We start from the raw sequence: 143,549 nt of genomic DNA, 5'->3' as shown, positions 1-143,549 counted from the left end.
ACACAGAAATGCAGGCCCAAAAGCAAAAACAAGACAAAACGCATGAAGACCTGCAGTGTACGCTCCGCGACATCCAGAAAAGAAATGAGCAGCTAGAAGGCCTGCACAAAGAAGATCAAGTGAGAAATGCAGACCTGCAGAAGGCAAAGCTGACACAGGAGGCAACATCCAAAGACCTCAAAGAAAAGCTTGAAGAAACACAAGCAACATTAGAACAGGTGGAACAAACATGCAAGAAACTTGAGAGGCAAAACACAGAAACCATCGATGAGTTGAGAACCCTCATCCTGGACAAAAAGGCGCTCGTGGAAAAGTCCATGAAAAAGAAGAAAAGATTCTTCAGCTTTTTCCGGTAGAGGGACAATACTGCTTCTTCAACTGATGTAGCCTCGTCTTGCTCCACCTCTGTTCACCCCCCAACCAGTCCCGGCAGTTGACTGCCCCCTCCTGAGCCTGGTTCTGCCGGAGGTTTCTGCTCGTTTTAAGGCAGTTTTTCCTCCCCACTGTCGCCTAGTGCTTGCTCAGAGGGGATTGTTGGGGTTTTCTCTCCTCTACCTTCTTTCTTTATTTACTTGTTAACTTTTTGCTCTTACCTCATTTAACCTTGTTTCGTTATTTACTTGTTAACTTTTTGAACTTACCTCATTTAACCTTGTTTCGTTATTTACTTGTTAACTTTTTGCTCTTACCTCATTTAACCTTGCTTCGTTATTTACTTGTTAACTTTTTGAACTTACCTCATTTAACCTTGTTTCGTTATTTACTTGTTAACTTTTTGCTCTTACTTCGTTTTACCTTGTTTCTTTATTTACTTGCTTGTTTAACTTTTTTTCAACTTATCTAACAAAATAAAACAGTTGAATTTATCCTTTGAGTATTGTTCATCTAATCTTTACAGAGTTTTTCCAAAACACTTTCAAACATTCAGATCTGTCTTTCATTTTCTTCTTGAAACCTCATGAACGGTGAACTAAAAACTCTGGAACATGGTTTGAAACACTGAAATTGTTTCAGCTGAAACTGGCAAAGTCATACGTGTGTGTGTGTGTGTGTGTGTGTGTGAGTGTCACAGGTGATATGGTGTCACTAGTCCGGTCATCATGTTTAGGCTCATTCACTCCAGAATTATTTAGGCCAAATCTTTAAAACAGTGTCACTGCACACACATTTCAATCACACAAACGCAGGATTAATTCTTTGCAGTATTTTATCTGATTTATTATGAGAATGTCATGCCTGATCATTTGCACCCACAACATCAAAAATGGGGGCAAAAGGGAGGAGACCACGTTTAATCGATTATAACACGAGGTCAGAAATATAAGTGCTGACATGAGTAGTGTCCACAGAAACCTCTGAATCTCAGCTAAAAGCTCATGTAAACCATGTCTACAAACACCAAACAAAGCAAAGACACCAGACAGTTAAAAGAGCAGTTACGTCACCATGAATCTGTGGACAGCTAATATCCATATTTTGATTTATGATTTTCTGGAGTTAAATGTGAACCGAAACATATTTTCAAACGTGTTATATGCTATAAAATACTTTTAAAAATTAGGTGAGGGAAATAAAAAATCCTGTTTTCTATGTTTGAGTCACAGTAACTTTGACATAGTAACATCTGCAGTAATATTTAAAGCTCTGATGACATCTCACCAGTGTTAGCTTTATTTTGACACCAAGACTGTTTACACAGAGTTTGTAATTGCAGAGAAATACATTTATTTTGGTCATTTCCTTTTCGAGCAGGAAGCTCACCCTTCTTGTTATACCCTTTAGATGAATACAGAGTTTTTAATTAAATACATATTCTTTAAATAATGTTCCCTTTTAGAAAAAGTAGGATAATTAAAAAAAACAAAACATTTATTATAGCTCTGTCACGTAGAAAAAAACCTGTCTCTTTTCTGTGGTCTGTTATATAACATTAGGGGTGTTCGTGGCAATTAACTTTTTAATCGACTAAGCGGGTCAAGTAAGAAACACTTAAATATTGAGTTACATTTGAAAACTGTTTAAAAAAAAACATATCCCCATTCCACATTCCAAAATGTCATGTGACAATCTGATTGGCTTAGGAGTGATGATGTCACAAGGATGTCACAAGGATGTCACAAGGATCCTTTGAAGTTTTTCTATAAATAGGGGTGAGAAACAGCAATTTTCAGTTCGTTTCGTCGCAGCCTTTGTGTTTGCAGCCTTCAAACGTTCACTACAGAAAAATTTGGAAACCTCTCAGAGTCATCGGATACAAACGCCAACATGTATCCAAGATTACGGCAACCAAGACAAAAAGATTTCGCCGCCTCTCCTTCCACGCGTGGCCGGCCAATTTCTCCAAATGGCCTCTTATCCATCCAAAGGGCATTACAGGAGAGTAGGAATGAAAACAACCATCTCCAGAACAAAATTCGACAAATTGAAGAAGAAAAACGTCACCTGGAGAAGAAGTGCTTACAAATGGAAGCACAAAACAAACACCTGGAAGAAACACTACAGCGCCAGCCCGACATCAACATTATTAATGAGGGCTGGGGGATCAAGTTTGCTCAAGCCAGAGAGCAGATTGTATTCCTCATCAAAGAAAACAAGAAAAAGAGCGCTGAAGTTAAAGAAATGTCCGAGCAGCTTCAAGGCAGGAAAGCGACGATTGATAAAATAGAGTGGGATCTGCAATACATGGACCAAATCAATCACCTGCTCCAAAGAAAGCTTGATGAAGCTGAAGAAAAAAATAAAGAAGTCCTCCAACAGAAGGAACAACAGGACACAAAGCAAAAAGACCTGCAGCGCGAACTCCAAGGCATGCAGGAAAAGTACAGAATGGTGAAGGCAAAGTTGGATCAAACACTGGTCCAAAATAAAGACCTCCTTCAAGAGAAAGAGCAAAAGCAAGAAAGACTGACAGAAGAAAAGTGCATTATCAAGGACTTTGAGAGTAAAAATCAAAAAATGCAAGAAGTCTGTAATGAACTGAAGGTCAAAACAAGTGAGCTGGAGGGAGAAAAGGAAACACTGGCAAAACGATGCTCACACATGCAGAAAAAGATTGATCACATGGCGAAAAACAACTCGGAGCTCATTAAGGGGATATTGTTGGAATTCAACAACTTGAAGCGGGAAAACACAGAAATGCAGGCCCAAAAGCAAAAACAAGACAAAACGCATGAAGACCTGCAGTGTACGCTCCGCGACATCCAGAAAAGAAATGAGCAGCTAGAAGGCCTGCACAAAGAAGATCAAGTGAGAAATGCAGACCTGCAGAAGGCAAAGCTGACACAGGAGGCAACATCCAAAGACCTCAAAGAAAAGCTTGAAGAAACACAAGCAACATTAGAACAGGTGGAACAAACATGCAAGAAACTTGAGAGGCAAAACACAGAAACCATCGATGAGTTGAGAACCCTCATCCTGGACAAAAAGGCGCTCGTGGAAAAGTCCATGAAAAAGAAGAAAAGATTCTTCAGCTTTTTCCGGTAGAGGGACAATACTGCTTCTTCAACTGCTGTAGCCTCGTCTTGCTCCACCTCTGTTCACCCCCCAACCAGTCCCGGCAGTTGACTGCCCCCTCCTGAGCCTGGTTCTGCCGGAGGTTTCTGCCCGTTTTAAGGCAGTTTTTCCTCCCCACTGTCGCCTAGTGCTTGCTCAGAGGGGATTGTTGGGGTTTTCTCTCCTCTACCTTCTTTCTTTATTTACTTGTTAACTTTTTGCTCTTACCTCATTTAACCTTGTTTCGTTATTTACTTGTTAACTTTTTGAACTTACCTCATTTAACCTTGTTTCGTTATTTACTTGTTAACTTTTTGCTCTTACCTCATTTAACCTTGCTTCGTTATTTACTTGTTAACTTTTTGAACTTACCTCATTTAACCTTGTTTCGTTATTTACTTGTTAACTTTTTGCTCTTACCTCATTTAACCTTGTTTCGTTATTTACTTGTTAACTTTTTGCTCTTACTTCGTTTTACCTTGTTTCTTTATTTACTTGCTTGTTTAACTTTTTTTCAACTTATCTAACAAAATAAAACAGTTGAATTTATCCTTTGAGTATTGTTCATCTAATCTTTACAGAGTTTTTCCAAAACACTTTCAAACATTCAGATCTGTCTTTCATTTTCTTCTTGAAACCTCATGAACGGTGAACTAAAAACTCTGGAACATGGTTTGAAACACTGAAATTGTTTCAGCTGAAACTGGCAAAGTCATACGTGTGTGTGTGTGTGTGTGTGTGAGTGTCACAGGTGATATGGTGTCACTAGTCCGGTCATCATGTTTAGGCTCATTCACTCCAGAATTATTTAGGCCAAATCTTTAAAACAGTGTCCCTGCACACACATTTCAATCACACAAACGCAGGATTAATTCTTTGCAGTATTTTATCTGATTTATTATGAGAATGTCATGCCTGATCATTTGCACCCACAACATCAAAAATGGGGGCAAAAGGGAGGAGACCACGTTTAATCGATTATAACACGAGGTCAGAAATATAAGTGCTGACATGAGTAGTGTCCACAGAAACCTCTGAATCTCAGCTAAAAGCTCATGTAAACCATGTCTACAAACACCAAACAAAGCAAAGACACCAGACAGTTAAAAGAGCAGTTACGTCACCATGAATCTGTGGACAGCTAATATCCATATTTTGATTTATGATTTTCTGGAGTTAAATGTGAACCGAAACATATTTTCAAACGTGTTATATGCTATAAAATACTTTTAAAAATTAGGTGAGGGAAATAAAAAATCCTGTTTTCTATGTTTGAGTCACAGTAACTTTGACATAGTAACATCTGCAGTAATATTTAAAGCTCTGATGACATCTCACCAGTGTTAGCTTTATTTTGACACCAAGACTGTTTACACAGAGTTTGTAATTGCAGAGAAATACATTTATTTTGGTCATTTCCTTTTCGAGCAGGAAGCTCACCCTTCTTGTTATACCCTTTAGATGAATACAGAGTTTTTAATTAAATACATATTCTTTAAATAATGTTCCCTTTTAGAAAAAGTAGGATAATTAAAAAAAACAAAACATTTATTATAGCTCTGTCACGTAGAAAAAAACCTGTCTCTTTTCTGTGGTCTGTTATATAACATTAGGGGTGTTCGTGGCAATTAACTTTTTAATCGACTAAGCGGGTCAAGTAAGAAACACTTAAATATTGAGTTACATTTGAAAACTGTTTAAAAAAAAACATATCCCCATTCCACATTCCAAAATGTCATGTGACAATCTGATTGGCTTAGGAGTGATGATGTCACAAGGATGTCACAAGGATGTCACAAGGATGTCACAAGGATCCTTTGAAGTTTTTCTATAAATAGGGGTGAGAAACAACAATTTTCAGTTCGTTTCGTCGCAGCCTTTGTGTTTGCAGCCTTCAAACGTTCACTACAGAAAAATTTGGAAACCTCTCAGAGTCATCGGATACAAACGCCAACATGTATCCAAGATTACGGCAACCAAGACAAAAAGATTTCGCCGCCTCTCCTTCCACGCGTGGCCGGCCAATTTCTCCAAATGGCCTCTTATCCATCCAAAGGGCATTACAGGAGAGTAGGAATGAAAACAACCATCTCCAGAACAAAATTCGACAAATTGAAGAAGAAAAACGTCACCTGGAGAAGAAGTGCTTACAAATGGAAGCACAAAACAAACACCTGGAAGAAACACTACAGCGCCAGCCCGACATCAACATTATTAATGAGGGCTGGGGGATCAAGTTTGCTCAAGCCAGAGAGCAGATTGTATTCCTCATCAAAGAAAACAAGAAAAAGAGCGCTGAAGTTAAAGAAATGTCCGAGCAGCTTCAAGGCAGGAAAGCGACGATTGATAAAATAGAGTGGGATCTGCAATACATGGACCAAATCAATCACCTGCTCCAAAGAAAGCTTGATGAAGCTGAAGAAAAAAATAAAGAAGTCCTCCAACAGAAGGAACAACAGGACACAAAGCAAAAAGACCTGCAGCGCGAACTCCAAGGCATGCAGGAAAAGTACAGAATGGTGAAGGCAAAGTTGGATCAAACACTGGTCCAAAATAAAGACGACCTTCAAGAGAAAGAGCAAAAGCAAGAAAGACTGACAGAAGAAAAGTGCATTATCAAGGACTTTGAGAGTAAAAATCAAAAAATGCAAGAAGTCTGTAATGAACTGAAGGTCAAAACAAGTGAGCTGGAGGGAGAAAAGGAAACACTGGCAAAACGATGCTCACACATGCAGAAAAAGATTGATCACATGGCGAAAAACAACTCGGAGCTCATTAAGGGGATATTGTTGGAATTCAACAACTTGAAGCGGGAAAACACAGAAATGCAGGCCCAAAAGCAAAAACAAGACAAAACGCATGAAGACCTGCAGTGTACGCTCCGCGACATCCAGAAAAGAAATGAGCAGCTAGAAGGCCTGCACAAAGAAGATCAAGTGAGAAATGCAGACCTGCAGAAGGCAAAGCTGACACAGGAGGCAACATCCAAAGACCTCAAAGAAAAGCTTGAAGAAACACAAGCAACATTAGAACAGGTGGAACAAACATGCAAGAAACTTGAGAGGCAAAACACAGAAACCATCGATGAGTTGAGAACCCTCATCCTGGACAAAAAGGCGCTCGTGGAAAAGTCCATGAAAAAGAAGAAAAGATTCTTCAGCTTTTTCCGGTAGAGGGACAATACTGCTTCTTCAACTGATGTAGCCTCGTCGTGCTCCACCTCTGTTCACCCCCCAACCAGTCCCGGCAGTTGACTGCCCCCTCCTGAGCCTGGTTCTGCCGGAGGTTTCTGCCCGTTTTAAGGCAGTTTTTCCTCCCCACTGTCGCCTAGTGCTTGCTCAGAGGGGATTGTTGGGGTTTTCTCTCCTCTACCTTCTTTCTTTATTTACTTGTTAACTTTTTGCTCTTACCTCATTTAACCTTGTTTCGTTATTTACTTGTTAACTTTTTGAACTTACCTCATTTAACCTTGTTTCGTTATTTACTTGTTAACTTTTTGAACTTACCTCATTTAACCTTGTTTCGTTATTTACTTGTTAACTTTTTGAACTTACCTCATTTAACCTTGTTTCGTTATTTACTTGTTAACTTTTTGCTCTTACTTCGTTTTACCTTGTTTCTTTATTTACTTGCTTGTTTAACTTTTTTTCAACTTATCTAACAAAATAAAACAGTTGAATTTATCCTTTGAGTATTGTTCATCTAATCTTTACAGAGTTTTTCCAAAACACTTTCAAACATTCAGATCTGTCTTTCATTTTCTTCTTGAAACCTCATGAACGGTGAACTAAAAACTCTGGAACATGGTTTGAAACACTGAAATTGTTTCAGCTGAAACTGGCAAAGTCATACGTGTGTGTGTGTGTGTGTGTGTGTGTGTGTGTGTGTGTGTGTGTGTGTGTGTGTGTGTGTGTGTGAGTGTCACAGGTGATATGGTGTCACTAGTCCGGTCATCATGTTTAGGCTCATTCACTCCAGAATTATTTAGGCCAAATCTTTAAAACAGTGTCACTGCACACACATTTCAATCACACAAACGCAGGATTAATTCTTTGCAGTATTTTATCTGATTTATTATGAGAATGTCATGCCTGATCATTTGCACCCACAACATCAAAAATGGGGGCAAAAGGGAGGAGACCACGTTTAATCGATTATAACACGAGGTCAGAAATATAAGTGCTGACATGAGTAGTGTCCACAGAAACCTCTGAATCTCAGCTAAAAGCTCATGTAAACCATGTCTACAAACACCAAACAAAGCAAAGACACCAGACAGTTAAAAGAGCAGTTACGTCACCATGAATCTGTGGACAGCTAATATCCATATTTTGATTTATGATTTTCTGGAGTTAAATGTGAACCGAAACATATTTTCAAACGTGTTATATGCTATAAAATACTTTTAAAAATTAGGTGAGGGAAATAAAAAATCCTGTTTTCTATGTTTGAGTCACAGTAACTTTGACATAGTAACATCTGCAGTAATATTTAAAGCTCTGATGACATCTCACCAGTGTTAGCTTTATTTTGACACCAAGACTGTTTACACAGAGTTTGTAATTGCAGAGAAATACATTTATTTTGGTCATTTCCTTTTCGAGCAGGAAGCTCACCCTTCTTGTTATACCCTTTAGATGAATACAGAGTTTTTAATTAAATACATATTCTTTAAATAATGTTCCCTTTTAGAAAAAGTAGGATAATTAAAAAAAACAAAACATTTATTATAGCTCTGTCACGTAGAAAAAAACCTGTCTCTTTTCTGTGGTCTGTTATATAACATTAGGGGTGTTCGTGGCAATTAACTTTTTAATCGACTAAGCGGGTCAAGTAAGAAACACTTAAATATTGAGTTACATTTGAAAACTGTTTAAAAAAAAACATATCCCCATTCCACATTCCAAAATGTCATGTGACAATCTGATTGGCTTAGGAGTGATGATGTCACAAGGATGTCACAAGGATGTCACAAGGATCCTTTGAAGTTTTTCTATAAATAGGGGTGAGAAACAGCAATTTTCAGTTCGTTTCGTCGCAGCCTTTGTGTTTGCAGCCTTCAAACGTTCACTACAGAAAAATTTGGAAACCTCTCAGAGTCATCGGATACAAACGCCAACATGTATCCAAGATTACGGCAACCAAGACAAAAAGATTTCGCCGCCTCTCCTTCCACGCGTGGCCGGCCAATTTCTCCAAATGGCCTCTTATCCATCCAAAGGGCATTACAGGAGAGTAGGAATGAAAACAACCATCTCCAGAACAAAATTCGACAAATTGAAGAAGAAAAACGTCACCTGGAGAAGAAGTGCTTACAAATGGAAGCACAAAACAAACACCTGGAAGAAACACTACAGCGCCAGCCCGACATCAACATTATTAATGAGGGCTGGGGGATCAAGTTTGCTCAAGCCAGAGAGCAGATTGTATTCCTCATCAAAGAAAACAAGAAAAAGAGCGCTGAAGTTAAAGAAATGTCCGAGCAGCTTCAAGGCAGGAAAGCGACGATTGATAAAATAGAGTGGGATCTGCAATACATGGACCAAATCAATCACCTGCTCCAAAGAAAGCTTGATGAAGCTGAAGAAAAAAATAAAGAAGTCCTCCAACAGAAGGAACAACAGGACACAAAGCAAAAAGACCTGCAGCGCGAACTCCAAGGCATGCAGGAAAAGTACAGAATGGTGAAGGCAAAGTTGGATCAAACACTGGTCCAAAATAAAGACCTCCTTCAAGAGAAAGAGCAAAAGCAAGAAAGACTGACAGAAGAAAAGTGCATTATCAAGGACTTTGAGAGTAAAAATCAAAAAATGCAAGAAGTCTGTAATGAACTGAAGGTCAAAACAAGTGAGCTGGAGGGAGAAAAGGAAACACTGGCAAAACGATGCTCACACATGCAGAAAAAGATTGATCACATGGCGAAAAACAACTCGGAGCTCATTAAGGGGATATTGTTGGAATTCAACAACTTGAAGCGGGAAAACACAGAAATGCAGGCCCAAAAGCAAAAACAAGACAAAACGCATGAAGACCTGCAGTGTACGCTCCGCGACATCCAGAAAAGAAATGAGCAGCTAGAAGGCCTGCACAAAGAAGATCAAGTGAGAAATGCAGACCTGCAGAAGGCAAAGCTGACACAGGAGGCAACATCCAAAGACCTCAAAGAAAAGCTTGAAGAAACACAAGCAACATTAGAACAGGTGGAACAAACATGCAAGAAACTTGAGAGGCAAAACACAGAAACCATCGATGAGTTGAGAACCCTCATCCTGGACAAAAAGGCGCTCGTGGAAAAGTCCATGAAAAAGAAGAAAAGATTCTTCAGCTTTTTCCGGTAGAGGGACAATACTGCTTCTTCAACTGCTGTAGCCTCGTCTTGCTCCACCTCTGTTCACCCCCCAACCAGTCCCGGCAGTTGACTGCCCCCTCCTGAGCCTGGTTCTGCCGGAGGTTTCTGCCCGTTTTAAGGCAGTTTTTCCTCCCCACTGTCGCCTAGTGCTTGCTCAGAGGGGATTGTTGGGGTTTTCTCTCCTCTACCTTCTTTCTTTATTTACTTGTTAACTTTTTGCTCTTACCTCATTTAACCTTGTTTCGTTATTTACTTGTTAACTTTTTGAACTTACCTCATTTAACCTTGTTTCGTTATTTACTTGTTAACTTTTTGCTCTTACCTCATTTAACCTTGCTTCGTTATTTACTTGTTAACTTTTTGAACTTACCTCATTTAACCTTGTTTCGTTATTTACTTGTTAACTTTTTGCTCTTACCTCATTTAACCTTGTTTCGTTATTTACTTGTTAACTTTTTGCTCTTACTTCGTTTTACCTTGTTTCTTTATTTACTTGCTTGTTTAACTTTTTTTCAACTTATCTAACAAAATAAAACAGTTGAATTTATCCTTTGAGTATTGTTCATCTAATCTTTACAGAGTTTTTCCAAAACACTTTCAAACATTCAGATCTGTCTTTCATTTTCTTCTTGAAACCTCATGAACGGTGAACTAAAAACTCTGGAACATGGTTTGAAACACTGAAATTGTTTCAGCTGAAACTGGCAAAGTCATACGTGCGTGTGTGAGTGTCACAGGTGATATGGTGTCACTAGTCCGGTCATCATGTTTAGGCTCATTCACTCCAGAATTATTTAGGCCAAATCTTTAAAACAGTGTCACTGCACACACATTTCAATCACACAAACGCAGGATTAATTCTTTGCAGTATTTTATCTGATTTATTATGAGAATGTCATGCCTGATCATTTGCACCCACAACATCAAAAATGGGGGCAAAAGGGAGGAGACCACGTTTAATCGATTATAACACGAGGTCAGAAATATAAGTGCTGACATGAGTAGTGTCCACAGAAACCTCTGAATCTCAGCTAAAAGCTCATGTAAACCATGTCTACAAACACCAAACAAAGCAAAGACACCAGACAGTTAAAAGAGCAGTTACGTCACCATGAATCTGTGGACAGCTAATATCCATATTTTGATTTATGATTTTCTGGAGTTAAATGTGAACCGAAACATATTTTCAAACGTGTTATATGCTATAAAATACTTTTAAAAATTAGGTGAGGGAAATAAAAAATCCTGTTTTCTATGTTTGAGTCACAGTAACTTTGACATAGTAACATCTGCAGTAATATTTAAAGCTCTGATGACATCTCACCAGTGTTAGCTTTATTTTGACACCAAGACTGTTTACACAGAGTTTGTAATTGCAGAGAAATACATTTATTTTGGTCATTTCCTTTTCGAGCAGGAAGCTCACCCTTCTTGTTATACCCTTTAGATGAATACAGAGTTTTTAATTAAATACATATTCTTTAAATAATGTTCCCTTTTAGAAAAAGTAGGATAATTAAAAAAAACAAAACATTTATTATAGCTCTGTCACGTAGAAAAAAACCTGTCTCTTTTCTGTGGTCTGTTATATAACATTAGGGGTGTTCGTGGCAATTAACTTTTTAATCGACTAAGCGGGTCAAGTAAGAAACACTTAAATATTGAGTTACATTTGAAAACTGTTTAAAAAAAAACATATCCCCATTCCACATTCCAAAATGTCATGTGACAATCTGATTGGCTTAGGAGTGATGATGTCACAAGGATGTCACAAGGATGTCACAAGGATCCTTTGAAGTTTTTCTATAAATAGGGGTGAGAAACAGCAATTTTCAGTTCGTTTCGTCGCAGCCTTTGTGTTTGCAGCCTTCAAACGTTCACTACAGAAAAATTTGGAAACCTCTCAGAGTCATCGGATACAAACGCCAACATGTATCCAAGATTACGGCAACCAAGACAAAAAGATTTCGCCGCCTCTCCTTCCACGCGTGGCCGGCCAATTTCTCCAAATGGCCTCTTATCCATCCAAAGGGCATTACAGGAGAGTAGGAATGAAAACAACCATCTCCAGAACAAAATTCGACAAATTGAAGAAGAAAAACGTCACCTGGAGAAGAAGTGCTTACAAATGGAAGCACAAAACAAACACCTGGAAGAAACACTACAGCGCCAGCCCGACATCAACATTATTAATGAGGGCTGGGGGATCAAGTTTGCTCAAGCCAGAGAGCAGATTGTATTCCTCATCAAAGAAAACAAGAAAAAGAGCGCTGAAGTTAAAGAAATGTCCGAGCAGCTTCAAGGCAGGAAAGCGACGATTGATAAAATAGAGTGGGATCTGCAATACATGGACCAAATCAATCACCTGCTCCAAAGAAAGCTTGATGAAGCTGAAGAAAAAAATAAAGAAGTCCTCCAACAGAAGGAACAACAGGACACAAAGCAAAAAGACCTGCAGCGCGAACTCCAAGGCATGCAGGAAAAGTACAGAATGGTGAAGGCAAAGTTGGATCAAACACTGGTCCAAAATAAAGACCTCCTTCAAGAGAAAGAGCAAAAGCAAGAAAGACTGACAGAAGAAAAGTGCATTATCAAGGACTTTGAGAGTAAAAATCAAAAAATGCAAGAAGTCTGTAATGAACTGAAGGTCAAAACAAGTGAGCTGGAGGGAGAAAAGGAAACACTGGCAAAACGATGCTCACACATGCAGAAAAAGATTGATCACATGGCGAAAAACAACTCGGAGCTCATTAAGGGGATATTGTTGGAATTCAACAACTTGAAGCGGGAAAACACAGAAATGCAGGCCCAAAAGCAAAAACAAGACAAAACGCATGAAGACCTGCAGTGTACGCTCCGCGACATCCAGAAAAGAAATGAGCAGCTAGAAGGCCTGCACAAAGAAGATCAAGTGAGAAATGCAGACCTGCAGAAGGCAAAGCTGACACAGGAGGCAACATCCAAAGACCTCAAAGAAAAGCTTGAAGAAACACAAGCAACATTAGAACAGGTGGAACAAACATGCAAGAAACTTGAGAGGCAAAACACAGAAACCATCGATGAGTTGAGAACCCTCATCCTGGACAAAAAGGCGCTCGTGGAAAAGTCCATGAAAAAGAAGAAAAGATTCTTCAGCTTTTTCCGGTAGAGGGACAATACTGCTTCTTCAACTGATGTAGCCTCGTCTTGCTCCACCTCTGTTCACCCCCCAACCAGTCCCGGCAGTTGACTGCCCCCTCCTGAGCCTGGTTCTGCCGGAGGTTTCTGCTCGTTTTAAGGCAGTTTTTCCTCCCCACTGTCGCCTAGTGCTTGCTCAGAGGGGATTGTTGGGGTTTTCTCTCCTCTACCTTCTTTCTTTATTTACTTGTTAACTTTTTGCTCTTACCTCATTTAACCTTGTTTCGTTATTTACTTGTTAACTTTTTGAACTTACCTCATTTAACCTTGTTTCGTTATTTACTTGTTAACTTTTTGCTCTTACCTCATTTAACCTTGCTTCGTTATTTACTTGTTAACTTTTTGAACTTACCTCATTTAACCTTGTTTCGTTATTTACTTGTTAACTTTTTGCTCTTACTTCGTTTTACCTTGTTTCTTTATTTACTTGCTTGTTTAACTTTTTTTCAACTTATCTAACAAAATAAAACAGTTGAATTTATCCTTTGAGTATTGTTCATCTAATCTTTACAGAGTTTTTCCAAAACACTTTCAAACATTCAGATCTGTCTTTCATTTTCTTCTTGAAACCTCATGAACGGTGAACTAAAAACTCTGGAACATGGTTTGAAACACTGAAATTGTTTCAGCTGAAACTGGCAAAGTCATACGTGTGTGTGTGTGTGTGTGTGTGAGTGTCACAGGTGATATGGTGTCACTAGTCCGGTCATCATGTTTAGGCTCATTCACTCCAGAATTATTTAGGCCAAATCTTTAAAACAGTGTCCCTGCACACACATTTCAATCACACAAACGCAGGATTAATTCTTTGCAGTATTTTATCTGATTTATTATGAGAATGTCATGCCTGATCATTTGCACCCACAACATCAAAAATGGGGGCAAAAGGGAGGAGACCACGTTTAATCGATTATAACACGAGGTCAGAAATATAAGTGCTGACATGAGTAGTGTCCACAGAAACCTCTGAATCTCAGCTAAAAGCTCATGTAAACCATGTCTACAAACACCAAACAAAGCAAAGACACCAGACAGTTAAAAGAGCAGTTACGTCACCATGAATCTGTGGACAGCTAATATCCATATTTTGATTTATGATTTTCTGGAGTTAAATGTGAACCGAAACATATTTTCAAACGTGTTATATGCTATAAAATACTTTTAAAAATTAGGTGAGGGAAATAAAAAATCCTGTTTTCTATGTTTGAGTCACAGTAACTTTGACATAGTAACATCTGCAGTAATATTTAAAGCTCTGATGACATCTCACCAGTGTTAGCTTTATTTTGACACCAAGACTGTTTACACAGAGTTTGTAATTGCAGAGAAATACATTTATTTTGGTCATTTCCTTTTCGAGCAGGAAGCTCACCCTTCTTGTTATACCCTTTAGATGAATACAGAGTTTTTAATTAAATACATATTCTTTAAATAATGTTCCCTTTTAGAAAAAGTAGGATAATTAAAAAAAACAAAACATTTATTATAGCTCTGTCACGTAGAAAAAAACCTGTCTCTTTTCTGTGGTCTGTTATATAACATTAGGGGTGTTCGTGGCAATTAACTTTTTAATCGACTAAGCGGGTCAAGTAAGAAACACTTAAATATTGAGTTACATTTGAAAACTGTTTAAAAAAAAACATATCCCCATTCCACATTCCAAAATGTCATGTGACAATCTGATTGGCTTAGGAGTGATGATGTCACAAGGATGTCACAAGGATGTCACAAGGATCCTTTGAAGTTTTTCTATAAATAGGGGTGAGAAACAGCAATTTTCAGTTCGTTTCGTCGCAGCCTTTGTGTTTGCAGCCTTCAAACGTTCACTACAGAAAAATTTGGAAACCTCTCAGAGTCATCGGATACAAACGCCAACATGTATCCAAGATTACGGCAACCAAGACAAAAAGATTTCGCCGCCTCTCCTTCCACGCGTGGCCGGCCAATTTCTCCAAATGGCCTCTTATCCATCCAAAGGGCATTACAGGAGAGTAGGAATGAAAACAACCATCTCCAGAACAAAATTCGACAAATTGAAGAAGAAAAACGTCACCTGGAGAAGAAGTGCTTACAAATGGAAGCACAAAACAAACACCTGGAAGAAACACTACAGCGCCAGCCCGACATCAACATTATTAATGAGGGCTGGGGGATCAAGTTTGCTCAAGCCAGAGAGCAGATTGTATTCCTCATCAAAGAAAACAAGAAAAAGAGCGCTGAAGTTAAAGAAATGTCCGAGCAGCTTCAAGGCAGGAAAGCGACGATTGATAAAATAGAGTGGGATCTGCAATACATGGACCAAATCAATCACCTGCTCCAAAGAAAGCTTGATGAAGCTGAAGAAAAAAATAAAGAAGTCCTCCAACAGAAGGAACAACAGGACACAAAGCAAAAAGACCTGCAGCGCGAACTCCAAGGCATGCAGGAAAAGTACAGAATGGTGAAGGCAAAGTTGGATCAAACACTGGTCCAAAATAAAGACCTCCTTCAAGAGAAAGAGCAAAAGCAAGAAAGACTGACAGAAGAAAAGTGCATTATCAAGGACTTTGAGAGTAAAAATCAAAAAATGCAAGAAGTCTGTAATGAACTGAAGGTCAAAACAAGTGAGCTGGAGGGAGAAAAGGAAACACTGGCAAAACGATGCTCACACATGCAGAAAAAGATTGATCACATGGCGAAAAACAACTCGGAGCTCATTAAGGGGATATTGTTGGAATTCAACAACTTGAAGCGGGAAAACACAGAAATGCAGGCCCAAAAGCAAAAACAAGACAAAACGCATGAAGACCTGCAGTGTACGCTCCGCGACATCCAGAAAAGAAATGAGCAGCTAGAAGGCCTGCACAAAGAAGATCAAGTGAGAAATGCAGACCTGCAGAAGGCAAAGCTGACACAGGAGGCAACATCCAAAGACCTCAAAGAAAAGCTTGAAGAAACACAAGCAACATTAGAACAGGTGGAACAAACATGCAAGAAACTTGAGAGGCAAAACACAGAAACCATCGATGAGTTGAGAACCCTCATCCTGGACAAAAAGGCGCTCGTGGAAAAGTCCATGAAAAAGAAGAAAAGATTCTTCAGCTTTTTCCGGTAGAGGGACAATACTGCTTCTTCAACTGATGTAGCCTCGTCTTGCTCCACCTCTGTTCACCCCCCAACCAGTCCCGGCAGTTGACTGCCCTCTCCTGAGCCTGGTTCTGCCGGAGGTTTCTGCCCGTTTTAAGGCAGTTTTTCCTCCCCACTGTCGCCTAGTGCTTGCTCAGAGGGGATTGTTGGGGTTTTCTCTCCTCTACCTTCTTTCTTTATTTACTTGTTAACTTTTTGCTCTTACCTCATTTAACCTTGCTTCGTTATTTACTTGTTAACTTTTTGAACTTACCTCATTTAACCTTGTTTCGTTATTTACTTGTTAACTTTTTGAACTTACCTCATTTAACCTTGCTTCGTTATTTACTTGTTAACTTTTTGAACTTACCTCATTTAACCTTGTTTCGTTATTTACTTGTTAACTTTTTGAACTTACCTCATTTAACCTTGTTTCGTTATTTACTTGTTAACTTTTTGAACTTACCTCATTTAACCTTGCTTCGTTATTTACTTGTTAACTTTTTGCTCTTACTTCGTTTTACCTTGTTTCTTTATTTACTTGCTTGTTTAACTTTTTTTCAACTTATCTAACAAAATAAAACAGTTGAATTTATCCTTTGAGTATTGTTCATCTAATCTTTACAGAGTTTTTCCAAAACACTTTCAAACATTCAGATCTGTCTTTCATTTTCTTCTTGAAACCTCATGAACGGTGAACTAAAAACTCTGGAACATGGTTTGAAACACTGAAATTGTTTCAGCTGAAACTGGCAAAGTCATACGTGTGTGTGTGTGTGTGTGTCACAGGTGATATGGTGTCACTAGTCCGGTCATCATGTTTAGGCTCATTCACTCCAGAATTATTTAGGCCAAATCTTTAAAACAGTGTCACTGCACACACATTTCAATCACACAAACGCAGGATTAATTCTTTGCAGTATTTTATCTGATTTATTATGAGAATGTCATGCCTGATCATTTGCACCCACAACATCAAAAATGGGGGCAAAAGGGAGGAGACCACGTTTAATCGATTATAACACGAGGTCAGAAATATAAGTGCTGACATGAGTAGTGTCCACAGAAACCTCTGAATCTCAGCTAAAAGCTCATGTAAACCATGTCTACAAACACCAAACAAAGCAAAGACACCAGACAGTTAAAAGAGCAGTTACGTCACCATGAATCTGTGGACAGCTAATATCCATATTTTGATTTATGATTTTCTGGAGTTAAATGTGAACCGAAACATATTTTCAAACGTGTTATATGCTATAAAATACTTTTAAAAATTAGGTGAGGGAAATAAAAAATCATTTTTTCTATGTTTGAGTCACAGTAACTTTGACATAGTAACATCTGCAGTAATATTTAAAGCTCTGATGACATCTCACCAGTGTTAGCTTTATTTTGACACCAAGACTGTTTACACAGAGTTTGTAATTGCAGAGAAATACATTTATTTTGGTCATTTCCTTTTCGAGCAGGAAGCTCACCCTTCTTGTTATACCCTTTAGATGAATACAGAGTTTTTAATTAAATACATATTCTTTAAATAATGTTCCCTTTTAGAAAAAGTAGGATAATTAAAAAAAACAAAACATTTATTATAGCTCTGTCACGTAGAAAAAAACCTGTCTCTTTTCTGTGGTCTGTTATATAACATTAGGGGTGTTCGTGGCAATTAACTTTTTAATCGACTAAGCGGGTCAAGTAAGAAACACTTAAATATTGAGTTACATTTGAAAACTGTTTAAAAAAAAACATATCCCCATTCCACATTCCAAAATGTCATGTGACAATCTGATTGGCTTAGGAGTGATGATGTCACAAGGATGTCACAAGGATGTCACAAGGATCCTTTGAAGTTTTTCTATAAATAGGGGTGAGAAACAGCAATTTTCAGTTCGTTTCGTCGCAGCCTTTGTGTTTGCAGCCTTCAAACGTTCACTACAGAAAAATTTGGAAACCTCTCAGAGTCATCGGATACAAACGCCAACATGTATCCAAGATTACGGCAACCAAGACAAAAAGATTTCGCCGCCTCTCCTTCCACGCGTGGCCGGCCAATTTCTCCAAATGGCCTCTTATCCATCCAAAGGGCATTACAGGAGAGTAGGAATGAAAACAACCATCTCCAGAACAAAATTCGACAAATTGAAGAAGAAAAACGTCACCTGGAGAAGAAGTGCTTACAAATGGAAGCACAAAACAAACACCTGGAAGAAACACTACAGCGCCAGCCCGACATCAACATTATTAATGAGGGCTGGGGGATCAAGTTTGCTCAAGCCAGAGAGCAGATTGTATTCCTCATCAAAGAAAACAAGAAAAAGAGCGCTGAAGTTAAAGAAATGTCCGAGCAGCTTCAAGGCAGGAAAGCGACGATTGATAAAATAGAGTGGGATCTGCAATACATGGACCAAATCAATCACCTGCTCCAAAGAAAGCTTGATGAAGCTGAAGAAAAAAATAAAGAAGTCCTCCAACAGAAGGAACAACAGGACACAAAGCAAAAAGACCTGCAGCGCGAACTCCAAGGCATGCAGGAAAAGTACAGAATGGTGAAGGCAAAGTTGGATCAAACACTGGTCCAAAATAAAGACCTCCTTCAAGAGAAAGAGCAAAAGCAAGAAAGACTGACAGAAGAAAAGTGCATTATCAAGGACTTTGAGAGTAAAAATCAAAAAATGCAAGAAGTCTGTAATGAACTGAAGGTCAAAACAAGTGAGCTGGAGGGAGAAAAGGAAACACTGGCAAAACGATGCTCACACATGCAGAAAAAGATTGATCACATGGCGAAAAACAACTCGGAGCTCATTAAGGGGATATTGTTGGAATTCAACAACTTGAAGCGGGAAAACACAGAAATGCAGGCCCAAAAGCAAAAACAAGACAAAACGCATGAAGACCTGCAGTGTACGCTCCGCGACATCCAGAAAAGAAATGAGCAGCTAGAAGGCCTGCACAAAGAAGATCAAGTGAGAAATGCAGACCTGCAGAAGGCAAAGCTGACACAGGAGGCAACATCCAAAGACCTCAAAGAAAAGCTTGAAGAAACACAAGCAACATTAGAACAGGTGGAACAAACATGCAAGAAACTTGAGAGGCAAAACACAGAAACCATCGATGAGTTGAGAACCCTCATCCTGGACAAAAAGGCGCTCGTGGAAAAGTCCATGAAAAAGAAGAAAAGATTCTTCAGCTTTTTCCGGTAGAGGGACAATACTGCTTCTTCAACTGATGTAGCCTCGTCTTGCTCCACCTCTGTTCACCCCCCAACCAGTCCCGGCAGTTGACTGCCCCCTCCTGAGCCTGGTTCTGCCGGAGGTTTCTGCTCGTTTTAAGGCAGTTTTTCCTCCCCACTGTCGCCTAGTGCTTGCTCAGAGGGGATTGTTGGGGTTTTCTCTCCTCTACCTTCTTTCTTTATTTACTTGTTAACTTTTTGCTCTTACCTCATTTAACCTTGTTTCGTTATTTACTTGTTAACTTTTTGAACTTACCTCATTTAACCTTGTTTCGTTATTTACTTGTTAACTTTTTGCTCTTACCTCATTTAACCTTGCTTCGTTATTTACTTGTTAACTTTTTGAACTTACCTCATTTAACCTTGTTTCGTTATTTACTTGTTAACTTTTTGCTCTTACTTCGTTTTACCTTGTTTCTTTATTTACTTGCTTGTTTAACTTTTTTTCAACTTATCTAACAAAATAAAACAGTTGAATTTATCCTTTGAGTATTGTTCATCTAATCTTTACAGAGTTTTTCCAAAACACTTTCAAACATTCAGATCTGTCTTTCATTTTCTTCTTGAAACCTCATGAACGGTGAACTAAAAACTCTGGAACATGGTTTGAAACACTGAAATTGTTTCAGCTGAAACTGGCAAAGTCATACGTGTGTGTGTGTGTGTGTGTGTGAGTGTCACAGGTGATATGGTGTCACTAGTCCGGTCATCATGTTTAGGCTCATTCACTCCAGAATTATTTAGGCCAAATCTTTAAAACAGTGTCACTGCACACACATTTCAATCACACAAACGCAGGATTAATTCTTTGCAGTATTTTATCTGATTTATTATGAGAATGTCATGCCTGATCATTTGCACCCACAACATCAAAAATGGGGGCAAAAGGGAGGAGACCACGTTTAATCGATTATAACACGAGGTCAGAAATATAAGTGCTGACATGAGTAGTGTCCACAGAAACCTCTGAATCTCAGCTAAAAGCTCATGTAAACCATGTCTACAAACACCAAACAAAGCAAAGACACCAGACAGTTAAAAGAGCAGTTACGTCACCATGAATCTGTGGACAGCTAATATCCATATTTTGATTTATGATTTTCTGGAGTTAAATGTGAACCGAAACATATTTTCAAACGTGTTATATGCTATAAAATACTTTTAAAAATTAGGTGAGGGAAATAAAAAATCCTGTTTTCTATGTTTGAGTCACAGTAACTTTGACATAGTAACATCTGCAGTAATATTTAAAGCTCTGATGACATCTCACCAGTGTTAGCTTTATTTTGACACCAAGACTGTTTACACAGAGTTTGTAATTGCAGAGAAATACATTTATTTTGGTCATTTCCTTTTCGAGCAGGAAGCTCACCCTTCTTGTTATACCCTTTAGATGAATACAGAGTTTTTAATTAAATACATATTCTTTAAATAATGTTCCCTTTTAGAAAAAGTAGGATAATTAAAAAAAACAAAACATTTATTATAGCTCTGTCACGTAGAAAAAAAACCTGTCTCTTTTCTGTGGTCTGTTATATAACATTAGGGGTGTTCGTGGCAATTAACTTTTTAATCGACTAAGCGGGTCAAGTAAGAAACACTTAAATATTGAGTTACATTTGAAAACTGTTTAAAAAAAAACATATCCCCATTCCACATTCCAAAATGTCATGTGACAATCTGATTGGCTTAGGAGTGATGATGTCACAAGGATGTCACAAGGATGTCACAAGGATCCTTTGAAGTTTTTCTATAAATAGGGGTGAGAAACAGCAATTTTCAGTTCGTTTCGTCGCAGCCTTTGTGTTTGCAGCCTTCAAACGTTCACTACAGAAAAATTTGGAAACCTCTCAGAGTCATCGGATACAAACGCCAACATGTATCCAAGATTACGGCAACCAAGACAAAAAGATTTCGCCGCCTCTCCTTCCACGCGTGGCCGGCCAATTTCTCCAAATGGCCTCTTATCCATCCAAAGGGCATTACAGGAGAGTAGGAATGAAAACAACCATCTCCAGAACAAAATTCGACAAATTGAAGAAGAAAAACGTCACCTGGAGAAGAAGTGCTTACAAATGGAAGCACAAAACAAACACCTGGAAGAAACACTACAGCGCCAGCCCGACATCAACATTATTAATGAGGGCTGGGGGATCAAGTTTGCTCAAGCCAGAGAGCAGATTGTATCCCTCATCAAAGAAAACAAGAAAAAGAGCGCTGAAGTTAAAGAAATGTCCGAGCAGCTTCAAGGCAGGAAAGCGACGATTGATAAAATAGAGTGGGATCTGCAATACATGGACCAAATCAATCACCTGCTCCAAAGAAAGCTTGATGAAGCTGAAGAAAAAAATAAAGAAGTCCTCCAACAGAAGGAACAACAGGACACAAAGCAAAAAGACCTGCAGCGCGAACTCCAAGGCATGCAGGAAAAGTACAGAATGGTGAAGGCAAAGTTGGATCAAACACTGGTCCAAAATAAAGACCTCCTTCAAGAGAAAGAGCAAAAGCAAGAAAGACTGACAGAAGAAAAGTGCATTATCAAGGACTTTGAGAGTAAAAATCAAAAAATGCAAGAAGTCTGTAATGAACTGAAGGTCAAAACAAGTGAGCTGGAGGGAGAAAAGGAAACACTGGCAAAACGATGCTCACACATGCAGAAAAAGATTGATCACATGGCGAAAAACAACTCGGAGCTCATTAAGGGGATATTGTTGGAATTCAACAACTTGAAGCGGGAAAACACAGAAATGCAGGCCCAAAAGCAAAAACAAGACAAAACGCATGAAGACCTGCAGTGTACGCTCCGCGACATCCAGAAAAGAAATGAGCAGCTAGAAGGCCTGCACAAAGAAGATCAAGTGAGAAATGCAGACCTGCAGAAGGCAAAGCTGACACAGGAGGCAACATCCAAAGACCTCAAAGAAAAGCTTGAAGAAACACAAGCAACATTAGAACAGGTGGAACAAACATGCAAGAAACTTGAGAGGCAAAACACAGAAACCATCGATGAGTTGAGAACCCTCATCCTGGACAAAAAGGCGCTCGTGGAAAAGTCCATGAAAAAGAAGAAAAGATTCTTCAGCTTTTTCCGGTAGAGGGACAATACTGCTTCTTCAACTGCTGTAGCCTCGTCTTGCTCCACCTCTGTTCACCCCCCAACCAGTCCCGGCAGTTGACTGCCCCCTCCTGAGCCTGGTTCTGCCGGAGGTTTCTGCCCGTTTTAAGGCAGTTTTTCCTCCCCACTGTCGCCTAGTGCTTGCTCAGAGGGGATTGTTGGGGTTTTCTCTCCTCTACCTTCTTTCTTTATTTACTTGTTAACTTTTTGCTCTTACCTCATTTAACCTTGTTTCGTTATTTACTTGTTAACTTTTTGAACTTACCTCATTTAACCTTGTTTCGTTATTTACTTGTTAACTTTTTGCTCTTACCTCATTTAACCTTGCTTCGTTATTTACTTGTTAACTTTTTGAACTTACCTCATTTAACCTTGTTTCGTTATTTACTTGTTAACTTTTTGCTCTTACCTCATTTAACCTTGTTTCGTTATTTACTTGTTAACTTTTTGCTCTTACTTCGTTTTACCTTGTTTCTTTATTTACTTGCTTGTTTAACTTTTTTTCAACTTATCTAACAAAATAAAACAGTTGAATTTATCCTTTGAGTATTGTTCATCTAATCTTTACAGAGTTTTTCCAAAACACTTTCAAACATTCAGATCTGTCTTTCATTTTCTTCTTGAAACCTCATGAACGGTGAACTAAAAACTCTGGAACATGGTTTGAAACACTGAAATTGTTTCAGCTGAAACTGGCAAAGTCATACGTGCGTGTGTGAGTGTCACAGGTGATATGGTGTCACTAGTCCGGTCATCATGTTTAGGCTCATTCACTCCAGAATTATTTAGGCCAAATCTTTAAAACAGTGTCACTGCACACACATTTCAATCACACAAACGCAGGATTAATTCTTTGCAGTATTTTATCTGATTTATTATGAGAATGTCATGCCTGATCATTTGCACCCACAACATCAAAAATGGGGGCAAAAGGGAGGAGACCACGTTTAATCGATTATAACACGAGGTCAGAAATATAAGTGCTGACATGAGTAGTGTCCACAGAAACCTCTGAATCTCAGCTAAAAGCTCATGTAAACCATGTCTACAAACACCAAACAAAGCAAAGACACCAGACAGTTAAAAGAGCAGTTACGTCACCATGAATCTGTGGACAGCTAATATCCATATTTTGATTTATGATTTTCTGGAGTTAAATGTGAACCGAAACATATTTTCAAACGTGTTATATGCTATAAAATACTTTTAAAAATTAGGTGAGGGAAATAAAAAATCCTGTTTTCTATGTTTGAGTCACAGTAACTTTGACATAGTAACATCTGCAGTAATATTTAAAGCTCTGATGACATCTCACCAGTGTTAGCTTTATTTTGACACCAAGACTGTTTACACAGAGTTTGTAATTGCAGAGAAATACATTTATTTTGGTCATTTCCTTTTCGAGCAGGAAGCTCACCCTTCTTGTTATACCCTTTAGATGAATACAGAGTTTTTAATTAAATACATATTCTTTAAATAATGTTCCCTTTTAGAAAAAGTAGGATAATTAAAAAAAACAAAACATTTATTATAGCTCTGTCACGTAGAAAAAAACCTGTCTCTTTTCTGTGGTCTGTTATATAACATTAGGGGTGTTCGTGGCAATTAACTTTTTAATCGACTAAGCGGGTCAAGTAAGAAACACTTAAATATTGAGTTACATTTGAAAACTGTTTAAAAAAAAACATATCCCCATTCCACATTCCAAAATGTCATGTGACAATCTGATTGGCTTAGGAGTGATGATGTCACAAGGATGTCACAAGGATGTCACAAGGATCCTTTGAAGTTTTTCTATAAATAGGGGTGAGAAACAGCAATTTTCAGTTCGTTTCGTCGCAGCCTTTGTGTTTGCAGCCTTCAAACGTTCACTACAGAAAAATTTGGAAACCTCTCAGAGTCATCGGATACAAACGCCAACATGTATCCAAGATTACGGCAACCAAGACAAAAAGATTTCGCCGCCTCTCCTTCCACGCGTGGCCGGCCAATTTCTCCAAATGGCCTCTTATCCATCCAAAGGGCATTACAGGAGAGTAGGAATGAAAACAACCATCTCCAGAACAAAATTCGACAAATTGAAGAAGAAAAACGTCACCTGGAGAAGAAGTGCTTACAAATGGAAGCACAAAACAAACACCTGGAAGAAACACTACAGCGCCAGCCCGACATCAACATTATTAATGAGGGCTGGGGGATCAAGTTTGCTCAAGCCAGAGAGCAGATTGTATTCCTCATCAAAGAAAACAAGAAAAAGAGCGCTGAAGTTAAAGAAATGTCCGAGCAGCTTCAAGGCAGGAAAGCGACGATTGATAAAATAGAGTGGGATCTGCAATACATGGACCAAATCAATCACCTGCTCCAAAGAAAGCTTGATGAAGCTGAAGAAAAAAATAAAGAAGTCCTCCAACAGAAGGAACAACAGGACACAAAGCAAAAAGACCTGCAGCGCGAACTCCAAGGCATGCAGGAAAAGTACAGAATGGTGAAGGCAAAGTTGGATCAAACACTGGTCCAAAATAAAGACCTCCTTCAAGAGAAAGAGCAAAAGCAAGAAAGACTGACAGAAGAAAAGTGCATTATCAAGGACTTTGAGAGTAAAAATCAAAAAATGCAAGAAGTCTGTAATGAACTGAAGGTCAAAACAAGTGAGCTGGAGGGAGAAAAGGAAACACTGGCAAAACGATGCTCACACATGCAGAAAAAGATTGATCACATGGCGAAAAACAACTCGGAGCTCATTAAGGGGATATTGTTGGAATTCAACAACTTGAAGCGGGAAAACACAGAAATGCAGGCCCAAAAGCAAAAACAAGACAAAACGCATGAAGACCTGCAGTGTACGCTCCGCGACATCCAGAAAAGAAATGAGCAGCTAGAAGGCCTGCACAAAGAAGATCAAGTGAGAAATGCAGACCTGCAGAAGGCAAAGCTGACACAGGAGGCAACATCCAAAGACCTCAAAGAAAAGCTTGAAGAAACACAAGCAACATTAGAACAGGTGGAACAAACATGCAAGAAACTTGAGAGGCAAAACACAGAAACCATCGATGAGTTGAGAACCCTCATCCTGGACAAAAAGGCGCTCGTGGAAAAGTCCATGAAAAAGAAGAAAAGATTCTTCAGCTTTTTCCGGTAGAGGGACAATACTGCTTCTTCAACTGATGTAGCCTCGTCTTGCTCCACCTCTGTTCACCCCCCAACCAGTCCCGGCAGTTGACTGCCCCCTCCTGAGCCTGGTTCTGCCGGAGGTTTCTGCTCGTTTTAAGGCAGTTTTTCCTCCCCACTGTCGCCTAGTGCTTGCTCAGAGGGGATTGTTGGGGTTTTCTCTCCTCTACCTTCTTTCTTTATTTACTTGTTAACTTTTTGCTCTTACCTCATTTAACCTTGTTTCGTTATTTACTTGTTAACTTTTTGAACTTACCTCATTTAACCTTGTTTCGTTATTTACTTGTTAACTTTTTGCTCTTACCTCATTTAACCTTGCTTCGTTATTTACTTGTTAACTTTTTGAACTTACCTCATTTAACCTTGTTTCGTTATTTACTTGTTAACTTTTTGCTCTTACTTCGTTTTACCTTGTTTCTTTATTTACTTGCTTGTTTAACTTTTTTTCAACTTATCTAACAAAATAAAACAGTTGAATTTATCCTTTGAGTATTGTTCATCTAATCTTTACAGAGTTTTTCCAAAACACTTTCAAACATTCAGATCTGTCTTTCATTTTCTTCTTGAAACCTCATGAACGGTGAACTAAAAACTCTGGAACATGGTTTGAAACACTGAAATTGTTTCAGCTGAAACTGGCAAAGTCATACGTGTGTGTGTGTGTGTGTGTGAGTGTCACAGGTGATATGGTGTCACTAGTCCGGTCATCATGTTTAGGCTCATTCACTCCAGAATTATTTAGGCCAAATCTTTAAAACAGTGTCCCTGCACACACATTTCAATCACACAAACGCAGGATTAATTCTTTGCAGTATTTTATCTGATTTATTATGAGAATGTCATGCCTGATCATTTGCACCCACAACATCAAAAATGGGGGCAAAAGGGAGGAGACCACGTTTAATCGATTATAACACGAGGTCAGAAATATAAGTGCTGACATGAGTAGTGTCCACAGAAACCTCTGAATCTCAGCTAAAAGCTCATGTAAACCATGTCTACAAACACCAAACAAAGCAAAGACACCAGACAGTTAAAAGAGCAGTTACGTCACCATGAATCTGTGGACAGCTAATATCCATATTTTGATTTATGATTTTCTGGAGTTAAATGTGAACCGAAACATATTTTCAAACGTGTTATATGCTATAAAATACTTTTAAAAATTAGGTGAGGGAAATAAAAAATCCTGTTTTCTATGTTTGAGTCACAGTAACTTTGACATAGTAACATCTGCAGTAATATTTAAAGCTCTGATGACATCTCACCAGTGTTAGCTTTATTTTGACACCAAGACTGTTTACACAGAGTTTGTAATTGCAGAGAAATACATTTATTTTGGTCATTTCCTTTTCGAGCAGGAAGCTCACCCTTCTTGTTATACCCTTTAGATGAATACAGAGTTTTTAATTAAATACATATTCTTTAAATAATGTTCCCTTTTAGAAAAAGTAGGATAATTAAAAAAAACAAAACATTTATTATAGCTCTGTCACGTAGAAAAAAACCTGTCTCTTTTCTGTGGTCTGTTATATAACATTAGGGGTGTTCGTGGCAATTAACTTTTTAATCGACTAAGCGGGTCAAGTAAGAAACACTTAAATATTGAGTTACATTTGAAAACTGTTTAAAAAAAAACATATCCCCATTCCACATTCCAAAATGTCATGTGACAATCTGATTGGCTTAGGAGTGATGATGTCACAAGGATGTCACAAGGATGTCACAAGGATCCTTTGAAGTTTTTCTATAAATAGGGGTGAGAAACAGCAATTTTCAGTTCGTTTCGTCGCAGCCTTTGTGTTTGCAGCCTTCAAACGTTCACTACAGAAAAATTTGGAAACCTCTCAGAGTCATCGGATACAAACGCCAACATGTATCCAAGATTACGGCAACCAAGACAAAAAGATTTCGCCGCCTCTCCTTCCACGCGTGGCCGGCCAATTTCTCCAAATGGCCTCTTATCCATCCAAAGGGCATTACAGGAGAGTAGGAATGAAAACAACCATCTCCAGAACAAAATTCGACAAATTGAAGAAGAAAAACGTCACCTGGAGAAGAAGTGCTTACAAATGGAAGCACAAAACAAACACCTGGAAGAAACACTACAGCGCCAGCCCGACATCAACATTATTAATGAGGGCTGGGGGATCAAGTTTGCTCAAGCCAGAGAGCAGATTGTATTCCTCATCAAAGAAAACAAGAAAAAGAGCGCTGAAGTTAAAGAAATGTCCGAGCAGCTTCAAGGCAGGAAAGCGACGATTGATAAAATAGAGTGGGATCTGCAATACATGGACCAAATCAATCACCTGCTCCAAAGAAAGCTTGATGAAGCTGAAGAAAAAAATAAAGAAGTCCTCCAACAGAAGGAACAACAGGACACAAAGCAAAAAGACCTGCAGCGCGAACTCCAAGGCATGCAGGAAAAGTACAGAATGGTGAAGGCAAAGTTGGATCAAACACTGGTCCAAAATAAAGACCTCCTTCAAGAGAAAGAGCAAAAGCAAGAAAGACTGACAGAAGAAAAGTGCATTATCAAGGACTTTGAGAGTAAAAATCAAAAAATGCAAGAAGTCTGTAATGAACTGAAGGTCAAAACAAGTGAGCTGGAGGGAGAAAAGGAAACACTGGCAAAACGATGCTCACACATGCAGAAAAAGATTGATCACATGGCGAAAAACAACTCGGAGCTCATTAAGGGGATATTGTTGGAATTCAACAACTTGAAGCGGGAAAACACAGAAATGCAGGCCCAAAAGCAAAAACAAGACAAAACGCATGAAGACCTGCAGTGTACGCTCCGCGACATCCAGAAAAGAAATGAGCAGCTAGAAGGCCTGCACAAAGAAGATCAAGTGAGAAATGCAGACCTGCAGAAGGCAAAGCTGACACAGGAGGCAACATCCAAAGACCTCAAAGAAAAGCTTGAAGAAACACAAGCAACATTAGAACAGGTGGAACAAACATGCAAGAAACTTGAGAGGCAAAACACAGAAACCATCGATGAGTTGAGAACCCTCATCCTGGACAAAAAGGCGCTCGTGGAAAAGTCCATGAAAAAGAAGAAAAGATTCTTCAGCTTTTTCCGGTAGAGGGACAATACTGCTTCTTCAACTGATGTAGCCTCGTCTTGCTCCACCTCTGTTCACCCCCCAACCAGTCCCGGCAGTTGACTGCCCTCTCCTGAGCCTGGTTCTGCCGGAGGTTTCTGCCCGTTTTAAGGCAGTTTTTCCTCCCCACTGTCGCCTAGTGCTTGCTCAGAGGGGATTGTTGGGGTTTTCTCTCCTCTACCTTCTTTCTTTATTTACTTGTTAACTTTTTGCTCTTACCTCATTTAACCTTGCTTCGTTATTTACTTGTTAACTTTTTGAACTTACCTCATTTAACCTTGTTTCGTTATTTACTTGTTAACTTTTTGAACTTACCTCATTTAACCTTGCTTCGTTATTTACTTGTTAACTTTTTGAACTTACCTCATTTAACCTTGCTTCGTTATTTACTTGTTAACTTTTTGCTCTTACTTCGTTTTACCTTGTTTCTTTATTTACTTGCTTGTTTAACTTTTTTTCAACTTATCTAACAAAATAAAACAGTTGAATTTATCCTTTGAGTATTGTTCATCTAATCTTTACAGAGTTTTTCCAAAACACTTTCAAACATTCAGATCTGTCTTTCATTTTCTTCTTGAAACCTCATGAACGGTGAACTAAAAACTCTGGAACATGGTTTGAAACACTGAAATTGTTTCAGCTGAAACTGGCAAAGTCATACGTGTGTGTGTGTGTGTGTGTCACAGGTGATATGGTGTCACTAGTCCGGTCATCATGTTTAGGCTCATTCACTCCAGAATTATTTAGGCCAAATCTTTAAAACAGTGTCACTGCACACACATTTCAATCACACAAACGCAGGATTAATTCTTTGCAGTATTTTATCTGATTTATTATGAGAATGTCATGCCTGATCATTTGCACCCACAACATCAAAAATGGGGGCAAAAGGGAGGAGACCACGTTTAATCGATTATAACACGAGGTCAGAAATATAAGTGCTGACATGAGTAGTGTCCACAGAAACCTCTGAATCTCAGCTAAAAGCTCATGTAAACCATGTCTACAAACACCAAACAAAGCAAAGACACCAGACAGTTAAAAGAGCAGTTACGTCACCATGAATCTGTGGACAGCTAATATCCATATTTTGATTTATGATTTTCTGGAGTTAAATGTGAACCGAAACATATTTTCAAACGTGTTATATGCTATAAAATACTTTTAAAAATTAGGTGAGGGAAATAAAAAATCATTTTTTCTATGTTTGAGTCACAGTAACTTTGACATAGTAACATCTGCAGTAATATTTAAAGCTCTGATGACATCTCACCAGTGTTAGCTTTATTTTGACACCAAGACTGTTTACACAGAGTTTGTAATTGCAGAGAAATACATTTATTTTGGTCATTTCCTTTTCGAGCAGGAAGCTCACCCTTCTTGTTATACCCTTTAGATGAATACAGAGTTTTTAATTAAATACATATTCTTTAAATAATGTTCCCTTTTAGAAAAAGTAGGATAATTAAAAAAAACAAAACATTTATTATAGCTCTGTCACGTAGAAAAAAACCTGTCTCTTTTCTGTGGTCTGTTATATAACATTAGGGGTGTTCGTGGCAATTAACTTTTTAATCGACTAAGCGGGTCAAGTAAGAAACACTTAAATATTGAGTTACATTTGAAAACTGTTTAAAAAAAAACATATCCCCATTCCACATTCCAAAATGTCATGTGACAATCTGATTGGCTTAGGAGTGATGATGTCACAAGGATGTCACAAGGATGTCACAAGGATCCTTTGAAGTTTTTCTATAAATAGGGGTGAGAAACAGCAATTTTCAGTTCGTTTCGTCGCAGCCTTTGTGTTTGCAGCCTTCAAACGTTCACTACAGAAAAATTTGGAAACCTCTCAGAGTCATCGGATACAAACGCCAACATGTATCCAAGATTACGGCAACCAAGACAAAAAGATTTCGCCGCCTCTCCTTCCACGCGTGGCCGGCCAATTTCTCCAAATGGCCTCTTATCCATCCAAAGGGCATTACAGGAGAGTAGGAATGAAAACAACCATCTCCAGAACAAAATTCGACAAATTGAAGAAGAAAAACGTCACCTGGAGAAGAAGTGCTTACAAATGGAAGCACAAAACAAACACCTGGAAGAAACACTACAGCGCCAGCCCGACATCAACATTATTAATGAGGGCTGGGGGATCAAGTTTGCTCAAGCCAGAGAGCAGATTGTATTCCTCATCAAAGAAAACAAGAAAAAGAGCGCTGAAGTTAAAGAAATGTCCGAGCAGCTTCAAGGCAGGAAAGCGACGATTGATAAAATAGAGTGGGATCTGCAATACATGGACCAAATCAATCACCTGCTCCAAAGAAAGCTTGATGAAGCTGAAGAAAAAAATAAAGAAGTCCTCCAACAGAAGGAACAACAGGACACAAAGCAAAAAGACCTGCAGCGCGAACTCCAAGGCATGCAGGAAAAGTACAGAATGGTGAAGGCAAAGTTGGATCAAACACTGGTCCAAAATAAAGACCTCCTTCAAGAGAAAGAGCAAAAGCAAGAAAGACTGACAGAAGAAAAGTGCATTATCAAGGACTTTGAGAGTAAAAATCAAAAAATGCAAGAAGTCTGTAATGAACTGAAGGTCAAAACAAGTGAGCTGGAGGGAGAAAAGGAAACACTGGCAAAACGATGCTCACACATGCAGAAAAAGATTGATCACATGGCGAAAAACAACTCGGAGCTCATTAAGGGGATATTGTTGGAATTCAACAACTTGAAGCGGGAAAACACAGAAATGCAGGCCCAAAAGCAAAAACAAGACAAAACGCATGAAGACCTGCAGTGTACGCTCCGCGACATCCAGAAAAGAAATGAGCAGCTAGAAGGCCTGCACAAAGAAGATCAAGTGAGAAATGCAGACCTGCAGAAGGCAAAGCTGACACAGGAGGCAACATCCAAAGACCTCAAAGAAAAGCTTGAAGAAACACAAGCAACATTAGAACAGGTGGAACAAACATGCAAGAAACTTGAGAGGCAAAACACAGAAACCATCGATGAGTTGAGAACCCTCATCCTGGACAAAAAGGCGCTCGTGGAAAAGTCCATGAAAAAGAAGAAAAGATTCTTCAGCTTTTTCCGGTAGAGGGACAATACTGCTTCTTCAACTGATGTAGCCTCGTCTTGCTCCACCTCTGTTCACCCCCCAACCAGTCCCGGCAGTTGACTGCCCCCTCCTGAGCCTGGTTCTGCCGGAGGTTTCTGCTCGTTTTAAGGCAGTTTTTCTTCCCCACTGTCGCCTAGTGCTTGCTCAGAGGGGATTGTTGGGGTTTTCTCTCCTCTACCTTCTTTCTTTATTTACTTGTTAACTTTTTGCTCTTACCTCATTTAACCTTGTTTCGTTATTTACTTGTTAACTTTTTGAACTTACCTCATTTAACCTTGTTTCGTTATTTACTTGTTAACTTTTTGCTCTTACCTCATTTAACCTTGCTTCGTTATTTACTTGTTAACTTTTTGAACTTACCTCATTTAACCTTGTTTCGTTATTTACTTGTTAACTTTTTGCTCTTACTTCGTTTTACCTTGTTTCTTTATTTACTTGCTTGTTTAACTTTTTTTCAACTTATCTAACAAAATAAAACAGTTGAATTTATCCTTTGAGTATTGTTCATCTAATCTTTACAGAGTTTTTCCAAAACACTTTCAAACATTCAGATCTGTCTTTCATTTTCTTCTTGAAACCTCATGAACGGTGAACTAAAAACTCTGGAACATGGTTTGAAACACTGAAATTGTTTCAGCTGAAACTGGCAAAGTCATACGTGTGTGTGTGTGTGTGTGTGTGAGTGTCACAGGTGATATGGTGTCACTAGTCCGGTCATCATGTTTAGGCTCATTCACTCCAGAATTATTTAGGCCAAATCTTTAAAACAGTGTCACTGCACACACATTTCAATCACACAAACGCAGGATTAATTCTTTGCAGTATTTTATCTGATTTATTATGAGAATGTCATGCCTGATCATTTGCACCCACAACATCAAAAATGGGGGCAAAAGGGAGGAGACCACGTTTAATCGATTATAACACGAGGTCAGAAATATAAGTGCTGACATGAGTAGTGTCCACAGAAACCTCTGAATCTCAGCTAAAAGCTCATGTAAACCATGTCTACAAACACCAAACAAAGCAAAGACACCAGACAGTTAAAAGAGCAGTTACGTCACCATGAATCTGTGGACAGCTAATATCCATATTTTGATTTATGATTTTCTGGAGTTAAATGTGAACCGAAACATATTTTCAAACGTGTTATATGCTATAAAATACTTTTAAAAATTAGGTGAGGGAAATAAAAAATCCTGTTTTCTATGTTTGAGTCACAGTAACTTTGACATAGTAACATCTGCAGTAATATTTAAAGCTCTGATGACATCTCACCAGTGTTAGCTTTATTTTGACACCAAGACTGTTTACACAGAGTTTGTAATTGCAGAGAAATACATTTATTTTGGTCATTTCCTTTTCGAGCAGGAAGCTCACCCTTCTTGTTATACCCTTTAGATGAATACAGAGTTTTTAATTAAATACATATTCTTTAAATAATGTTCCCTTTTAGAAAAAGTAGGATAATTAAAAAAAACAAAACATTTATTATAGCTCTGTCACGTAGAAAAAAAACCTGTCTCTTTTCTGTGGTCTGTTATATAACATTAGGGGTGTTCGTGGCAATTAACTTTTTAATCGACTAAGCGGGTCAAGTAAGAAACACTTAAATATTGAGTTACATTTGAAAACTGTTTAAAAAAAAACATATCCCCATTCCACATTCCAAAATGTCATGTGACAATCTGATTGGCTTAGGAGTGATGATGTCACAAGGATGTCACAAGGATGTCACAAGGATCCTTTGAAGTTTTTCTATAAATAGGGGTGAGAAACAGCAATTTTCAGTTCGTTTCGTCGCAGCCTTTGTGTTTGCAGCCTTCAAACGTTCACTACAGAAAAATTTGGAAACCTCTCAGAGTCATCGGATACAAACGCCAACATGTATCCAAGATTACGGCAACCAAGACAAAAAGATTTCGCCGCCTCTCCTTCCACGCGTGGCCGGCCAATTTCTCCAAATGGCCTCTTATCCATCCAAAGGGCATTACAGGAGAGTAGGAATGAAAACAACCATCTCCAGAACAAAATTCGACAAATTGAAGAAGAAAAACGTCACCTGGAGAAGAAGTGCTTACAAATGGAAGCACAAAACAAACACCTGGAAGAAACACTACAGCGCCAGCCCGACATCAACATTATTAATGAGGGCTGGGGGATCAAGTTTGCTCAAGCCAGAGAGCAGATTGTATCCCTCATCAAAGAAAACAAGAAAAAGAGCGCTGAAGTTAAAGAAATGTCCGAGCAGCTTCAAGGCAGGAAAGCGACGATTGATAAAATAGAGTGGGATCTGCAATACATGGACCAAATCAATCACCTGCTCCAAAGAAAGCTTGATGAAGCTGAAGAAAAAAATAAAGAAGTCCTCCAACAGAAGGAACAACAGGACACAAAGCAAAAAGACCTGCAGCGCGAACTCCAAGGCATGCAGGAAAAGTACAGAATGGTGAAGGCAAAGTTGGATCAAACACTGGTCCAAAATAAAGACCTCCTTCAAGAGAAAGAGCAAAAGCAAGAAAGACTGACAGAAGAAAAGTGCATTATCAAGGACTTTGAGAGTAAAAATCAAAAAATGCAAGAAGTCTGTAATGAACTGAAGGTCAAAACAAGTGAGCTGGAGGGAGAAAAGGAAACACTGGCAAAACGATGCTCACACATGCAGAAAAAGATTGATCACATGGCGAAAAACAACTCGGAGCTCATTAAGGGGATATTGTTGGAATTCAACAACTTGAAGCGGGAAAACACAGAAATGCAGGCCCAAAAGCAAAAACAAGACAAAACGCATGAAGACCTGCAGTGTACGCTCCGCGACATCCAGAAAAGAAATGAGCAGCTAGAAGGCCTGCACAAAGAAGATCAAGTGAGAAATGCAGACCTGCAGAAGGCAAAGCTGACACAGGAGGCAACATCCAAAGACCTCAAAGAAAAGCTTGAAGAAACACAAGCAACATTAGAACAGGTGGAACAAACATGCAAGAAACTTGAGAGGCAAAACACAGAAACCATCGATGAGTTGAGAACCCTCATCCTGGACAAAAAGGCGCTCGTGGAAAAGTCCATGAAAAAGAAGAAAAGATTCTTCAGCTTTTTCCGGTAGAGGGACAATACTGCTTCTTCAACTGATGTAGCCTCGTCTTGCTCCACCTCTGTTCACCCCCCAACCAGTCCCGGCAGTTGACTGCCCCCTCCTGAGCCTGGTTCTGCCGGAGGTTTCTGCCCGTTTTAAGGCAGTTTTTCCTCCCCACTGTCGCCTAGTGCTTGCTCAGAGGGGATTGTTGGGGTTTTCTCTCCTCTACCTTCTTTCTTTATTTACTTGTTAACTTTTTGCTCTTACCTCATTTAACCTTGTTTCGTTATTTACTTGTTAACTTTTTGAACTTACCTCATTTAACCTTGTTTCGTTATTTACTTGTTAACTTTTTGCTCTTACCTCATTTAACCTTGTTTCGTTATTTACTTGTTAACTTTTTGAACTTACCTCATTTAACCTTGTTTCGTTATTTACTTGTTAACTTTTTGCTCTTACTTCGTTTTACCTTGTTTCTTTATTTACTTGCTTGTTTAACTTTTTTTCAACTTATCTAACAAAATAAAACAGTTGAATTTATCCTTTGAGTATTGTTCATCTAATCTTTACAGAGTTTTTCCAAAACACTTTCAAACATTCAGATCTGTCTTTCATTTTCTTCTTGAAACCTCATGAACGGTGAACTAAAAACTCTGGAACATAGTTTGAAACACTGAAATTGTTTCAGCTGAAACTGGCAAAGTCATACGTGTGTGTGTGTGTGTGTGTGTGTGAGTGTCACAGGTGATATGGTGTCACTAGTCCGGTCATCATGTTTAGGCTCATTCACTCCAGAATTATTTAGGCCAAATCTTTAAAACAGTGTCACTGCACACACATTTCAATCACACAAACGCAGGATTAATTCTTTGCAGTATTTTATCTGATTTATTATGAGAATGTCATGCCTGATCATTTGCACCCACAACATCAAAAATGGGGGCAAAAGGGAGGAGACCACGTTTAATCGATTATAACACGAGGTCAGAAATATAAGTGCTGACATGAGTAGTGTCCACAGAAACCTCTGAATCTCAGCTAAAAGCTCATGTAAACCATGTCTACAAACACCAAACAAAGCAAAGACACCAGACAGTTAAAAGAGCAGTTACGTCACCATGAATCTGTGGACAGCTAATATCCATATTTTGATTTATGATTTTCTGGAGTTAAATGTGAACCGAAACATATTTTCAAACGTGTTATATGCTATAAAATACTTTTAAAAATTAGGTGAGGGAAATAAAAAATCATTTTTTCTATGTTTGAGTCACAGTAACTTTGACATAGTAACATCTGCAGTAATATTTAAAGCTCTGATGACATCTCACCAGTGTTAGCTTTATTTTGACACCAAGACTGTTTACACAGAGTTTGTAATTGCAGAGAAATACATTTATTTTGGTCATTTCCTTTTCGAGCAGGAAGCTCACCCTTCTTGTTATACCCTTTAGATGAATACAGAGTTTTTAATTAAATACATATTCTTTAAATAATGTTCCCTTTTAGAAAAAGTAGGATAATTAAAAAAAACAAAACATTTATTATAGCTCTGTCACGTAGAAAAAAACCTGTCTCTTTTCTGTGGTCTGTTATATAACATTAGGGGTGTTCGTGGCAATTAACTTTTTAATCGACTAAGCGGGTCAAGTAAGAAACACTTAAATATTGAGTTACATTTGAAAACTGTTTAAAAAAAAACATATCCCCATTCCACATTCCAAAATGTCATGTGACAATCTGATTGGCTTAGGAGTGATGATGTCACAAGGATGTCACAAGGATGTCACAAGGATCCTTTGAAGTTTTTCTATAAATAGGGGTGAGAAACAGCAATTTTCAGTTCGTTTCGTCGCAGCCTTTGTGTTTGCAGCCTTCAAACGTTCACTACAGAAAAATTTGGAAACCTCTCAGAGTCATCGGATACAAACGCCAACATGTATCCAAGATTACGGCAACCAAGACAAAAAGATTTCGCCGCCTCTCCTTCCACGCGTGGCCGGCCAATTTCTCCAAATGGCCTCTTATCCATCCAAAGGGCATTACAGGAGAGTAGGAATGAAAACAACCATCTCCAGAACAAAATTCGACAAATTGAAGAAGAAAAACGTCACCTGGAGAAGAAGTGCTTACAAATGGAAGCACAAAACAAACACCTGGAAGAAACACTACAGCGCCAGCCCGACATCAACATTATTAATGAGGGCTGGGGGATCAAGTTTGCTCAAGCCAGAGAGCAGATTGTATTCCTCATCAAAGAAAACAAGAAAAAGAGCGCTGAAGTTAAAGAAATGTCCGAGCAGCTTCAAGGCAGGAAAGCGACGATTGATAAAATAGAGTGGGATCTGCAATACATGGACCAAATCAATCACCTGCTCCAAAGAAAGCTTGATGAAGCTGAAGAAAAAAATAAAGAAGTCCTCCAACAGAAGGAACAACAGGACACAAAGCAAAAAGACCTGCAGCGCGAACTCCAAGGCATGCAGGAAAAGTACAGAATGGTGAAGGCAAAGTTGGATCAAACACTGGTCCAAAATAAAGACCTCCTTCAAGAGAAAGAGCAAAAGCAAGAAAGACTGACAGAAGAAAAGTGCATTATCAAGGACTTTGAGAGTAAAAATCAAAAAATGCAAGAAGTCTGTAATGAACTGAAGGTCAAAACAAGTGAGCTGGAGGGAGAAAAGGAAACACTGGCAAAACGATGCTCACACATGCAGAAAAAGATTGATCACATGGCGAAAAACAACTCGGAGCTCATTAAGGGGATATTGTTGGAATTCAACAACTTGAAGCGGGAAAACACAGAAATGCAGGCCCAAAAGCAAAAACAAGACAAAACGCATGAAGACCTGCAGTGTACGCTCCGCGACATCCAGAAAAGAAATGAGCAGCTAGAAGGCCTGCACAAAGAAGATCAAGTGAGAAATGCAGACCTGCAGAAGGCAAAGCTGACACAGGAGGCAACATCCAAAGACCTCAAAGAAAAGCTTGAAGAAACACAAGCAACATTAGAACAGGTGGAACAAACATGCAAGAAACTTGAGAGGCAAAACACAGAAACCATCGATGAGTTGAGAACCCTCATCCTGGACAAAAAGGCGCTCGTGGAAAAGTCCATGAAAAAGAAGAAAAGATTCTTCAGCTTTTTCCGGTAGAGGGACAATACTGCTTCTTCAACTGATGTAGCCTCGTCTTGCTCCACCTCTGTTCACCCCCCAACCAGTCCCGGCAGTTGACTGCCCCCTCCTGAGCCTGGTTCTGCCGGAGGTTTCTGCCCGTTTTAAGGCAGTTTTTCCTCCCCACTGTCGCCTAGTGCTTGCTCAGAGGGGATTGTTGGGGTTTTCTCTCCTCTACCTTCTTTCTTTATTTACTTGTTAACTTTTTGCTCTTACCTCATTTAACCTTGTTTCGTTATTTACTTGTTAACTTTTTGAACTTACCTCATTTAACCTTGTTTCGTTATTTACTTGTTAACTTTTTGCTCTTACCTCATTTAACCTTGCTTCGTTATTTACTTGTTAACTTTTTGAACTTACCTCATTTAACCTTGTTTCGTTATTTACTTGTTAACTTTTTGCTCTTACTTCGTTTTACCTTGTTTCTTTATTTACTTGCTTGTTTAACTTTTTTTCAACTTATCTAACAAAATAAAACAGTTGAATTTATCCTTTGAGTATTGTTCATCTAATCTTTACAGAGTTTTTCCAAAACACTTTCAAACATTCAGATCTGTCTTTCATTTTCTTCTTGAAACCTCATGAACGGTGAACTAAAAACTCTAGAACATGGTTTGAAACACTGAAATTGTTTCAGCTGAAACTGGCAAAGTCATACGTGTGTGTGTGTGTGTGTGTGTGTGTGTGTGTGTGTGTGTGTGTGTGTGTGTGTGTGTGTGTGTGTGTGAGTGTCACAGGTGATATGGTGTCACTAGTCCGGTCATCATGTTTAGGCTCATTCACTCCAGAATTATTTAGGCCAAATCTTTAAAACAGTGTCACTGCACACACATTTCAATCACACAAACGCAGGATTAATTCTTTGCAGTATTTTATCTGATTTATTATGAGAATGTCATGCCTGATCATTTGCACCCACAACATCAAAAATGGGGGCAAAAGGGAGGAGACCACGTTTAATCGATTATAACACGAGGTCAGAAATATAAGTGCTGACATGAGTAGTGTCCACAGAAACCTCTGAATCTCAGCTAAAAGCTCATGTAAACCATGTCTACAAACACCAAACAAAGCAAAGACACCAGACAGTTAAAAGAGCAGTTACGTCACCATGAATCTGTGGACAGCTAATATCCATATTTTGATTTATGATTTTCTGGAGTTAAATGTGAACCGAAACATATTTTCAAACGTGTTATATGCTATAAAATACTTTTAAAAATTAGGTGAGGGAAATAAAAAAATCATGTTTTCTATGTTTGAGTCACAGTAACTTTGACATAGTAACATCTGCAGTAATATTTAAAGCTCTGATGACATCTCACCAGTGTTAGCTTTATTTTGACACCAAGACTGTTTACACAGAGTTTGTAATTGCAGAGAAATACATTTATTTTGGTCATTTCCTTTTCGAGCAGGAAGCTCACCCTTCTTGTTATACCCTTTAGATGAATACAGAGTTTTTAATTAAATACATATTCTTTAAATAATGTTCCCTTTTAGAAAAAGTAGGATAATTAAAAAAAACAAAACATTTATTATAGCTCTGTCACGTAGAAAAAAACCTGTCTCTTTTCTGTGGTCTGTTATATAACATTAGGGGTGTTCGTGGCAATTAACTTTTTAATCGACTAAGCGGGTCAAGTAAGAAACACTTAAATATTGAGTTACATTTGAAAACTGTTTAACATCTGTGAAACTGGAAACTGGTTTCATTGTTTCACGTTTGGCTGTCAATCCAAGGTGTGAGTTTTCACACCCCTAGAAGCAAACAACAACACCCACAAAAAAGTGCTTTGATATTCTCTGAAAGAAAACTTTCAGAGGAGAAACAGATAAAAGTGTTGATGAAACCACAGACAGCAAGGTGATGCACAAAGTGTTTGATTAGTTGTTACTCTTTTTCTGTATCTAATTACTCATCTTACATCTCTTACATCAAAACTGTATTGTTTTTCTTTTCAGTTTACAATGTAAATTCATTTGATTATTTATAACATCCAAAACCCAATTTAAAATAAAGTTAAATATAATGCATATGTCTTTAGTTATCAGTGTTTGCTCCACAATGAGAGCTGTTTCCTTACTGAAACCAGGTTCTGGGTTCAAACTTCCTGGTCGGTTGGGGTCTTTGTTTGCAGTTTTTATGTTTATTTCATATGTTTGTTAGTTTATTTTGTGGCTTCAGCCCTGCCATGATCCTGGCATATTAATTAAATTCTTTCACCCAATTACCCATTCAATTTAAAACACAACACAACAATTTACATTTAGGAATGATAAAAATGAATTAATTAATTTGTATAACATACTTAAATAAATTTATACACATAGCATAATCGATGTGTTTCACATAGCAAATCAGTTATCTTTGCATTAACAAACTTTTCAGAATTATCTTGAATAAAGGATGTGGTTAGAAGCACTATAAATGTGTCAGCTTGACACGCCTACAATGAAGTGAACCGTTTTCCTGGCATCATGCACGGTCTGCAAATAATTCTGCTACTCAATGTTTTGACATGTCTCAAACAAGCTGGTAAGAATTGCAGTTTTTAGTCATTATTCTCCAAACATTTCATATGGGCATTAGCATGTTTTTTTTTCTTTGAAGCACGTGGAAGTGACATCATTGGTGGGGAGAAAGTCCCAAGGAAGTCAATGTTGTATATGGTCTCAGTGCAAAACAAAAGTGGTCATATATGTGGAGGATTTCTGATCACCGAAGACTTTGTTGTCACTGCTGCACACTGTGATAATGAGTAAGTATCAGTCTTCGTGTCATTTAACAGGTTTAGGAAATGTATTGAGTGCCTCTCAATAATCTTTGCTTCAGATACCCCACGCACGTTGTTCTCGGTAACCACAATCTCAACAAAGGCCAAAAAATAAGTATCAATAAAAAATTCAAGCCTAGATTCTATCTAAATGTTTTACTGGGTGACGACATCATGCTGCTTAAAGTAAGTACAACAGTTTGAAGTGACATAGTTGAGTGATCTAATTATCTACGTTACATTACAGCATAAGAATTTTGAATGTTAACTTTGTGATTTGATTATATATCTCTTCAGCTTTCTAGAAAAGCTCAGCTAAGCGACATAGTAAAAATAATTCGACTTCCAACTGCTAAAATAAACCTAAAAGAAAATGAAGTGTGCAAAGTGGCTGGATGGGGAATTACGGAAAATGGTACTCTAACCAATATACTGAGGGTGGTGGATGTGCCTGTCATTAACAAGAAAGTCTGTAAGAAGCAATATTCTGTCATAAATATACGTCTTCCCGCCAACGTTATCTGTGCAGGTGGCTACCCCACACACAAGGGATTCTGCCAGGTATGTTTTCTTCTTCTTCCTTTCACTGAAATTAATAACTGGTCTCTCGTTGTCAAATGTATAAACACCTTAAAATTCTTTCTTTTCACAGGGTGATTCAGGTGGTCCTCTGGTGTGCGCAGGATTAGCTGTTGGTATTGTTTCTTTTAACAAAGGCAAGTGTAACTACCCTAAAGCACCCAATGTTTATACAGACATCTCAAAATACCTCCTGTGGATCAATGCAATTCTTAAAAACCCAAATAGTTATTTGTAAAACTACAATTGTTTTTCTGCTGTATTGCTTCATTTTGCTGTCATTTTCTTTGTGTGACCAAAAACAGAAATAAAAATTGTATCTGCTAGTCCACGGTCTGCAGACCGTGACTGATATTGTTACTAATAAAACCATGGTTTTATTAGTAACAATATCAGAAGGGAAATATTTCATTAAAACAATAACAAGGGAGTCCAGAAAATAATTTGGTGTCACATGAAGAATAAGCAACATATAGTAGTATTAAGGTTATCACCATTACCATTTCAAGATGTTGCTGTTTTTCCATAAGATTAAAGTGACATCTTTTAGAGACCAGTATGTGTCACCACAGTAGTGAAAGTACATCTACACTGCTACACTGACTGGAACTATTTCACAGAGTGAGAGTGAGATGTCAAATAATCAATAGTGAAAGCATTATTTTTGCAATATATTTGGCAGCTAATGAGAAACAAACTAAATACTAACGAATATTCAATGTGTACATGACTGCTGAGTGAGCAACAGCAATAACCGTAAAAGAGACACTCATGTAAACAAACTGTAATCTGCAATGCTAGTGATGGGTAGATAAGGTCAAAATGTTATTAGTATTGATGCCATCTAGTGGTGTACAGATTGATACCAATTTTCCTATATAAAATACGTTCTAGAATCAATTCTCATATTAAAATATTGATATTAAAATAATTTGTGGTAAATTAGAAGTTTATGATTGACAGGTAAACAGTGGAAATTAGCTATATTATTGAGATTGTCTAAATGATTGATAGGAACTACTATTTCTGCTTGTCATGGTGATATGAGAAATAAATGCATCACGGCTCACATAGTAATCAAATCTGGCAGTCATTTAATCTCTTATGCATATCACTAAAATAGTTCAGAAAAAGTACCGACTGCATCTTAAGGATGTAATTTTGCTGAAGGAGTAATGTGTTTTTTAAAATTTGTTCACAACAGTGCTCTAACTGTACATCACCAAGTTGATTAAAAGAATGTATAGAGCATTGTTGTAATCTAATTTTGTACTGTGGTAATTTGTACATCCACATGCTTTTAGAATGTTTATAGATATGGATGGTCCAGTTTTGGATCACTGGGTGGTTGTCATACTCCGAGAGCAGGCAGGACTCAAACGCCGACTCCGAATGCAGTTCTGTGAATTTATATACAATGATAGTAAGCCCCAGGGCAGACCCAGGACACCCAGGACCAGAGATTATATCTCTCGGCTGGCCTTAGAACATCTGGGAAGGCCTTGGTGTTCCCCTGGACAAGCTGGAGGAGGTGGGCTTCTCTGCTAAGGCCGCTGCCCCCGCAACCCGGCCCCAGATAAGCGGAAGAAGATAAATGAATGAATGAATGAATAACCAGAGTAAACATAAAATGCTCTTTGTAAATGATTATTTTATTAAATAAAGAAGAATTGTTATCCAAATCTACCTGGTCCTGTGTGAAAATGAAAATGCCCCTTTTGTTAAAAATAAATTAACTGTGATTAACCACATTTTTTAGTTTAGTTTCACTAAACACACTCAGGCCCAATTACTGGCAGACTGGGTAAATCAAGAACTCAGTTCAATAGAACCCATGTGACAAATCAAAGCAGGCTAAAAGAACTCAATAAACAACACTTCATACAGCAATCTAAAGAAACACTTGAGAAACAAAGTCACTGATAACTCTGTGACCGGCCTACCAAAATTACTCCAAGCGCACATCCATGAATTATCCAGGTCACAAAAGTACCCAGAACAACATTAAAGAACCTCAGGCTTCACGTGTCTCAGTCATGCTCAGTTCATGATTAAACAATAAAAAAGACTGGGCAAAAATGGCATCCATGGGACAGTTCAGGAGAAAACCATTGCTGACCAAAGAGGCATTTGCTAAAACATATCTTGATGATCCCCAAGACTTGAAAGACTGGACAAATACTTTGTGGAATAATGAGACAAAAGTTTAACTTTTTGGAAGGTGTGTGCACCATTACTCTCTGGCATAAAACAGCATTTCAAAAAAGAAAAATAATACAGAAAGTAAAATATGTTGTGGTTGTGTGACGATCTGGTTTGGCCTGCTTTGCACAAACATCAATATACACGTGCATAATACAAATAGGACCATGAAAATAGGTCATTACACAACTACAAAAACTGCCATGTTTGCTAACCGTACTGCTCTTCTGGATATCTTGATTCCTGCATTCCTGTTTTTCAGCCTGTTAGAAATGATCATGGAGCTTCTGCATGTGCGCTCCAACAAAACAGTGCTTTTAATTATATTTTGTGAGTTAGATGTATCAGGGATCCTGCACAAAGTACTTCTGTGTGTGTTGATTGTATACATATATCTCCATGTACACGTGATAGCATTTAGTTTACATCACTCTGTTAATTAAGCTGGAGCTCGGAAAGAAAAGCGTCTGGACTTCCAGTTTCTTGAAGACGTTTCACCTCTCATCCAAAAAGCTTTTTCAGTTCTAAGAGCATAAAGAGTGATTCAAATGTTCTGTGAAGATATGAAATGAACGTTGAGAAGACAGGAAGTGAAAACAACCCCAAAAACCACAAACCACAGACAGAGTGCAAGGTAAAGCATAAAGTGGTCGACTATCTCCCTGAAAGATTTTTCACCCGACTTCCATGCATCATGCACGCTCTGCGAGGGTTTCTGCTCTTTCAAACTTTGACGCTTCTTAGACATAATGGTAAGATTTTATCCATTTCTTACAGATGTGCAAAAGTGTGTTGCTTTTAAATTTTGCACATTTGCTTTCAGCACTGGGGAGTCAAATCATAAAAGGTAGAAAGGCTGAGAAAAAGCAGATGATGTATATGGCATCAGTGCAAGACAACAATGGACATATATGTGGAGGTTTCCTTGTCAGTGAATATTTTGTAATGACTGCAGCGCACTGTGCTCCCAAGTAAGTAATCAAAACTCTTCATGCAACCTCAAATTCATCAAAACATAAACGTTCAATTTCTGTATTATCATTAATGTAGGAATCCTACAAGTGTTGTTCTGGGCACTCACAATCTCAAAAAGGTTGATGACACAATGAGATATGATGTGAAGATGTGCAAACATTCTTTTAAGGATGTTCTATCTGGAAATGATATCATGCTTCTCAAAGTAAGTAGATAACTCCTGAATCTCATAGACATGCATCTCTTAGGTCCTGTATCAGGTTTTTGCTGCATATGTTATGTTGATGCTATATAGATAGATTTTGTCTTTTGTTTTTGTTTTAGCCAAGTGTTGGCTAGTAGCTGTTTGACAGTCACCATGTTGGTGCACAAATACCATTTTATGCCTGTCAAACTGCATTATCCTCGTCACTGTTCAAAAAGAACTCTAAAAACCTGAAATGTTCTGAAAATGGTGAGGTATAAGAACTGGATATGAAATGAATTTTATGCATTTCAGCAAGCCATGTGTGAAGCCTGGCTCCTTGGAAGCAAACTATAAAGAAATAAGTGGTGCCTCAACACTTTTACACAATACTGTAGTTTATTTTAAGTAACTGGCCCTGGATGTATTACTCATGGGAAAGCACATGAAAGAAAGAAAGTTCCTTATTGCTTGCCTTTTGCAATATATGTGATACAAAACAAACATGTTTTTATTTAGTTTAACAATGTGTTGCACATTAATAGGTATACTAAATGTTAGTGATGATTATGTATTGTAGTACATATTGATTATTCAACTGACCAGCTACACATGTGGACACTCTGTTATGGTTTGGATTTAAACCCTATTAAATTTGCCTTAAGTATTCTCTTTTCTATCTCATTCCTTATTTTCTGCCACTAGCTGTCTAGGAAAGCTCGCCTGGAAGGAAACAAAGTTATTAAGCCAATTAAACTTCCACATCCAAAAATTAATCTAAAGGAAAACAAAACCTGCAGTGTAGCTGGATGGGGGGCCATAAAAAGTAACGGTGAAAGTGTTGACGAGCTGCAAGTGGTGGATGTCCCCATCATTAACAAGGACAGGTGTCAGAGTGTTTGGCAGAATATGCTTCCAGCTAAAGTTATTTGTGCAGGTGGATACTTTAAAAACAAAGGAATCTGTCAGGTAACTTTTTTTCTATCTACAACCTATGATAACGGTATTAACAAAAGATTGATGATTGATGGGCAAATCAAATAATAATATTTCCTCCTCACAGGGTGACTCTGGTGGCCCTCTGGTGTGTGACAATTTGGCAGTTGGTGTCGTTTCCTTTAACAACTACAACATCTGTGACTATCCGAATGTCCCCAACGTTTATACAGACATATCAAAATTCCTTTCTTGGATCAAACCCATTCTTAAGAAAAAGAAATGCTACTAATCTCTGGCTCTCTTCCACATTGCATCTTTTGTCCTACCTTCCTTCCCTGGGCTCCAACCAGTCATGATCATTTTGTTAGACCTCAATGGGAGTTTTTGCTGTAATCAGAGCTAGATTTTCACCATTAGGGGGCAGCGTTCAATTAACTTTTCACATCTGTCAGAAACAAGAAAATGGAGAGTTTGGTGTGAGATCAGAATAGTGTGTGTGGTGAGAACCATTTACTTACTGAAAGAAGGTTCTGGGTTTAAAGTTCCTTGTTGGCCAAGGTTTTCTCTCATAGTTTACCGACACACTTGTTTGCTTAATTGATGCTTTTAGATTTTACAGTGAATGGTTTTCTGTCTCCTTGTGTTACGCCTGCAACCAACTTGCAGGCTGTCCAGGATGTACCTTCCCTCTCACACTATGATAGCCAACTCTTCCTTCTTGACACCAACCAACAGCACCTCCTCTGTGAGATTACTGCAGTATTTCATGTTTCAATATGAATATCATTTACATTCATTTCATGCAGAGAAATGTAATCCTGAGTCAAGATGTTCTGTTACACTGTCAGGTGTCAGGAATGATTAAATCTCTTTAAGCATTTTGGCATTACAGTGAGTCCAAAAGCAAAAAATAAAACCTGAAGCTTGAAACTGTATTTTCTCTTACTCATGTCATTTTCAAAACTTTTTTGGGGAACTTTGCTGTGGGAACATCCAAGGAACAGGCCAAAGGCTTTAGTTTTTTCCACTTTAAAAAGCAAAACATTGCTATAGATACAAAAAGAAAATTGCTTCAACCTAAGACCCGTGACGATAGCCAAAAAAAGTCTCAGAAAACATGGATCACATATGAGCCAAAATATAAAATGCCCTAATACTAAAACCATGCATATATGAATTCGGTATCTCAGTAATGTTTTAGTTCTGCACGCAGAACATGCAATATGTCTAACACCTTGTGAATATGCATGTATCTGCATTTGCTGCTGTACTTGTGGCTGTTTGTCTAAAGCAAGTTTTTTTAGTCAGCAACATTTTCTAGGCATTTATACATGTTCAATCAGATTGAAAGATGGGAGATAATATGACTCTTATCTGCTATATGCTATGGAGTAAATGTAACTGCACTAGTTATTAGCAAGCCATTGTTGTTTTAGTCATTAGCCAGTGTGAATGCAGTGTTTTCATCTCCGTGAGAATGCTGACATTATGACCGGTATCTGGTGACTGTGGTTTCTTTGATTCAAAAACAGTTTATTACACTAATCACATGTGTTTTGGTAGCTTTGGCCTATGCAAATGAATAATGTTGTTTCTTCTTATGCTCTTCATTTGAAAAAGTTGTCCATTTAAAATTAAGTTGTGATAGTAAACAATTTCTTTGAAGGTAAAAGGCGAGGTAAGAACTAAGAACATTCACTTTCTGATCTGATATCCAAGCTAGCCTGAAAATGTCTCTTCTGAGAAGTGATGTAAAAAAGAGAAGGCTCGTTAAAAACAACTTTTTTTACACCAATGTGTAAAAAGAAAAGCCAAAAACATCTTCTTCTGTTCCGCTATCGGTTTCTCTACTTAATCAATCTGCTGATTAACTCATCTGCTTATCAAAGGAACAGAAGCTGATTTTTTAAGACTGAAGAACACACTTAGATGTGGGCAGATCTTCGTGTCAGCCGGATAATGTACTCAGCCTCAATCTCACCATATCACCGACAGTGCCATTCTGTTTTATTCACAGCTTGTAAATAAACGTATTAAACCTTTCCCAATGCTCAGGGTGTGGGTCCATCCTTATGACAAAGTTACAGTGTGTAAAAACTTCACCTCTGGATGTCTGTTTACTTAATCTCTCGAAATTCCAGTGCATAATTTTATCTATGGTGGTTGCTGTAGGACAAACGTTTTAAACAGTCAAGAAAGAACAAAAACATTTAATATAGGATACATTCCAGAAATCCTTCCCATTGTCTTTTCCTGACCTCTTGTCCTTGAGCTGGGTATGAGAAGTAATAAGAACTTAGGAAAAGAGAAGAACGGTGAGCTGAGAATCTGAATGACCTTACACTAGTCTCCTTAACAACGTGGCAAAGTACAAGGGATACAGCCTTAAGAGATTCAGCATGTGGACAAGGGTGACAAGAGTGAAATCAGTTCTTATCTAAGAATGACAATTATGGATGACATTTGGATGAGGTAAGGTAATGACTTAGCATTTGACATGGACTTTTTAAATTCAGAAATACAGACCTCTGCTGAAAGCTTTATCAGACATTTCAGTGAGCTAAATTGTTGAATAGCATCTTCTAATGGCTGAACGGCAGACACTCTGTCCACAGGCCAATGAGATTTGAACTATACAGCAATAGATTATATGCATCATGTACTACAGCTAAAGATTTTATAGGAAAACAAATGCAAAATAATAATATAGTCAGACTAGTAGTACAAAGACTAAATGCATGAGAAATCAGCAAATGTGTGTGCAAAGGACAGTTTACGTACATGTTCTACAAGCAATAGCTTATCTGGATCCTGTAGTGTCTGCGGTTCATCTAGTTTGCTGCAGATCTCAAAGATAATGCCATTCAGCTGTGTCAAGCCTGGCATCTGCCTTCTTTACTTGTGAGTATAGTTAAACTACAGGTCAATCAATGTATGTGAAAAACCAGAGGAAAGAAAAGCCAAAAATCTTGGAATAAACAAATTTTAAACACATTGTAGTTTGCTTCCACATATGTCTATATGTTGCCAGTACACACTATACTATAAGGCTTTTTGTCAGTTTTCAACCATTACATAACTAAGATAACCTTGAAGACCTTGGTGGATGCAAAATTTATTGTTGACTTGACTCCAATGACGTGCATTGCTTCCGTTAAGTCATATCTTAGCCATTTATGTGTAAATGGAAAACCAATGAGTCTGATGATAGAACTGAAGCAGGAAACTGGTTTCTGTGCTTCGTCATTGAAAGATGCAGAGAATAAGAGAAAAAAGCAAAGAAGAAAGTCACAAAAGTCACTGGCAATGATGTATAATCCAAAATAGCCACTTAATCATACTGACAAAGTTTGATTTCCACAGTAAAGTCTTTACATCTGAGTTTCCACTCATTAAAAGTATCCATAGTCACTTGATTTGTACCTACAGTTGACCAGGAGGCCAAAAAGGATATTGAATGAAACAAATCGGGAGGCCTAAAGTGTCTTAAATTTCAAAAGTTCAACTAAAGATGAGCAGCAAATTGTGTTAGCATAATGATGGATGAGCATGTCTGTCCTTCAGACTGATGTGGCACTATGATTATGATCATGCAACACAAGTGTGCAAAATTACCTTGAACAAAGGATGTGGTTAGAAATCAAAATATTGTAGATAATAATCATACTTACCAGCAAAACAGACTGTTTCGCAAAAGGTTCATCTTTTGTGTTTCGAGTGAACACAAAGAGAAAAACAGGAGCATTAGAGACCAAAACAAAGAACTAACAGTTCAGGAGGCCAAAGGTGTGGTCACTGGCGAAGACAGAGCAATTTTGGAAGCTGACCAGGAGGCCAGCAATGAAGGCGGAGCGGATCTGGGTCTGGAGGCTGACAATGATGACAAAAACCATCGGGCAACAGGACTGGAGGCCGATGGTGGCCGCAAAGATTGCACCCCCCAGGAGGTCAACGGAGACCCTTGAGTGAAGCAGGTCCAGACTGTGCAGTGACCACTGACTCGAGAGGAGTCCAGACCACTGGCTTGGGCGAAGCAGGACCAGACAGTACGGAAACCTATGACGCAACAGGACCAGACGGTGCAGGCTGGGGGTGTGTGTGGCACAAAGCAGGTTCAGGCTGCCCTTCAGACTTGTGCTGAAAGGGAACCAGTGGCTTGAGTTCAGGTTCTGTTGATGTGAAGCAGTGCAGAGTCCGATGCCAAAAGATGTCAAAAGTCTTAGAAACTTTGGACAGAATATGAGCCAAAATAAAATAATGAAAAATAATGCAAACAATAAATAAATATCAATAGAGTGTTGCAGTTTTAACCCACATGCAATATGTATAAAACTTTGTATATATATGTGAGTATCTGTATTATTATTATTAGGCACAGTGGTTAGCACTGTTGCCGCACAGCAAGAAGGTCCTGAGTTCAATTCCACCATCAGGCCAGGGTCTTTCTGTGTGGAGTTTGCATGTTCTCCCCATGTTTGCGTGGGTTCTCTCCGGGTACTCTGGCTTCCTCCCACTGTCCAAAGACATGCACTTAGTGGGGATAGGTTAATTGGTTAATCCAAATTGCCCATAGCTGTGAATGTGAGTGCAAATGGTTGTCTGTCTCTGTGTGTTGGCCCTGCGACAGACTGGCGACCTGTCCAGGGTGTACCCCGCCTCTCGCCCTATGACAGCTGGGATAGGCTCCAGCGCCCCCCGCGACCCTGAAAAGGATAAGCGGACGCGAATGGATGGATGGATGGATGTATTATTATTAATATTATTTTTTATTATGCTGTATTTCTTTGATGTGCATGTGGTTGTTTGTTGAAAGTCAGACTTATCAGCAACATTTTATAGCCAGTTAAACTTGATGTGTTCAGTTAGCATGTTAACAGATGAGCGATAATGCTCGACTCTTATCTATATGTATCAGTTGCTGTTTTACTTATTAATAGCGTGAATGCAGTAGTTTTATTGCTGTAACTGACAACAATGAAATTCATAAATCTGGTAATTGTGATTTCCCTGATTGAAAAACAATTCATCACAGAATTCAAATGTGGTTCAGCAGCTTTGATCTATTCCAGCGAATAATGGTGGGGTTTTTTTTAGTTATTTGTTTAGGAAAATCCTCAATATAAATACCAGTTGTGATTGAATTGAAAGTCCTTATTGTCATTATACAAATTATAACAAGATTTAAAACAGCTCCATAGTGCACATGTGCTTAGCGCATTCTAAAAAACTATACAATAATATAACAATAAATATAATATAAATACACAGCACCAAGTAACAGAAACAGACCGCCAGAGAACGATGATACAGTCAGTGCAGATACTGAAGTGCAAATTACGTTTGTGCAAGTTTTAGTTGAGTATGGTGATATCTTTGGGGAAGAAGCTATCCCTGAGTCTGTTTGTTCTGGCCTGTAAGGATCTGAAGCGCCTGCCAGAGGGTAGTAGGTTAAAAAGATGGTAGCCGGGGTGGGTATTGCCCTTCAAGATGTTTCTGGCCCTGCTGAGACAACGGGAGTTATAGATGGCAGACAAGGATGATTTTTTGCGCTGTGTTTACCACCCTCTGCAGTCTCTTCCTGTCTGCAGCTGGCATGCCACACTGTCACTGCATAGGTGAGCAGGCTCTCGATGGTGGATCTGTAGAAGGTCACCAGCAGCAGGGTGTTTAGTTGCTCTTGTGATGGTGTAGTATCCACAAAGTTAAAACTCAGTTAAAAAATATTGTTTTGCAAAGGTGAGACTTTAAAAAGGTATCGTAATTACACTGTTTCTGTATTGTGTTACACTTTCACTTTCTGAGCTGATATGTAAGCTTGCCTGGGAAAGAAAGCACACAAAATTTGGCTCCTTAAAAAAGTTGTTTGATCAGCATTTGGTCATCGGATGTAAGGTTTTTTTTCTTGGTTTTATGCATCCATAATAAAACACAAAAAAGACATTCGCAACATTTCTCACATTTCTCAAAGTGGGGGTGGCTTGGGTGGGTGAAAAGGATGTGGTTCAAAGTCGAAATGAGAGTGATTATTATCATACTTATCAACAAGGCAAAACACCCTATAAAAAGGTCTCCTTGATGCTCCTACCAGAAACAGTTCACCGTTTGGCTAACATCATGCACGGTCTGCAAAAACTTCTACTGTTCCATCTTCTTGCATGCCTCGGTAAGAACTGCAAGTCTTTGTTATCAATTTCCAACCATTTGTTGGGACATTAACTTAATTTTGGTTTTACTTTTTTAGGGCATGGAAGTGATATTATACATGGGGAAAAGGCAGCAAAGAACTCAATGCTTTATATGGCCTCAGTGCAGAACAAACATGGTCATATATGCGGAGGATTTCTCATCGCTGAAGACTTTGTGGTCACTGCTGCACACTGTGACAATGAGTAAGTAAGTTGTAAGTAATCCAACGTCTTTTGTGGTCAGTACGCTTTTATAAAATGTACTGACCAAGTCTCATTGATTACTTCTTCAGGAACCTTACACACGTTGTTCTTGGAAGCCACAATCTCAACGACCATCATGAAAAAATAGAGATTAAAAAATCCATCAAGTTTGAAAATTATAGAAATGTTCAATATGGTGATGACATCATGCTCCTTAAAGTATGTACATATTCATAGTTGTAACAGTTTCACATGAATTATAAGACCCTATATTTGTGGCGTTATAATTCAAATTTCATCACAGCAAAAGGGTTACTGTATGAAAACAGACATTTCAAATTTTCATTTCATGTTGTGTGTCTTCAGTTATCTAGGAAAGTTCAGCTAGACCGCACAGCAAGGATAATTCAGCTTCCACATGCTGAAATAAAACTACAAGAAAATGAAGTGTGCCAGGTGGCTGGATGGGGTTTCACTGAAAATTACACTCTACCTAATGAGCTGAGAGTGGTGAACGTTCTTGTCATTCAACATCAAATCTGTAAGGAAAACTGGCCTGCTCTTCCTAACAAAGTTATCTGTGCAGGTGGCTATAGAACAAATAAAGGATTCTGTCAGGTATGTTTTCTGTCTCTTCAATATATACTAATTAGATTTTGCAAAATATATAAAACACTTAATATAAACTGACAAAATTAAAATATGTCCTCCTCACAGAGAGATTCCGGTGGTCCTCTGGTCTGCAATGGGTTCGCAGTTGGTGTTGTTTCTTTCAACAAAAATTTAAACTGCAAATACCCAGATGTACCCAATGTCTATACGGACATCTCAAAATACCGTCAATGGATCGACAAGATTCTCAGAGGTGTAATTTAAGCATTCCTGATTGCTCTGTCGATGTAACCAAAAGTGAAAATTAAAAAGATTCTGCTACTTCGCTCTGTCAAGCTGACCTAATTGAATTCAAAGCTCCTTATCACTTTATTCTGTCACCATGGATTCTTTCAATTACAGCAAGTGTTGATGTTCAAGTTATCTTTTATTACAATGTTCTAAATGTATTTTATGACCATGGGATGTAGATAACTTGTAACTTTATATGTTTCTGTGCTTGTAATTCTGCTGGCGTGCTGTCTGTACTGTTGTTTGACCCCCAAAGTTAAATAAGCAAATGAAAACAGCATGGTTGTGTGCACCTCATTTTATTTCAGATTTCCACAACAAACTTGGTGTCAAAAATAGAATCCCATGCCTGTTTGTATTCAGGGTCTATAGGAGACTTGAGCATGCTAGATAAAATTAGACAATTGTGAGCATGGCTAACACATCTGGTAAAGAAACCCCCAGTGAACAGGAAGCTTTCATGTTTACGAATGGGGTTTATGGGAAAAATATGGAAATTGAGCTATCAGCGTTTGGGTAAAACATTTCCACAAAGAGGAACATTGAGCTTGATGCAGCTAATAGATCATAAATCATAAAGTAAAAGAAAAAAAGCCAAGAAATAATTAAAAGAGTAATAAATAAACAAAAGTGTAATCACAAGTTGTGAAACACAAAAAGGGGAAATGACACCTGATTTAATTTTTTTCACTATCAATTGGGAAGCACTCAAGTACTCCTGTTAATTCCAGTGCTCCTCCTACATCTGAATAATTCCCTGAAGGTGTACAAACGAGTATTAGGGCCACAATAAGAAAAAATAATTGAGAAAAAAGTTGAAATAGTATTTCAAGAAAAAAGTTTAAATGTGGAGACTACAGATTACAAACTGCCATGGTTGCTATATCCTCTGAGTGAAATTGTACTTCAGAATCGGTTTTGGTAACAGGAAGGAAATGATTTCTCTATTAGCATGTAAACACAATGTGGTGATCAGTATAAGAACATTGATAAGATGGTGCAGAAAACTGCATCTGGATGGAAAAACACACAATTGTTGAAGAATGAATTTGCACACAAGAAAATGGCTTGTAATGGACAGACAGAAAGGTTATCGATAGTTACATCTATAAATGCAAGGGGATGTATGCTGTATGACAAAACGGCTGATCAATTTGTTTCAATAACTCGCCTAAACAAGGCATTTTATAGAGGGTATAGCAGCCGTAGCAGTATGTCTTTGGACAACAAGGGTAATCCTCACATTTCAACCTTTTCTTTCGAAATACATTTTTGACTCTAATCTCAAAATTCTGACTTTATTCTCAAAATAATCAAAGGCATTTTTTCTTAATGTTGTTCTAATATCTAGTGAAAATGTGCATAGTAATGAGGCCTAAACAACACAGACTGTATCTATATAACATAGAGACCATCTATGCTCACAGTCATCCTCTCTGAATTCAAACCTCCAAGCTTTGCATCCAGACCTCAGTCATTTGCACACTCATGTGTCATCTGATTGCAGTCAACATGTCAAGATATTTATCAGGTAAAAAAAAAAAAACTAAAGATTTCTTCCCATTTGTGTAAACCTATGGCTCTCCAAAAATTACTTTTCACTGACTTGCTGTATGAATCTTTCCTCTGAGTCTAAAATAATATCTTTCCAATCAAATGTTTGCATTTCCAATACGTCTATACAAGGAAGATTAAAATCACTTTCACCTCTCCCCACTGCATTCTCAAAATGGCTTCTGGCTAGTGTCTGTCTTATTATATTGAAATTGCAAATCTTTTCATACAATTTCCAGAAAACCATCCCACTTTCCAAAGTGAAAACTCTTTTTATAAGTATGCAGTTCACAGAATTGATGAAGCCATGTAAGAACTATGTCTTTGCTACCTGGTTTGGGACTGTGAGCTGCTGATTCGATTTCAATTCAATTTCATTTAAGCAGCACCAAACAACAACAACAGTTGCCTCAAGGCGCTTTATATTGTAAGGTAGACTCTACAATAATGCATGAGGGCCAGCCATCTGCCGTGACCTTGGGGTGAGGGGAGGAAGACAGGATGAAAGACATGCTGTGGAAGAGGGACACAGATTGATAACAAGTGTGATTCAATGCAGAGAGGTCTATTAATACATAGTGAGTGAGAAAGGTGACTGAAGAAGAAATACTCATGCATCATGGGAATTCCCCAGCAGCCTACACCTATTGCAGCATAGCTAAGGGACTGATTACACTCTTATGTTCGAACTTGCTTTTCCACATGGCTAGACTGTGGCTTGCACAGAAGTCTAAAAACAAAACACTGCTCAGATCAGATCCGGGAGGCCATTCCTGCCGATCACACCCCTCCAGGTCTCACTGTCATTGCCCACATGAGCATTGATGTCTGCCAGCAGGACAACAGAGTCCCCAGGTGGATCACCCTCCAGCATGCCACACAGGGACTCCAAGAAGGCTGGGTACTCTGGACCTCCATTCAGTGCACAAGCGCAGATGACAGTCAGGGCCTGTTCCCCAACCTGAAGGCCCAGGGAACAAACCCTCTCGTCCACTGGGAGAAACCCCAACGTACAGGCAGCAAGCCGAGGGGATAATAGGATACCCACCCCAGCCCGCCGCCTTTCACCAGGGGCAACTCCAGACTGAGACAGAGTCCACCCTCTATCCAGGAGACTGGCTAGAGAGCCCAAGCCGTGGTTTGAGGTGAGTGCTCTCTGTTTCAGGAAATAACTGCCATCCTTAATCAACACAGGATTTTTTGAACTGTCAGGTTTGCAGACAACATGGCACATATGAGGAATGGGAATTCTTCATGTGTGCAGGAAATTTAGGGAACACTTATAGTTGATGTCTTAATTATGCAAATAGCTACTATGAAGTTGATGCTTCCTGTTCTGTCAGACAGAAAACAACTATTTGTATCAAGTTACATCACATTGTCTGAAATAAAATCATTATAATAAAGTTAAATACGTATATTTTTAGATAAAATCTTTAAGTATAATATATAAGATAATATTTCGAAGTCACAAAGGTAAAACTCTTTAAAATGTCATACCAAATGTAGGTCAAATGAATAAACTATAGATCTAAAAAAGAAAAATACATTTGTTCAATGTTCTCTAGGAAAAAATGAGGATCCTTTTTGTCACTGGACTTTCACAACCAGAGAACCGGCCTGAAGAAACCTGTTACGAAGCTTTTAAAAGTCAGCATTTTCCAAGTTTTAGAAATGTTATCAGTGAGTATTTACTGAAGCTGTCTCCACTGATTGAGCAGCAGCGCCCTCTGCGGTTTGTGTGTAGAAGCGAAAAAGCTTACAGCACCTGGTATTCCCAGGCGGTCTCCCATCCAAGTACTGACCAGGCCCGACCCTGCTTAGCTTCCGAGATCAGACGAGATCGGGCGTGTTCAGGGTGGTATGGCCGTAAGCGACGGAGACACTCTATAAAAGACCTTTAATAGGTGGCAAATACACAGTTCAATAAACGTTATTGTGATACATTTCATATGTTACAGCGAAAAGATGCAAACCTTCGTTATTAACTGTAGCTTCAACATTGATCTGCGAAAAAATGCTTTTCCTGCAGTAACATTTGGATAATAACACATGTTAGTTTATTAATTACAGCACAGTACAAGTGATAGAATGCATTTAAAGCATCATGTCAGCAACAGTCCTACCTTTGCTTCGTATGGTTCAGTTTCCCAGTAATGTCCCTTAAAAATGCAAGGTCAAGTGTCCACTCATGATGGGAGTCATGACGTGCCCAAAGCCGATCACCTTTGCACATAACGTCTGCTGGTGAATGATGCAGTGGTAATGCATAAAGTTTGGGAACTCTGTGTCACCTTTACAGTGAGCGATGAATCCTGTATGTCTGACGATCATAGCAGGAGCTCCGTCGGTAGTCAGCGATACCAGCTTTTCCAAAGGTACCTTTTTCTCCGCGAAAAACTCCTTCACCGTGTTAAAGATGTCAACTCCACTCCTAGTTGTCTTTAGCGGCAGTAGTGTCAGAAGTTCTTCTGATTTTCCTCCCACCAAGTTTCCGGGTGCCAGTGTGTGGCCGTTACTAAGCAACCGCGAGTTAGCAGCAGCAAACCAGAGATAGAGGAAGAAAGCTACCAAAATCAAGCCTCTGAATTTAAGATGTTATTCTGTATCTCTGGATAATTATTCAGATTTCTGGCTCTGCTTCTTCACTGTTGCTTAATTTCGGTTTACCAGCGATAAGCAAGGCAACAAAACGATGTCAACACAAGAGCAACAAGCTAACATCGGCAAAGTTCTCAGCTTTCTTCGGGAATGGGACCGCGGTGACATGAGGGTCCGCGGTCGCATGTTGAGCACCTTTGTGACTCAAAACACGGGGAAGACGTTTTATGAGCTGGAGCTGGAGTTTGCGCAGGTCGCCAGTCTCTTCCTAGCTCGACTTACCACATGGATGAAGCTCACGTATCCTTTATTCAGCCGTGGTCTAGGAAAACTGTTAGTTTTGGACATATATTTTTTGTACAGCTCAAAAAACGTGTCCTGGGTGGGGTGTAAATATTTCCAAATAGTAGTGGGATTCGTGTTTCCTTGCGTAAGTCCTGCAGGATTTATTTTGAAGACTTAAATGAGGCTTAATTTAAGTCTACTGCTGGTTAAACCTGCACGGGTTTGGGACTATCTTGATTTTGAGGGGCCTGCATAACATGTGAAAACAACACATTTAAATCATAAAACATATTTTTTGTTATACACATACAGCCAAATGGTGCTGAATATATTCTAGCATAAAATATCAGAATAAAGTTTTCAGAATGTGCCTGCAACTGGACAACCCTTTACTAATACTTCAGTTACATGTTAGGCACCTTCCTGGGACTTCAGCTGAAAGCACTTGGGATTTTCCTGTCTGCTTCTTGTCAGTAAGTGACCCAAAATGCGGGACTGTAATCTGCAAAAATATCTTTAGGCCAACAGATGTTTTCTTTCAATAAACCATCTTTCTGATTTGATCAGTGATCAGTATCTGATGAACTTCCTGGAGGATGGAGGAGCTCTCACTCTGCTGGACATTTTGAGCCACTCTCAGAGCAAAGATGATGACAAGGCCGGAGCCATCAAACTTCTACTCACTGTCTCAAAAGCAGGTCGCAAGTACAAGGAGATCATCTGTGAAAGTCACGGTAAATTTCACATTTGTCTGTGGCATATGTAAATTTATTTTAGATTTTAAATCAGATTTTAAAACAGCCTACAATATAGTTTATTTTATCAGTAATGCTTCTTTTGCTTTGTTTCCAGGTGTTAAAGTCATAGGCGAGTGCCTGTTCACATCAAACAGAGATGAAACCAAAGAGGCAGCGTCGGTCCTTTTGGAGTCCCTGTCCCACGGAAATCCCAGATATCAGGACCAAGTCTACAAATATCTGATTACCTGCATGACTTGTAGCTCACCTAAATCCCTGCAGCTTATTCTGCACACCTTATGTATCATCCAGGTGAAGCCAGCCATCTGTCAGTGTGCCCCAGAATGGCTGTGGCTACAATGTAGCTTGCCATCACCAGTGTGTGAATGTGTGTGTGAATGGGTGGATGACTGGTTGTGTAAAGCGCTTTGGAGTCCTTAGGGACTAGTAAAGTGCTATACAAATACAGGCCATTTTACAGAGTATGCACAAAGCTGTATGTTACTGCAGTCAGTCTGTATGTTGCAGAACTGATTTTTAACATTTTTTCTTTTGCAGCGAAAAATGAAAACAGCCCATTACAGCATTGTAGAGCCTCTGCTTAACACACTCAGATCCCTACACCTGGAAGTTCAGGATGAAGGTAAGCTGACACGCTAATTTTTAAATTTATCCTGAAATTTCTTTGTATCCTGTGAAATAACAAATCATTCCATTAGCCATTGTGATTGTGGATGAAAAATTGCGATCCTGTTATTATTAATCAGCTTTTCTGGTTTTGTCTCTTTATATCTTTGACAGCCATTAAACTCATCTTAGACCTGAAGCATTATGATGTGAAGGCAGTTCTACTGACTGGTTTGGTGGCTCTACTGAGGCCTATTAAAGAAAAAGAACACCAGCATCAAATCAGCAAAGGTGACATTAGAGTTTGGTTGTGCGCTGTGAAAGCCTTTAATATACACCTCTTTCTTTTGACCAATTATGGCCGCCTTTTCATATTTTAATTGGTGCCTTTCTGCAGTTTGTGATACAGTTACACAACCCATCAGTGAATGTGTTATAATTTTGTAAATGAGCCCTAACTTGTCACAGTCATTTTCATAAAATGTTTTATTGACAACCTTATACAATCTTGTCAGAATCAGAGATGACTGAGATGACTGGATCTTTCCCTGTACTTGTACAGCAAGCTGCTGCAGCTAAAACAATACGGTATGGAGTCCAAATAACCTCCTCAATCACAGTATAACACAAACTCAGTTAAACTTCTGGGATATCTCTCTGTCCAGTTAGCAAACAGAACATAATGTGAATTGTTCAAAACCATGATGGCTTTGCAGGTGGTTGCCAAAGACCATTGCTATCATGCCGTGCTCATGGAGCGTCATGTGGATGTTATGACCAAACCTTTAGAAACAAATCACACACTCATTTACATACATACATACTTATATCTTCTCTAACATTTGCATTACACACCCACAGAAACTCAATGAGGACAGTATAAACAAAAATCCTGAGTTGTTCACGATAGATGCAAGGGGAACAACTCAAGGTTTGGTATCTTGCCCAAGGATACTTTGACTGTAGTAGCCAGGTGCTCAAACCATTAACCTTTGAATTAGTAGACAACCTGCTCTACCTCCTAAACCCCAGCTGCAGTGACAAAGTCATAAGCTAAAAGAAAAACTAGAGAAAAATCTGTCAGGAGGGATAAGAAGAGAACAATGGTTTATAGTCACCACCTGCAAAACTATTTCCTTTTTGGCAGGTGTCGTGTTGTTGCCTTGTTACCACTTTCTTTGGTAGCAAAAAGGGTGATTTAGAGTGACAGTGGTTTATACTTCCCAGTAAATAGATTGAGATGCATGAAGCTAAACTGACTTTTTAGGCCATGGTTTGATAAAACCATGACATAACATTTTATTCATGGCAGTGTGATAGCTTTATATGTTGTAATAAAGTAGCTATCTTTAGCTGCTCCCATGTCACAAGGGTTCACAATAGCCAGTAGCTCCCCATGTTTGATTTGGCAGTTTTATGCCCGATGTCCTTTCTGCATTTTAATGATGTTCAATATTTGTTAAAGGCTGCTGGCTGAGGAAGATCAAGAGCTTTCTCGTGAGCTGCTCTCTCTTGGAGTGATCCAGCATCTTCTGCACACTATGGGCAACAGAGAACATCCTGATGGCCAAATACAAGCCAGTCTAACGTTAGAGGTACTTCAGTGTGTGTGTGTCTTCTCAAAAAAGCAGGCTGATGACACCTATGATGATTTCTCACAACCATTTGGTACAAATAAAAAAAAAATACTATAAAGCGCTTCAGCCTTCTATTTTAAGACTTCACTTTTTTTTGTTCTTTACTTTTTCTTTTCAGCAGAATAGGACATATTCACAGTTGTAACCCAACTGCTTTTTGAGAGCTTCATTACCTCATGCTTGAATGTGGTCCTGTCAGCAATCTACTAATGCATGTCTACAAAGCAGGACAGTTAAAGTCATTATGTCTTGCCCAATTTTCAACTGTTTTTAGATGGTTTGAGTTTCTGTTACTGTTCTGATAGAATTTTCTGATTACTTATGGGTTTTCTTATCACTGCTTCTTGGTCCCCACTGCCTCCACCCTCTTTAAGAAAAATGTGTAAGCAGTAATTTGCAATTATTGTGTTCCAGTTTTTTTTCTTTTGCATTAAATTAGAACCAGAAAGTGCCAGCCTTGTAATTAAGTGGAAACAGAGGCTGCTTTTCTTGAAGTTCGGCTGTTTGTAAAAATGTGTTTGGTTCATCTCCGTTTCTCATTTGTTTTGGTTTTGCATCTGTAGAAAGAAACATTAATTCAGACATATGAATATCAGCTTCTGGTGTCTGCTTTCATCTCTGTGTAGTACTTTGTCGTCTCCTTCCCTGTTGTTGAGGACCAAGTGCAGAGAGTGATGGGCAGCGCTCTGTTTGCAGAGTTCAAAGTAAGCGATAACCTAAGTTAAAGGTGCATTGCTCCAAGTCAGTACCAACAAATATAATCACAATCTTTCTACAGAACAAAGCTGACACTGTATACATGAAAATGAATGAAACAGAAGCAGAAATGCTGCTAACAAATCAGATTAACATGTCACAAGGTAATGATTTTACTGTTTTATTTGACAGCTGATTATTTTCCTATATTTCCTGTACTATGTGAAACTAATTGTATTCTTTTTCTTTTTTCAGTTTTAAATGGTAACAAGTCTGACAGCTGACCAGAGGAAAAATCGTTTCATAAACGGATATAAATAAGGTTTTTAGAAATGTTTGTATTAATACCTATAACCTGTTCTACCATTTGTTTTTGTATTAAGAAAAAATATTCTATCTATCACTAGAAAAATGGGAAGTTCAGTCATTTATATTAATATAGCGAGAAATGGCTCGGACAATGGAAGCTCTGTCATAGTTTTGGGGCTTCTTCTCAAATAAATACAAATAAATAAATAAATTTGCAATTTATATGTGTTTGAGGTGTGTGCGCACACACACACACACGCGTGTGTATACTCGCTTGAGTCAAATTTGAGGTCGCACTTTTTAACTCCCACCCTTTGGGGACACCGGTTTCTGTTTGGTTTAGAAGCAGGCTGACAACTGAATTTTACACCTCCAAATCCACAGAAATAAAATAAATCACTTGAGATTTTCATTTCATTAAGCAATATTTCTTCATACAGTATTTTTACCTTCCTATTGGGGACTGGGAATGTTTAATGTCCCCTTTGGTGTCTTCAGTGATAAACCAACACAGATAAACCATTTTGTGCCACTTTTGAGGACCGTACTTCCCTTTGGGGTCTTAAGCAATACACAGATACACTAACTATTTTACTTCAGTTTGGGGGATATTACTTCCCTAAAGGCAAGTCCTTCAAAGTAAGTACAATAAAATGTAAGGTTACAATTTAACTACCCAATCTAAAAATAATCATTTTGCAATTAAGTATGTTAATTTGACAACATCCAAGGGATTTGAAAGAACTTAAAATATAGGTGTCTGTGAAGATTCTCAGTCATCCAAAGAAAAGCGTCTGGACTTCTTTGAGTTGCTTGAAGACGTTTCACCTTTCATCCGAGAAGCTTCTTCAGTTCTAAGGGTCAAATGGTGGAGAGTCATTGTGAAACCTGGCCCCACCCTATCATGTGATTTCCTGAGGTCAGACGGCCCAGGATGTGAGCGTTAAGGCGTCTGGGAAGGGATCTCAAAACTGGATTATATATGGCAGACAGTTGGTGTTGTAAACCAACGCACACACACACACACATGCAGACGCACGAAACACCTACACTGATACGCCCTCACTATCACCCTCCCTACCCCGGATCCAATGCCTCCTCCCATGCTTACCTCCCATCCAATGTGGACACCAGATCAGCTGGAGGCGCAATCGAAGATTGCAGCAGTGATGTTTGTGTATTGTATGTATACGGTTGGCAAGGTCTGTCATCTCGGTTGTGGGCAACTGCAACTGACAAATAAAGGCTATCTCATCATCATCATCATCTTTGATGTTTGATTGAGTCCAGCATCGAGTTTCCACACTGTGTAATAAACACTGGATTTCCTGCACGTTTCAGTAGTTGTTCTGAAGAGGTGAAAATTTCCATGTGTTGTTCAAAGACAGGAAAGTTGTTTTGTCTTGTTTCTTGTGCAATATTAAACACAAGATTTGCCCGAGCTCATATTTCATTACACATTAAACTCATGACCAATGTCCTGTGGTGATCAAATGAAAGTTAAGGCTGCTAGTGTCAGGGTTGGTTGATGGAGGACCCAAATGCAGAACGTTCTAAACACAGAAAGTGTGTTTATTTACAAAAAGCTATGAAACAGTGCCAACAATCCACAGTGTGTTCCCAATTCCCAGGCCTTGATTCCTTTCCTTGATATGTGGTAAAGTTTTGTCCTCCTTGGTGCCTATGTACACAGTGTGCTGCTCCTGTCACATGTTTCCACATTTAACCTAGAAACGAGAGATGCCACATTTAGTACAGTCCTATCCACCGTCCACTACTCTCTTAAGTAGGGCTCCTTGATAGACACACACACAAACACACACACACTCACTCCAACTTTTACACAGGGAAGCGAGGGAACAGGAGCAGGTCACACCAACAAACAACCATAAGCATTCCAGAAGACAAATGAAACTAATAATTATTCATCAAACCCCAAAATAACAGACCCAGGCCCATGACAGTTCGAAATCTTAGCATACAGTGTTTATATGATGCATACTGTTATTTTAATATCTATTGTAAACTAGGGCAATGAGAACTTTTTTCCTTATCTGCTGCAGTGGCTGATTAAGAAGCGTGGGACAATACTATCAACTACTGCCTGAGATTGAGATAATTACTTTACAGCATGGCTGGGATGACAGATTGCACTGGATACTGTGAGGATTTCAGTCCCATTTGTTGAACTACTTCTTGAAAACAATAATTAACTAATGTGGTTTCAACTGTAAGAAAGGCCTCTCCAGATGTTGTCCTGGTGGTGGAAGAGGCCAAGGAACTCTTCTGGGAATCGATCAAAGAGTGCAGGGAGATTTCTAAATACCAAGTATGCATATTGAGAAACAGCCAAGCGTAGCCAACGCCTGTTGCTTTGGCGTGGTTTAAACAATGCCTAAGATAAAATGTTATAATAATAATAATAATAATAATAATAATAATAATAATAATAATAATAATAATAATAATAATAATAATAACTTTTTATTTTATTATCATTTAAAATATTTAGGAGCTTTAGTAAGAGTATAATCGAGCACATTTCATTTAGTTTTCCTGGGAAGGCCAACTAATTTGATTTGTAAGTTTCAGACTTAATAACTGGGACCACTTTAGTTTTACTTTGTAAAGCACGTGGACACAACTTTTTAAAAAAAGTACGAGTCGTTTTCGTATTTATGTACAAACAATTAAATAAGGTACTGAATTACAGTTTGAACATTTCGGTAGCCTATCCTTTTTAAATTAAAAGGCCTCGATGCTTCACAATGCTTCTGTTAGACATCTGGAGAAACGTCTTGTGTGTTAGCCACAGAGTTTTCCACTGGTTACGTACTACAGCGGGGACTGTATTAACAAGGACTGAGGACTGTGTTATTGGCCATATTATTTCAGTAGGATAAATGATGTATGGGTCCCCTCTAGTGTCCAAGAAACATATTACTCGTATAGATGACCAAAATTTTCTTTGAAACTGTGCATGCGGAAAGAGGAAAAATAATAACAATACCACTGATGTGAAAATATATTTAAAATATTTATTTGAATAAAAGTTAAGATCTCTACTTGTTTGTGAAACCACCCAACGCACCGGACAGTGCACTAAAGATGTGAAGAAGAGCGTGCAGATAGGGTGGAGTGGGTTTAGACGAGGATAGCAGCAAGAGAGAAAAAGTCTCACAAGTGAGACCTGCGATGATGTTTGGTTTGGAGACTGTGGCACTAACAGAAAGACTGGAGGCGGAGCTGGAGGTGACAGTATGAAGGTACCAGGCAGGAGCTAAAGAGGGAAACCTGGGATTGCAGTAGGAGATTCATGGATGCAGTGAAGGAGGATTGCTGTGACAGAGGATGCTAGGGATAGGGTGAGATAATCCGCTGTGGCGAAACCCTAAAGGGAGAAGGTTTGCTCATGAAAGAGCCTCACATCGGTGGCTTGGTTTAATCTGTTTCAAAAAGCATATCATGAACCAGACAGCAGGCGGAGTTGCTGACCTGGAGGAGGAGCCTGTTACTGCATGGGCTGGCTGTGTGAACTCTTCACCTATGTCACATTTACAAGACTGGTCTATAAAATCTAAATGACCTTACAACTCTGTAATAACACTTGGACAAAGTCATATAATTTCTGATGTCGTGTTACTCCTAAAGCTTAGGCATGTGGAAGCCCTGGCTAATAGAATATAAAATATGTATGACTTCAGTCTGTAGATATGTGCATAGTAAACATATTTATAGTGGTACAGTTATTAAGGAGAGAAGTGCTGATTTCATGCAGTTACATGAAAGTTAACCTCCCTTTATCGCGTTTGGGGTTTTTTTACGACAATCTGCGACAAAATCTCCGGTTTACGTCAGCCGTAAAGCTGACAATAGTGATATGAGATAACTGAACACTGTAACGTTACTTTACAGCATTTTGTCTATTTGAAGCAGTTAAAAATCAAAGAAAGTTCAGCATTTCCCAATTTGACAGCTCGTTTACTCGCCGCCACGCCTAAGCAAACAGTTTTACCAGCACTCAGCGTCCCTGTGTGAGTACAGAAAGCAGCGAGAGCCAGTGGAACAAGAACTGCTTTTAGCCAGTCATTGCCATGGCCTCCGAAAGCGGCGATAGCAACATGGATAGAGAAATGATTCTGGCCGATTTTCAGGTGAGTGTCATTTTTTCTTAGCCCCTCATATTGTACGAGGTGGGCATTAATGTGCCCGTTGTTGTTGAAACGCCTCGGACTGGCGTGGTAAACAGCAGACCTGAGCTGGTGTTTCTGTGGTTAGCACGCTGTGCTAACACACTGACAACTTGCTACCTGATTATGAAGAAGCCTGTTATCTGTGTGACCAATAACTACATAACAGAAAAGATGACCCAGACAGATGACAACAGTCATCTAATCTTTTGAATCGTTTACATATAACGATCCAACTACTACTGAGAGGGAATTTTCGGGGCTAGCCGCTGCTGTCAGCTTGTTTACACATTGTTTTGCCAGCGTTTCAAATCCTTATCAGAAACTGTGTCATCCATAAAGACTCTAAATGTTAAGCCCAGTTTGCCGTGAACATTGCGATAATGGCGATAAACCTTTGCAAACTGGCAGTAATTTATGATTCTGTTTATCTGACGGTCTTTACTAGAACAGCATATAATCGTCATCTTCTGTTTGTGTTTAGCTAACTGTACGCAAGCTCCCCGGTGAAGAGCTTGTTACTGTAGTTTTGTTTGCAAGTTTACTTTAGTATACTGTTAGGGAAGTAAGTGATTTTTATTTTTATAGCTCTTTTCGAGACAAAGGACCGTCAAAAAGTGCTTTAAAAAGGTGAATGGGTAAAAACTAGCCCGCACTATTCGCAAAGTTGACACACATTAACCAAGCAAAACAACCCAAAATCACAACCACTACTTAAATACTTATCTAAACAATTTAGTTGTTTTTTCTAAACAGTGGTAACCTCTTCCATATTTTGGAGCTAAGGTTTGGAGGCAGAATTCCCTTTTGTTTTCAAATGGGTATGCAGAATCAAAAGAAGGCCCCAATCTGAGGACCTGAGGGATGCAGTGGGCCATAAAAGTCAGAACCAAGATTTGAAACCGAAATCTAAACCTGGTAGGAAGGCAATGCAAAACCCTTAAAAGTGGGGTGAAATGTAAGAACTTAAAAGAATGAGAATAAAAGCAATCCAAGCAAGAGGAGGCAAAGTCTTAAACAAGCATCACCAATTGACTTTTAGAGTTTAGTAATATTTCTCAAATGGAAAACAAAACAAAACAAAACACCAGCATATCAGAGACTTAATGTGAGCATTAAATGTCAAAGACTGAAAAGCAGACAAAATATCCCATGATTTAGCATGTCAGGTTTTAGATTGGATAAAGGGACCCCAGTTCCTGTCTGATTTGGCAGTAATGCTCTGAGGAGCAATAATTAGATGTGCTGTCTTTGTCTGCATTTAACTGTAAAAAATTATTCAACCAGATCCAGTTCACAAGGTTTAAAAGAGAGGGAGACTATACAATGAAAGCACCAGAGGACTTAAACCAGATCGTTGTACGAAGCTGGATGATGAGAGCAGATCTGAGCAAACATCTTGCCCACTGAAACCAAAAGCATTCTATCAGCAACATATGAAGTAAACTAATCCAAGACAGGGCTTTGACTTGTGAATCAAGATCAGTGGTATCAAAGGCTGGGCTAAAGTCCAGGTTATGTCTAGCCAGCATGATAATATACTTTATATACACACACAACTAGTTTGCTTTGGATTTTATTCTTGATATGTAGTACTGGGCTGTTGGTTTCAACACCGCATCGCACTTTGTTCTGAATTCATTTCTTGCTGTTAACACCAAATTTTCCTGGTATCAGCAGACAGCAGGGACATGCCAGTGTTACTTTGCTTTTTTGTAGATACTTGAAGAGCGCTTCATCATCAAGTAAAAACTTTATGAATTCTATAGAGGGTCATTTTAAATAGGCATAAAATGTTCCTTAATGTTGGCATAAATATTGTTTTAAGTATTAACTGCTCCTATTATAAAGAAAATAGACATTTCTTACACATGTCTAATAGGTTGAAATGTCATGCTGGTTTAAAGACCAAAAGACCAAAATGCTCAGTACATGTTTTACTGTTTTACTATCTGAGTCTGTTTCTATTTATTTATTAAGGTTTTACATTTAAACTAGACCTACTAATTTATTTCAATGGTACTGACATTAAAGCCCATGTTTGTTGTCATGCTGAATATGTATTACTGAGATTCTGAGAAACTGGCAACCTTGTTTTGATCAAGACATCACTGAATGTTCATAATCGTTCTTAAGACTGTTACCATTTCACGTTGCTTTTATGGGTAATAGAGTAGTAGTTAAACTGTAACTGTTATTGTTCTTTTCACAATTAGAATTTGATCTTATACGATGCATTAGTCTGCTGAATTCATTTTTTGTTTTGCTTTCCCCTCACAGGCTTGCACTGGAATTGACAACATTGCAGAGGCAATCACTCTGTTAGAGCTTAATAACTGGGATTTAGTGGTAAGTTCATTATCTGCAGGCTCTATTGGGCTTTACTCTTGGACACACGGACTTAGTCTGTCTACAGGGCAGGTTCAAGAGGGCAGTTAACATCCAGTAGCGCACACTGTGTAACGGGCAAATGATTTCCTCATGTAATCCCGTCAGGTTTGTATTAATTCATGATGCACCTCTCAGCATGAAGTGCATATTGGAAGAGGTCAGTCTATATTTAGATAGATGCTGGCAGGAGCTCAAAGCAGGCAGCGAGATAGACAGTGGGGGCTGGACTCACTGCGGCTGTAAATCTGATGGCTCGCAGTTCTTCTGCAGTAGGTGTTAGTTTTTGTAAAAACAAATGTGTTTGCTAAGTGTGAGTGTGGAGTTTCACCCCAATACCTTAGTACTGCATCTGCCAGCAAGTTGGAGTTTGTGGTGTGAAATATTGCCATTGCTCTTATGTGCTTACTGTCCATTTTATTTTATTTTTAAATTTACAGTAATAAAAGCAGACGTGATTTTTTATTTTTTAGGAAGGGTGACCCATTTGCAGCTGTTTTTAGTGTTAGGAAAGATAAAATAAATGGATCATTACAATGCTGCTAAACTTTTTATAGCCTGAGCATGTTTGTATTGAGTAAGAATGCACTGTTGCTTTTAAAAGTCTTCTTTTTTTTTTTTTGACTTCTCAACGCACCTAAAGCTACCTGCAATGCCAGGATCTGACACTTAACTATCAGTGATTCATTTTATTATTTCTTCGAGCTTCTTCCCACTGTGACATTTTAAAATGTGACAGAAACTGTTTAAACACAAATTAATAGCTCAGAAAAGAGAAACAAAGTTGTGACTTTAAGTTGAAACCGAAGCCGGTGGAAGCTTCAGTCAAGAGACAAAGAGTCGTGTTCATAAGTGCTGAGGTTATGTTTGTTCGTGATAACTGCCCACCGAGTTTCTGGCAGTTCACCAGCCAGTAATGTGTGGCATTTGATAAACGGCAAAGACAGTTATAAGACCTAAAGATAATGACTGTATACTCCAATGAAGGCCAACTATAGCATGTTTGATGATGGGGCTGGGTGTTTTTTTGCCATTATTTCACAGTTCCTTATACCTTTTCTTTGCAAGAAAATTCTAGTATTGCTTTTCATACAAACAATGAATAGTGGATATGATTATAACAGCGCTTACCAGCTTTACTTTGCCTGTTTGGCAGTGTAGAATAGTGAGTGTTCGAGAGGAATCCAAACAATTGTCGATTCAAACAAAAGCAAACTGCAAAGCAGACAGTGGCTATATTTGGCCTTTCATTTCCCTTTGTTCTGATCTTTCACTCTCCTTCAGTGTTTTTTCTTCTTTTAAGTAACAGAATTTGTAAACTTTCAGAACGCACAGGTCGGACTCTACCTGTCAGCCTGACAGAGTTTGCAAGTCAGTCAGTATAAAATGTGTAAATTTTATTGAAAGATATTTAATTTTTCATATATATACATATATATGAAAATAGACCTAAGACCATAGAGGCCTAAATGAAGTTTGTTTGCCAAAAGTAGTTTATTACAGTAATTACAGTTAAAACCTGTTTGGTGATCCATGCTGCATCTGCCAGCCTCTTTGAAATTAGTTCAGTTTACGTTGGTTGCATATTTTGTCATGGTGTTATTTGGTGTTTGAAGGCAAAAGGACAACAACTGAAATTTTGACTTCTGCATTTATTACAGGCAGCCATCAATGGGGTCATACCACAGGAAAACGGGATCTTACAAAGGTAATAACCACATTCTCAAAAATCTGCTCTAAATAAGAGAAAACGTACCAGCTCACCTTTTAATTCCAAGGGAATGCTGCATAAGTTCAGAACACTTTTGTATTTTTGTCAAACCGTAATGACCAAGTTAAAGGTTAGACGTAATCACAGGCAGATGTGCAAACACATAAATGAGTTTGGGGATTCCCAAAAAACTCTCAGTGAAATATGTGCCTCTGATGTACATCACCTGCATACGCGAGTCAGAAAATAAATAAGGAAATCTTAACCAAAATCTGACTGTGTTTGCAGGAACATGAAGTCCTCATCTCAGTGTTGACAAGGCGTTGTGAACTTTATCACGGTTATAGTGGATACAGAAGTGTAGCTCAATAAAAACAGTCACACGCAGCAACATCCAGGAAATAATAACCTAGAGTCTACTGAGCTGCAGGGTATTGCTTCTGCTATGATTTTTCTATTCTGCTTTTTAATGGAGGATTGATATTAAAAAAACTTCCTGCAAGGAAGCTTTCTGCTAAGAATCAAGTTGAACACAGTTTCTGATTAGAACGGGTTTCTTTTAAGAGGGTTTGTGCCATTCACTTTCCTTCAACAGTTAGTTGTTACTCATGAGCTGATGCATACACATGCACACAATGCATGTGTGTATGCGAACATGCACACATGCACACAATGCATGTGTGTATGCGAACATGCACACATGCATGCATGTGCACGAGTGACCTATTGTCAGCTCTTGGGCCATGAATGCAATTAGTTAATCTAGACCCTCCCACTGGAGGCATCCCCTTAACCGTTTTATTTTGCAAGTCACTTGTGCGCACGTGTGCACATGCATGTGCTGTAGTTTGTTTTCAGCTCTTGCGCCATGTGGATATTGCCAGTCTTTCTTGAAGGCACACACTGTCACGAACACATTCACTCAGTGGCTGGCATTGGTATGAGTAGGCCAGAGTTGTCCTGTAAACAGACTCTGATGACGTGACCTGATCTGGGGCCAGTTGGAGGGTACTCCAGCACTGCTGTCTAAACAGTGTTTCTGTCTTTAATCGTGTCTTTATAACTAAGCAATTTAAGAATCATAAGCAGCTTGTTAAGAGCGTTAAATATGATTTTCTCATGAGACTCCGCTCCGTCATCTGTTGAAATCATGAGTCCTGTTATAGGTGAAGGCCTCAGTAGTTTGGTTTAGATGGAGAAGAATGCCATCTACTTGTAGTAAAGGATAAAAGTACGCCCAGAACACTATAAGAGATATTTTAAATGCCTTTTCAATAGGGATCTTTTTTTCTATTCATTTTGACAGCTCTTGAAATCAGCCTTATTTCCCCTCGACACTTTCAGCATTAAAAAAAAGATGATCTTGGCAGGATCTCTCATATTTGTTCTTTAATATTTGTTGCAAAATCTCTTTTTTTTTTGCATCATCTGTCTCAAATGTAAACCATCTCTGATTTTAGAGCAAATGTACAGTTAGCACCTTCAATTATTAACATGATATGCTTTTTATTGTAGTTTTCCCACATGCATTGCAGCCCTAAACTTTTCTAGTCACTGCCTTATGAATGTGCCTGTCACAGTTGGATTGGCAATTATGTGATATTTAATCTGCCAACATTTCAGTACAAAGTCTAGGTGTGATATCTGATCTTTGACAGTCGCACAGTTAATGAGTTCAGTAAATTCAAAGCTAACGAGTGGTTGTCCTGTGTCCTTGCTGCGTGCTCTACTCAGGTATTGCCTAAGTCAAACCGAGTATTTGCAGTATTGGAAATGGTGAGAAAGGAGAACTTCCAACTACAGTGGGGCAAAAAAGTATTTAGTCAGCCACCGATTGTGCAAGTTCCCCCACTTAAAATGATGACAGAGGTCAGTAATTTGCACCAGAGGTTCACTTCAACTGTGAGAGACAGAATGTGAAAAAAAAATCCATGAATCCACATGGTAGGATTTGTAAAGAATTTATTCGTAAATCAGGGTGGAAAATAAGTATTTGGTCAATAACAAAAATACAACTCAATACTTTGTAACATAACCTTTGTTGGCAATAACAGAGGTCAAACGTTTACTATAGGTCTTTACCAGGTTTGCACACACAGTAGCTGGTATTTTGGCCCATTCCTCCATGCAGATCTTCTCGAGAGCAGTGATGTTTTGGGGCTGTCGCCGAGCAACACGGACTTTCAACTCCCGCCACAGATTTTCTATGGGGTTGAGGTCTGGAGACTGGCTAGGCCACTCCAGGACTTTCAAATGCTTCTTACGGAGCCACTCCTTTGTTGCCCGGGCGGTGTGTTTTGGATCATTGTCATGTTGGAAGACCCAGCCTCGTTTCATCTTCAAAGTTCTCACTGATGGAAGGAGGTTTTGGCTCAAAATCTCACGATACATGGCCCCATTCATTCTGTCCTTAACACGGATCAGTCGTCCTGTCCCCTTGGCAGAAAAACAGCCCCATAGCATGATGTTTCCACCCCCATGCTTCACAGTAGGTATGGTGTTCTTGGGATGCAACTCAGTATTCTTCTTCCTCCAAACACGACGAGTTGAGTTTATACCAAAAAGTTCTACTTTGGTTTCATCTGACCACATGACATTCTCCCAATCCTCTGCTGTATCATCCATGTGCTCTCTGGCAAACTTCAGACGGGCCTGGACATGCACTGGCTTCAGCAGCGGAACACGTCTGGCACTGCGGGATTTGATTCCCTGCCGTTGTAGTGTGTTACTGATGGTGACCTTTGTTACTTTGGTCCCAGCTCTCTGCAGGTCATTCACCAGGTCCCCCCGTGTGGTTCTGGGATCTTTGCTCACCGTTCTCATGATCATTTTGACCCCACGGGATGAGATCTTGTGTGGAGCCCCAGATCGAGGGAGATTATCAGTGGTCTTGTATGTCTTCCATTTTCTGATGATTGCTCCCACAGTTGATTTTTTCACACCAAGCTGCTTGCCTATTGTAGATTCACTCTTCCCAGTCTGGTGCAGGTCTACAATACTTTTCCTGGTGTCCTTCGAAAGCTCTTTGGTCTTGGCCATGGCGGAGTTTGGAGTCTGACTGTTTGAGGCTGTGGACAGGTGTCTTTTATACAGATGATGAGTTCAAACAGGTGCCATTCATACAGGTAACGAGTGGGGGACAGAAAAGCTTCTTACAGAAGACGTTACAGGTCTGTGAGAGCCAGAGATTTTCCTTGTTTGAGGTGACCAAATACTTATTTTCCACCCTAATTTACGAATAAATTCTTTACAATTCCTACCATGTGAATTCATGGATTTTTTTTTTCACATTCTGTCTCTCACAGTTGAAGTGTACCTCTGGTGCAAATTACTGACCTCTGTCATCATTTTAAGTGGAGGAACTTGCACAATCGGTGGCTGACTAAATACTTTTTTGCCCCACTGTATGTCCTGACTTGGATTTCCCACCACTTTTCTGCAGTTCATGGCACATGTGTTATCTCTGTTCCTTTGTTGGTATATTTCACAACAGCCTGATGTTGATTGCATATACACTATAAAACATCAAGAGCCATTATGTGAACCCGTTGTTTTAGTTGATTTCCTGCATCGATTACACGTAAAATGTTATCTTATTTTCATCTAAGTTACAAGTTTATATCTATAAAATACAATTTCATTAATAACACAAACAATGAAAGTCATTAATTTATCAGCGCACGTGTGAGGAGCTGTCTTTGAGTGTGCAGTATTTGTAACTCAGTACATGACATTCTGATTTTAGGAAAAGAAATGCTAATTTTTAATTTATTGGTGGATTAATTTTATTTCTCACTGAGTTGATGAGCAGGGGTGCAGTTAGATTAAGATTATTCTAACATGGTTGGATCTAGTCCTTTTCCTGTTGCTCAGGTTTGTTGTGGAGGTTTTTATGGCGGACAACATACGGCTCAGGCCAGTGACTTCTCCACTGTTGTTAAACTGATAAAATGTTTAAGCATGGCTTTTGCGCTTGCGCAAGCCTGTTATGCCTGAAAGTTTCACACAAATTTCTGATAGGATAAACTGATGACATTAGGTATCCAAACAGTCAAAGGTCAGCTTTATTGCAGCATCATAATGTTTGCCAAAAGCAGTTTTTCAGTCATTATTCAGCACCATAACTGAGGGGCACGAGGGGAGATTGTGACCATATATGTCTTTTATTGAATTGGTTATACCTGCTTTTGCTGCCTAACATTTAAAGTAAATATTCTGTATGAGTTTACACAGACATGGAGCTGCACTATAACTTGAATAATTTGAAGCAGCATACAACCACAAGGAAGTCATTTTAGTTCTATTTTGAATTTCTTTTCTGACCGTCTTCCTGTAGTAACTTTTCCAGTGAGGCGAGTCAGGCCACAGTGTACGGACCTCCTAGCCTCTCAGAAGCAGCTGACGCAGCAGCAGGAAGCGCAGTTCCTCCCCCCTCTTCTTCATCTTCGTCTTCTTCACCTCCATCGTCCTCAGCTTCAGCTTTTTGCCCAATCAACCCTTCTTCCCGACACATCGTAGAGCGTCAGTCCCGGATGCTCAACTTCAGGGTCGAGTACCGGCAACGCTCTGTAGAGCTGGTGGTTGAGGAGGGCAGCACAGTTGGTGAGCACCGCAAACTCGCACAGATGTACCGTGTCCATATTTAACGCTTTCACACTGACTTTTGCAAACAAAAGGTCAATTTTCCTTTCTTTGTCTAATCCAATCCATAGGAGAAATCAAACAGATCCTTGAAACAGAGCTTGGTGTTCCGGTGTCCAAAATGCAGTTGAAAGGGTGGAAGAGCGGAGATGTGTCTGATAGTGTGAGTTTAAAGCTTTAATTTTTATAAAGCACCTTGAGGTGACTACTGTTGTGAATTGGTGCTGTATAAATAAAGCTGAATTGTATTGAATTGAATTAACACATTAAGACACTAAGAAAAATGGCGATATAACACAAGTCTGCTCCTTCTGTTAATTGTTTTACATTACCAGACAGGTGTTGCATTTAGGAGCCGATCTAATTTATATTGTCTCTACAGCTATAACTCATTCACAGGACCTTTTTACAGTTGTGTATGTTTATGTGTGTGTACTCAGATGGTGCTGAGAAGTTTACACCTGCCCAAGAACAACAGCCTGTATGTCCTGACCCCCGACATTGCCCCTACTGCCAGCACCAGCAAAAACAGGTACTCTCTAACTCCCATCCTTATTATGGGGATAAATCCTTTCTTGTCATTCTGCTGCGTATACACTATAAATCATTATAGGTAGTGGCATGAGTGCAGTTCAAACACCAGGTGGTGCTATATCTCCACTTATAAAGAGGAGAGGGAGCCAACGCTGCTTTCATAGCTTTATTAGGAGACATTTGACCTGGCAGTGCACATTCGCTTTTCACATCCTTTGTGACATTTTGAGAAGATGAGAGGAACGTCTGGTGCCACACTCTTTGTGTGTTATGCAAATAATAATTTTGTCGTCCGTCTTTGTCATCTTCGCTATGATATTGTTGCTTGCCAAAGGTTTTCCTTTGCATCTTTCTCTTCAGAAGTTGTGTATGTGACAGCCACACTTCATATCTATTATTTATACCTTGCTTGAAAGATCACACATTAACACGCAGTAACAATAGAGATTTTCTGGGAAAGCCTGTGAAGTCGGTGTTCTTCATCCAGAGGTTTCTCGGGTTGTCTTAGTGAATGCGTGACAGCATTAGCAACCTTTTTCTCTGAAATGTCAGGCAGCTCAGGATAAAGTCGTAGCCGTAATACAATCATAGTTGGCAGCTGAGCATGTGATTGGTCTTTCATCAGTATCAGGTAAACATCATCCAAAGAAATAATATATCTGCTTTATTCTACTTGGTTATCACAGGATGACAAAGATCATTTTTATTTTTTATTTTGAGGGGATTGGACGGATAATGATAGATATGAAGGGTACACATTTTTTTGTTTGTGGGAATATGTCTTTAAAATATTACCTTGCACTATTTGTATGGTTGCAGTATTTGAGTTCTTTGTTTGTATGAGTGTTTGCTGTCTGTCATTGTCCCCGCCATGTAATTTTGTGTGCGCTGTAATTTGAAGACACATCCAGGCAGAATGATTGAGGATCTACAGTGCCACTTCTGTGATTAATAACGGAATTGGTTTTCTTTTTTGAAGCTAATGTCCCCGAGGACATGGTCTGTGAGCTAAAAACAAAACGGGAAAGAAATGATTTAATGGAAATTTACCAGAAGTGGTTAGTGTTTTATGTGTTCTTCAGAATATTTTTGAAATTAATGGTTGAGCAGTGTAGTTTCAGATCCAGCACCAGTACTGTTATCAGCATTTATCAATTTAACATTGCATTAAAAAAGCAGCTGTAAGGTCTTCTTGAGTGCATAATTATGTAATTGTGGAACCTAATAAGTTGTGACGTAGTCTGGGACATTTTGAAGTATAACATTTTGTGAGCAGAGTTTCCCGTGTCTCTATGAATCATCTTCAAATCATCATCAAAAGCTCTGTGAGGCATGTATCTTCAATGAGCATTAGTTCGTTTGTTAGAAGATCAAGAGGGTTTTTGTTTAGGTTTTTTTTTATTTTATTTTTTTTATTGGCGTGTCATACATTGACCTCCAATTTTTTTAAATCTTTTCTTTTTTCAGCTGTGAATTAAAAAAAACAAAAATTGTACTGTAGCTCTCCCCTGAGAAAGCATCCACATGTCAGCAGAATACGTGTGGAGGAAGTAATTTGGCAGTTTGCAGCTTTCCGTGCTAGTTAGGCTAAGTGGTAGTTATACGGTGTTGTCAGTTAATGACCCTCCGTTGCTCTCTCTCTTCCCTGCCTCTCCTCATCTTCTCACTCGTACACCGACTGCTGTGTCTTTTTAGCAGCACCGTTGCCTTTCCTCCAAGTGTTATCGATATCATTTTGGGTGTCAGGAGCTCGTTATTCTGTGTCAGCTATTTTAGCGGCGGACAGTTGGGGCTGAAAGGGGTGGGTGGGCTCTTGTGTATATGCACATGCAATTGTCTATTAACGTGTGCCTGCGTGCGTATGGTGACCATGTTGGCATACTGGGAGCGGATAGGTGACAAATCACAGAATGTGAAGGGAGCAGTCCCCTGTAGCGAGACCAAACAGGCTGTTGGCTTGTAGTAAAAATAAACTGTGGTCACACCATATACACACAGTTCATGTGAAGTGTCTGCAGATTTGTTGTAGCAGAGAGATCTCAGTGCAAGAATTAGTGTCATACCATCTCAAAGTATTCATGTCTTATGAATGAACTGATTTGGTATCAAATGACCATAAATGACCAGTTCTTGTGTTATTTGTGTTTTAAATATCTTATAATATTTGATTTACTGATGAAAGTGGCAGTCTTCTCATTTTACTCATGCAACATAATTAGAGGAATTAAGGATGAATCAAATGAGTATTACAATGTATGAGGGAAAATGAGAAAGAGCTTGATTTTCATGAGAAAATCATGAAAAACGACGTGTGTGTCTTTATAAAATCTGAAACTTCACTATGGAAGGAAATCTGTAATTCTTATAGTGTGTATATATCTTAATGATTATTTTTTACTGTTGATTATATTGTATCCCTGCCTTTGAGAAGCTTTAACCACGGCCCTGATTTCAGTTTCACTTCTAATAAGCAAAACTGAGTGCAGCACTTTACGGGTTAACATTAAGACAAAGGTCTACTTTTATTTGTTTTTGACCTACTGTCCCACAAGTTTCTAATAAAATGTAGCCTCCCAGCATGTAATTATTATCTAATTAACCATAATTAATCCAAATATAGCAGAATATCTAATTAGTAACATTAAAAAAAACTATGTATCTCATTTCCCTCTAAGTAATCTATTTGTTTGTCTCAACTTGGATGGATGTTGCACACACTAAAGCCATTTTCAAACAGGCATCCGGCAACAGTGTTTGCTTCAAAAATCCACACACGGAGTTGCCTCTTTATTAGTTGCACTTGTAGTCTGCCACAATTCGGTACAAGAGCTCTGCTATAAAACCTATTTTTATTGTGTTTAACCTTTTGTGGAGTGTATAATGTTGTTGTGTATGTATATTTAGAGTGAAAGTGGTGTTGTGCTCTAATAATGCACTGACAAGTGGTTCTTGTCATTTATGAGAATATTTGAAAAGCCTTTGAATATAATACAAGCCAGAAGATAACTGCAGCTAAACCTCAGTGCTAAAACATCTTATTTAAAACCATCGCAGTGGTGTCAACAGAAACATTTTAGGTATCCCAAAGTCGGCTTTATGGCAGAGCAGTTTTATGGGATTTCTTTAGGTTACATGGTGCATGTAATAGGATGACCACAAAGTGTAAAAATGGGTGGTTCGTGGCACTCGGGCAATATCTTTTTGACATCTAGGAAGAAAATAGCGGTCATACAGACTGTCTTATCGAAGTTTGAGCTTCTTTTAATTTGGCTGGTAGCTATGTTCCATATTACAGACTGCAATATGGTGTGCACTGAAAATGTTTATATATTCAACATTGTGATTTTGCATGATTGATATTCAGTATCAAAGCCAAAAAGGGGGGAAAAAACGGTGTAAGTACATTTTTCAGACACATTTTCTACCAGGATTGTTTTGCTTGTTGAGACATATTCATTTTTAGCTTTTGTTGGTTTCAGAGAAGCAGTATAACACACAGCAGGTATGACAGGAGTATAACGTGCAGAGACGTAAAGTTGCTTGATAATATTTTAAAACTGGTATATATGAATAACCTTAACTTAACTTAATAGTATAGTTATGAAAGCAGGAAAAAACATCTCTTAGTGAAAGTTTTCTTCTAGCTGCTAATGATTTTTTCCAAACAAAAAGCAAAAAGGAACCACTACCATCTAAATAAAATGGCTTGTAACACACATTTTGAATGAGAGTAATGAACCTCTCACTGTCTCCCGAACTATATTTGCTAGTTTGTATTTTTTTTTTTTAATCTGAAAAGACAGTTATCCACCCAAATGTAATTTCTCAGTGCTCATAGTGAAAATTCAAATCTCCCGTAAATGGTAATATCCAAAGCAATTACTTTGTCGAGCTTGGCTCATGCTGTACACAGACCTCCACCAAAACCGACTGATTAAATAGTGCTGCACTGTCATTATGATCCCGCTGAGCAAACTCCTTTTGGTTGTCTTGTTTGATTAGAAATAAATCTCGAGGCTTCGGGAGGTATTCCTTTGAGCACCGATTCATTTAGATAGTTATTTAGTTAGTGAAGTGATGTGGTTAGTAATGGTCTGAAGTTTTTCTGTGGCCATGTTGATGACCGCATGTGAATACAAGATGGTGTTAAGGAGGAGCTAATCTCGTGCATAAATGATGAAGGGCTGATGAATATTTCAATGGAGCCTGTTTCCTTTATTGTTTATTCTCTGCTCCAGCTCTGAGCAGGCACGTGTTTGCCGAGGAAAGGTTATTTTAATTTGAACTCTGGAAAGGAATTTGAAATTAAAAAAGCGATTCATGAGGTTTTTTTATGTATTCTTGTTTTATTGAGCTTTGCCTGTCGGCTTACGCTTCACCTCCGCGTGTCAGCTGTCCAGTCTCAGATACACAGATACTTCAGGGAGATAGCTAACTGGTCAGCTAAAGCAGTGATGCGAAGGATTGTGCGAGTAGCACAATAATAACCTTTTGGAAACAATGGCAGATCAAAATAGAGCAGAACCTGAATGGTTTCACATTTTTCTGCTTTGTTGTGGATGCAAAATATGGAGGAGGTAAGCAGACTCTCGTGTGCGCCTCAGAACCTCCTTTGTACCTGTTAGGGGCATAAGATGAGCTGGCGTGTATTCTGCTGGTTGGTGTGTTTTTTCAAGCATTTAAAGCAGCAGCTGAAACACGCGTTATGGTAGTTCGTAAATACCAGTGAGCAGTTTTGGTGAATGTTTATGGGACAGCGTATGCGTGTATGGGTATTGGTGTTTTGTAGGCACATGTCACATTGTGTGCATGTGTGCGTGCGTGTGCGTCTCTGTGTCTGGCAGTGCTAGTTTAATAAGGTCTAGAGTCTGCTCTGTGCCGCGGGGACTCACAGCTTAGGCGACAGGCTTACCTCAGAATGAAACCAATCTGTTTAGCCTGCTCTTCTCCCCCTGCAGAACGCTCCATTTTTGCTGTCCATAAAGTTAAATGACATTTTCCTCACGGCACCCTTATGCCATGTCAAGTGCCTCCGGAGATGTTCCGGGCCGACCTAGATGTCAACGAGTGTGTGTGTGTGTTGAGTGAGAAAGGGACCTCTGAAGGCAGAAGCAAACACTGCGACATCCACATTTCAACCCTGCACTGCTTGAAGGGCCTGCTTCCCCGAGAAGACAGCCGCTTTGAAAACACAGGTGGTGAAAGCGGTCCAGACAAAGGGATGTTAGATTTGAAACATGGTTGTTCTGTTTATATGTGAACCAGCAGGCCTTCCTTAGACAGATGGGAAATGACAAGGAGATGACTCATCATGAGTGGCAGTTTGTTTCCGGTCTGAATGCATTTGATATTTTAAGTAGCTATATTTGTACTATAGAGCATGATGAGTGATATATTTTTCAAAGTAAATCTCAAACAGAACCTCCACCCACACACACACCAAATGGCTCATCGGCCTGCCATAAATGACTGATAAGATGTTCCTTCTTTGCTTGGAAGGACAGAGTAACACTTCCACTCAGTTTACCCTCTATCTCTGCCTATTTAGGAGTCTAGCCGCTTGCCAGCAGCAGCTCGGGACTGTGTCCAAACATAATCGTGATATTAGCTAGATCCTTATTTATATGTCCCTACCCCTTCCATCTCTCCTCTCTCTCACACACACGCACACACATCGCTCTCATCCGTCTGCTCGGGCCTATTACATATGCATCCATCCTTCCCACTTCACACATTTCCAATCTTCTCCAGTTAGCTACAACAAACATTACATTTACATATTGATTTCGTAGTTTTAGTCAATGTAAATATGCTGTCATTACAGTAAATTTGAGCTTCTGTTAACATAAGCTCGTCCAGATCTGCGCAGATTAAGGGTGTGATTGCATAATTAATGTGTGCGCTACATATTAATTCCCCCATCCCTCTCTTTCTCTCAACTCTTCCTCCTCTTCTTGGGTTCTGAGCCCTGATTAAGTGCCTGTTTCGGCCTTTAAGCCTCCCATTGCTATTCAGCCTCACAGACCCAGCGTTTGCTCAAAACGCTACTTAACCTCACAGCTTATTGTAAATTAAGCTTCCAAAAGTTGATTCCCCCACCTCTTCTTCTCTAACACTGCTGTAAGTTAGTAAGTGAGCTACGGGTGTCGGTCCAGAGGCAACATCTTAGAGCAGCGGTTGTCTGTAAATACCGCTTTCACAGATTAATATGAAAGTTTCTTAGTAAATGTCTGCTGGACTTATTTGCAGAATTACTCTGAAACTTTTTCACATTCAGTTTTAGTTTTGTATTATTGTTATTTTTCACTTTTAAGTTGGTGAAAAGAATTTCACGCTGAAGGGAATGCAAATGGAGATAACTATAGCATAGTCAGTCAATACATACTTTATGACCTGCCTACAACAACATTAACAGCTTTCTAGATACATCTATTGTAACTGTAACTGGACTAGGTTTAGGCTATTTCAGATTTTTGACTGTGTTCAGCTAGTTCAGGATATGCCACAGCAAAATGTTGCTTTTTATTTATATTTATTTTTTAGTTCTGAAAGTACTGTAGGCCTTTTCTCCTGTTTTGTTAGCGTTAAGGCAGATTGATCGACTCCCCGCTGTTAATGTGCAGGTGGTCATAGCTGTTGGAGCCTGCTGTGCTGAACATAGCTCTGGACAGGCTTGTTAAGACATAACCAGAAAAGAGAACGACTTACCCCCTGAGGAAGCACCCACCTCCCCACAGGCCAGCAGGCTACCACTAGTCGACAAGTTTCAGCTTGCCCTTTACTCAACTCGAGTCACTGTTAGCAATTATGTATGTTTGTCTTTGCCCTCTTCTTTCTCTTGTGTCATTGTTCTGTCACCTCATTTAGGTGTTTTCTCTCTGCATCAATCTGTGTTTTCATTTCCTTTATAGCATTTATCCCTATTTCTTACGGTTTCCAATGTTCCCTCTTCTCGTTTAGTGCTCTTCAGGATTCATTAAACCAAAACTTCCTGCTGGTCATTAGCCACCGTGAGGCTCAGAGGGACTACAACCTCAACTTTCCCGGCTCCAGAACCATACAGGAGGTATGGACACACACACCACATTAGATATCACAGTGTCACTTTCTATGCACACATACGCACAAAGTCTCTGTAATGCACCCACATCATGCACTCACATAATATTATTGTGCCTTATTCTGGCTTCTCATAATACAACTTTCATTCCATTTGCCAAACATTGCTAGTCTATCTCAGCCATCGATTCATTATTCATCACAAATGATCACATTTCAGAGCACATAATTACTCTCACAGCTGCGCTCTGGTACAGCCCCCTCGTTTTTTCTGGACTCCCCCAGCTCTGCGTCTTTCTCTCTCTCTCTCGCTGCAGTGTCAGCAGTCTAGAAAGCCATTTAAATGACTAAACATTGTTTGATCTAGGCATGTGGGTGCAGTGGAAAAAGACAGTGCGTTCGCTTACTCCATCTGAAACTAAACAGTAGCCTTTGCAGCCTATGAAATATTTATGGTTACTCAGCTAGGACCCAGTGTGAGTCCAGTGCATGTCTTTATCCGTTGGTTATTGCTATCACAGCTGCAAATTGATTAGATGTTAAGGAACATGGGAAAGTAAGTGTATGCTTGCTTGAATGCGAAGACGAGTGAGTGTGTCTTGCTGTATCGGTTTTTAGGTCCTACTTGTGTTGAAATCTGAACTTGCCTGCATATAGAAACATGTCTTTTAGGCTGCATCCACACCAAGGCCAGATTTAGACACAGGCAATCTTAGAGAGCTTACGACGTAACCTATGAAAGTGGCCGACGGAATTTATGCTTGTGCTGGTGCATTATGTGTTAATTACCGTGTGGTCACATCCCAGTGTTTTCACCACTAAAGCATATATCTGACCACACTACTGTGTCCTTTTAGGTCCCCTGAAGTCAAGTATTTTGAAAACTCTACCAAGCTAAGATTTAGTTTTAGTAAGGACGGGTTGATCATAAATTGATCATGCAGGCACCAACATCCAACTGCTGACTGATTGAATCTCATCAGTCACTATCTGTCCTTCCGTGAGTCATCACACCCCATCACATGACCCTTTTGTGGGAGAAAACAAAAGCATTGGTCTTGGCAACCAGTGGTTAATTCAATGAGGAAAACAAATTACAGGTGTTGCTGAGCCTGGTGTTTATGCTCTTAGCTGTTCTACAGCTAAACTGTGCATTTTATTAAGCTACAACTTCCTACCACAGACTGTCCAGGTGTACGTCAGTGGACATGTAAAATACATTTTTAGGTGAATGGACAGATATTGCTTCAGTTTGTTTATTAATGGTGCAGAAACTCTGTTTAATATGAAAACATATTAGAGTGGATATAGCCATACACAGCTGCCCTGTGCTGTCCTGCTCTGCTCTGGCAGGGAGAGACCTGAGCAGGAAACATTTATTAGTCAGTGTTTGCTAGCCAGCTGCTAGAAGTAAGAACTTTAACTCTGTCTTACAGTACCTCCTTGAAAGTTTAGGTAATTTAAACTCAATTTAAATGATTTGATCTCAGTGTATCAGGATGTTTAATGTCTGTGGATTCTTTACATGCCTATGACTAGTTGTTTGTCAGTTTAGATGTGCTGAATGCTTCTGTGTTTTACATCCAGACCAACTGTTTTCTCAAAAGCAAAAGTGAAAGGTGTTTATTCTTCCTTGTTCTCTACAACCACTGCTGTTCTGGCCTAGGTCCTCGTTGCAGTTCAAGATTACACTAATAATAATCAGGCTGCACGCAGGGCCTGTAATGGTGCTAATTGAACAGATTAGTATAACCAGCATCTGAACTGGAGGCAGCTCGCCTCCCTGGACTTCTCTCTCTTCTCCATTTGCGCTCTCATTTTTTTCTCCTCCTTCATCATCTCCCCTTTTTTTTTTCCTCACTCTCTTCTCAGGCAGATGGTTTTGATGAGCACCCACTGTGAACCTTAAGTGTTTCTGCTGGGATTACAAACACTGGGGAGGGGTCCCTGTGGTGTGGGAGGGGGGAACTGTGGACACAGAAAGGAGGCAAAGGACTGTTGGCTTGGTGGGGGTGCTGTAAGAGGCCACGGGGGATAGAGAAGGGACCATGTGGGCTTAAACAGGCCTCCACGTTGCGGTCCTTTCCTTACAAATGCTTGTCTTTAGGCATCTCAAGGCCCCCTGCGGGGAAAATGAGACCCAGAACTTTAACCTGAATATATCATGTGTATACATCATGTAAGGGCTGGCTCAGAAACGTTTTCGGAGTCAGAGTGAATGTGAAAGAGTAGTTGTGGAGTGGAGTTGCTTTAGTATGGCTTGCCTGTGGGAGAGATGAGGAAATAGACTGAAAAAAATATACAATAAGAAGAATAATTAAAGACACCAGCAAGAAGGGAAATGCTGTTCTGTCAACAGAAATATCTTGGGACGCAACAAAGTGGTAACAACACATATTCAGCCTGACTGACACTCTTTTCTGGTATACTGTGTCCAATCTCACATATGGACACCACTACAGAGCACCTTTCTTTCCCCATTCTCCCTTTTGTCTTTACTGAAGACTAACCGATGGTCCCTGCTTGTGCATATCAATAAGGATGGAGTCTTGTCTTCTTGTTTGTCTTTGCCAAAGACTGTGGCTTTGCCTTGTGGCTCTCAGGGAACTGCCCTTACCCCTCCCTTTCTATTCCTTCATTCTCCATCTCTCTCCCAGTGTCCCCTTTCCACTTTCTTTCTTCTCCATCTCTAGAGCTCAAGGCGGTGTAGACTCTGATTGGCATTACCAGACTATACTGTGGGGGTAAGTTGCTGGCTAGCTTCTGAGCTAAGCTGGAGAGCAAATGTTTGCCAGGGAAGTAGAGGGTAGAATAGGCATGGCTGCCGGGTCCTGAGTTGTCCGTGACCAGACCAGTTGTCCTGGGGATTTCCCTTGTCTGCTGCCCCCCCACGCCCCCACCCCGCCCACCCCAGGGCTTGTGGATGGGCCCCATCCTTGCTCCGCAGCTGGGCGACATATAGGAACCGAATGCAGACAGAGGCTAGAGAGCTGAGAAAAGGAGGGTTGGATCGAAAAGGAATGAAAGAAAGGCATCTGGTGCTTAGGGGAGATGAAGAAAGAGAGAGGGAGCTTGTGACTGTTTAACGGAAACCTTTCCTTTTCTTTGATTTGCTTCCAGGCAAGGATTACAGGCAATTGGCATTTACAATGATTGGATCATTAATTTTGCCGTGAGGCATATTGCCCAGCAGCTCAGCACCACTGCCAGTTTAGCTAATGTTGTGTATAACTGGCTCATACACCCTTGCCTCATCTCAACATGAACAGCCGCACACAATTTGCAGCACTGTGTTAGACTTTGATATAAATCCCTTTATGCTCCCTTAAAGGCATTTTCTTTACATTTTATCTTCTCTGTGTAGAAGTCAGGTTGATCAATACCTTTCACAAGCCGCCGAATCGTTCGACCACCAATGCCATGTTTTGCTTAATACCCCATGCAATGACGTTCCAAATGTAGGCCCCTTGTTTAGAGACAAACAAGTCTGAATTATTTGTAAGTAGGAATTTGCTATGGAAGTGTTACTGAGAGGCAACTATTAAACGTAATTGTTTTAGTTTGTTTCAGTCTCACTTATCAGTCAGATGGCTGTTGCGGTAGACAGGGGGCAGCATTAGACAGTATTGCTCCATGTGTGGTTGGATTGCAGCCCTCAGTAACAATGCTCTGTAACCGAGGGCTGCAACAAGAAATTCAGCTAGCTGGGTTAAGGCCAGGCATTCTGTCAAGCTAGTCTTGGGTTCTTATCTGTCCTTAATTTTATTAATAATTAGTTTTCTTTCAGTCGTTTTTCACAATATTTCATATGTCAGGAAAAGATTGAGTGACTCCCTTCAGATTTTGACAGTGTAGTTTCAGGTGGACACGCTTGCTGTATAGATGTGGGTGGGGGTTTTTTTTGTGGTGAGATCAGATTGTCCTTTGCCAGGTGTCTTTCACTCTCTGTCTCCACTCTCCTCCTCCACCTCTCACCTTCACTCTCTCTGTGGTGGGCGTAAGTTTGTTGTTTCTCTGATGCTGCTTTAACCTCTGACTGCAGTCTCTTCATTACTAGTGTTTATGCCTCTCCTTTCCTCCCTTTTCCCCTCTATTCATCGGCCGGCCAGCCGGTCAGTCAAATCCCTGTAGTCTGGCTGGTCAAACATAGATATTACACTCTGTAATAACACTGGCCACCCGCTTTGACCCCAGCCTGCTGTCCTGATCATAGCCTCTTCATAAGGATAGGCACCGAGCCGTGTGGTGTGGGATTTACGACGGAAAGGCAAAGGATGGACTGTGCCACTCATTTATTATTGTTCTTTTATACTTCTCCCTCCATGTTTGTACTCTGAATTGCTTTGCCGTGCTTTGCCCATCCACAGTGAAATAAAATTATGTTTGTGACTGATAATGTGTAGGAAAAAAATATTCTGCTCAAAAACTATTTTAGCTTTGATTTTTGCTTTTGTTTTAAGAGGGTTGATGATTTGTGTTTCCACAGGTTTGTTTTTGTTTTGTTTTTTATGCCAGTAAAGATTTTCAACTTTAATATTTGGGACAAAAGTGTTCCTTACTTTGTTTTATTTAATTTTTTTTGAGCATTTCTTTTATAAAAGATAACAAGAGTCATTCTGATTGTGCTCCCAGACAGTTTTTAAACTACATATAAATGCAAAGTGCGGTAATAAGTAGTATTATGGGACAAGCAGCCGAGCATTGTCTATCTTCATAATCTTTACAGTTCAGTGTGCTGCACAGGCTTTCCTGCTTTCCCCGAGATTGGCTTTGACTTTGTGTTTGTAGCGTTCTTTAAGTTTCCACCTCCATGACCAGCAGCCCTGAATATGCTCAAGGATCCATCTCTTCTCAGTGCTTGTTACATAGACAGGATTTGCCCTGTGTGTGTGGAGGGATCTTAGCTCCACAATAGATAGTTTTCTCAGCATCAGTGTTCAGCCCTGCGGGCCTGAACGGCAGAATCCTGCAGAACAAACGCACTAGAATCCACGGCCGCCAGCGTTCAGACACCGACAGGGCTTTGATCAGGGTTGACTGGCGCACATCAGGCTGGCGTTAGGGCTTTAAACCAACAACCCAGCAGCCGGTGTAACGCAACGCTTGACGGGACAGGCGCTTGCTGGCTGCTAACTGTTTAAAAGCAAGGAGTGTTATTAAGTGATGCAGATACAGCGTCCGCACATGAATGGGAGAAGAGAAATACTGTTCATTTCAGAGCGTGGGGCTGTTGTCGCTGGGAATTAGCAGTGGCATCTGAAGAATGCTGATAACACTGGCTGTCTCTTTTCTGTCCTTCTCTCTCCTTTGACTTCTGAAGCCCTTTATTCTCTGCCTCTTCTGTTCTTCCGAGCGGAGGATGCCTCCTAAAATTTACAGCGTTGTATGCAACGTAATGAGGCAATCATGTTGACGCTAAAACTGACCCACCCGCTGGCTAGAATATAGAGAAATATCAAAGCTCTTTGTGTAGAGTCAGAGAGGCAGGGCATGCTGTTGTCATTACGGATGTTACATGAGTTTTGTGTATTGCAAGTATACAGTAATATTCAATAAAATACAATCATTTCCTCTGTTTGCAGGTGAAGAGAAACATTTCAGACTTGACCAACATCCCAGTCCGGCATCAGCAGTGGGAGGGATGGCCTGCATCAGCGTCTGATGATTCTGTAAGACACACACACACACACACACACACACACACACACACACACACACAAATGCAAAAAGTCAGTCAAACTATTCATCGGGGAACATTTTCTGTGGGTGTTTGAATCAGTAAAGGTATGCAATGACGATACGAGCATCTAAGCAGTGATAGTGAAAAATAGATTTTTGCTTATTGCAGTGCTCCCCAGGGACGGTTTTTTTCCCTGTTTATTTGTTTTGTTTTGTTTTGTTTTTTAGTTAAATAATCCAGAGTGTTCTCATTTTTGACTGACTGGAACCTAAGTTGGATTTCTGCAGATGAGTCTATTACTTGAAACATGGTCTCACAAATTGGTCTTAAAACATATTTTAAATCTTGGGAGGAAGTCCTAAAATTGTCTGTGGTTTCTCAAAATGGTGTCATTGCTCCATGAAATAAGTTTGATTTTGATACAGCAAGACATTGCTTAGATGTGATTCATGATTTAGCGGCGTTTCTGTTGATTCCAGCTGGATGAGATGGTCAAATAAACAAAATTCCTTAGGATTTTTCTGAGGATTGGTCTAAGGTCAATCTAGGCAAGCAAAAAAATGTTAAAAATTTATTTTTTTTCCCCCAAGAAATCCACTCGTACTGTGCTTTTACAAATCTGTCACATGGTTCAAAATCTGTGTGCCTTTGAGAAAAAAAAGAATAAACACCCTTCCGGTTTCTGTCCATTGGTTTTGCTAGAGTACCCGAGGCACAGAAAATTGTTCCAATCTCGAAACTGCGCCAAAACAGCTGTCAGAAGTATGAGAGTAAGATGTTAAAGGTAATTAAGACGTCAAAGATGGTTCCCATTCTGTGTCCTCTGTCTGTGGACATTAAAGCTCACATCATTCGGTCCCGCTGACCTCTCTTGTCTCAGGGTTGCCCTTCCCAACCATTCACCCTACACACAGTCAAGCTGATCAGAGGCGGCCCTCATACAGAACCTCGAAGAACCTCTGACCCCTTTTGCCTCACCCCTTCTTTGGCAGCATATGTGTTCCCATGCTAATTGTTTGGGATGTTTTCATGCCTACATTGAGAATCTGTTGTGCACACATTCTTCCAGCTAACAATTTTCATTTTGGTCTTTGTAATTGTTTGGTTTGGTGTATTTTTTTTCTCTCCATGCATTATCATATGTGTCTTGTGCAAGAATTAACTGTAAAAGCGATACATACTTGTGATTCATATGGATAAACTTGTTACTTTGTACAGTGTTATGTGGGAAGAGTGTTACATTTGTTACCTGTTAGTCATATTACTCAAAGTGGATAAACAATGACTGAACTGTTTTTTTTTTTGACTCAAAGTAAAGCTTTTAGTACTGACAGTGGAAGCAAATACAACACACCAATTAACCTACATAAAAAGGATAAAAGGTTACAGTTTTACACTACCCAAGACTGTTTGCTGTATTTTGTTCCATGACAGCTCAGAGCAGCCAATTGTAAATCCAGTAACCACCAAACAAACCATAGGGCTACGATGCAGATTTTCCATTGTTAGCATTATCTTTGGAGACTTGAAATTATGCGATCAGTAAACAGCCCGGGATTGCAAAGGAAATACAAATCTTACTGCAAATCTGAAAGCACATTTTGGACATGTGGCGCAATGACTGACCTCAGTCTTGAGTGGAAATGTTTGGTATTATTCCACCAAATTATTTACTTTTCAGAGTCGGAGCCACATTATGCACTAATAGGAAGAGTGCTGACATTTTCCAAAATCAAAGTTTTTTTTAAAACAAGGAAGGAGGGCATTTTGTAAAATGTAAATAAAAAAAACAGTGCAGTAATTTATAAATAATTAAAACTGTAAAACTCATTGAAAATAATACAGAAGCAACATATCAGTGTTTTGAGGGAAATTATGCGTTTTTGTTTTCAAATTTATACCAGCAAACTTTCAAATAATTCACAACTTACTGGAAATGTACATTTGTCTATGTACTGTATATTCAGCCAACCACAAAAAAAAGGAATCACTATTTTTCATCTATTAAAATTAGATTATTATTTTCTTGGGTAAATTGGTAAAAAGTTGGGAAATATAGGGAAAGAGCAGAGGGAAATGACATGCAGGAATCATCACAGTAAGGACTCCTCTCATGGTATGTTCCATAGCAATTAATCATTTGAAAATACTTAGACGGGCTCTGAACATTTTAAAGTATAATCATTGCATTTCATGCACTATTGACCTAACTACTACTATCTAGCCATGCGCACTCATTTTCCAATTCCAAACCAGTAAGCTGTACCTACTAATTTCAGTTTAAATGTAAGATATGTAAGAAAAACACTTGATAATTGTGTTTTTTATATTTGCACTTTTGTTCTCCGTATTCTGGTTTTCAGCGGGCCTCAGCTTGTCACACTCAGCTGTATATATAACGGCCAGCGATTGCGAATAGATTATCATAGGCCCGGTTAGCCTTTGACTAGCACACATCCGCAGTGTCTGTGTTTCCTTGGATGAAGTGATATTAAAAAGTATAGAGAAGAGACAGAAGTGCAATAATGGCCTCTGCACTAGCTATAGCCCTCTTATTGAAACGTCTGAAGGTATTAACAGAGAAAGCCAAGGGCTTGGCTGGCCTAGCAGTCGGGTAGGGAGCCAGTGTTAGTGTCTAGCTCATTAGCCCAGTCTCATCTCCCGGGGCTTGGGCCAATAAAGATGGCAGTCAGAGGCCCAGGATTGCATTTAGCTCCACGCACTATCCTGCTTGCAGTGGAATCGATTGCTACTCAACTCTTCTGTCTTGTGCGATACCAATGCATTCACCTGTGCAGTTATTATTTGTGTGTGCATATTTGCATTTGTGTATTTGCAAATGTGCCTTTCTTGTTGTACACACTGTGTCTTGGGCTATCGAACCCCAATACTGATCCAACCGAACTGTGTCTTTAGAAAAAACATTTCCTTTGGCTTTGAAAATTCATATTTTTCACTTGAATTCTTGGTCAAATTATTAGTACTTTTTACTTGTTTTTTTGTCTTTTGTTTGTTTGGTTTTTTTCCCAATATTGCAAATTTTGTTTTATTTAAATAAACTGTTGATTGAAGTACTAAAATAATTCTACATTGTTTAAGAAAAGGTATAACATATTTAGTACTGATACAGAAAATTTGTAATTGGATTAGCAGGAATTCACATGCTGACTGTGACAGTGTTGGGGAAATTGCCTTTGCTTTAGCTGTATAGTTGCTTTCATAGTCATCTAGAGCACATTTATGTTTATATATATATCATAGTTCATCTAGCTGATCAACTGCTCAGAATATCAGTTTCTTCTCTCAGTTATTCTTGTGCTGTGAGAAAGTTATTTGAGTTGGTGTAATGTTAGTGTAATTATGTCATGTATTGTTGGAGTATAGGAGATGGTTTGTTAGAAAGAAATTCTCACCTTTCCAGAAAACTAGTGGTTACGTGATGTGTCAGCTCCTGATATTGTTCACTCAGCACGTTTCATTGAAATTCAAGGTCTGATGGTCATCGGAAATTGGATCAGGATGCATAATGGTTTCATGGCAATGAATCACAGATTAGTTTATTCAGTCTATTGTTATTGTTTTTGCTATGGGCTCTTAGAATAAAGGAATTTAGTAGGGCTGTGCGATATGACCAAAATCTCATATCCCGATATAAGAATTCTATCGTCCGATAACGATATAAATCACAAAAATGTAACATTTTCTGTAAATTCTGTGAATCTCAGGCAGCTCAACTTGCGGGAAGTTTTTCCAGCTGCGCGTCATGTAGCTGGAGTCGAGTGTTTTAACCGATGCATGAAACTATACATTTTTAGACATAAGTTGTAACGGCCGCCGTTTTCTTTGTAAGTATTTATTACACTGCGTGCTGCGGGGAAAAGCCTGTTCTAACGTTTGAGTCTAAGGTTTATTTTTTAGCACCTGGCGGCTCTTTTTTTAATTCTCATCTGTAAATAATCTGCTCTTTCACGTGATTCAGTTTATTTTGAAAAGTCTCAACAGGATCTTGAGCTTTATTGTGAAAGGTTTATGTGGAACATAAATAAGCGGACACGCGATGCCGTTACCGTCGTTGTTGCTAACCAAAACGCATAAAAACAGGCGCTTGTCCGTCCATAGTGTGGTTATATTAAATATAAGAGAAAGAGAGAACTTTAAGAAATTAATATAGCCACTACAGTGACCATCAAAACGATGAAAAAATATTGTCGTAAACAGTTTATTTTGCGACATCACGAAACAAACGATAGCGTAAAATGAAACGATAGACGTTTTTATATCGTCATAAATTCAGTATTAAATGTAGTAAATGGGACATAGTAGCAGTAATATATCTATAAAGAAATATCTATCTATATATAAATAAATAAATAAATATCTCTATCTGTCTGTCTGTCTAGATATGTATAGATAGATAGATAAGGTAGTAAAAGTCACATTGCTTTAACTGCTGTACATTTTATTCCTAAGTAATTCAAATTCACCATCAAACACGACTGCCAATGTGAACACATTGCTATTCAAAGCATATAAAACATTTTCCCAGTCTTCTGTATCGCTTCTTAATATTCCATAAATAATTTAATGTCCCCAGTGTGACATTTACCCAGAGCACATTTGGTTGACAAATGTGCAGCTGTTCATGATGAGCAATTTAAATGTTTGTTTCTTGAACATTGTTTTGGGTGCCATGATTACAATGTTCTTATAGATTCATTAGAATCCAGTTTGTAATATTTACTAGTAGTAGAGATCCATGTGGGCAAAACAAATGGTTTTTGTGACTGTTTATTTTAGCATTTGCTTGAATTTTCTTTGGGTTTACTGCATCACAGACATCTTGACGGAACTGGAAAAAGTTCTCAGTCAGAGAAAAAGTGTGTTGGACTTTGCTATAGTTTAAATTTGATTAAAAAAAATTATTTTCTCCAAGTAGAGCAAAACGCTTACTCTGGCATCATTTGGAAATATTATGGTCGTACTGCCTTTCAATTTTTTCTCAAAGCTGTTCTGAATATAATACTGATGATGGAAATTAACTTGCTTTGCTATTGCAAATATAACGGTTGAACCTCTGTCCTCGCCTTCTCTGAGACTTTGCCCTTAGCATTTCAGCACAGAGAGTCTCTGCACAGGCTTCATCTCATTGGAGCAGCTCTGATTGGCCGTCCTTCCTCCCATACCTGTTGGAGTGATTGACAGCCAGTGGGACATCCTTATTACGTCCCCCCCATCTCTGCACCCCTCCACCACCACCCGCCCTTTCTTCTAGCCTGTAATTGCTGACATTTATGCAGTGTTTCATGGTGTTTGCTAATGTATTAATGCCACAGAGCCTCTGAGGTGCCGTGGCTTGTAGGGCAGCACCTCCCTCCATTTCCCAGCTGGCATTACTGGAATCTTCCTCTACCTGATTGGGGCCTATGAAACCAGTTATTGACAGGTGGGGGGACAGCTTGTGGTTTCCATAGCATCAGGGCTCAGCAGTAAAGTCAGGCAGAGCCACCCCCCCTTCGTCATGAAATTGGCCTTCTTCAGGTGAAATTCAGTGCTGACTTAGTCTGTCTGTATCTGTTTTCTTTTTGTTTCTTGGTGTTATGCTCCCATCTCACTGAACCTTTTATTTGAAGAATAGGATCCTTTTGTCCTGACCATGGTCACGCTGTATATCTTCCTATTGCATCTCAGCCTAGAAACAATGTCATTTATTAAATATCTTAATAAATCTTAAAGGTGGAGTTTAAGTCTTCTATCTCCTTTCTTTTTAAACTTCCTCTTTTCTTTCTCTCTGTTCTTCTCTTGCTCTAAAAATGACATAGTAGAGTAAGGTGGTATGATGAGGTTTTGGTTGCCTTCAGTGCAGCTGTCAGTGGTAATTATCTCATACTCACAGCCAGACACCTAATCCAAACACTGCCTACACTGGAAAAGAAAAAAAAATGAAACACAGAAAGAATGAAGGGAGGAAAAAGGAGGATAGAGTAGAGGGACAAAAAAAAGGTTGACTGGGAAAGCAAAAGGAGGGAGGGGGGGTGTGAGGGAAAGAGAAAATTCTTCCCCTGTATCAGCCCCTGAATGCTTAGAGCCTCAATGAAAGTGTTAATTAAAAGAATCCAAAAAAGAGGAGCCAGTTCCTTTTGTGTGGAGATGTGGGAGAGGGTCATTTTGGGGGTTAACCTCATCCCCTCAGACCCTGTGCCCTGCGGCGCTTCAACCTTGTTTCCACGTTTCACCACTGAGCCGTCAAGCTGCACTTGTGTACCTCAACATCGGGAGAAGCCATTGGGTCAATGTGAGGAAGAGGACTGAGAGGCACTCATCTCTCTCTTTTTTTTTTTCTCCTTTTCCCCCCTTTTCACCTCCCCTGGTTGCATCCATGTCAGCCCAAACCCTCCAGGCTGTCTTTGACAGGGGAAGTGATCAACTTTATTTATACACTTATTAGGTGCTCAGACAAAACCCTCTCATTGTGAGTGGCGGGGGTAAAGGGTTTATGGGGCTCTGCTTGCCAGTCTGTGTTAAAATTCTCACGTTTGATTGCCACTCATAGGCAGCGAAGAGACGGGGCCATTCCTTCACGTCCTTAAAGTTCAGAACCTGTGCATCTTTAGCTCAATAACGTCAGTGTTAATTCAGCTCACAGACCTGGCACCCATAACGTCTTCAGTGGTCGTAGCTTTTCATTAAGCGTGTTGCTGGTTTTGAAAAAGCAAATTGCGTTTCTACATCGCTTAATTTTTTTTCCCACTTTTTCAGTAAATTCTTTTGTGATGTTCTGGTTTCTGATTAGAATGACTGATAGATCTAATGAAATAAAAGAAGTAAATAAGTTAGAGTTGAGTTACTTGAGCACAGACGAGGCAATTCAGTTAAGTGTTCTTCGTAGGTGTTCCTTATGTTAGGGTTGGCTGGATCAGCTGTCCTTGCTGTGACACTTGTGTGCTTTTTATTGACAATAGTACACTTGCTACTAATTGGTAATGTGCAGGAAGTACAGTCGGTCTCTTCTCTCGTCTGTATGCGCTTGGCTGTTTGGTTTTCTTTTTGTCTGGGAACATTTATCTGTTCTTGGCCCCAAAGGGAAAAAAACATAAATTCACAAAGAAAAGGACAGTCAAATATTTTTGCCCCAAAACATTTAGCCTTTTTAGTTAGTGTTATATGATGTGCTCTTGCAAACAAAGCTCCACGGTGGATTTGTCCCTTTAGAGGTGATGTCATTCTTGGTTTGTTTTGTTTCAATATTGCGTGAGAGTCTAGCCACTGCTTTTTGGAGCAGATTTCTGTGCTTAAGACAACACAGAGGAGGAATACTCATCAAGATGTTATTCTTTCTCATATTGTCAGGGGAGATACTCGGTGAAATATCCCTTCAGTCAATCGTTGCTCGACTGGTGGGAATTTGAAACGCCAATATTATAGCCAGTTTTAGTATATCCTCTGTCAACTATTTGAAATGGTGCAATAAATGTTTTTTCAGCTCCCAAGAGTGAGACTGAGTTCACTTGCTCTTTTTAGGAGGAAAAAAAACCCAATATGTAAATAAATGCTATCATTTTATTTCTGTATATGTTGTAAATGTGATTGCAAAGGGACAAAGAGTATAGTTGTGGTAGATTTGGGGGATATGGACACAGCTTCTCATGATTTCTTGATCAGTATCTATGCAAATTTTTCTTAAATAATAATTTCTACCTTGTTCTTTTTTGTAGAAAATAATTTGGTTATTTTGTGTAATTGCTAACAAAAAAGCCCTTTTGTTGATTTGTTATATGGTGAAGCACTGTGGATTCTACGTAAAATACAAAACCGCAGCATAAAAAGCAATTAAAATGTTCAAACTAATCTCAGGATGAGTATCGCAATACTGCCCAACCCCAGCAGCGCCTACACTGACTCAACTAGTCCACAACTGTGCAAATAGTTTTGTATAAATATTTGGTTCTTTTGTGTGCAGCGCACTTACTTTCTAACAGTCAAAAGATAATTAAGTGCGACGTGACGGCACAGTTCTTATCAGTGCCAGGCAAACAGAGATACACTTATAAGTCCGTGTTTGTGATAAGGTCTACTGGTTACACTGCTCTCTCCTGCTCTAGAGAGCTGACACCAGCACGAGGAAGTACTTTTAATTTAGGAGAGACACAGAGAGGAAAACTCCATTCAGCCCGTGTAGCTCTTTTCAGACTCAATTGGTGTTGCGTGTAAGCGTCTCTTGATTCAGCCATGTCCAGCTGCTCTTTGTGTGTCTCAGCACTCGACAATGGAGCAGATAAGAGGACCTCTGCAGGGGATGAGCAGCTCCTCTGGCTCTTATCACACCAAGCTTACCTACCCTGCCTCAGTGCTGTTGTTCTCTCTACCAGAACAGTATTTGCATGTGGGTTTTCAGTTCAGGTGCCACTGAATATAATGTTGTGTTATTATTAAGTCTCAGTATATTCAGATTGGAAGATCTAAGATCTAAAAGCAAGACAACTTTAGTTTCATTCTGCAACAGCCTTGTCTCTATTGCTGATATCCCTTGGGGTCTGAGCCAGGAGACTCCTGTAATGAGTCCCTGCTGAATGCTCACATTTTCAGTCCTGGTTTTGGATTTGGGAGCTCATTAGTCAGGTTACCTTCTACTATAGACCACCACTGCACTTATGGATCCTGCAGGTGTACAGAAACCTCATTGTGGTCACGCCTCATTAGAGAGATGATCAAGCCTTTGTTTGAAAATACAAAGTATGTCATGATACAGGTTATGCTTCTGCTGCCTGGGGAAAAAGGCAAACAAATGTAAGGCACAACTACAGAATCAGTGGTGAAGTTTGCCTTGTTTTGGTTTAGGCATCAGTTTTAGGCAAGTCATAAGCAGTAGATACCAACACATACTTAAACTTGATGACATTATTATATTGTGTTGAGTAAACGCACACGGTCGGCAGTCATTCTTAATTGTTGGCTTCATTCTTTTGTTCTGTTTCCTTTGTTTGTTTGTTTTAGATGACACTAGCTCTTTCTGGAATCAGCTATCCCTGCCATCACCTGAGTGTTTGTCGAAGGTCCTCGCCAGCTAATGCCCAGGAACCCACAGAAGAGGTAAATTGACCTACGTATGCCACCGCACGCTTCTGAGTTATGCATTTCATCCCCTAGGCAACTTTCAAGCATCAGACATGCTCATGAAATGCTTCTTATTTACAGTGTGCGGATGTCCATATGATCAGCGACAGTGAGGGTGATGATTATGAAGACGCATCAGAATTTGGTGTGGATGATTCAGAGATGTTTGGAGTGGGCTCCTCGAGCTGTAGGAAATCACCTATGAGTACGTAATGTGAACCACTTGTAGAACTCAGTTATAGCAGCCACTGTAGTATTAACCTCCAGATACAGCATGTAAAGCCTGACCATATAATTATTTTTGTCCCTTTTGCAGTGCCAGAGAATAGTGAAAATGAAACTGATGCCTTAATTCACTTTACTTCTGAATTCTCTTCGAGGTGAGCGGTTGTTATGCTCAATTTAAAATGGCTTTGAAACCTGACAAAGCTGGATAGTAACAATGTTTTAAATAAGAGTCGTGTGTGTGTGTGTGTGTATGCGTCCTGTAGATATGGAGAGACCCATCCAATGTTCTTTATTGGGTCTTTGGAGGCAGCATCTCAAGAGGCCTTCCATGGCAAAGCCAGAGATGTAAGTAACCTTTTGGACTATTTTGGGTCTCACAGGAAAATTTTTAATATACTCTGAAAAACTTGTGTTTTTCTTTGAAGCTTCATATTCTTATCCCTTTTAATTTGGGCTGTGCAAGTGATACGAGGTACTGATGTTACAAATGATGGCCTGTCCTTTATCACTGATGTCATTTCTCCTTCATGGAAGAGTCGCTTTTTTCAGGTTTGAGTTTTCTTTGCTTAAGATAACATGACAAAGGAACACAAACAGAGAAGGATATTATTAATTCTGTCAAGGGAGATACTTTATTTCTCATAACTTCTCTTTTGTTACTGGGCTGGGGGAAATTTAAAACGCTAATATAATCAGGAACTTTATTCACCTGGCCTACATTTTTTACATTTGGGTTAGAGTTCATTGTTAAGTTGGGGAAAGCTAGATGAATCTGGTTACCATTATAGATGGATGCATAGGGTAATCAGAGATCACTGACGCCGTGCTGCTGGTCTGTTGCACACATAATTCAGTCCGCTTATGTAGAATGATATCTATGGAGATCTCATGAGACACAACTTTAAATATAAGTCATTTAGTTTTAGGCTTAATGCCAGTAAAACCAATCCAATCCAACCCAACTTTATTTATATAGCACTTTAAAACAACACAGTTGACCAGAGTGCTTTCCAATAATAAAACAGATAAAAGTTAAAAACCATACACTAAGCAGACAAAGAAATAAATATAAATAACAGTAAAATGAATACATAAATGAAAATGATAAAAATAAATCAGTATATATATATTAAATATTAAAACATGAGTAAAATAGACAATAAAATATACAATGAATAAAATTAACAAAATAAAAAAGATTAAGAGCAACAGCTGACTACAAACTGACTCTGGTACTACTCCTAAAAAGCCTTTGAAAAAAAGTGCGTTTTTAAAAGTGATTTAAACATTTCAAGTGTTGGGGCCAACTTAATATAGAGGGGCAGTTTATTCCATATTTTGGGGGCCACAACAGCAAAAGCTCAGTCCCCCCGGTGTTTCAGTCATCTATAATAGAGGTAATGGAGACCTGGTAATATTTTCATCTCTAATTATTTCCTCTCTTTATATTTTGTTTCCAAGAAGTCAGACTTCATCATAATTCTTTAAAGTGGTCTTGACCAATAGTTCCCCAGGTCCTCTTAAGGTCTCCTCGGTTTTTCTTTGGCCATTGTCTCGTTTTCAGTCCAGTCCTTATACTTGACCATTTATAGAGAAATGTTTTTGGTTTTGTTTTTTTTTGTTTTTTGTTAAACTGCTCAACAGTGACCTAGAAATCATTCAACCACAAAAGGCACCCAACTTAAGGGATGAACCAGTGATGTGTCTACACATAACGGACAACTGGGCAAATAACCAATATGAAATTATGCTTTTAAGCACTTTGTTACTAGCAGCTTGTTGCAAAAAGCATGTAATGTGTTCCCATTTGTTTAGCTGAATTTATGAAACATGTCAAAAGTACCACAATTTGATGAGCATAAACAGCATCTTTACGCTAACAAGGTGTTTCCCAACTGGCTTTTGGGCCTGGACAAGTGGAGGCCAATAGACAAAGCGGTAAGCCTGAAAATAACTATCTATACGAGGGATGTATCTGGAACTTCAGTTGATCCATATGCTGAAGCCTTATCAGAAATGGTCTCGGTGGATGTGTGGCTGTTAAAAAGCCATTCTTAAGGAATGGAAACAGAGAAAAAACCCTGAGGTGTGCCAAGAACTGGATGAATATTCAGTGGCAAGAGTGGCAAAAATTTTACATTTGGTTTAAATAATCGTTAATCTGTCTGGAGGTGGTCAGAGAGAGATAAAACAATGAGTCTCTATAGCTCGCTGGGAGCTCTGTCGTGGTTTGCAGCTGCATTTCAGTCCGTCGTGTTAGGGATCGTTCCTTGTCCACCATGCAGTACCATCTGGAAAGCGTCTGATTGGCAACGGCATGACAATGATCCCAAACACACTGCCAATGCAGTAACAGCAAACCTTGATGAAAAAGAAAAATGCATAGTGGAACACTATCAAACATGGATTGGCCTCCCCAGAGCCCAGACCACAACAATTATCAAAGCAGCGTGGGATCATCTTGACAGAGAACGGAACAAAAGGCAAAGCCTGTAGAACTATTACTGAGCATTACATTCCAAACAAGATTTATTAGGAGAGTGCATTTTGTTATACACTGTATTTTTGCACATTTTGACATATTGCCAGACAGATTTCACATTTTCCTACCAAAGTATAAAGAAATAAAAAGTGGCTCAAGACTTTTATTGAGTATTTCTTGAAACTTGAACAATTGGAATATCAGCATGAACAAAACTTGTTAGACACAGTGTGCTAAGAGTAACTGAGTAAATGATTAGTGTGTGCAGAAGGCATGACTATAATCTATGCCTTACTTTCCATAAACCGTAAAATTACATTTCTTTCTAAAAAAAAAAAGTCATTGATGATGGTGATGTTTAATGTATGTACCGTGGATGTGGCTTGATAGCGACACTGATATTAGTTATCAAAACCATCATCAAATTTTCACCCCGACAGCTGAGGCTTTATTTTTAGCTGTCCACTTTCCCCCTTGTTTTTCAGCTTTTGTCCTTTTAAGGATGCTTGTATCAACGGACAGCTTGTGTGGATTACAGCCTTATTAGACTGTGAGGACACAGCAAGATGTTCTGGGGGTTCAGATCACCAGGCACACAAAGAGGGAGGGTGAAAAAGATGATAGCAGGGCCACAAAATGAAGGACATGGTCTTAAAAAGCAGCGTGGAGCACAAGAGAAAGTTGGACGAAAAAAGGCTGTGCGGGAAGAAAGAGAAAAATAAGCAAATGTGATTTTGGGGGATAAAAGAAAGGGAAGGAGAGAGTGTGAAATAAACAGAGATGTAGAAAAAAACAGCTTGGCATTTTGCCTGTTTCCCAGCTGATCTCCTCTCCTAAGCCAGCACAATATGGCTGATGTCTCTCTGGTGTTCACACACAGTACTGTACCACTGTGCTCTAAACAGCATGAGGGCAGAATAGTATTCATTTCCACTGTATTTTGTTTTATTCTGGGTGAGCTTGATTTAGCCTGCCAACTGTGCTGTGGTTAAAATGGCTTTGGAGAAGCTGGATATGTGCAAAGATGTTGCACGAAAGCAGAAGCTATTTGATCTGTTCTGTGTTTGTCCTGTTTTGTCACAAACATCCGAGATGACAGGCCAAAACAAGCTGCTTTTCACGGTTTCATTACACAGTAGCATATGTGCACAATTACACCGTCCCCTCTTCCATCTATCCGACAATCCCATCCCTTGCTCTTTCGCTTCCATTTGAAAAGCAATCTAGTATTTGTGTCCTCGTAGTAGAAAAAGCCTACTTCATTAAGGGTATATTAGAGTAGGGCAGGTTTGACTGAAGGGGTTTTTAAACAGAGGAATCAGTCTCACTCTCTCATAGCCTGGGAGAGGCTAATCACTAAGCAAAACACTACATTTGATGAAGTGTTTCTGAAGGTGTGTGTTGGGGGAATGTTGAGATAGACTCAATCCATCCTTAATGAAAATGCTTTGGGCTGCTGAGCTGAGCTGAGCTGAGCTGAACCCTCTTGGGGATCAGTGGTTAGTCAGAGCGTACAGAGAGATAGGCCACCCATCACTAACCACGATCCTCACTAAATCCCCATCAACGCACTGGTTAATCACTCTAACCCCACGCTTTTTCGCTCTCCACTCTGCTCTCATGTCTGCCACACACAAAGACACATCAAAATTCATAGCCTTGCTGAAGAGCGGAGTTGAGGGATTTATCGCTGCCAAGTATCTGCTTTAAAACCCAGCAATAGCCTCGCAGAGTCAAGAGGAAAAAGCAGCGGTCAGTCAGAATGGCATATGGCGCGTAGATGTACATGTATCTCTGTCAGCTTGTGAAATGTTGATCACAAGTGGCTTTGATTAGTTATTGACTGCACCTGAAATGATTACTGTCAGGTGTAAATGGATAGATTAGGGGCTACATCAGTGTAAAGTTTTAGATATTGATATATTTATTCTACATTCTCTTAATCCATCAGAATCATCGATGATCAGGAGCTTGGATAACCATAAGACAGCTCCATCCCTCATGTGTCAGAACAGTTAGATATACATGTGTGGCCATTACAGTTAAACGTTAAATGTGGTGTGCAAACTCAAACTTGTCCATATTCTTATAGTGTGGACTTTAACTACTTAACTTCAGTTGCGGACCTCATATTATTTCAGTGCTTTCATAATTGTTTGGAAAGACTCTAAAATGTGCCTCATGGCTGCCCATCGATCACAATGAGTTTTCCCACCGTGTAGGTCATTTGAGCTCTTCAATTTGAAGTATTTGCTTTTCCAGACTGAGCCGGTCATCTAAAGAACAATCACCATCTGGATTTCTCTGTCCTTCCTTTCATCTGTACATGTCTGTATCTCATTAACTAGTCTCTCCTGGCTTTGTTCAACACGCTGTATTTGTGATTAAGCCTCTTCTTGATGTTGCAAAAATGTCATCCACAGAAAAAGGGCCCTAATTAAACTAAAAGCTGTTGATCGACTTCAGTTCCACTACACGGTTTCCCTAAAGAGGCTTAAAATAAAATAAAAACAAACAAACAAAAGAAATTGGCAGTGTCACGTTTATTTCTGTTATTGCTCTAAAATTCTGATGGTGGCAAAATAATGTAACATGGATGAATCGTGGCACAAGTTATCTTCTCCTTGACTGCAAAGGCCCCTAACACCAGAGACTGTGGCTTCATGTGGACTAAGACTTTGTGTTTATGGGTGTGCCGTGAGATTTTTAGCAGCAAGTTGTATCTCTTCATTCATGTTTAAAAAGGGCAAAATCATGAAGCTAATTCTGGAGTGATATCAGACACAGCCTGTAATATTGCAAGCTTGCTTGGTTTATTTCATTCACCAACAGAAACTTGGCTATTTGGGTCTTCCCTTTGTAGCCATAGAGACGACCTGATCATGACAGAAACCGATGACATTGTTTTTGATTGTTTCTCTTTATGAATAACTAACTGTAAACTGGCTATATTAAATGTTTTTGAAAGTATAAATGTTTGGGCATAAAGGCACATTTTCTTTTTTTTATTTTAACCCCTGTGCAGACACTTTTTGCAGAAAAGGTGAATTGAAGCTGGACTAAAAATGAAAGTAATAACTGTACAGTGTCCGTAAATCACAGAGCGCTCTGCACACACCTTGGTGTCTGTTGCTCGCAGTTTCAGTCGCCTGAGCTGACAACTTCATTATCTCCACGTGTAAATTATATAAATTAGTCTGCAAATAAAGCCTTTTTAATATGTGACAGATCACATGTTAAATTCACTTTTTATCCTCATAATGAAGGACGAGTCCACCTTTAATAGAACTTGAGTAAATTAATAAATTGTGTTCATCTGTCAGCCCAGACCACATATTATATTATTTACATCCCAGGGTAGGAGATGCTGCTCATTATTAAAAAAACATTTTGGAAGTCCAGTTTATGTAAACCTATAAATACTCCTGTGACTGGCTTAGTTAGAGTACTACATGAATAGAGGAAGCAGCATTCTTGAGGTGCTTATAATTGGTCATCGGTCATTTATAATACGGGCAGATTTGGAGTGGGATATGAGCCTGATCCACTTACACCCCTTTTCAGGTGATTTCTAACAGTAAATGGGTTTTATTATTAACATCATTGTGTTTTATCAGAATTTTTTTTTTCTTTTTGCATACATGCACTTTTATCTCAAGAATCTGAAATAAATAATCCCTTTATTTCAAACAACTAAAAAATAAAACAGAAAAACCTGCTCTTCATATTCACACATGGTAATCCGCATCCCTAAAAGAAAAAAAAAGGCAAGTGGAGCAATTAATTAAAAAGGAAAAGTGAAACAAAAGACCTGCATGTTTTATGATAAAAAAAAAAAATGTTTTTGTTTTAAAACGATGGTTAAAAAGTGCCTCATTCAAAGGACCGCCTCATTACGAGAACACATGCTTTTTTTCATATTTATAGACGCACATATTTCATATTTTCAAACTTTCTGCTGGGCCGTCTTCCAAGAAAGAGGTGCACTGATTAAACAGCAAATGAAGCGCAACGCTATTCTACAGTGTGTGAACTCTTTTGTTTCTCTCACAGCCTCAAAGCAAGCTTAGCTTTAGGTGAACAGGTGTGAGGAAGGGCTATGGGGTCACTATCTAGCTCAGGTTGGACCTAGTAATTTAGCTGAACTGAGGGATTTGCTCCTCCCCGCTAAGACAGGCAATACAAAAGATCTGAGTTGAAAGCGGAGAGGGAACAGAGGGGTACGGACAGTTTAACTAAGATGAAGGAGTTCAGTTTGCCAAAATGCCCACTTTGATTAGTCTTTACACTTGCTCTAATTGAGCATGCATGTGTGCGAGCATGAGTCCCGTTACTCGCGGGCAGCGGAGTTAAGTTTGCGCATCTGTGCGTGTGTGTCGGGGACGTCGGCGTTCGAGTGTGTATCGGGGTTTTGTTTTTTTGTTGGTTTTTTTTTCACGCTGTAAAACTCTCCCTCTCCTCACACTCATTCCTCTCTCAAGACTGAATTTGCTTGTCTTCTCAGCATGAGTGTTTAATCTTTTCAGGCTGTTGAATCGGCCTAGTGAATGAGTCCCCAGCTCCTTCTCTCTAGGAGCCCTGGAGATTATTCTAAAGCACTAATCGTTGAGCAAACACAGCAGTGCTCTCCCATTCCTATTCTACACAGGCCACAGTATAGCACAACTTCTTCTTTCCCTTCTCCTCACGTTTTACGCCCTGTGTAGATTTTTCGCTTTTTGGCGCACGTAGCCTAGATTACTGTTCCCGAGGAACAGACCCCTTAACTCCCCTTTCACAGCCGTGGGTAAAAATGAACTAAGCAGAGAGTGCGAGTTTTTCTTATTTGTTCTTTTATAGCAAGAGAAGTGACATGTAATTTAAAGAGCATTATTTCCAACATTGTCCCCTGGAACCTTTTATGTTTGTGGGTGTGTTTGTTTTTTAATTAGATTGTCAGTAGGGAGAATCTACCAGGCTTATATGATGGTGTCAATATCCTTGGATTTGGAGCTTCGTCAATATTGTCTGGCCCTGCCGCTACTAACCTGAACAGGCTGCTGGCATTTGGTGTAAAATAAATAGAGTGATTTGTCTGTTTTGTTTTCTCCATATCTTTGTCGCCTCCAAGCAAAGTTTTATTTACACCGCTCTCCATTTTATTTTGCGTGGTATTTGCTTTTTTGCCAGTTGTGGTCCTACCGTGGTCTTTAGAAGTCCTGCTAGCTCTGCGCCCAGTCCTCTCTGCCGGTGGTCATGTTATGTTCATGTAATATGGACATGTCTCTCCAATAATGAGACGCCTAGTGCATGGCTGACAGAGCTGCACCGATCACAGATATGACATTTATTATATTGGGGAGTGATGAGTTTTAGCTAGTCAAACTTCTTCCACAAAGTCAACTGTATACTTTGGTGTTTGGTTCCACCTATTAGCCACTGAACAACTGATTGAAGACAAAAATAAAGGATCAGCTGCAGTGACCCTTTGCCTTACCAAATGTCCTAGCACAGTAAGAGGTGCAGTTTGCTCCCACTCTGATTTTCAAACTGTTTCTCTCCACAGAGAAAGCTGCTGGCTATCTACCTCCACAATGATGACAGTGTTCTCAGCAACGTCTTCTGCTCCCAAATGATGTGCGCTGACTCTATCGTCTCTTACCTGAGCCAGAACTTCATCACATGGGCATGGGATGTCACTAAAGAAGCTAACAAATCCAGGTACAATGTTAGTCAACCAGCACGCTTGGAGTGCGATTGAAGACGTATCTTATTCCAAGAATCCTATTGTTTAATGAGTCCATTTTTGCGTAATTCATTTGTGTAAATAAAGTTTTAAGCTCATCTTGCGATGTTTGAGTTGTCGGATCAAATATTTAAATTGTAGAAACTGCAGCTACTCGTGAATTCTGTTGCAAAGCTAAATCTGGCTGTGTTTTCTGGTTGCCAAATCTGACTGTGATGCTATAGCTAGGGGAGAAAACAGTTTGGTCAGTGAGTATGATGGCTAAACGGTAATAAAAAAAAAAACCTAAGGTTTTAAACACTGAATTAATTCTCTGGAGATCCGGTAGTCTATCAGACTCATGCTGTATTTAGAATTGCTTTAGCCAGCTGTAAAGTTTAGTAATGCAATAAGAGAACCTTTAAGCCCTGACTGCATCCTTAATCCTTATGTTTTATTTATATGTGACTTACTGTCCGCAGGAGCCGACTGTCTGCATAAATACTGAGGTGTATCTAATAAAGAGGATATTGAATGTATTTCAGCGGGAGAGAAGCTTGATCATGAGCTGAGGGCTTTGTGAGCTGTCAGAGTCCTTTGGTTGGGAAGCAGTCTGTTGCATGCTACTATCTTGTCCCCGCATTATTGTTCTGAATAGTTTTCTTAGAGAAAGTAAATTTAGTTTTCAGTCGTGCCTTCATCCTGCTGTTGTATTTTTTTTTTGTGTGTGAAGCAAGAAAATCTTGGACTTTAGAGAGTGAATCCTGCATATTTTGGGTGGCGTTTAGATAATAATCCAGAAATGCTAGTGTAGGTGGAATCCTATCTGGCAAATGAACAGTGTTTAAAAATCGGTTTGACACATCCGTAATTGCTGGCATTCATCTTTCACTCCATTACTCGTACTCTGTATCTCTTTCTTCTCATTCTCTCTTCAGCCTCATTCTCTTTTTGAAGCTTGGAGGTTGCATGCTAACAAAAGGCGTTGTGTTTGCACGGTGAGGCCCCTGATTGGGCAATCTTGACCAAACTGTCTGAATAGAGGGTCAGTGGGAGATGAAGGACTCCGTTGGAGTCCAAACATCTCTATCTCTCCAATTTATCCTGAAAGTCCTAGCTTAGCTCCAGCACCCTGTGTTGGTATTTTACAACAACACCTGTTTATTACATTGGTTCAGTGAGTGAGATATATATTTTTAACAGACTATTAGATCTCTTGCAGGTTCAAGTGTTGAACAGAGGACAGGTTTAGGTAAATTTGAACCTTTGTTTCACATTGTAAACAAGGAATGCTTCATGTATTTCATCCTTCCCTTCATCTTTAATACTACATATTTTACTTGTTTCCTTTCTGATATTTCTTTATTTCTCTTCTATTTAATCAGCTACCTCAGCTCTCTCACTCTACCCTGAACCTCCAGAGTTAAGCCTGCCCTCTGGTAGCAGTCATTGAGAAAGACTCGCACCCTGACCTCAGCTCTCCATTATTTCTTTTAAGGAAACTCCCTCCTTTCCTCATTCCGCACTCCTTTCTCTCCCATTGGCCTCCTTTGCTTTTTGCCCCAGCTGGGCCTTTTTATTGCACGTTAAAAAGGAGGCAACATCTGGAGCTTTTCATCACACACAGCTAGTCGCAGCTTTGCTGCTAACGCATGCATGCACATGTGCGCACTAACTCGCTCACACATCCAACTGCTGCTCGGCATTCTCACGCTCTTTAGCTGATCTAAAGTGACTGGTGATTGGCATCAGTCACACAAGCTGTTAGAAAGGTATCCTGATTATGTGTGCGTGCATTTGTGTGTGTCTGTGAGCGAGTGATAAACCTGCTGATATTGGAATGTGCCTGTTGCTTAGCTTAATCTATTCTCACAGGCCTACCAGTTAAATGATTAATTATGCATAAATGCAGTGCTGCTGATTGGATGCCAGTGTAATTGTCACTCGTGGGAAATGAATCTGATATATCGCCGAGGCAGTATACTGTCATTGCACATGTAAGTAAATAAACACATTGAAAGTCGATTATTTGTGTTGTGTGCGCATTCTCATAATACATTACACTGTAAGAATATGCACTAAGGTGACCTTATGTTGACACTAGATTTAGTGTTTTAAACATTATACAGACCTGGCAGTCTAATGTGATTACCCGTTTGGTCTATAGCAATACAGGCGATCTTATTAGAGAATAAAATAAAAAAGAATAATCCTTTAATTGTCCCACAAGGGGAAATTTGGTTGTAACAGCAGCCAAAAAGACACATATACAAACAAACAGTACACAGGACACAGAACAGAAACATACAGAAACAATTTTTCTTACAAATTTCATATTTACTAGCCTTTAAGTGTAAACTTGTGTCTTAACTGCTCAAGGCAGGAACAGACCGTTGTGCGAACCTGTTCTGTACACTCGACTTCTTCTCTTGACATAGTCTTCCCTGAAAACATAACTCGTTTGGTGGGAGAACAAAATGTCATTTTCAAATCAAAACATGTCCATGTTCACTCTGAAACAAAGTGTGTATGACACAGTGAGCTATCGGAGCATCCGGTTCCCATACTGCACACGTACAGGTGGCTGGCAAAAATATTCCCTGCAGTGCTACTGTACTACCCTGACTCATCAGCTGCTCAGTGGAGCAGACGCCAGGTCTAACCGGTCTACTCGCATCATAGTGCATCAGTTTGATTTGAAGAAGTGCAAGCTGACAGTCCAGGAAAACATTTACTGTTATAGCTGTCGGGATCCGCAGTGAGAAAATAAGCTGGGATGGGCAACAAATTAGAATCTGTCAGTCACATTAGCCACCGAAGCATTTAATGGTAGTTGCAAATTCCATTCAGGTGTTTCTTCTGCATTTAGTTAGCCATAAAGGTTTTTAAAGGCCGCAGGTTACTATGTTATATTAGGGCTAGATGAGACAGGCCGAACTGTGCAGCTCATTTCCTGGAGTGACTTCCTCCTGACATTAAGTGTTGTGGCCATACTTATTCTTCTTTACGTAATTCCATAAGGGCTTCGTAGTTCTTCCTGTTTCCTAGTTTCGGTGTCCGTCTTACCCTAAACGATAGTGGTTACAAAGTACATGTAAGTTGTGTTTTGAGATTGTGCTGTTTTTATGTTGTTGTGATTATGATCATCATTGTGCTGAACTGACTTCCTTAGTTTAGAGTTAGAAACCAAAGCAGGTTAGCCTGTGCTTGATTAGAGGTTTAAGATTGGGTTACCCTTCAAGTTAGTGTCTATTGTTCCCTGGCCTTTCATTACAGGTTAGAGTTTCCCTGTGAGCTTTTGTTATATTGTGGCTGGGTTGAGGTCTGAACAGGGACAAATGTCAGAACAAAATGATCTAAGATTTAGGGTACCCACGTTTTTCATTGCAAGGTGTGGGTCACACAAAGTTCAACATTTGGAAAAAGTTTTTGTCTGCATTGTATTCCAAAGCTCATTTCATTCATCTTTCAGTCCAACGTCCACACTTTAGCTGGTTTTGGCATGATTATTACTACTACTGCTATTGTCCTATTGACTGGAAGTACTCGATTTCACCGTTTGGAAAGTCTGCAAGTAGCTCCCGCAGCTTTGGCTTCATCTTTTAATGAGTTACACCCCCTCTCAGACAGCATCCGCTCTATCTATCTTCTTCCTCTGACCCGCTGTCCCACCATCCATTCCATTACCTCTCTATTTTACCAGGCAGTTATTAAAGTAGATCTTATTAAAAGGCAGGAGAAAAAGCTAATCTATATTTGCATTCAGTCTATAGCAATTCATTAATATTATGACATTTACAGGGAGCTTGGCGGGGCTCCGACTGCCTGCTACCCTTTTCCCTCTCTGAAATGTTAATTTAAAAAGTTCTGTCTTTGTAATGGAATAAGAAATCCTCTCTTGCCCTATCAATTCTGGGTGTCTGGTGAGGAATACTAATTCATCTGTGGTTCCAATTGAGATAGCATGTCGCCCTGATGGAATAAGAAAATGCAGAATTGGTTTTAAAGTCTTTAATGCCACAAGTTGTGTGTATTTCTCTTTTGTGCTGCAATCTGAAAAGCACGCACCTCCCAGTGAAAATATGTGCACGAATACTTTATCGCTCTTTAAAATTGTTTTTATTGCAGGCTTAAATATATGCTTATTACCAAAGGAACAAGCAGGTAAAGTAAATAAATTGGGGGGGGAAAGTGAATTAGATAAATTTCTTTGTCTTCCAGACTACTCACTATGTGTACGAGGCACTTTGGCAGTGTGGTGACACAGACCATACGGACATACACGACAGACCAGTTCCCCCTGCTCCTCATAGTCATGGGGAAACGCACATCCAATGAAGTTCTAAATGTTATTCAAGGTAATTCTCATTTTATTCATCGTACAATTAACTCTGTTTTCTGTAATTATCATGAAAACAAACTCTTTTATTGCCCTGATTTTCTTTTCTAATTCAGGCAATACAACAGTGGATGAGCTGATGATGAGGTTAATGGGAGCAATGGAGATCTTCACAGCACAACAGCAAGAGGACATTAAAGACGAGGTAAAGCTTGAGCGGAATCAGACAGTCTGTTCGCAGGAAACAAAAACATCAGCCTCTGATCCTTAAAGATGGAGAAAAGACTTTATTTCTTTGTTCTTTCAATAACTACTTGGTTCATTATGGACCATTTGCTCTTTCAAATGGAAACATATGCTCGTGTTTCCTTGTAATGCTGTTTAACAGTAGCTAGGAAAGTTGTACAAAACTGCTGTTGACTAAACTAACCAGTTTGCTACTATCTATAGTTTCCACTGTATATAGATGACTTCATATTTTTACTTAAAGGAGGTACTGTGGCCTGGGGAGCACTTCCAAGTATACCAACCGAATTCTCAAATGTACAGTTTTTTGTGAGAGTCACGCTTTTGACATTAATGACATCGTTTCAAGCTAAAGCCGTGCTTTATTGGTTGGGATAAGTTGCAGACTGCCAGAGGTTTCTTCCTGTTAAAAGGGAGTTTTTTTTTTCTTCCCACTGTCACCAAAGTGCTTGCTCATAGAGGGTCATATGATTGTTGGGTTTTTCTCTGTATGTATTATTGTAGGGTCTACCTTACAATAAAAAGGGCCTTGAGGCGACTGTTGTTGTGATTTGGCGCTGTATAAATAAAATTGAATTGAACTTCTACCATTTATCTTATTTTAGTTGGCTAATCTCAGTGGCTCCAGTAACTGGACCAACTTTTAACATTGTGCAATAAATTGCAACAGCACATCAGAAGGCACTGTTAAAATATGGCTTTTGTTATAATGACTCGAGAACCATTCAGCCATTTCATCCCCTTTAGTTATCAACTAGAGTCTGGCTACTGCTAACGTATCTGTTGACCTCCTTTTACCCAAAGAGAAAATGTAACTAAAACATGATTAAAACATTCCTTCCATAGAAATGATAAGGTGGAGCTAGCATTTTGTGTCCTTCCCACGAATCTTAACAATATGAGACAATGCATCAGTCACTTACAACGAACTTAACTAATTTATTAACTATCATCTCATATGTTCACTCAAATCCTTTTGACATGAAAAACACTGTAGTTACTTTTAACTTAATGGTCCTCATAGCTTAGTTTAGACATTCCCAAACCATGTGAGTGCCATGGTAACTGTTGTAAAGGATATGTGAATATTACTATGGTTAAGTCTATAATTGAAAACTGACCTGTGTGACTTGAAGCTGACTTGTTCAGATTAATAAAAAACAATAACACATTACTAAGCTTTAGAGTAATTTAATCAGCACTGGTGTTTAGTCTCTTAGTATGTCGCAGAAGTTTTGGTTGTGTGAAATCTTTCGTAGCTGCCCTTTCCACTTTTATGCGCGTTTTCCACGGATTTTTGTCAGCCCTGACTACACTGTGCCTCTTTTTTAACTACTGTATCTATAGATGACAGATGTCAAGCTGTGTTAGGTTCAGCCATTATGTTAAGTCAACCAAACAGCCTTTTTAGCAATTCGCAGCGCTATTGTGGGAGTCATAGCATCTCAGTTATGGGAATCGTGGCTGAGGAATGAGTTGAGTTTCACACACACCCTGAGGGTCAGACTTGCTCAGGTGAGCTGTGCCCTGCTGAGTGACAGCTACTCTCTCTGTGTTGTTATAACGTCTGTAATGCTCTGGCTTTGTTGTGGATTTGTCACTCTTAGTCGCTCGTCAAATAATCATTAATGATAGGATTTAAAACAAGAAATATTCAGAGTTTGTACATAAAGTGTTGGATCCTGGGGTTCTTTTCTTTTACAGGATTAGTGCCGGTGCTCTGTGTGTGTGTGTGTGTGTGTGTGTGGTTGTGTGTGTGTGTATGTGTGTGTGCCAAAAGAATAGTACTATTACCAAAATTAAACACTATAAAAATGAAGTAATATATGACTATTTATTCATTATTAGTACCATCAACCTCAAGATTTTCACTGACAAACCTCATTTTCACGGTACCTGCTTTTGGGTGCTGGTGTATATGATTCTTTCCCTGTGTCTCGTCCTTCTTCTTCCATTTTTCTCCTTTCCAAAGACAAACTCAGACATGAACACAGACATCCAGACATTCCTCTTTGACAGCGACTTTTGTGTCAGTCTGGAATCGGAGCAGCTGGAAGGCCACATTGTGATTTCTACCAGCCGTACTGACTCGCCAGTCATTTGTATGGTTTTCTGTGTTTTAGCTTAGTAGTTAGTAATCAAATGACTACTCGATGCAATTTTGTGGTCTACATCTGTCAGCATTTCAGGGTTGTTGTTTTTTAAAGGTCGTTTTCGGGTCATTAAGCATGGATTTCATAGGAAAACTAGCCAAAAACTAACCATTGTGCAGTTTGTGCTGATTTGGTTGAAGAGTTTTATATAAAAAGAGTATACATTTGAGTCGAGTTTCATGGTTAGGTGAACTAGTGTCCACAGAAAGGATCTGATTTAAGCCAGGGCCCTCTGTTTGTTAAGTGACAGTGCGCATAAAGGCTGATATTGCGGTCCAAAAGGAAATAATTGGATATAAAATTTGCCCTCTGGCAAGTAGAGCTCAGCCACTTGGTTCCAAAATTAAATTGCAAAAAAACCCAACCCAAAAACCGCCATATAAAGCGTCTTTCACTAGTTGTTATTTGTGAGCAAACATTAAATATGTGACAGCTTGCTTTTCTGAACACCAAGTGTATCATCACGACTAAAAGACGGCACACGTCTTGCCAACTTGAACAGTAGCCAAGATATAGTTGTGGAAAATCTGTTTCTTTTTTCCTCCAAAGTTAAGGCCCTGAAAATCACATGGTGTTTGAGCATGTCAGATAAACATTTCCCTTCATGCCTCCTCACTTTAGGTTATTCAAAGTGTTTGAAAACATTCAACAGCAGGTCAAATGAATGTAAAAATGAATATCAAACATGAACTACTGTGCGACTTGTTTGCGTGACTCGGGGGCAATCTATTGAAAGTAGCCACTTTTGATGCTTTTGTCCCTCTGTGCCATTCTTTTACAGTTTCCTTTCAAAGTTCATCTATTATGTAGCCCAAAAGCACAAATGTATATTTGCATTTTCCAATTCAGTGCAACAATACACACTGTCATTTTGCTTAGCCGCTGCCTGGTTTCACAGTAGCCCTCTGATCATCACAATAAGCTTACTTTGCCATATCCGGGCTGACACACAGCGTGGGCCTTCAGAAAATAGAAAACTAATGGCTGTGCGCTGTTAACACAATGGACACTTGTATTTAGTCCCAGTCTTTATAAAACACTTTGTAGCCACAGCAGGTAGAAAGAGAAAGGCCGCCTGTCCCTTTCCCTCTGTACAAACAGGAAGAGAGGCAGCGTGAATAAAAGAAAAAGGGAGGGTGAAACTGAGATGAGGAAACATAAAAGGGGCTCGGGGTCTGGTAAATGACAGCCCAGTCAGAATGAATTCCCTTCTGTTGCTACTCTTTCATACCTGGTGTTTGTATGTAGCCGCACTTGACATGCTGTTTTCTGCTGCTAGCTTCCACAGCCGGCACTTCTGCTTAGATGTTTTGTCCTCGTGTATCCTTTATTATGCTGCTAGTTAATGGGACCGACTTTCTTTCTTCCCCTCTCTCCACTCAGGACGAGCGCGAGGCAAGGGAGATGGTGAAGAGAGAACAGGACGAGGCCTATCGTCTGTCTTTAGAGGCTGATCGTAAGAAGGTACTTTCAGAATAATGCAGTTGTGATCAGAAGTTGACGCACACTTATCATGGGCATGAATGTCATGTAGGTTTGTGCTTTTAATGATTCCTACGAGTTGGTCCTCTTCCAGGGTAGAATGATGGCACAGCATACATCTGTAGTGACTTTCACAAACAAGAACTGGGTGCACAACTTTGAATTTAATTTGTATTTTCTCTAATCCACATAGGGTAAAATGTCTGTGTGTATATAGGCTCAAATATATACACCATGTCCACTAGCAACTTTGACCAGACACTAAAAAACAAACTTTTGGCACAGTTATGGATGGATATTTGACCACCCTTCTTAGCAGAATTGAAGAAGTTCATTTAAGTTGGTTGGTTTTCTTGGTACAGCCAAGCCCCACCTTTTAGTCCACAAATTTTAAATAGGGTTGAGATCGGGGCTTTGCAAAAGCCATCCTAGCAGCTTAATGTTAGCCTGTTTTATCCGTTTCAAAACCAGGGATCATTGTCCTACTGGAACACCCAATTGCTTCCCAGTTTGAATTGTCCAGCTGTTGATTTGAGGTGAAGTTGAAGAATTTGGAGGTAGTACTCTTCCTTCATTGTTCCATCCACTTTTTACAGTGTAGCAGTACCACTGGTAGCAAAACAGCCCCAGAGCAGAATGCTACCATCACCATGCTTGATAGTTGATACAGTTCTTAGGTTTAGGCCTCAGCTTTATTCATCCAAACATACCTCTTGCTATTTTGGTGGAATAGTCAGTCTTTTTCTTGTCTGACCATAAAGGTTTGCGTCATAATACAGCTGGGTTGTCCATATGTGCAGCTACAAACTGTGGACAGTGATCCTAGTGATGCTTCCAGACCATGAGAAAGTAAAAACTTGTATTTATATACAGGTGTTTAAACTCCTCTAGTGATCTTGGCAGTTGTTTAGAAATGGCCGATTAAGCTTCTGGTAGGATGTACTCAAAGCCCTGACCTCAGCCCTATTCGAAATTTGTGAACTATGCTTAAAAGTCGGGTCTGTGCCAGCAAACCGGCTAATTTAAATGAACTCTGTTGTTCTGCCAAGAAGACAGAATTATGCCAGGAGCTTGTTGATGGCTACTAAAAGCATCTGGTCGAGTTTCAACTTGCTAAGAGACATTTAACTAAATATCATCGGGGATGTATGTATATATTTGACCGTGTGTGGATTAGAGATAATCCAAAGTATGTTCAAACGTGTGCCCAGTTCTTGCTTTCGAAAGGCATTAAAGATGTACAGCGTACAGTCATTCCAGCCTGGAAAAAGGATAGTTCAAATCCGTTCATGCCCCTGATGAGTGTACGTAAACTTCTGACCACAAGTGCACCAGTTATCTTTGTGTATCACTGTCAGTTCTTAAGTGTTGTTTTTGAAGCATAGTATTAAAATCAAAATGAACCTCAAACATCAGGTTTAGAGTACAATCTACTCCTACTGTGTTACTCGGTTTAGTTGAGGTGTCGTAAATAATAAGAAATGCCTTATTGTTGTTCAGTGAGATCATAATGAGCCAGTGTGTGTACAGAGCAGCTCATTTTAACTTTAAATTATGCTGTGCTTGTGCAGACTACAACTTGCGTGTCTAGAACAAAGTTTTTGTTGATCAGTCAGTTAGTTTGTCAAAGCAAAGTAACAGAAATGAATCCAATTAATGATTTGTTTATGTTTTTGGGGGGTTTTTTCAGAGAGAAGCCCAGGAGAGAGAAGAGGCCGAACAGTTTCGCTTGGAACAGATGAGAAAGGAGCAGGAGGAGGAGAAGGAGGTGAGTACGACAGCCATAATTATACTAATTATACAGCAAACATAGGTAGCCAAAAGTGTCAGTTAGTTACTAGTTAATTCGTACCGAACAAGTTTGCTATTATTCCACAACAGCAGCTCATAATTCGGTTGAATTAAAAGAGAATTTTGGACTCGAGCACATTTCAAAATGATCACATGAAAATCTACTATTAGCTAACGCACTAGTAGTATGATTTAGCAGGGCTGTACCATTGTGCTGTTGTTTATGTCCCTTTTCTGCTTACTCAATAGTAACTCAATTAAATTGTGGTTTTGGTGGAATCTGCCAGTCAGTGAAGCCTGTGTTGTGTCAGTATACAAGCACACAGCCATTTCAGAGAAATTAAATATCCTAATTACAGCAAGGCCGATCCCCATTAATGTCACCTTCAGTGTACACAGTTATTGTCCTGGTTAGCTTTTTTTATGCTGATATAGCACACAGCCTCATATTCAAACCCGAGTGAATAAAAGAGGCAATTCATGTACACAGACCTATGCACAAACATACACCTAAGTAAACACACATATTCTCTGGAAAACAATTATTGTCTGCAAAGACGGGGCAAGCGCACACACACGCGGCGGACACAATGTCACGCACACAGGAAAACAATAATTGTCGGTGAGGATGGCACCAGCGTCGTGATTGTCTATTGTAATACAGTGTAGTCCTCGCTGATTGCTGTTTGCTCTGCAGGTCAGAGCCCGAGGGCAGCGAGAGGTATTGGGTGACCCGTCTTGCTCAAATGATTTGTCACTTAAGTTAAACAGACGACAACAAAAGAGCCCTGAACCTGGCCTTCTTAATTATATCACTGTAGTCCACGAATCAAACAGTGCATACATGCTTGTGTATTTTCGACAACAATAGCCGGGATGGCGTTGTGTTTCCTACTTATATTAATTTTCTCTGCTCGAGCTCAAAGGTTTCCATGGCGTCTCCTGTGCTGACGCGCTGTGCTGTGCTACTGTCTAGATATCCATAAATATGAGAAGCAGCAGCAGCTGGTGTACCGAGACAATGGCAACTTAAGTTTCCCAAACTGTTAAAGGATAACTTTATCATAACGTGATCCTGTTTTGTGTACCAGTAGTTCTGATGGACGTCGGTTCAAATACACTACAAAAACCAAATTAACAAACAAACAAAACTGGGAATTCGCTTTCCTTTTATTTAATCACTATTACTAGTTGTGAATTCTTCTCCTAACTGGAGACAAACATGTGAAAACTGATTATACAGCAAACCTAGGTAGCCAAAAAAGTGTCAGTTAGTTACTAGTTAATTCGTACCGAACAAATTTGCTATTATTCCACAACAGCAGCTCATAATTCGGTTGAATTAAAAGAGAATTTTGGACTTGAGCGCGTTTGAAACGAGTAACTTGGATTTTAGCATTTACATCACACATGCTGCTCTTTATTTAAACAGTCTATGGCGGCAACTGGTTCTTTTATCACTCCTCGCTGTGCTGGTGCCAACTTAGTTATCCGTCTCCTTAAGGAAGGCGCGGCGTTGCCTACCACGTGAGCCGTTTTAATTGGAATAATTTATTGTTTGTTTGTTAGTGCTTGTTTACAGTTTTCGGTTGAGTTTACAGTAGAAACTGCAGACACACCAAAAACACCAGTCACCACCGGAGAGGGAACAATGCTAGTGGGAATGCTTTCTCTGTGATTTTATGCCTTTGTGCGAAGAAACGGGAGATGAATATGGGAGCCAGTGAACTGGGGGTTGGGGTGGAGGGCATGTGTGTTTCATGCGCCTGTGTGGACTGGCATTATTATTTACCTCCGTCAGGGGGTCATAGCATACAGTTGTGCGGCTGTCAGGTGCACCTATTTCTCCTGCTCATCGTCTGTTTGCTTTCTGTGGTTAGCCGAGCGGAGTTGGAGAGGCAGGTAAATGGACGGAGAGATGCTCCCGATTATTTGTGCGGCGCTTCCTGGGCCCGAAGCTCGAGCAGACGTGTGCCTCGTGGTTGCTTTGGGGACGCTACCTCTAACTCGCGTGGGCGTTTGTGCTTGTGTCTGTGGTTGACTAGCTGTCTGCATTTGTATGTCCATCACCTCATGCGCTCCTGTCTGTTATTTGTGTGTGCGTATGTGTTAGCTTTGTCCCCAGGGACAGCTTTAACTCAGTCAGCTTCAGTTCTTGTACCTGAGGGAGCTGATGGCGGAGCAGCACGCGCTCCACCCTGCCCACCCAACACCAGAAGCTGCTAATGAGCTACTGTTGTACACTCTTATGAAATATAATTGCATTATGGTGTGTAAATAAAGCCGGGGCGTGTTGTCACAGCATATGCTCCCCGGCTGGCCAAACAGGAACAACAAGCCAGGGGAGGAGGAGGTGAGGGGTAGGAGTAGAAAGGAGACGAAGGCTCCAGGGAGCAGTTGAAACATGGTTTTTGGAGCTCAGGAGGCTTGATTTGCTTTTCTGTGGAAGATGACGGTCAGTTGTCACTCATGAACCCTGCCCTTTAGCGCAGACCCCGTTAGCATCTGTAAAATAAGTGATAGCTTCACATGAAGAAGATCTTCAAAGATCTTCCTCTTACTAGTGAGGGTTTTCCACTATCTGCAGGGGTATTTGACAGTTTTTTTTCAGAGAGTGACAGAGCAAACAGCAAGGCAGCATGAAAGAATGAAGCACTTGGCTGCTCTTAGCATACTGATATGCTACTTGGCAACCTTCTGAGCTACAACAGGCTTTAGGGAACAGGGTGAGACACAGGGCAGCTAATTTAATAACATTCTTAGGGCAAGAAGATTGTTTAATTAATGTGAAATAATAGTGCTGCAGTAAGACTCTGAGAGCAACTTCTTGGCTTGCCTTTCATATATGCTTGGAAAGCGTGTCATCATCTTTATCGCTGCCAACGTTACTGTTGATACTCCGGTTTAAGTTCACTGTAAACACAGAGAGAACGAGATGCGTATTTTTACTGAAGTCACTGGAATAATCAGGCTGACTTTGCTGTTTAAATGAAGGGAAGGCAAATAAACGCTTGCAGCAGCAGTGCTGACTGCTGCATCTCACCGACACCTGTATGCAAATCTGTGTTTTCAAATTCATTAATGCATTTAACTGACAAAAACAAAAACGCTGGCTTTTCTTGTTTCAGGCAATCCGCTTGTCATTGGAGCAGGCCCTGCCTCCAGAGCCCGATGAAGAGTCAGGCGAGCAAATCAGCAAGCTGAGAATCCGCACACCAAGTGGCGAGTTTCTGGAAAGGCGTTTCCTGGGCAGCTGTAAGCTCCAGGTTCTCTTTGACTTTGTGGCCTCCAAGGGATACCCCTTTGAAGAATTCAAGCTCCTCACGACCTTCCCTCGAAGAAATGTGAGTGGTTTGCCTCCTCTCTTACAGACACGTCAGAGCCGAAATCGCTTCTCTGCTCCTGTTTTACTGCAAAGTGAGGACGCAGAATAGAAAAACGGCTTTTTCTTTCAAGAGTTTGTTTGATCTTAAAGAACAGGCCACAGTTCCTCTGTGGATTTAGCCATTTCACAGTATTCCTCAGGTAATTAGCTCCAAAAGTTTTGAATGCATTCTTATGTTTTTTTTGTTTTTTAATTGCCCGTATTTATGTCGAGAACATACAGGCAAATAGGGAATGATTTATCGGGATTCTAAATATAGAGCTCCGACCTCTTCTTCAAGGTCAAATAAGGTCAAACATCCATTAAGTCTTTTATCTTTAAAAACGTGCCTAAAATTCTAATTTCTTGGCCATATTTTGCATGTCAAATTTAACCCCTGATGTCACTTTAACATTTCATATTTGCAGTTTGTTTAAGTGGACCCAACAAAGTGTTGTGTCTGATGTCTTAAAGTACCAAGAGAGAGAAATATAGAGAAATATACTGCAGTATATTATACAAGAAGCTGAAATCATCCAGTTGTCTTTCATTCAACTGTTCTTTGAGGATCTTTATCTTTTTTAAGAATGACTTTGTATCCTTCAGATGACTCAAATCAGCATCTCCGCTTGTGACACCCACAGCCCTAATTGGCTTTTCCATTTGGGCCTCAGCCCAACCTCAGGCAGCAGCTGTGTATGAAGTGCAGCAGGGACAATAGTTCAGATAATCTCTTGTCACTGTTTGGCGATTTTGTTTTCTTGTTCTTTCTTTTTTCCCTCCGTTATTGCTTCGTATTTGTTTTACTGTTTGTGTGCTGCAGCAGTAGCCCCGCGTCGGCGCCTTTGTTTACTCGCACCTGTGACGGGGAAAGTTAAGCCGACTGTTTATCCGTCCACCTGCGCACACGTATTATTCAGTGAATATTAATTAGTATCAGTCCACTGTGAATACAGTACACTCTGACTGTGTTAGGATACAGTTGTCAGCACTAAGAGTAGTATTCTCTGTGGCTCTTCTGCTGACACCCTGCATCACTCAGCTATCTACAACCAGCCATTTGAGGGCTCGGTCGCTACGCTGTGTGGTAGCGAGCTAATGAGCACTGTTTTAACTACCAGTTTAATTAGCCCTGCTGCTGGAAACAAAATGGGATTTCCATTAATCAAGAGTGGAGTGCATGTGGAGGGGTGGTGATTGTATAGAGGTGTGTGTGTGTGTGTGTGTGTGTGTGTGTGTGTGTGTGTGTGTGTGTGTGTGTGTGTGTGTGTGTGTGTGTGTGTGTGTAGGCTTGCCCAGGCAGTGTGCCATCGTAGTCTGTAGAGACCGCCAGGGCACAAACACCTCAAAACAACACACACATTATCGCGCAGCTCACACTCTCCATTTCATCACGATCGCACACTTCAACACATGCACAAATATTTTCAAGCAAACACATGCCCCGCTCACAACTTTGTCACTTAAAGGATTCACAGTTGTCTCTTTATAATCAAGAGTAAACATGTGTTTGAGACAGAGATAAAGATGTGTCTGCATCGCAGATGAAATTCCGGCAAAAACAGGATGGCAGGATTAGAGGGGGAGAGAAGCGAGAAGAGGATGGTGACTGCAGAACTAGTCGGAAAAGAGAACAGAGAAGACAAAAGCTTGAACAAAGAAAAGATTTAATCAGAGAAACAGTCTGAAAGAGAAAAGGATAGAGAAGACAAGTGGAGAAGATATTAAAAAGAAGAAGATGGGAGATTATTCCAGAAAACAGAAAGGCGAGAGATTTGGAGAAAGAGAGGAGGGAAGTGGCTCAGTGGTAGTGCCAGTATAAGGCTGTGAACACAGGCCCCTGTCTAATCCTGCAGCTCTGTGTTGTAATTAAATGAGAGAGAGCATAGAAAGCCTCCATCCCGTCCAGACGCTCTCACTGTTGCTTTGCCAGGATCAGAGGATAGAGGATAGACCACTATTGCATTTGTAATACTGCACAACTGTTGAAACCTTTTTTTTCTCCTCCCTTTTTTTTTTAGTTTTCAGCAGCTTTGTGCAGTGTCACTCTTTCTTTTGCTATTACCCTCCTCGTCAGTCTTCTTCGCGTCACGTCCACTCATTAAGCTGCAGCACAAATTAGTAGATCTGCTCAGCCCATGTTTAGAAAATTAAGCAAAGCTGGATGTCGTGTTTAGTTTTGGGGCGGGGAGCGGGAAATGCGTACAACTTTGTTAACCAGGAGCAAGAACGGTGTTGTGTTAACACGGGTTTTGCAAACTTCATCCTAAATCACACGGACGTTCGGATATGTCTGAATCATGCTTTTGCCACCTTCCTTTGGCTTAGCCAATAAATGTCTATTAGTCTCCACTTTTTGGACTCAGTCTCATCCTCAACATTTGGTATCAGTGGCTTATCTCTTCAGCACTACAGCAGGCCTTACACTGGCATCATTTGTACTAGGCTTAGCCGTGCTCAGGGAACTAACCCTTTCTCTGTTTCTATGACTGTCAGCGAGTTTGAGGAAGAGGAGGGGGGCTTTTAGTGTTTCAGTTTTCAGCTTTTCATTCAAGAATTTCCTCCGTTTTCTTTGATACTTGTTGAGCACAAACCTCTGCTGAAAGGCCCGAGGTCTTCCTTCAGCGTGCGGCGAATATGTTTAGACTGCCGTTATAATAATTTGCAATAGGCTCTTCCTGGCCGGCTGCTCGTGGATACCAAAACGCTGTCAAAGCGGCGTATTACTTTTCCCATTGTGATACTGTACTCTCTTTCACCTTTGCTAATCCTTCTTCCAGCTCCATCGGCGAATTTGCCCGAATGATTCTTAGACAAAACCTGAGATGCAGTAAAAATAAACAATGGCACAGAAGAAGCTTTGCTCTGCGCTGTAATAGGTTTTACATCTGTTGTACTGGTATGTTTTGTTTTTCTTGTCCTCCTATCTGAACAAGTCGTAGGAAGACTCACAGGAAGTTGAGCAGCAGTTTATTTTTAAAGTGTTTTTTTTTTATAAAACACATTTTTATAACATGCAACATGGGTTCATGGTGCTGTGTGGGGCTTCATCCTTGAGTACAAATCTAAAGTGTGGAGACGAGTATCCGTCCAATCTCTATAAGTTCCTCTTGACTGAAAGAGGCGTCTGATTGGTTTCAGATACATTTTGCTGTGCTGCAACAGATGTAACGGCCCCCACAGAGTCCTGATCTCAAATTCATCAACTCAGTCTGGGATTAAATGAAGAGACAGAAGAAAGTGAGGCAGCCAAAAGCTGCAGGAGGAATGTGGCAAGTTCCCTAAGACACGCTGGGAAAGTGTACTTCAAAAAAAAAGCGATCATACCAAATGATGTGTTTTGGCATTATTTTTAAAAGCATCGACAGTTTAGTTTAAGGTCCTAAAATGTTTGGAAAGTTCTGGAAATGTAAGATGCACATCGTGCACTTTCAGTGAGACTTTTCAGAGATGATGGTTTAGCTTTCGGAGATTGATTTTTAAATATAAAAATTATACAACAAGCTAGAAACCTTGAAATGTTTTATTGTGGAAAAGAAAAACACATTTCTGCTGGGAGTAGTATTAAAGCTGGGCTTTACCCTAGGGATCTCAGCCCCCTCTTTACCTTAACCTTCTCCTCCTACTCTTCCTTCCAGCTTTCCCTCCCTCTGCCTCTCTGTTCCCTCCTCTTTCCTTCGCCTGCTGTCTGTACACCTCCCTCTCTTCTGCTCCATCTTTTGTATTTTTACTTTTTGGTCTCCTGCCACCCTGCGTTTTTACCCAAATCCCCCTTTCTTAAAAAATCCTTTAGATAACTTAAAATATACCTTTAAAAAACAGACGAGTGGAAAATTAAAGGAAAAAAACTAAAGTCCTTAATCCTACACCGAGGGTCTCGGCTGTGCTCGGATAGTTTGTTCCGTCACAGGAAAGCGACACCTCAAATTCATACAAAGTCGCTCTGAATGAAACATTGTTGACTGCAGTCATCTCTTCAGTCAGCGGATCTCACACCTGCACATAATTTTGCACTGACATGTTAGACGTCGTTATTCTGTTATGACTTCCAGAGACGTTGGAAATCAACGAAAAGCCAAATTGAAGGTTTTGTGGTGGAACGTGGTGGCGAACCAACACGTTACACAAAATCTTTGTTTGTTCTTGCTTTGGTTTGTCGCTCGTCTTTATATCTATAAGTGCTGTAGTCTGTCTTTAATTTTCCTCACTTTCTTCTTCCCCATAGCTCTTTTTTTCAGCTTTTTCCTTCCCCTTCAGTCCCCCCCCCTCCCTCGCAGTCTGTGCGGTGCATTTGTCCTTTGAAGTGCCGTATTCTGGTCTGTTCTTTTCTGTTCACGCCCCAGCACTACGTGCTGTCAACGCTCCTGGCAGCAGATAATGATCTCCCACTGCTTTTGTAATTGGCCAAATAAACACTTGACAACACTAGTTTAAAACAGACAAGTTATTTGGTTTTAATTAACATAGCAGGGCCTGTAATGGATTCATTAAAAATGCGTTATTTCAGCTGCACGTTTGATTATGTTGGAAACGGACATCTTGAGGGCCTGTGTTTATTTTCCCTTTCTTTTCTTTCATGGCTGAGCGTTGCTTAGTGTCGCCTCCTCTGTTATCAGTGTTGTTTTATTCATTTGAATTAAGTGACTTACAATTGTGCTATTTATTTAAAACTTCACATTAAGTGCTAATTATTTTTTTAACTGTGTTGAGATTTGCTTTTCGATAAGGACAAAAAAAGGGGGGGTGGGGGGGTTTATGGGTTTATGTTAGCCGATCATTTTACGTCATATAATTTTTCATAAGAAAAAAGAGATAAAATAGCAAAGATTGCAGAAAAACACCATCTGTCTTTTTGTTCGGATCCTGGGTTTTTAAATGCGAGGATCCCCAGTTATTATATTTCCTCTTTAGATTTCGCTTCTGCACAAACACCGCTTATTTCAGTTTTTTTATTGTGTTAATTTCAGTATTTCTAATTAACAACTGGAAAATCTTTTTGCGGGCGGTTAATTAGTTCTGTTTTTTTAATTTTTTTTCCCTAAATTGCTATTTAGTCAGATGAAAATAATATAATATTTTAAATTAGGCAGACAGTTTCCCTTTTATTTCCCTGAATGATTTCTGAAGTGGATGATTAAAATTTATATTGACTCAAGGTTAAAAACAAACTGCAAAAAAGGGAAATAGATTGTGTCTGTCTTATGTATGTATGTATGAATGTATGTATGTATGGCTGTGTAGGCACAGGAGAAGAGAATATGGCTTAGGCATAGCAGAGGAAAAACAACAGCTTTGTTTGTTGACAGATGCCTCCATGCTTATGGTCTGTTAATTGGATAACAATGTAAACAATCACCGATGGTGCCCGTCTCCTGTGTCAGTGTGGCATCTTGTTTCCCTACTTTTCCTTTTCCGAGTCAGATGCTGCTCTCCTCCCGCTTGCCTCTCCCCCGGCGCTCGGCGAGCACAAACTCTCTTCCCGATTTTGCTCGGAACACATACACTCACACATTCGCACGTAACCCACAGACGCACGTCTTCACGCGCACCTGCTCCACCCCGAAGCCTCATTTACTCCTACCTGATGCTGCGGTGTCATAACAGCCTGTCGGGTTCATTAGCATGGCAGCCATTTGTGAGGCGCTGCTCCCGAGGTGGGAAAAGGAATCCAGCAGCTTCTTTTTGATCGTTTTCCCCCACCGTCGGGATGGAATATGCTTGCTGAGAATGCACGGGTGGAAACAAACATATAATCTCTTCCTATCGTCTCGCTCTGTGCTGCGAGGCTGTCGACGGGGTGAGGGGCATAAAGTTGATGTGGCAGCCCCTCCCTGCCCGCACCGGGCTCTGAAGGATCCCGCTGAGAAGTCAAGATGCTAAATGACACCTTGAAATGAGGATAAAGAGATGAAAGGGAGTCCAAGGCCTTCTAGATCTAGTGTGACATTTCCAAACACCCATGGGAGATCGAGGACGTAGTATCTGATGCGGATTTGTCCACCTTGTCTAATTTAATTGCCTTGAATACTTTTTTAGTTTTGCGAAATTGGCGCCTAACAAAGATTTGAACGTGCCAATTGAAAATATAAAAATGTGTTTATTTAATTAGACTTATAATACATTTATTATATGCTCAGAAGGTGAGCACAGGTGATGCCGTGGTTCAATTAATGGTCAGAGTTCACATTTCATTGCCTACAAAAGTCTGTTTTAAATCTGTTGCTTTGCTTGTTGTGAGGCCGACCTTTACTGTGCTCGGCTTGCCCTCTGACCTTCTAGAGCAGGTACAGGGAGCTGGCTAATTATCCCACCGTGAGTTTAGAATAGGATCTCTAATCAGAGGGGCTGATGCAGCAGTGACCAGATAAGCCTCGGACACATCTCGGTGTCACACCGCCTCGCCCATTCAGCCCAGGTGTTAGATTGGCCCGATGTAACACAACCCCGCCAGTGATTAGCTCACATAAGCTAAGAGGCCCACAGGGGTGGTGGGTGTCAGAGGGAGAGAGTCGGGTTGTCCTGTTTTTAAAAACAGAGGTCAGATCTCCTTCATGTCGGCTAACTCGATCAGCTCCGCGGTGGGTGGTACTGCGTCATGTGGAGTTTTCAGAGCAGATAAATGTTTTTTGCATTATGAGAAATGTTTCTGTTAAAGAAGAAATTACTCCCATAAAATTCTTCTCTGGCTTCCCACTGCACTCAGTCTGTGTCTCACACACAGACACACACTCCTGTCCTGTAACCTTCATCAGTTTGTTCTGGATTGGAACCTTTTTAAGAAAACAAACCTAATGGTCCGCTTAGGGAAGCAAATCTCTCAATTCTCAGGTTACTGCTTAGGATTTTTAAAAACACGATGTTAGAATAATACACAACGTACACACTCTCTTGCAAACACACACACATTAAATGAATTTAGCACTAAAACCACAGTTTTAAAGCCTGACTCTTGGGAATAGATGGTGAGACAGTCACACAGGGACTTCAGTGAATGACCGAGGCCATGGTGACACTAGTGTAGATAAATCTGAGAAGGTATTTTAAATAGTTTGATAAAATTAAAAACAGGGTTGACAGATTTGATCATTTTGTTGGTATTTTGGCTCATTGAGTTGATTGTACATTAGGAGAGAAACCTTTAACAGCAATGATTCAGAAATGTCGTCTTTAAGAAGTAATAGTAAACAATTGCACGTTCCACAGTGTTACACTCCTCTGACACCCCTATTGGCTTTGCCAGTCACAGTGCAAGAGTCATGTGGGAGGCGCATGGCCTGAACGTCCATATTGTTCACGCTTGAAGACGTGTTCATAAAACCATTTGGGGGTTCACCGCTTTTGGCTGCTACAACTCAAGCTAGAGCTCATCATGCCCTCCTTGTTTGTGCTGCAGTCTTCAGTACTGTACTGGGCCTGGGGTAACTTTAAACTAAATTCACTAATGACCAAAAAGGCCAGAGTGCACCCCCTCACTCAGGTTAAGCTCTCCGCACGATAAACAGAAACCGTGGAGCAAAATAACAAACAAGTGAGGGCAAAACAGCCACCTAGCTAAACTCCAAATCAAATGAAACCACATTGAGGAGAGCTTTAAGAGTGCCTGCAGCAGAAATTGGCTTCAAGTTAACGTCTTTGTTTTATGCTGCCGATCGTAATCGAGCAATCTGAGGATTGTATTTTGGGGAAGCTGTGATTAGTTTCTGTATTTGCAGCAATCTTTTGCTCAGTCTAATGTTGTCTCCCCCCCCCCAAAACACCACCTTGTCTCTTCTCAGATCACCCAGCTTGATCCAGGGTCGACCCTGTTAGAGGCCAAGTTGTTTCCACAGGAGACGCTCTTCCTGGAGGCTAAAGAATAAGAACAGGCCCTCCGATCCCCGAGAGGTCCGACTGACTGACTGATGAACTGGCTGGATGCACACTCGTCACCGAGCATGGCCCCCACACATCAGTCTGGGCCTCAACTAGACACACACACACAGACACATACACAAACTACCATCTCAGACACACATAAACACACTGGCATGCAGATCCAGTGACACACAAGTTGAAGTAAGCTTCTCTGCCCTCAGCCTGGTCGTCGTACATGAATGCCTGATGTACACGTGTTGCACAGAGGAGCAAAGACAGTACCACAAGCACACAGCCAAAACATTCACCTCTACAACCCCCCCCCCCCCCCCCCCAAAAAAAACCCCCTCCCCTCACACTCTTCTCGACTTCACGTTCCCAAACTGCTGTGTCATTGTTTTCTCTCACAACACAAACACCGTACAAATAACAGCATTCAGAGACTGAGTAGACAAATCTTTGTCACACACAAAAAAAACAAATAAAAAAAACAAGGACTTGTTTCCCGTTTCCTCATTGAAGACACCGAGGCTGCTTTTTTTAAGACATGTTTTTTGTGTGTTTGAAATTAAAATAGAAAAGGCTAAAAAATGTAATTAAATAAACTTCGAGAAGAGGCGTAGCTCCGCGAAGCCCGGGCCGTCTCATCTCCATTTGTGTTTACCCACTGAACCTTTTCCCCAAACCGCCCTTCTAGAGCTGCACACCTCCGTCTGCTGTCCAGGTGGGGTTGGGACGCGACACGTCGGCCCCATCAAGCTCCGTTCTTCCTGGTTTCCGCATCCACTGCCCCAAAAGCCAATAGATTGCTCAGTTTTTAGTTTGTTTTTTTTCTCCTTTGAATCCTTTTTAAGTTTGATGCTGTATTAGTTTTAGTTTGATATACATTATATAAAATATATGAATATGAACATCAATTTGTCTCAGGCGAAAATCTGTTGAACCTTATCGCACGCATACACACGTCTTCTTTCGTCATGTGAGAGGATATTTTATAAACTGGAGATCTGATTTTCTTCAATTTGTGTCACAACTCTGGGGTAATACCGAAAGAGGGAAACAAAGCCAAGGAAAAATGTGCGGCATTTCTATGCTTTTATTAAGTGTGTCTGTGTCTGTGTCTGAACGGGATTCCAGTCCTGCTCTGATTGTGCATCTTCACTTCTTGCAGATACCAAAGTTTAGATTTGCACACTCACTCGTAGGCCTTTTACTTCTCCTATTATTCTCATTCTTACATGACCTGCTGAAATCAGCCAAACTGCGACTAATTTCCTGCCTTCAGCGAGGGGAGATCACACGGGCTTAGCCCTCCATCTGTAGCGGGGCTCCTCTGTCAACTAAAGGCAAAGTTTAAGAACCCCATCAGAGTCATAAATGCCATAAACAAACTACTTCAGGCGAAATGCTGCTCCCTCGTGAATAAGCGCTCAGACTTGGATTATACTCACACATATGTAATAAGACAGGACTAAAGCAGACTTGGCAAAAGGATTGCTGTTTAAATTGCAGTTTCACTGATTATATTACAGACTTTTGTTTTGTACTTAACAGTGGACACTGATGGGAACACATTTTGTGTTCCCACCAAACACCGCCTGTTCATATTATTTTTAAAAAAACTGATGTGCTTTTGGAAGCTGTACATCTACAGTTAATCTTTTGATCGATGCTTATTTGAAGTGTGGACTCTGGTCTCAGTAGCACAGTTTGTTGTTTTTCTTTCTCTTTCAGACAATTATAGGACCTTGTGTCTGACTTTGACTATTTTTGGAGTGTGCATTAGTCTTCAGAATAACTGGCACCATTTCATCCAAATGGAGACCTTGGAGTAATATTATATATTTTTATTTCTTTGGATCAGAAGAGAATGTATTCCTTTGAGAGACTAGGGACCTGTCTGAGGTGTACCCTAGAACGGCTGGGAGAGGCTCCAGCAGTCCCCAAGATCCTCAAATGGATGAGCAGAAATGTAACATTTCTTTTCAAAGAGTAGTTATTACAATAAGAATATTAAAATTATCCAAAAGTTATAACATGTTACATCAGTCAAAGTGAAACTTACTGATTTAAACTACTTTTAGAGGAACTCTGTCTCTCTGAGGTGCACTGCAGACCTAGAGTAGTTTAAACCAACTTTAAGTGCTGGGTTAGATTAAACTATTATAAATAAGTGGAGGAAGCAACGTCTGTTTAAGCTATTTAGAGGTAGTCTTACTTCTGTAGGCTTCAACTTTATCCTCTTCAGTGAATGAGACAGTTACCGCTATGGGTGCTGTCTTTAAATCTTGTGCTGTTCGTGGTTGAGTAATACATGTCTCAAAGAATTATGTGTCACCAGCAACAATTTATAGTCATCTCTTTTTGCTTCGGTAAATCTGGACTACTGGTGTGTTACGCACGGTGAATATATCACACAAGCATCCTGTGTGTGTTTGTTTGCCTCTCTGTGGCTGCCTTGTTTCTCACGCGAGGAATGAGTCGACCTAATGTGCTCAGCAAGCCGCACTTCCAAAGGTTCGACCCGACAGGAGCTCCTCGCTGAAGGCAGCTTGAAAGCGGGATTGGGAAAGATGCGCTGCAGGGCAAATCCTCCTGACTTTGCTGTTTCTTTCTGCATGCCAGAGAAGTGTAATATTTGTCATCCAACACTGGGGAAAAAAGACACAACAAACGCACCTGTATTTAAAGTAAATAGCTGCTATTAGAGTGGGAGAGCTAATAGCAGAATCCATTTCAAGCCAAACTTGTTGAGCCAAAGTTGTGGCGCTGACTCTTGTGGCCAAGTCAGTAATGTTGGCATTTACTGCATTTGCAGCGCTGGGATATACTAGTTGAGAGAGAAGTAGTAATTATTATATATTTGGTTTTCCTTCTCCATATCCATGAACTCAACAACCTCTCAGTCCTGGGCCTTACACTGCATCCTGCCTAAACATGTGTTTAAAGCTTCATATGATTGGTCAGGACCATCCTGGTTGGCTTCCATTCATACCCAAATCTTGTCACGATGTGTTGTTGTAGCTGAAATGTTTCCGTTTAAACGTGAGGAGCTCGGTTCAGTTCAGGAAAAATGCTGAACTTTGCTGAAGCTCTAAGGGCAGAAGTTAAATGTCTATGTCTGACATTTGTGTTACTCAGATTTCACTGTACCGAGATAAGAGTTGAGTGCGCTGGCTGTACCAACACGTGCAGCTTGGGGCGAGGGTGAGCTCAGGGCGGGGCGAGGAGCTCAGTGACCGTGAAGCTGAACGTGTTTATGAAAGAGGCAGATGCACCTCTGCTCGTCTGTCAGAGAGCCTCTGCCTCAGAGAGGGGCGCACATAGTGCAGCTCCTCTCGACTGTGAGATTACAGTTTCTATCGTGCAGCTTTTTGAACGCCATGTACATAAGCATGTTCATTTGTACCGCTGTGGCTAATGAGGCTGCGAGGGTTGGAAATGCCAGTGAGGCCTAATGATATTTCTCTCTGGTACCTGACCAAACTTGTCTTAAGTTAATGGGCAAAAGTCACCAGGTTTAACTGGGGAGAGACAGCTGTATGAAAGGGTTTGTCATCAGTTGAATGAGTTGAAAAAAATTAATTAGGCCTCTGTTGACTGGCCACTTCTAACAGGAGGACAAGTTTATAAGGAGCTCTGTCAAAGGTTTTTGTGACTGTTTTTCTCAAGTCCTGAATTTTTTCCACAGGTGCTGCATCTCGTGTTTTACCCTTACATATTGTTCATATTCCATTCCTTCACAGTATGGTTCGTGTCTGTTTGACCAATGCCAAGAATTCCTTCCAAATTAGTGTCTACAACAAACTTTCAACTAGAGATCTGTCACTAATCAAAAAGACAGGAAGCAAAGCTGAAGATGCTAAAAGGTCTTCACTGCTAGTGACCAGGAGGGGCAGTATTAGAAAGAAGTGTATTAGAAACAAGTCGATCACAGGGAGAGCTCAGTTTGAGTCCTTTGGAGACAAAGTTAGAGAGACGAGACTGAAGTGTGTGGACATGTGCAGATGTAGTGGATATACTGCCATGCGGGAAGAAAAGATGAACACCACAAAAACATTTCAACTCTCAATGCAGAGAGTTGGCGTGACAGAGGAGGAAGATGGAGGCAGATGTCCTGCTGTGGCGACCTCTAAATGAAGCGGCCAAAAGAAGAAGAAACTTCCCATCTAACATTAATAAAAGGGCGAATAATCGTTAATTAATGTTTTTGAGAGCTGGCGGAGTGTAAGTGAAAATGGTAAGAATATTCTGAAACTGTTGGGATTTATTATATAACCACGTTTCAGTACTATAGCCATTCATTTCAATAATGGTTAACACTAAGAGCACAAAACCTTCCAACTGCAAACTGTGGGTTCAAAGCAGTGATGAGAAACTTTGCATGTGTTCCTGCACTCGATGATATACCAGCTCAGATGCTTTTATAATCTCATGACCCTGATCTGAGTTTGCTCAGATTAAATGCAGTCTAATGAATTTTTGTTGCGTAATTTTCAAAGCACGAGCACCAACAGATGGGAATCTAATGTACTCACATTTATGCATCACTTATTTAGTCTCGCTGCTCACACGGATTTTTAATTACACATTCAAACAGCCCTTGGTTCTGTGCACTTCAAGCACTTCATCGACCTCACATCCACAGCCAATTTAGAATCGCCAATTAATCTGATGTGCATGTAAGAGGAAGCTGGAGAAAACCTGCAGGTACTTGGGAGCAAACTCCACACAGAAAGGCCCCAGCTGGGATTTAAACCAGGAACCTTCTTTTTGCAAGTTGACAGTGGTAATGACTCCACTATTATGCTGCTGTATTTCAGATCTAATGTCTGTATCACAGCACCATCTCGTAAAGCATCCTCTGACCTCTGTAGGACCTCTGTTCCTTCCTATTTTACCTTTTGTTGATTTGATCCTTCAAAGACCAGCAGGTGCTTTTCTCTGTGGGAACACAAACAGTTCTCGTGACATTGTCAAGGTTTCACTTTAACTCTGCTTTTTTTTTTTTATGGGACAGTGGTGACAGACATGACAGGTGCAGTTTCACTGTTTTAAGATTCCCTAAAACTACAATTTTCCTTTATTCGACCAACGCTGGGAGAGCCAGCTCAGTAGACACAGGTCACATTTGACCAGCCTCAATGTACAGAAATTTGTAGCTACTGCACAAAATATAAAACTTTTAAATATTTTCATTTTTATATATTTAGGGTCTCTTGAAATGTCAGACGTTCCTTTGGTTCAGCTTCTCCAATCTGATCTTTATCACGTGACAGAAAATTGAACATCTTTAGGTCTCAGACCATGTTGAAGTTGTTCTTTCTCTTTTTTTAAGCATTACAGGCAACAATTTTTTTGTTAAAATAATCAGTAATCTAAATAATTCTATGTTGTTGCCCTGAAACACCTCTCACTGGGTTTTTGGGGGGCTACATTTTAGGCAAACTTTGGCTGGATGTCTTAATCAGTGTCTGTCTAGGCAACACCCCTTAAATCTGACACCAGCGGGACAAGAAAGTGTCTGTGTGGTAATGAGCTTACGCTGCCGTCCTACGCCGCCACAAAATCAGTGGTGGCAACATCAGGTTTCTGTCTTGATTCTCTGACCACAAAAGAGGAAAGCGTCCATGATGTTTAACCAGCTCCTTTGGGGTCAAGAATGCAGCCCACTGGCGAGGGAACAAAATTCCTGACACAAGTGATCCCTCCTCCCTCCTTTTGAAGTAGGACCCAATGAGATCTCAGAGCATGGCAGCTCCTTGAATCACAGGATCTTTGCCCATATCCCAGACTGGCCTAACCTGGAAGGTCACTCCGAGTTTACTTTCTCAGAGTCGCGGGCCCTGCCCAAAGAAACAGAATCTATGCAGCTTAAACTGTTGGGTGGGCACAAAAGGAGGGTCATCTCTCCCTCGCTGTCTCCCTCTGTTTGCAGCTCTGTTTGGAAATGACACAATGGACATGTAAAGACTGTAGTTTTTATCTTGATTAAACAAAAACTTAAAATAAATTAATGTAACTAATCTAATGTAAAAACATGAGGCTTTAAAGTGCTCTAAATTCTCAAAAACAAAAATGAATGTGTGGGCACAGATCCTTCTTCAGGGTTTCAGCTTGTATGCTTCAATTCAGAGAGCTGTTTTTTCCCCTCTATGCCAAGTTAAATTCCAGATAATCTGATATAGAAAAGAAGAAGAGTATACTTACATTGATTTAAATATGTCTTCTCTGTGTTTCTTCTTATTCTAATACACCGTCCGGGGTGTTAGTGTGAGCAAAACCGCAGCAGATGCCACCTTGTTAGTTTGACACAAGCTCTAAGTCAATAAAGATTATTCAGTTTTATTGGGTTAATATCTTGAAATAAGAGAAGCGAGCCTTCATTAAAATAATTTAAGGTTTTCTGGGTTGGCAGGCAGTTAAATCCCCATGCTGTCTATAAGGAGTTTTTATTTATCATTTAAGGATTTAGTATGACTGTTCTCCAGCACTCATCCATCCTGCTTTTTTATTTTTATTTTTTTTACTAATATTTTTCCACCCCACGTGTCACATTTTTATGCGCATGTACAGGCCCCGAAACAATCCCACATGGGTCAGTAAGTAGTTTCATTTACTTGCATAATAGGACAAAAATTAATCTTCATCTAGGATAATGAAAATAAATTTATAGCCTGTTATGAAGAGTGTCGATGGGCCTTGGAAAATTATATGTAAACCTTATGCTGCCTTGTGAGGAAAGCAAGAATGTCTCGATTTATGTCACATTTACAGCAATCAGGCAGCATTCTTGCTCCTCAGTGCCAAAGGGAGTGATTCCTTATCGCAATGCAGAATTGTAGCCTTTTTTTTTCTATTTTCAGTAGCATTGGTAACTTCATTTTATTGCTCGGATGTTGAGTGAAATCGTTACAAAATCTCAAAAATTATGTTTTTATTCTTTAGTGCCGTTTTATTTCCAAATATTTTAAATATTCCTTTCCTTAGCAGTCGCATCCACCGCAGAGCTGACGGTAGCAGGGGGCGCTCTCTGGTCTAATTAAACGTGTTTAAATGTACAACCGCTTGAAAAACAAAAAACGGAACGTCCCTTAACAAAAAAAATTTATCCTCCAAAACCAAAAATAACTAAATTTACCAACATATCCTTCTTATTAGATTTTTTTTTAAAGAACAGTTACATATTTTTACGCCTGAATGTGAAAATGTCAAATAGAAATCTTGTGAATACAGATGCAGTTTTATATAAAAGGTTAATAAAGCATCTCGTAAATAATTGGTGAAGATCTGTTTTTTTTTTAATGGCATTGAATTCCCGCACATGCCTACAGACCATTGCGCTAATAGATTTATTTTAAATATTAATTGAATAATTAAATGTGCGTCAACCATCCCTCGGCCGCTGCTGTGCGCTCTTGTCGCTCAGTTTTCTGAGGACTGCATCCCTCGCTCATACCTCCAGATCTGTCTCCTTAAAACACCACAGAGGCCTTATAAAAACCTGTGGTATTCGGATTATCAGCCACATGGGATAAAGCAATAAATGGACCAGTGGGGTCCTGAATGGGTGCAGTGGCGTGAAGGGGAGTAATTACAGCTTCATATTAATTGTGTTTTCTCTCTCTCTCTTCTGGGCGCACATAGACACACACACTCTCACACACTGAAGCGAAGCGACGGTGACATCTAGGAGGGCCAAGTCTTTGTGCTGAACACTTCAAGTTTCAAAAACAAGGCCAATTGAAGCGGCGGAGCTCAAAGCCGACACCATTGTAGGCGAACACATTGAGTTTTGATTGGGGACAATGGTGTTTCTCAAATTTCTAGCAAAAAGAAAGCCATACTCCATCTGTGATCTCAATGAGCGCCTATTCATGAGCTTCCTTCTTTTCTGCGCCATTCGTTGGTGGAGAAAAGGAGGCAGATGTGGAGGGATAGAGCAGGGGAGAGTGCGTTTTAATTGGCTGCAGTGTGTAGGTCTGTCTCTGTCCTCTTTTTCTCTCGCTCACACTCACACACACACGCTGGAGTTATATGCGACTATAGGCTGTGCAATAATCTCGCCGTGTTGATGAATACTTGTAGCCCATTCATTAAACAAAGATAATCCCTGCCAACCTACCTCGGGGGCAGAAAAACGTATTTTGTGAGAGTGTGTGTGTGTGTGTAAGAGAGAGAGAGATTGCCTGAGTGCTGGCCAACAGTTTTGGCACAGAGGGACCCTTCAAATCTTTGAAATATTCATACGCCATGGCAGGGTTATCCCCCATTTACAAATAAGTGTTATTCTAGCGGGTGAAGAGTGATGCTTGACAGACCTCTGTCTGCCTCTTTAGCTCAAGTGCCTCTTCACCGTCTGGCCTCACTCAGCCAGGCCTGCGTAAATTTAGCCTATATGTTTGACTTTTGCAGGGCTTGGCGAGTAACCGGTGTCACTTTAGTCGCTTTGTTTGTTTCCTTTTCACACTGCGCTATTTATTCTGCAGCACTGCTTTACTGCAGGTTGGTTTTTGGCAAATGAAGCCCACATTTTCACCAGCCGAAAACCTAAATAAAACGCTGCTTACAAGGAATCATTGGTACTTCTCTGTGTGAGCGCAGAGCCTTTCTAAATCATGAATACAGCCAGAGTCCGCTTTTATGACATCATAACTACTACAGATATGGCAAATTTTAGTTATCTTGTAAAGGCATTTCCTTCTTATGTAGAAAACTATAGATATCACACACACAGAGCCAAATAAAGTGCATTTGTTCAAATATTTGGCCTTGAAATAATCATTATCGAGGCTGTTCATGCTTAATGAATTTGCCTGGTGTGCGTGTGTGCGTATATGAGCGCACGGCAGTTTTAAACTCCCACAGCATTGTGTTCTGTGGCTCTCTAATCTTCACTGCTCTCCTGACTTTGCCTTTAAGGGAATGCATTTAGACCGATCCATTTCCCCAGCTCAGCAGAACTGGTGTGAAGTGGCAGGTTAACAACCTCTTGTCTATAAACCCGGAGTATTCCTCGGTGTGCCCGTCAAGCGTGTAAATACTTCAGCTGAAAGAAGAAAAAAAAACTCCAGTGCGTTTCTTTTCTCCGCGGGCCCTTGTCTAACTGCTACTCTAACCTCTGCCTCTGTGTGACAGAGCCGGCTGCTGCAGCGGGAGAGCGCGGGAGGGGATCCGGGCCCAGCCGGGCTGCAGGCGGGGCAGCGGCAGTGGGAGAGGCCGCTAGAAAGCCGCACCGGGGTGCGGGGGCAGCGGAAACATGCTGCTACATATGTTGGGTCAAGCATGGCCTTTGTTGTGATCTTAAAAGGGTGTTAAAAACCCATTCGTCTGTAGCCTTCCTGAAAGAAATGAAAGCATCGCATAGTTTTTGATGCACAGGCCTAATGAAGTGGTTAAAAGAATGTCGGATTTTTTTTTTTTCGAAAGTGCCCACAGTCACTTTTAATTGCGCGGGGGGGCATTTTTAATTGGACCAGTGGGAATACCGGTGAAGCTAATCCCCTAATCATAATACATATTTTTCCACAAATGAACTTAAACCAAACTTGACGTGGACGAGAAATGAGCGGTAACTTCAACCACAGGCGGCAATGACGTAATTAAAAGTCTTGCGACGATATTAAAACAGCAGAGAAGCCTTATGAGCTCCTCCTGGATAAATATAGCTCAGCAAACACGTGTCAAGTCCAAGTAATTGTCACTTTATTTCTACTGTTATTAAGAGTGAAAATTGCGCGTAATAAGAGAAGCTGATGTGGAAACCTTCCTGTTTGCCTGGCTGTACTCTGAATGCGCAGTTTTAAATCAGCCATCCTGAGGTGAGGCTGTAGGCCCATAATCTCTCCTGTGAGCATCAGGCCCTTTCTGCTGTGTGCAACTTTCACTTGCGTGCAGGACGGGCAATTTTTTATCCGAGTAAGATCGTCGCCCATGCAGATAATTACTTTGAATGTCAAAAAGATGTAGTTTTAATATCGTCTCTATTAGCCTGTTGGCTAGGTAATTAAGGTGCAGATGACAGCGGCGAGGGAAACAGATGGCATTTGCTTACAGTGATTCAGAAAGTAAACAATGAGCCTGGGAGGGGAGAGATAGGAAGGGTTGCACACACTCGCTGCTGCACACCGAGCAACCATTTCTTCCAGCTAAAGATGTTGTTGTGGATCACAAAGACTGTTGTCGGCCTCTAAGGTGCAAGCAATTGTTGATGAAAGAAAAGGGGGGAAAAAAGCAGAACTAAACCATCAGAGCTATAACTTTCAAAAAATCCGAGTTCCAGTAGCTGCACGAATCATCAGTGAACAGGTGAGGGAGCAGGTGGCTTGCGCGCGATGCCCTTTTTGTAGCTCTGTGCGCGGCGGACTTCTTAAATCTCAGGAAGCATTAGAGCGTTATCGCTTTTCAGGTAATGGAGGGTGACTGGAGGACAAAGCAGAACCCAAAGGAGAGCGCTTATTTTATGGAGGACAACAGAGGAGGGCGGAAGCAATTTGTTAATCCAGTTTTTATTTTATTTTATTTTTCCCCGGTTCATAGAAGGAGCAGAGCAAAGAATTAAAACGGAAAGCCGCTCTTCTGTCTTTAAGCGTTATCAATACTACTGTCATTATTATTATTATTATTATTATTATGATTATTATTATTATTATTATTATTATATCCGTTCAGGTAGTATTTTATTTTTAAAACTCGCCGAGCTATGAATGATAAACTAATGTTAAAATTTTTACCCAGCGATTACTTACTTTTTATTATCTAATCAAAATGCTTTTGCAATAAATAAACAACTACTTTTTTTAAATGCAATTTTTTTTTTTTAAATGCTGAAATAAACGAAAACAATTTTTTATATATGAGGTGAACAAAATCAGAGCAAACGAAATTGTGGAACCTAAAAAAAGAAAACACTATTTAAAAATTATTATTATTTTGATTATTATTATTATTATTATTATTATTATTATTATTATTTCAATAACTAAAAGAGAAACACCTAATATAGAACCAAAGTCGTCATTAATAATTTATGTTACCGTTTCAAGCTTCAAATGTGGAGGAAAAAAAGACAAAAAACGAAATTCGGATGAAAACTGGTCTAACTCGCGTGTTTAAATCACCAAGCAGAGAACAACATATTCATGCAGTCCGCAGTATATGGATGAAACAAAAAGTGGCACATTTTCTGTACTTTTTAACTTTTAAACGGATCATGTGCGAAACAAATATTTAAAGCTTGGCGTTGACATTAATGTGAACGCTCTGGTTTTCCCGCGACATTTAGCAGCATCGACAGCTTCTTCCACTTTCTGTAGCAAATATATTACGAAAAAATATATATTGTGTGTCGACAGAGAAAAATCTTGCCTCTTTTTGAACCAATGAAATAAATGATACTTACCTTTACGGATGAGATTACAGTCACGCATCATCTTTTATTTTGAGTATTTTAAGTCTTAAAAATATTCTGCGATTGGATGTAGATGCAGGAATAGCGATTTCATATCCTAACAATCATGTCGCCAAGTTAAACTAGTTTTTAAAATCGAGATATATACAGAAACTTCCTGGAACGTTTGAAAATTTCCTTCATTTTAAGTTTTTTTTTTCATTACATTTCTAATTGTCCTGTTTGGCATCGCACCGGAAGTCTGGTTTACCACAATAATGGAAAAAAACACGGGCTATTGTTTTAAATCTATGAAATTCTGTTTTGGGGGTAATACACTGCATCGATTTGAGCTTTCCGGGAACTCCCTTCAGATTCTTAACACTTGATATTTGGAAAAAAGAACTCAGGTGGACACAGTTGAAAAAAGAGGCAAGCCAATCAGATTGCTCCTTCCCCCTTTGGCCAATGACAGACGCCACATTGTTGTCAAATTTGTCTAATGAAAACGTAGGAGCAACAATAGAGAGAGGAGAGAGGGATCTGTATCCACTGACAATCTCTGGAGGAAGTTAGTGTCTCAGGCTGCGGCGAGTAACAACCTCAGCTCCTCCTGGACAGTTTGAACTTTCTGTCGGGGAGGAATGATCGCTCCTCTCTGCTCAGACTCTTGTCGGATTTAAAGTTGACTTTAAAGTCAGATTTTTGCTTCTTCGGCAGAGAACACTTGGACAGTTTCCACCAGACTTTCGATCATAAATTGTTATTTTTTTCCCCTCCTGTTTCTGTCTGACAGCAGAAATCGGTGGCTTCACCTGTTGCCCGGAGGTGCTAAGAACCGCCGGACAGATGTGATCAGTCCAACGTCGGTTTAACTAAAGCAGATCGTTCAAACGTCGCCGATTTCTCGTTAAAACGTTAGTTTTGCTGGTGAGGAACGCGGGCATGGATCTGAGACCGGAGCTCCCCACAGCCTCCTCCGCCTCACAAATCCACCCCGGAGCGGCGGCAGCGGCCGCGGCAGCCTCCATTCCGGTGTCCATGGCCGGTAACCTGCTGCGAGGGCCCCCGATCCTCCTGCGGGCCGCAGACAAGTACCCGCGCACTCCGAAGTGCGCCCGCTGCAGGAACCACGGCGTGGTGTCCGCGCTGAAGGGCCACAAGCGCTACTGCCGCTGGAAGGACTGCATGTGCGCCAAGTGCACCTTGATCGCAGAGAGGCAGCGGGTGATGGCGGCTCAGGTGGCGCTCCGGCGGCAGCAGGCGCAGGAGGAGAACGAAGCCCGGGAGCTGCAGCTGCTCTATGGCACGGCGGAAGGACTCGCTATCGCCGCCGCCAACGGCATCATCCCACCCCGGCCGAACTACGAAGTGTTTGGTTCCGTCAGCAGCGAAAGCAACTCAGGTGAGCGGATCAAGCTTCGCTGTAATGTTTAAGAAGCGCGTGAGAAGGTAGCAAATCAGTGTGTTAAACTAAAAGGCTTTATCTGTCATCAAACTGCGACTCTGTTAAACGCAGAATCATTTAACCCTAAACATTGAGCCTAATCAGCTGTCACAGCATAAATGCTGATGATGTTTGTTTAACCTTTACAGATTAAATTCTGATATTTGAGCTCACGTGTTAAATCTGCTGTTTGAATACTGGTATGTCTGTCGCTTTACTGCCTCTTTATTGATGTGATTGTTGTACTGATTATGACTCTGTGCTGATACGCTTTTGATGGCCTTCTGTTTTATGCTTTCATTCAATCTTACACACTCTGGTTCTGTCAGCAGATTCAAGCATCCAGAAGTATGAGCTGTTTCCTAAGAACCAGCTCTCCGGGTCCGCCACACCTCAACCATCTGCGGGGAAACCGGCTTCCACCGAAGGTGACTCAGCCCCCGGCATCTCGTCCCCGGACGGCCGCCACGGAGGCTCTGGTTCGGAGAACGGGGATAGCGAGTCTTTCATCAGCTCACCGGTATCCAAGCCTTTGAAAGACGGAGAAGAAACTCCAGGGTCCGTCAGCTCCATCGGCTCGGATTCGGGTTCTGAGACCGACAAAGACGAGCAGGAGCCTTCCCCTTCCTCTGCGGCCTCTCGGCACATGAACGCCATCGACATCCTCACCCGAGTATTTCCCAGCCACAAGCGAAGCGTCCTGGAGCTCGTCCTGCAGGGCTGTGGCAAAGATGTGGTGCAGGCCATCGAGCAGATCCTCAACAACAGCGGCGCTCAGGGCCCCAACAAGGCCGGGCCAGACGAGACGTGGACGGCAGAGAGGATGCTCCAAAATGCGCAGCAGCCTCCGGCGGCATCCGCAACCACAACAGCCCCGACGAGGCCCATGCTCCCCGGGGCTATGACGCTCAGCAACCGCTCTGCGTTTTCTCCTCTGCAGCCAAACGCACCGCACTTTGGCGCAGACCCTAGCACCTACCCGCTGGGCACACACTTGGGACTGAACCCGCTGCGGCTGGCCTACTCGGCGCACAGCCGGGGACTGGCTTTCATGACACCTTACTCCACCACCGGGCTCATGCCCACTTTGGGCTTCAGACCTCCAATGGACTATGCATTTAGCGACCTGATAAGAGACAGGACAATGCTGCACAAGGAGCAAGGCTATGCCAGCGGCCTGTATGGGCCTTTGGTCAACAACACGCCGGAGAAACAGTGAAGCCGGTGGACTGATCATAGAGACACATTCCATTGTATTTGTAGCCACAAGTGTTGAAAATGTGTGATGTGTTCTGGCTACGGGCTGCTGTACATAATAGGATTATCTGGCTTGTAGTCAAATGATCTGAGAGGGATTTAAAAAAAAAAAAAGAAAAAAATGAAGAAAAGAAACTAAACCACGTAACTCTCCAAAATAATTTTATATGTTAGACCACAAAAGTTTGAATGGCAACCCCTATGTTTGAACTTTACTACGCCATCAGTAAAATGACGTAAAACCGAATGTATTTATAGACTGCAGAATGAAATGAATCCCGATCAGGCTGGAAGAGTAAAAACTAAACTGACACACAAAAGCAAAAGTACGAAGTACGAAGAAATTATTTATCAAAGAGTTCTGACTTTTTAGAGCCTATCAAATTTTACCACATTCACGCGCGCGCGCACACACGCACGAGTAAAATAAGTTATTAAAACACGTAGTTTACTTGTTAACCCCGTTTCCTGCTGTAAAAGTTGATCTATAACGTGTAAATGCCATTCATGTTTCTTTTTCTTATGTATTATTTCAGTTATCTCACCTTTGTATTTCATTTTGTCTTTAGTTTATGTCCAACTGCCTGTATTATATATTGCATTTGGTAATATGAAATCACTATGCCTATATTTGACTTTTCATTTATCCATTAGTCAGCGCAAATATTTTGTGACAAAGTGTTGGATTCAGTTAGTTCCTCCTCAGATGTTACACGCTGTGCTGTCACAATGTATCAAAACGCTGGAAAAAAATAAATGTTATTTTAAACAAGTGGAACATCACACTTATTAATGATGCTTTCACGGATAAACCTTTCCTGCGTAAAATCTATTTATTCTGCAAAGGTCACCCCAGATATTCTGATATGGAAAGGACACAGAATGCTATCAATTTACAGCAAATCCAAGGCATTTCATCTGGATAGATAGCAGGGTTAAAAATGACAAATATAACAGTACATTCTACTTCTTTTTTTAACAAGAAAAAAAGGACATTTTCTACAGAATCTTACAAAGCAGACAGAATATTTTATATTTATAATCCAGTCAGTGCCAATCTGGCTCACAACACGCACACATCTGACTTGACACAAATAGCCAATATTCCCACTATAATAAAACATTTAATAAACTAACTCCTTTGGGGTTTTGACTCTTCTGGTTCACTCAGGGTCAGACACAGATGTTTTTTCTTCTCGCTCTTATATAGTTTGCCCGATATTACTACAGCCACCAGCATAGTTTCAAGTACATGTAGAGCGAAGCTTTGATCAATAAGTAGCTGTACAGGAGAACAAAAAGTATTATTGTTACTGGTATGAGATTATATGCTTCTGTAACGCGCCAGCAGGTCAGATTCAGCTGGTGGACACCCGAAGGTTCCTATAGTTGGTTTACAGTAACGTTCCCTTCATTAAATCAGCGTGTTGTATAAAATAGTGACAGTTACATTTTCCAAACTACATTTGTTAAGGTGACTATGCAGATTAACTCTGTAGGTGAAACAGTTGCATGACTGAGTAACGTCACAATTGCCGTGAAATCGCACACAAGAAGAAAAAAGTGTAAAGTTTATGACTGTAACTGGAGAAGAAGGTGAAACAAATTAAACGTTTATGAACAAGTAATGCTTTCTTTACTCTTATATTATTATTATTTTTTGAAACAGTATGACTTTGCATAATTTAATATCCAAATCCTCTCATGATGAGCCTCTCATTCATGGTTATAATAATAATAATAATAATAATAATAATAATAATAATAATAATAATAATAACCATTTTTTATTTTATTTTATTTATTTTTTTTAGCAGTGCACGTATCAATTCTAAATCCTTCCCCCAGCTGTTAAAATAACGTTATCATGCAGAGCGGCGGGCCTTCGTTTGTCTGTGGTTGGAATGGATCGCGCCTCAGTGGACAATTACTTCACTCATTCAGGGATTTCACTGCCGCCACAGAGAAGAAGAATTTTCAAACAGCAATGGCGCCATCTACCGGCCACCATGTGTTAGTAGCAAGCCCCGTCCCCCCAACTTTTGTTGCAGACCAGAGCCGGTGAAATGCGTGATGCTCATTGGCTGAGCACTGGTAAGATCCCATCGTGTGCCTGACAGTGCTGCAGGTGAGAGGGAAGGTAAGGACTGGTTCTGGGAACAGTAAAAATGCTAAACTGGAAGTTGTTCTCAGCCCGTATTAACATTATTTTTGTGACATGTTGGAGAGGCTTAAAATCGGGCGCTTCTGTCATTTTTTACACATCGTGTGAGTGATGCGATGTTTTGGGTGTAATCACCTGAGACAACAGGACCAATAAAAGTCATTTCAGACAGCAGGGAAGCAAATGTGGAAGAAATTCCCAAAGATGAAAACAAGTAAAAGCTTGTTTTTATTCCAAGAGTCTGAAGAAATCAAATAGAGTTGTAATAGTTTCAAACAGATCAATGAAACCTCACCATCAAACAGGCCGTCGTGCTGTCAAGGCTTTTGAATGGTGGATGAGCACTTAAATCATTTCACATCAAAGCTGGTGTGTATAACACAGACAGCACCACTAGATGACAGGATTGTCTAACAAATAGCTTCTGCAGTGCCGCTATAACAGACTGCTCCTGACAGGCACTCTATAAAGTCCAATATTTCGCAGCCCTACACCTGCATGCTTTAATGCAGGGGTGGGGAACTCCAGGCCTCAAGGGCCGGTGTCCTGAAGGTTTTAGATATTACCCTGGGTCAACACACCTGAATCAAATGATTAGTTCATTACCAGGCCTCTGGAGAACCTCAACACATGTTGGAGAGGTCATTTAGCCATTTGAATCAGCTGTGTTGGATTAAAGGCACATCTAAAACCTGCAGGACACCGGGCCTCGAGGCCTGGAGTTCCCCTGCCCCCGCTTTAATGGGATGTTGCTTCAAAATCTAGAACAGGGGTAGGCAACTCCAGGCCTCAAGTGCTGGTGTCCTGCAGGTTTTAGATGTGCCTTTAA

General features: G+C 40.0%; 6 protein-coding genes and 1 non-coding gene across 8 annotated transcripts; 6 read left to right on the top strand and 1 right to left on the bottom strand.

The window, feature by feature from the left end:
• Positions 1–40,575: 40,575 nt before the first annotated feature.
• LOC113016436 (duodenase-1-like) lies at positions 40,576–43,150 on the top strand. Its single transcript, XM_026159263.2, has 5 exons — positions 40,576–40,651; positions 40,727–40,874; positions 40,949–41,075; positions 41,187–41,450; positions 41,542–43,150. Exons 1-5 carry the CDS (start codon positions 40,594–40,596, stop codon positions 41,704–41,706), a joined length of 762 nt encoding a protein of 253 aa, XP_026015048.1. The 5' UTR covers positions 40,576–40,593; the 3' UTR covers positions 41,707–43,150.
• A 1,073-nt stretch (positions 43,151–44,223) lies between these two features.
• Positions 44,224–46,703, top strand: LOC113016182 (duodenase-1-like). The gene is made up of 5 exons (XM_026158800.2): positions 44,224–44,422; positions 44,494–44,641; positions 44,721–44,850; positions 45,535–45,798; positions 45,893–46,703. Exons 1-5 carry the CDS (start codon positions 44,239–44,241, stop codon positions 46,055–46,057), a joined length of 891 nt encoding a protein of 296 aa, XP_026014585.2. The 5' UTR covers positions 44,224–44,238; the 3' UTR covers positions 46,058–46,703.
• A 5,094-nt stretch (positions 46,704–51,797) lies between these two features.
• LOC113016181 (mast cell protease 1A-like) lies at positions 51,798–53,338 on the top strand. The gene is made up of 5 exons (XM_026158799.2): positions 51,798–51,931; positions 52,010–52,157; positions 52,247–52,376; positions 52,524–52,775; positions 52,875–53,338. The coding sequence occupies exons 1-5, from the start codon at positions 51,844–51,846 to the stop codon at positions 53,031–53,033; spliced, it is 777 nt and encodes a 258-aa protein (XP_026014584.2). The 5' UTR covers positions 51,798–51,843; the 3' UTR covers positions 53,034–53,338.
• Positions 53,339–56,370: 3,032 nt separating this feature from the next.
• On the bottom strand, positions 56,371–56,489 carry LOC113017039 (5S ribosomal RNA). The gene has a single exon (XR_003271370.1). It is a non-coding gene; the product is annotated as a 5S ribosomal RNA (ribosomal RNA).
• Positions 56,490–57,145: 656 nt separating this feature from the next.
• Positions 57,146–62,755, top strand: armh1 (armadillo like helical domain containing 1). Its single transcript, XM_026159388.2, has 11 exons — positions 57,146–57,515; positions 57,905–57,973; positions 58,068–58,234; positions 58,353–58,549; positions 58,796–58,880; positions 59,039–59,155; positions 59,380–59,452; positions 60,330–60,459; positions 61,128–61,205; positions 61,280–61,361; positions 61,453–62,755. Exons 1-11 carry the CDS (start codon positions 57,310–57,312, stop codon positions 61,479–61,481), a joined length of 1,233 nt encoding a protein of 410 aa, XP_026015173.2. The 5' UTR covers positions 57,146–57,309; the 3' UTR covers positions 61,482–62,755.
• A 2,595-nt stretch (positions 62,756–65,350) lies between these two features.
• Positions 65,351–127,380, top strand: faf1 (Fas (TNFRSF6) associated factor 1). The gene is made up of 19 exons (XM_026157685.2): positions 65,351–65,660; positions 67,977–68,045; positions 69,746–69,792; positions 74,132–74,397; positions 74,508–74,599; positions 74,877–74,968; positions 81,931–82,036; positions 87,612–87,698; positions 96,701–96,796; positions 96,902–97,025; positions 97,137–97,200; positions 97,312–97,393; positions 105,076–105,230; positions 109,456–109,592; positions 109,690–109,778; positions 113,356–113,436; positions 115,145–115,222; positions 118,374–118,589; positions 126,385–127,380. Exons 1-19 carry the CDS (start codon positions 65,601–65,603, stop codon positions 126,466–126,468), a joined length of 2,025 nt encoding a protein of 674 aa, XP_026013470.1. The 5' UTR covers positions 65,351–65,600; the 3' UTR covers positions 126,469–127,380.
• Positions 127,381–137,474: 10,094 nt separating this feature from the next.
• On the top strand, positions 137,475–141,328 carry dmrta2 (DMRT-like family A2). 2 transcript variants are annotated; one of them, XM_080297210.1, is made up of 2 exons: positions 137,475–139,257; positions 139,629–141,328. In XM_080297210.1, exons 1-2 carry the CDS (start codon positions 138,798–138,800, stop codon positions 140,516–140,518), a joined length of 1,350 nt encoding a protein of 449 aa, XP_080153336.1. In that variant the 5' UTR covers positions 137,475–138,797; the 3' UTR covers positions 140,519–141,328. The 2 variants fall into 2 exon arrangements, with proteins under 2 accessions (XP_080153336.1, XP_026015902.1); XM_026160117.2 differs by having other exon boundaries at positions 137,505–139,257; positions 139,632–141,328.
• Positions 141,329–143,549: the final 2,221 nt, after the last annotated feature.

The sequence above is a fragment of the Astatotilapia calliptera genome, chromosome 23, assembly GCF_964374335.1.
Source record: "Astatotilapia calliptera chromosome 23, fAstCal68.1, whole genome shotgun sequence".
In the NCBI taxonomy this organism is placed as follows: Eukaryota; Metazoa; Chordata; class Actinopteri; order Cichliformes; family Cichlidae; genus Astatotilapia; species Astatotilapia calliptera.
This window is presented reverse-complemented; position numbering and strand designations above follow the sequence as displayed.

Coding starts and splice junctions, on each gene's coding strand:
- dmrta2 (XM_080297210.1), top strand. CDS start 138,798: ATGGATCTGAGACCGGAGCTCCCCACAGCCTCCTCCGCCTCACAAATC. Junction 139,258..139,628: donor CAGCAGCGAAAGCAACTCAG/GTGAGCGGATCA, acceptor TGGTTCTGTCAG/CAGATTCAAGCATCCAGAAG.
- faf1 (XM_026157685.2), top strand. CDS start 65,601: ATGGCCTCCGAAAGCGGCGATAGCAACATGGATAGAGAAATGATTCTG. Junction 74,398..74,507: donor TGAGGAGGGCAGCACAGTTG/GTGAGCACCGCA, acceptor TCCAATCCATAG/GAGAAATCAAACAGATCCTT. Junction 97,201..97,311: donor ACTTCTGAATTCTCTTCGAG/GTGAGCGGTTGT, acceptor TGCGTCCTGTAG/ATATGGAGAGACCCATCCAA.
- LOC113016181 (XM_026158799.2), top strand. CDS start 51,844: ATGCTCCTACCAGAAACAGTTCACCGTTTGGCTAACATCATGCACGGT. Junction 52,158..52,246: donor GCTGCACACTGTGACAATGA/GTAAGTAAGTTG, acceptor TTACTTCTTCAG/GAACCTTACACACGTTGTTC. Junction 52,377..52,523: donor ATGACATCATGCTCCTTAAA/GTATGTACATAT, acceptor GTGTGTCTTCAG/TTATCTAGGAAAGTTCAGCT.
- LOC113016436 (XM_026159263.2), top strand. CDS start 40,594: ATGCACGGTCTGCAAATAATTCTGCTACTCAATGTTTTGACATGTCTC. Junction 40,652..40,726: donor GACATGTCTCAAACAAGCTG/GTAAGAATTGCA, acceptor TTTTCTTTGAAG/CACGTGGAAGTGACATCATT. Junction 41,451..41,541: donor CACACAAGGGATTCTGCCAG/GTATGTTTTCTT, acceptor TTCTTTTCACAG/GGTGATTCAGGTGGTCCTCT.
- LOC113016182 (XM_026158800.2), top strand. CDS start 44,239: ATGAACGTTGAGAAGACAGGAAGTGAAAACAACCCCAAAAACCACAAA. Junction 44,423..44,493: donor GACGCTTCTTAGACATAATG/GTAAGATTTTAT, acceptor ATTTGCTTTCAG/CACTGGGGAGTCAAATCATA. Junction 44,851..45,534: donor ATGATATCATGCTTCTCAAA/GTAAGTAGATAA, acceptor TTCTGCCACTAG/CTGTCTAGGAAAGCTCGCCT.
- armh1 (XM_026159388.2), top strand. CDS start 57,310: ATGTCAACACAAGAGCAACAAGCTAACATCGGCAAAGTTCTCAGCTTT. Junction 58,235..58,352: donor GATCATCTGTGAAAGTCACG/GTAAATTTCACA, acceptor CTTTGTTTCCAG/GTGTTAAAGTCATAGGCGAG. Junction 58,550..58,795: donor ACACCTTATGTATCATCCAG/GTGAAGCCAGCC, acceptor TTTCTTTTGCAG/CGAAAAATGAAAACAGCCCA.